The sequence below is a fragment of the Ambystoma mexicanum genome, chromosome 3p (genome assembly GCF_040938575.1).
Source record: "Ambystoma mexicanum isolate Mex_15411 chromosome 3p, UKY_AmexF1_1, whole genome shotgun sequence".
NCBI classification, from domain to species: domain Eukaryota; kingdom Metazoa; phylum Chordata; class Amphibia; order Caudata; family Ambystomatidae; genus Ambystoma; species Ambystoma mexicanum.
The window spans coordinates 1,239,996,487-1,240,140,665 of NC_090925.1; positions in this window are offsets into that span (position 1 = coordinate 1,239,996,487).

The following is a 144,179-nucleotide window of genomic DNA, read 5'->3' on the forward strand; positions in this document are numbered from 1 at the left end:
ATATTATTCTCTATACGTATGCTATACTAACCCTACCACTCGAGCAACCAAATAAGAGTGGCGATAGGTTTTTTGTTAACTTTCTAAAGTGACGCAAGTAGCGCGTCATACTACAGTAAAAAGGGCCTGCGAGCCCCACGATTGTGTGTGTGTCAGGTCAGACGCGTATGATCCTTGACCCATCCCTGCCGTTTGTGTTTAATAAACAGCAGAGTCACCTTGCTTCTTGTGTGTGTCTCATACTCTATCTCTTTTGGGATATACGGGAGGAGTTGGGGCCTCCCTGCCCGGAGGTCTGCGGACGGCCCGGCCGACCCCGGCAGAATTTCCCCCCGACAACGGAGGTGGCGCAGTCAAAGTGTGTATCAACCTTGTTTACCTTGCAACCAAAGGAAGAAGGGGATTGGTCCTTCCCTAAAACAACACACTAGCGTGACACCAGAGCAACAGGAGTGGTATTTAGGTCGCTCGGTTAAAAATCTACTACCAAAACAAAACCCAAAGTATAAATAAAAATGTCATCCTCAGTGACTTCAACAGTCCTGGCAACCCAGCAAACAAGTCAATCAAGGAAGATCTTGATGGCCTACTCAGAACTTCTAACTTCAAACAGAACACAAAAAATCCAACTCACAGGAAAGGTAATGTGCTTGACCTCATCATTACTGTCCTGCACACCCTTCATCGCAGCTTTCCAATCCCGCTTCACCATTTCACTGGTGAACTGCAAGCAATGTTTTACAGGTACTAAGGTGAATCAAGGGAGTTTTCCCCTTCTCCCCAAGAGGGGACCCCTTCCTGTGAGTCTAGGTGAGCATGCTCTGCAATACCCTCCATATGGGTGGATGCAAGTGGGACCTCACCGGGAGAGACTCCCCCTTAGTGGACAAGGACTCATGTTCCCATGAGGAACTCCCTCAGGCTGGTTGTACCATGGTTTACATGGGATGTGTTAAAACACAAGAAAATATGTATTGTGAAAACTGGGACGCAGAAACTCCTGAGGGATATCTTTATCTTGGGAGAAAAGGTTGTATCCCTTTAAATCAGACGTCCACTTTACTGTGACAAGTATCTTAAGGACATGATTCCAAAGAGGCAGGTGAGAGAAGCCTGAGATGAGACAAAGGATCGTAGTTGCAGGTTGTGAGAGGCCCCGAGCTGCACTACACCTGATGAGAGAAAAGAACAAGAAGCCTGCAAGTTTCAAACTCACTTGCTGCTGCTTTCCGGGATGTGCAGCAGTCCTGGGACACGACAACCAGACAGGGCAGAAGCCCAAGCCCCAGTAGAGGTGGGGGCGTGACCACAAACCAAAATCTGCTGTGGACCGTCGGTCTGAAGGACATCACGAGACCGCCAACAACCCAGAAGAACCATATTTCAGTGAGTGCAGTCTAGCCTGGTGGTGCCATGAGAAGGCGAGAGAGAGCAACGACGTGAACACCAGAGAGGAGATGGCACCCATGATACAAAGCAAGAAAGAGAGAGCCCACGATGAAACCCTCCAACAATGTTCCCTGAGAAAAAAGAAGATAACTGGGAAAACAGGAGGTGCGAGGAGACTCCAGAGAGTCAATATATCTCATAGTAGATGACATGAAATAGAGTTAGCGTTGAAACTAAATGGGTACAAAGATTGTGCATCAAGAGAAATCATTATAATACACTAACAACTTGTTGTAGTAGAAGATATTAAATAGATTAACCTTTAAATGCAAATGGAGACAAAGATTGTATACCAAGAGAAAATCATTATGAAAACACAGTTAACTCGTCACAGTCGAAGATAGGAAATGGAGTTAATTTTGAAAACAAATTGATACAAATATTGTAAACCAAGATGATAAGAGAGAGACCAGTGGCACAAAATACCTCTGGAAGGGGGGAAAACAAAGCACTATCCTGCGTAAGAAAGTAGTATTAAATAGAGAGAAAGGCAGGACTCTGAGCTTGCAAACATATGTACAGCAGGTTGCCTCAGAACTCACCAGTAAAAATTACAAAAGTAATCCAAAAAAGGAGTGTACATCAAGCAAGAAGTAACAATATTTATTATGGGCCCAGGCGCAGCTCGGAAAGCAAAATAAACACAGAATGCAGAACAGAACTGCATGAAATGTACTGTGAAAGATACGCCCTTAAAAAAAGAGCTTTTATAATAATGCAAACTAATTAGCATCAAACCACATTGCAACATTAGGTTAGTCCTTGATGTAGGCTAATTGGTAGAGCTTTGTCATTCCCCTATAGTGGGACATACACTATCCTGAAATGATTGTGTCCTGCAAACCTTGCCACACCACCCTTCACTACTGCTGTGATGTTGCAGTCCAACCCACAATTCCCACATCATAGTGCCAAAACATTGAGGCATTTCAGATGATCAGCGGATCTCTATTCACCTGCCGCCGGTCATCTGCATACGCTTCTCATGGAATGCAACCGATCATGACACTGGAGGAGCCTTGAACCATTGACAAGTTACTGTTTTAATGTTGCATCTTAGGAACTCTTCAAACCACTTCCCAGACTCACATGTGCAAGGGGGCCATTTGAAACCACCATGGGACATCTTGAAACCATCAGTAGACCAGTTTCATAAACTACATGGTGAATTATAAAATGATTGTGCATGCACTGCCTTTCTCCGACACGCACTGCCTTTCTCCGACACGCATGAGTTTCGCTTCCTGACCTTGAAAGTATTGAAGGCTGTTAATTTCTTACCGTATGACCCTACAACATGTAGTTTGCAATGTTCTACCAGCCTCAGTGGCTACTAAACAAATGAGTAAAATGTGGATTTGTTTCTAGTGAAAAGCCAGCTCTGAGGCCTATTTACAATGCCTTGGTCTAATGTTAAGCCCCATATACGTACCTGTAACTCAAACTTTATTGCCTATAAATTATTGCTTGAAACACAACTAGTTAGGGCATTCTTTAGCCTAGTGAATGGGAATGTGTGGCCATCAACAAAGCTTCCTCCCCTTTTCAGTGGGCTAATCCCGCAGCTGATAAGTTCATGCCTTTATAGCGCTGAACTTGCATTTTTACCATATTATTTTCCCCTTTTATTGATCCATCAATAACTAACTTATTTCCTTACCGCAATCCCCACTCTGCTGCTCTCTTCTTAGGTATCCATACTCTTTTTAGTCTACTCATGTCACCTCCATCTTCTTCCCAGACTTCCAATGATCCATCTATCAAGACACAGCCCTGCCCATGCTTATCGCATGAAATCCAATAGGCATCATAGTCCTCTATATCTCCTGGTGGTTTTGTAATCCAGTCAACTTCATCAACTTTTTCGCCATTGGTTAGTTTGTTAATGGGCTTATTTTTATCATTTACCCCATCAACATTCAGGGGCAACATACATTTCGGTCTCCTTTTGCTACTATAGAGTCTCAAAATAGTTTTGCCAATGCAGAAGGTGACAAGAATGAGGACCAGTGCGGGGACAGTCACTTTAAATACTCCTGAGAGCCAAGCGGGCATGCAGGCTAAAAGAGCGTCCAATTGTTCGATTTCACTCCATTAGCTTCATTTGTCATTTTCTCATAGAGTGTCTGTATTTCATTTATAAATGCACTCAGTGATCCATTTGATGCTTCTCCATCGGGCTCTATGGTGCAACAGCTGCTCCCTATCTTTGTGCAAACTCCTCCCTCTATGGCAGACAGAAGATCCAACACGTTCCTCTTATGATGTGCCAACAAATGTAGTGCCCTCAAAATCTTCCTTTACAGCGTATAGACCCTTTGCTGTTGAATTGGCCAGTCACAGTAACTCGTATGTGGTGAGTTGCAGCCAATTGGCATTAGATGCAATTTGAACACCTGGAAGCAGTAAAGACCGGAAAAGGTGGTTGCCTTGGAGAACAGTTTTTTCTCAGACCAATAGTTATTTCCTCTCCTTTTTCTGTTTAGCACACCTCACATTGTTTGTTCCTTGTCTTACTGCACCACGTTTTCCTTCAGCCTGATTGACTGCTCCTTTAGCGAAAGCCCCATGTTGTTTTGGCTTCGGGGCACCAACATGGCAGGGCTGTGCAGTGTAACGATTGCATTGGCATTGTTAAACATGGCTGCCACCTTTCTACTATTCCTGAGGGCTCACTCTTCCCTCTAGCATCTACCTCTTTGCTACTGATTGGCTATCTGCAAATACTTACTGGCCTATGGTGGACCGGCAGGCTTTAGCCACCCCACTCCTTCCAAAGGCCCACTTTCAGCCTACACGTCACTGCCTTGCATTTCCTTCTTCTGCAAGCCTGTGTTGGGGGTCCTTGCCTGTGACCAGAGAAGACTACTGATGGTGCACCTACCAGCCGTGCATCCTCTGCACACATGAGGTAGAAGAAATGCAGGCAACAATATTTAAAAACAAAGCTGTTTTGTAAAAAAAAGTTGCATTTTTAAAAATGCGAGAAAAAAAGGCACAACCTGAAACACTTCATTTTTCTTCCTGCACGACTTCATTTGTACCCTCATTGGGCTGCTGGCCACCATGCTCATTTCCGAGGTGAGAGGAACATCGGGAGACTTTTCCTGGGCATTGTTAAACATGGCTGCCACCTGTTTACTGTTACTGAGGTCTCACGCTTGCATCTAGCCTCTGCATCTTTGCCGCTGATTGGCTATCTGCAAATACTTACTGGCCTACGGTGGACCGGCAGGCTTCAGCCGGCCCACCCCTTCCAAAGGCCCACTTTCTAGGGCCCTATGTGCTCCCTGTCTGCTACCAGGCTGGGTCTCTGGGGGTCCACTCCTGCACTACCTCCCCACTTTCACACATACACATAGAGGCCGAGGAAACTACCATGTTCCCTGGACACACAGTGAAAAATTTACCTCTGAACTCTCTTCTGAAGGTCAGCTCCTTTTATTAGCTTCTCAAATCCTTCCCTCTGCACCGGGTCTGTCCACCTTTCACTTCACCTGATCTGGTCTTCATCTTATCTAGCCCTGCCAGTAACTGAATATGTCACCTGCCCTGTTAAAGTTGATTTTGGCCTGTCTAGTGTGCTGCATTTCACCTGCCCTGTTAAAGTTGAATTTGGCCTGTCTAGTGTGCTGCATTTCACCTGCCCTGTTAAAGTTGAATTTGGCCTGCCTAGTGTGCTGCATTTCAACTGCCCTGTCAAAGTTGATTTTGGCCTGTCTAGTGTGCTGCATTTCACTTGCCTGTTAAAGTTGAATTTGGCCTATCTAGTGTGCTGTATTTCACTTGCGCTGTTAAAGTTGAATTTGGCCTTTCTAGTGTGCTGCATTTCACCTGCCCTGTTAAAATTGAATTTGGCCTTTCTAGTGTGCTGCATTCAGCTGCTCACAAGGCGCACCTCCCTCTGTCTCCCCCCAACCGCCAAGTGCATCAGTGCTCAGCCTGGCAAGTGACTCTGCCCCCTACACTTCTGCCTACCATGTCGCTATCTATCTCTCCTATCCTCTCCAACTGCTTCACTATCACCTATCCGTTTCCTATCACTAAATCTGACCGGAAGAAACTTAAGAAGGATAAACTGGGCTCAAATCCAGGCCTTCCTATTGCAGACATCTATGTCACGAGTTCCACCAGAGAGACTGTCACTGACATCCTCTTCTTTGTTAACTCACCTGATCTATGGACTCTCCACATGGTCAGCTTTCTCTCTCCTATCGCCTCTTCTCCCATTAATGGTGGCACTCGCTAGGAGGTCCTCCTTGATCTCTTCGCCATTTCCAGAGTCATCATTAGTGCCTATTTTAACGGGACCATCATGGTTCAGGGTTCTGAACCCAACCTTCTTCTCTTCAACAGGTTCCTCCCTCGCCTTGCTAATCTTATCTCCTCCTCTGGCCAGGCTCACTTGCCCACTCTGCCTTCCTCCTCCACACAGGCCCATTTTCCCACTACGCCTTTCTCAGTATAGGCGCCTGGGCCCTGCCCTACCCTCCTGGCTCCCTTTGTAGACCATGATTCCACCTTCATCCACTACTACCCCTCTGGACCTCTTGCCACCCTCAGGGGGGACCACTGTCCCATGTCCCCACCCCCGCAGAAGACCTTTAAGGATGGCAAGCTGCTCCACATTGCCACCCTTAACACTTGCTAAGCTGTAAAACACTCAACAGATATCTGCACCTCCTCGAACTCATGGATCTGGATGTTCTCTCCATCACTGAGACATGGTTCAAGGACTGCTCTGTCACTAGCTTTGACCCTCTTCTCCCTGAAGGCTACAAAATCCTCTCTGCGCTCAGGCTAAAGAAAGCAGGTGGTGGAGTAGCACTTATCTTCCCTGAATGGATACCAGTGTCTATTATCCCTACTGAGGCATACTCCTCCTTTACCTTGGGAGGATAGCTCAGGGGCAACATGCTCACCTTGCAAGCAAGACGACACTGAGCTACACAGGTTCGATCCCCGGGCCCCCGCTTAGAAATCTCTGGATATTAAGTGCGTTATGAATAACCAATCATATCAGATCATGTCGTCCTCCAGGACAGCTCCCTTTTTTCCTTTCTGAATGGGCCGACCCACCCTCCTGTCGACTCTCCTCCTCCTCTCAACTCCTCCTGCTGGGTAACCTTAACATCCATCTGTGCTCCCCTGACTCATCAGGACCTTTCTGCAACCTATGTGTCTCTTTCTCCCACTCTTTTATACCATCTGGCTCCACTCACATCGTGGGCCACACATTGGATGCCCTCATCTCCACTGACCTCCCACTCTCTATCCCTCTCACTACCTCTCTCTCATGGACCAACCACTCTCTTCTTTCAACGATGCTGAAGCTCCCCTCTACTCTGGCAGCAACTCACCCGGCACAGCCACTTGGCTTCAAGCTCACCAGACCCATGAAAAAAGTGAGAGTGGCTGCCTTTGCCTCCACCTACTCTCCTCCTCCCACTCCTGCGGCTGACTCCCACCCTGACACAGCCCTCACTATCCTCAATCTCTCTATCTCTAACACTCTCAATACCCTTGCCCCTGTCATGAGGGTGCGACTGAAGCCTTCCAAAAAGTGCAATTCTTGGTACGACTCCAACCTGACTGCCCTTAAACGCAAGTGTAGGGCAGCTGAGCAGAAACAGAATTCATCGGATGGACAAACTGGTCTGCAGACTCCTTCAAAGGCAATATCGACTCTGCATCCGTACAAAGAAAAGAATCTTTATTCAAGCCCACAACTCTGCGGCATCAAACACTTTTCATAGTCTGCAAGGAACTGGCCAATCCTGCAGCAGCCTCCTCCTCTGTCACTCCCACCCAGGACCTCTGCTTGGCCCTTGCAGCACACTTTACCTAAGACATACTCTCCACCCTTCCCCACCACACCACTGCACACACTGCATCTGTGCCTCCCCTGGCCTCACCTCCACTTCCACTCTCCTCCCTCTCTCCCATCACACCTGATGAGGTCACCAGACAAGTCCGATCCATGAAGACCTCATCCAAGCAAGTGAACCTTTGCCCTTACAAAACCATCAAGGACAACATTGACTCCCGCGCACCAGCCCTGGCTGACTTCTGCAACCTCTTCTTTTCCACTGGAGTTTATCCAACTGCTCTCAACCGCTCCCTTCTGCACCCTCTTCTCAAAAAGCCCTTTGCTGACCCCTCCAGTCGGTCAAACTACTGCCCGATCTCTATCACTCCTTTCCTGGGCAAACTGCTGGAGAAGCTGGCTATCTCACAGCTAAACCTCCACACAGAATCTAGCTGTTGTATCACAACCATAAGTCTGGCTTTACAGCATTCAGAGGCACAGAAACTGCTCTTCTGAACACCTGTGAAGATGCACGCTACCTTTTCTCACTTTCCCCAGCAGCTAACTGTATCCAGAGATCTGGTTCTCTCTAGCCTGGACTACTGCACCAGCCTCTTCCTCAACCTCCCTTCTTCTTTCCTGTGCCCTATGCAACTCATCCAGAACAGAACCGCAAGACTTATCCTTGGCCTCAAGCCCAGGGACCGCATCTTTCTGGTGCTGAAATCCCACCACTGGCTCCCCGTGGCTGAAAGGATCAATTTCAAGACCCTCTGCATTGTCCATAAGGCTTTCTGGGGCCTGGGACCTACTTACCTCCAACATTGCCTTCCTAAATACTGTCCCTCCCAAGCCCTATGCTCATCTATCTCCAACCTTCTGCGAGCAAGCAGGTTCTCCAAGCAGAGATTTGGGGGGAGATCCCTTTCCTCTGCAGGCACCTCCCTCTGGTACAGCCTCCCTGCCTTCCTCCATCTTGAGCCTAATATTCTTAAGTTCAGGAAACTACTCAAGACCTTCCTCTTCTCCTCTTCCTTCTCTTTCACCCTACCATGCTAACCTAGCGCTATGCTCTTCCTTCTCTTTCCTCCCTTCCACACAGCTTAGGGACTGGCTGCCTGGTGTACCTCAGAGTCTCACAGGTTCCAGGCAGCCTGCCAGTCCTTTTTGCACTTGCCTTAGGGCCCTGCACCCTGCCCACTCACTGCACTTGCAATAAATCCCTGAGAGCTTCTCTCTCTGCTCAGGGGCAGCATGCTTGCCTTGTAAGAAAAACGACACAGAAGAAAACATTCTTGATCCCTGTGTCCACGCTTAGAAACCTCTGGATATTAAGCGCGTTATATATAACCAATGATATCATATCATATCTACTGACTGGGTGCACTTGGTCCCCCTACCCCTCCCTGTCCTGTCTGCACTTGCACAATCTGCAGACCGCTCTGCCTGACAATCGTTCTGTTTATTCTTCTTTGTATCTCCCCTTAATGTGCACTTGAAATAAACTGCAAAATCGCTGTCAGGCCAATTTGCTGTATCTAAACTTTTAAATGTACCTTATTCACTTAACCTGCCTGCGCAGACTGTTATCGCTTCAGAAATTCAAGGGCTCTGAGCGGCTGGTGTTTTTTCCCTGTGTTCCCACCGCCCTTGAGCTCTTTGAAACACTGGCCTGTGTATAGGCGCTTTATAAATAAACATTACTATACCATACCAACCCTACTCCAATCAGGAGGAAGCTGGGCGTGGATCCCCATGCCCAGCACAGGTCCATTATGACAGTTGTCCCCAGCATCAGTGGCACTCTCCTCATCACCTTGCCACAGCTAGTGTAAAGCTCTTTATGTAAACTGGTTGATGAGTTTCACATATCCAAGTCAATGCATGTACATTTTCCCCCCAAACTGCCTTGCAGATATTGTTTACTTTGGACACCACATTTTGTTTCAATCCTACCAAAACCTTCAGCACGACATTGCATTATTCCCCCCTCCCCGTGGTGACCATACCATGCTGCCCCTTTTATTCTCATTAATGGACATGTCCCTCTTTATCTACGCACTGCAGTCGTTTCTGTTCACTAATCATTTGCTCCCTCCTTTTAGTGCCTTCTGATATATATTCTACTTTCATCTTTTTGATTTCTCTGTTTTTGGCCATCCTGTCAAGTTGCACGTAATTATCTGTGTAAACCTCTTCCCCTTCATCCACCCACTGGACAGAAACACTTGTTCCTTGAAAGAGACCCCTAGTTTTCCAGAGGCATAGGTGCATTAGGAATCATGCTTCCTCATATAATACAGCCTGAGGCAGGAAAAGCTTGGGTGCCCCAATTACTTGTGGGATGAGTGAGCAGACGTAACATGCGCCGTTCTCTCTTTCTCTTCCCACATGCAATATTTCATTGTACCAAATATTTCCTGATGTTATCTCCTGTCCCATTAAGTGTCCTGATGGAACTCCTCTTGGTTTAACACATTTCTTTTGGCTCTCTTCACACTAATGTTTGAACGAATACCACTTCATTCTTTAAGGAAAAAACATAATAATTATATTAATCCTATACTAATGCATGTTAATATTATTAGACTCCATAGAACAGAATTTGTAAAACACGCACTCTTCCTTCACTTGGTGGTCTTCTACAAAACCTTGTTGCAGAGAAAAAAAGTTACTGAAAGCTAATGTATACTCCCAATCATGTTGTGCTCTGCCCCTCTTCTCAGGGGGAGCTGGTGCTCTTGCCCCTGCGCACGTCGGTACGATGAACCCATCCTCTGCAACCTTCAACCTTGACTACTGTTGGTGCTGAGTACATCATTCTATGTAGACCAATAAAATCTTTTTCTTTCCACTCCCTGACGTGATTCTTTATAAAAATCTTGTCTCCAGGGTAAAGAAGTGCTTCTCGAGGAAATTCCATTCCCTGCTCGTCACTGTTTATTTCACTTGCTTGCTCTGTCTGTATTCTTGGATTTGTCTGTTGGGATATATGGTAAATTTTGTGAGGTACAAATGAAAATCCTCCCCCAAGATGTTAGAAGAAGAGTTAGCATCAGAAATTGTAGGTGCCAGCGAGATAGGCGCATGCATTCTCCGACCAGTAACAATTTGATGAGCAGTGAGATTGTGGTCTTCTCCAGGTAAATTTTACAAAGCAAAGAGAGCAAGAGGTAAGCAGTACAACCACATCTTACCAAGTATCAGTGTTAGCTTAGCCGAGCGCTCTTTTAGTAAGTCATTCTTTCTCTCATCCAGACCATTGGCTTTTGGGTAGTACATTGTACCTAGCTTGTGCCATATTTCCAGAAGGGCAATAACTTCCCCAATTAAATCATTTGCAAAATGCTGACCCTTGTCGGACCGAATTTCATCTGGGATTCCCCACCTCGGAAATACCTCCCTCTCAAAAAATGTTGCAGCTGAGCGGGCATCTTTATGGTCTTAGGGGCCAGCCTCAAGCCAATGTGAGAATGGAAATACCACAGTAAAAATGTATCTATAAGAGGTAAATGTGCAAGTGCCGGAAGGGTCCTTCTGGCCACGGTAATGTTCCTTGCACCACTCTCAAAGTGTGACCAGATACAAACTTTTGACAAATTACACAATTGCTCACAAATTCACACACACATTCAGGTAAATTTGGTATGTACCAATCCTCACTTATCCTGCAGCCACATGCTCTTTCAATACATGGGCAGGGTAGTGAAGAATCCTTGCCGGTGTTGTCTTGCTGCCAAAAATAATCTGTTGGAGACAGAGAGCACCCTCTTTTCTTCCAAAGCTCTTGTTCATCATTTGGTGCTTCTCCCTGTAATTCTATTATTTGCACTATTGGTGTTGCATTGAAGCCTTCTGGCAGTACATTTCGTTCTTTAGTTGTTTGCACCACTACTATAAGTAGTTTCTCTCTTCCTCAGCAGGGAATTGCACATGTGTCAGTTCTGGCAAATATGCTTCTTCTTTTGCGGCTCTGTCTGCTCTTTGGTTACCAAATCAAATAATATCCTGCACCCCTGTATGGGCTTTGCACTTTGTTATTGCCAATTCTACTGGAGTGGTATAATTTCCAATAATTTACTCAAAATTGCTTCATGTTGTACCTGTGTGCCATAACTTCTCTTGGACCCTCTCCTTTCCCATCTCACTAGTCCTGAATGTACTGTAGATGTTATGTGTGCAGAATCCCAAAATATGTTCACTACATGTCCTTTTGACATGTTTAGTGTTTCAATTAATGTCACCAATTCTGCTGCTTGTGCAGAATAGGGTGCTGGCAGTCGTGTTTGGGAGAACACTGTGAATTCCCCCTCCCTATGTATTCCATATTTGTGTCCTACTACTGCTGAACCAGAATGCCTCTGCCCTGAATATGGGTCGATCCTTGAGGACCCTCAATAAAGATCATGCCCCCCCACTCAATTACTTCTGTATTTACTAGAGTTACCCTTTGTTTGTGTCCATGCACATCACACAATCGTGTGTATAGTCTCCCTCCTCCATTGGTTCTGCAATTAATTCTTCTAGGTTCACCGTCCTACATTTTACAACTTTTATTGCAGGGTTTGTTAGTATAATTTCATAACCTATTGCTCTTGAGTTGTCAACATTGATTTGGACCTTTCTAGTACTGCACACCATGCATTTTCCACGTACAAAATTACTGGGCATCCCATTATTATTGTTGAGACCTTTTGAATTGTGAATTTAGCTGCAGCAAGTGCCAGCTCACAAGGAAAGTGTCCCTGCATCACTGGGTCTAGTGATCCACTGTAATATGCCAGTGGCTTATGTCCCTGTCCCTTTTTTTTGTGTCGGTATGGCTGTCCCTAATTTACTGTTTGAATGAGAAAACAAATGAAACTTCTCTTTATAATTGGGTGTGGCCAATACTGGTGCCTGTGCCAGCTCATTTTTGAGCTTGTCATCATGTTCAAACATCCCAGCTGTCCATTTAATGTTGCATTTATTTTTATGAGCCTCCTTAAGTGCCTGGAGGAGTGGCCCGGTGTATGTGGAGTAATCAAAGACCCGTGCTCTGCAGTAATTGCATAGACCCAGGAACTGTTGCATTTCTTTCATTGTCTTAGGTTGGGGTGTTTTATATAATGCTTCAACGTTTTCTGGTGTTATTCTTTTCACATCTGCTGATACAATCTGCCCCAAGTAAACCACTTCTGTTTGACAATACTGCAATTTGTCTTTGTCCACTTTGTACCCCTTGTCAGTCAATAACATTAATAGTGTCACTGAATCCTCTCTGCACCCATCTTCTGTTTTTGCTACACACTAAATGATCATCCACGTATTGTATCACTGTACTTGCTACTCGCATATTGCTCACATCCATTTTTATTACCCTGTTAAATATGCTGGGTCTTTCACATACTTGGGTGCTCAAATCTGGTCCCACGATACGTAAATGCGGTGAGGTACCTGAAGTCCAGATGCAGGGCAATGGAGAAGAAAGCATTCTTCAAATCCACTACTGTGAAGTAGCGTGCCTCTACTGGGATGCTGCAGAAAATTGTCACAGGGTTTGGAACTAATGGAAATTCTGCTTCAATGACGTTGTTAAGAGGGCAGAGATCTTGTATTTATTTATTTGGATTTGTAGAGCGCGTACAGCCCGCAGGCATTGAGGCGCTGTATCAGGGCTTAAGGAGGATTACTTGAGGGCTACAATGAAGCTGCCCAAAGAAAATAACTTGTTCAAATTAAAGAGTTACATGTTACAGCACAATATGGGTTACAGCAGATCAAACAAAGAGGTTCGTTTTGATGGCTTTACGGAATGCTGAGTGGGAGTCAATAACCCTGAGGTGTGGTGGGAGGGCATTCCAGAGAGTGGGGGCGACTGTGGGGAAGCTAGAGCCGCCCGCACAGGCTTTGCGAGTTCTGGGAATAGACAGCAGGTTCAAGTACGGGGATCTGGAAGATTTGTAGGTGGTGGGTTTGGTGATCCTTAGTGCTAGGTAGGGAGGAGCGAGGTCATGGAGACACTTGTGTGTCAGGGCCAGGGCTTTAAAGATGATCCTTTGCTTAACTGGAAGCCAATGGACTTCAGAGATGTGTTCTTTGCGAGAGAGACCAGTGGCAGCTCTGAGTGCGTTATTTTGAACAATTTGGAGTTTGGCCACATTCTTGGCAGAGGTGCCTATGAATAGGGCATTGCAGTAGTCAAGCCTGGAGCCAATAATGGCCCTGGCGATGGTGAGGCAGTTTTGTTGGGACAGGAAGGGTCGGACTGCGTTGATAAGTTTGGAATGGTAGGCTGACGTGGAGGCTATGGCCTTAACCTGCCTATTCATGGTCACGTCAGGTTCTAGGAAGACACCTAGGGTTTTGATGGATGGTTACACAGTGATGGGAATATTGTCAATGATGAAAGAGGAGTATTAGTTGCCCAGTTTACTCAAAGTGGCAGGTGAACCAACCAGCAGAAGCTCAGTTTTCTCACTGTTGAGGCAGAGCTAGTTTTCTGCCATCCAGGATTGAATTGTTCAGTAAATGGACTTCACAGTATTCTGGTCAGACAGGTAGTCTCCCGAGAGTGGAATCAGTACCTGAGTGTCATCTGCATAGTTCATGTATGAGATGCCCAGGGAGTCCAGCATTTTAAACAGGTGCCTTGTGAAGAGGTTGTAAAGGGTAGGGGCTGTGCATGAGCCTTGTGGAACCCCATACTTAATGGTACTAGGGTCAGCGCAAGAAGAGTCAGAGAAGACTTTCATGGCTTTGTCTTTCAGAAATGACTCTATCCATTTGCAGGCATTATCTGAGAAATTGGCCACTGAGGATAAATGCTGGCAAAGAGTTTTGTGGTCGACCAAGTCAAAGGCCGCCGACAGATCCAAGAGCAAGAGGAGCGCGGGTTTGCCGGCGTCTCTGAGGTCATCAATTTGGTTTTTAAGGTCAAGGAGAGCCGTTTCAGTTCCATGACGTGGCCTGAACCCTGATTGTCTAAGTCCAAGGAGGTGGTTGTCCTCTAGCAAGAAGTGAAATGACCTCTGATTCATTCATGTCTTTGAAGTCAAACAAAGCGAAGGAGTTGGAGTGGGTAGTAGAGGTGTGGGTGCTTTGACTACTGGTGACCAGTGTTACGCTCACCTTACCTCTGCAGGAGCAACCAGAACCTCGTGCTATGGTGAATCCCTGTGTCGTGCTGTGGTGAACTTCTGCTAGCTCCTCTAGGACTGTAGTGTTATCTAGCTCCCCAGAGATAATGATCTAAGGATAGAATCCAAAGAAGTGACAAGCATTAGAGTCGTATGTGAGGGATTAGTGTCTGACCACACTTTCTACCTGACCACCCCCTCCCACTTCCGTGATTCAACCCCTAAACGTGAGCTCACCTTATGTTTTGGGGTGGGGGGCTCTCCATCCTGTTTGCTCAGCAGGGGTACAATGTCCAGCTGCCTCCAGTTGCTTCACTGGTGCGGCGTTTGCAGAGGCTCTTCCGTGCAGATGCCCCTTAATGCGTTGAGCACTGCTCTGTGTGCCAATCCACCTTCTGAGTTACTTCACTCAATGGATCATGGATTATTCAGAGTTCCAGATTCAGTTCACATGCCACCAGATTACGGCTGCGCTACAGCTGAGTTTGTGTGGTTCAAGTTTATGGTAAGCTGCTCTTACGTATGATTAAAGCTCAGGTGACTCTTCTCTTCTCTTTTCTTGCAGGGCCGCCGGGTGGCCGAGCGCAATGCCTTGTTGCGGGTGCTACGGAACTGGAGATTGGGAGCGGAGGAGCCTGCGGATGCAAGAGGAGGACCCAGGAGCCTAGCGGAATGAAACAGGACCGCCGCGGAAAGACGACCAGGAGCAGAGTTCCACTGAGTTCCTTTCCGACGCCAGAGGCAACTTCGTTTCCCAGAGAGGATTGCGGAGCAACGGTAAGCGTTTAGCTGCCTAGGGCAGAGTAACGCGAAGCGGTGGGGCATGCCTGGGTGTGGCTTAAATAGTCAGCCACACCCAGAGACTAGACCGTTGCTCCAGTAGAGATAGAATGGGGCCCTCCATGTTGTAGTGTGTTCAGTTGTTCAATGAAACTGCCGAGTACATTGGCTGATGTAAGAGTGTCATACCTGAGCCCAGCTAAGTCCCTTCCTACTCCTAGACCCCAAGTGATGTAACAAGGGTTTATGGCCTGACTGTGAAGCCCCTGAGGTGGGCATATGTGCGTGCGTATGAACTACAGGGGTAGTGGTCATGACAGTATTCCCCCTCAAGGCCCCTCCTAAAGTGACCATCCCGGGGCCCGGTTTGGTTGGGTCTGCGGAATGGAATTTTTTTACCAATCGAGGAGCATGAATATGTTCACTGGGTTCTCAGGATGCGTCTTGTGGCCCATATCCTTTCCATTCGACTAGATAATACAACTTGGACCTAGCGATCTTGGAGTCTAGTATGCTTCTAACCTCGTATTCCAGTTTCCCATCTACAATTATTGGGGCTGGGGGTTCTTGTATTCGAGTACCAGGTTGAACAGGCTTCAGCAGGGAGACATGAAATACTGGGTGGATGCGCATTTTGATTGGAAGGTCTATTTTTACGGCTACTGGATTGATGATTGATTTGATGGTATATGGGCCTAGGTACCTTGGCCGGAGTGTCTGAGGTCCTTTTGTTGTGATGTGTTTTGAGGCTAACCATACAGTATCTCTGACTTGATAAACTGGTGCTGCTTTCCGATGCCGATCTGCAAATGTTTTATGTCTTTCCTTGGCTTGATTTAAATGTTCTATTGCCTTCTTGAATGCTTGCTTAATGGTAGCATGCAGAGTCCTCACTGCCGGCATTTCGAGTGTCTCCGGTGGATCAAGCATGGAGGTTTGCGTATGCCGTCCACACAAGACATAGAACGGACTTTGCCCGGTAGTGGAATGTTGCGAGTTGTTATAGGCATATTCTGCAACCCATAATACGTCCTTCCAGGAGTTTTCAGATTGATGGAGTAAGCATCGTAAATACTGCTCGAGCATCTGGTTTGTCCGCTCTGATTGGCCGTCAGTTTGGGGGTGGTGACTAGTAGATAGGCGAACGTCCACTTGTGCTAATCTGCAACTCTTTTGCCAAAACTTTGAAATGAATTTTGCTGCCTCGGTCTGATACTAGGATTGATGGAAAACTGTGTAATCGCACTATCTGTTCCAGAAATACCTTTGCTAAGGTAGCTGCGGTAGGTAATCCTTTCAGAGGGCTAAAATAGGCCATTTTTGCGAAAAGATCTACAACAACCAGTATCGTATTTTAGCCATTGCAGCGAGGTAAATCCATGATAAAATCAAGGGACAATGTATGCCAAGGCATAGGTGGAACTTCAAGGGGGCGTAGGAGACCCGCTGGTTTTTGTTTTTGTGATTTGTTTTGTGCACAAATGCTGCATGAAAGAACGAATTGAGTCACATCTTTCCACCACGTGGGCCACCAGTAAGCTCTTTGTATTTTGGCCATAGTTTTAGCTATACCAGGATGTGCTTCCAATAGGGAGTTGTGATATGTAGCCATTACTTTTTCTTGTTGTGCTGCAGTGGGGATATATATCCGACCCTTGAAACAAGGTAGACCGTCGATGATCGTGTGTTGATTGCTCTTGGGAGTCCATGATTGGAGTGCTTCTTCGCTTATGTGTTTGAGCACATTCATCTTTAAATCGTCAAAGGAAGCAATCGTTAGGGCCCCTAGAATTCTATCTTCTGGTATAATTGCCACTGTGTCTGTTTCTTCATTCGCTTGATCCCCACTGTCCAGACGCGACAAAGCATCAGCCTTACCATTTCGCACCCCCAGGCGATATATAACGACATAATTGTACTCAGCGAGGACTAAGGCCCATCAGAGTTGACGTGATGACTGTGCCTTTGCTGACTTTGGGTACTGCAAATTACGATGGTCTGTGACGACAGTAACTGTGTGCCGAGCTCCCAAGAGATAGTGTCTCCACTCCTTGAAGGCTGTCTTGATTGCAAGAAGCTCTTTGTCGGTAATGGCATAATTCCTTTCGGCCGGGGAAAACTTCTTGGACCAGAATGCGACTGGATGTAGTTGGCCGGTTTCTGGGTATCTCTGTAGAGGACAGCTCCCATGGAGGTGCTAGAGGCATCAGTTTCCACAATGAAGGGAAGATCGGGTTTTGGGTGTCACAGAATTGGAGCTGACGTAAACTTTAATTTGAGGGCTTGAAAAGCTTCTTCAGCTTCAAAGGGCCAGTTAAACTTTTTGTTTTTACGTAATAGAGATGTGATCGGATGGACCACTTGGGAGAAGCCTGATATGAAGCGGCGATAGAAGTTCGCAAAGCCAAGAAAATTCTGGATTCCTTTAATGGAAGTTGGTGAAGGCCAGTTCTGAATTGCATCGACGTTTTTGTTGTCCATCCGGATACCTTGGGGCGTTAGTACAAACCCCAAAAACTCCACCTCGGATATGTGAAAGGAACACTTTTCCAATTTAGCGTAGAGTTGGTGTTGTCGAAGTCGGTCCAGGACATCTCGCACATGTTTGATGTGTTCTTGTTCTGTGGATGAGTATACCAGGATGTCATCAATATAGACCATGGCGGAGACGTCTAGTAGATCCCTTAGTACGTCATTCATAAAGTTTTGAAAGGCGGCTGGGGCATTGCACAGGCCAAAGGGCATTACTTGGTATTCATATAAGCCGTACTTTGTCCGAAAGGCCGTCTTCCATTCATCTCCCTTTTTGATCCGTACCAAATGATATGCCCCTCCCAGGTCTAATTTCGTGAAGATCTCCGCATCCTTCACCTTGTCTAGAAGTTCCGGAATAAGGGGTAAAGGATAATGATTTATTACCATGATCTGGTTTAGGGATCGATAATCGATGCAGGCACTCAAATCACCTTCTTTCTTTGGGACAAAGGAGAGGGGAGAGGCTGTCGGAGATTTAGAGGGACGAATAAAATCGTTTGCCAGGTATTGTTCTAGATACTTTTTCAGGTGGGTGTTTTCTTGCTCGGTTAACGCATAAATGGGACTACATCGCATCTGGGCATCCGGGATGAGGTCTATTGGGCAATCGTATACACGATGTGGAGGTAACGTGTTAGCCTGCTCCTTCTGGAAGACATCCTGATAATCTGCATATATCGGAGGTAACACCCTTAGGAGACCGATCATAACTTCCTCCTTCATGGCGGATGTTTGCTTTTCTTGGAATTTTGAGGAAGAGTAACAAGAACGGGTACAATCCTCAGAGAAGGTTATTGATCTTGTGCGTCAGTTAATAAGCGGGTTATGGGCCTCTAACCACGGTACTCCCAATATCAACCGAAACTGGGGGGCACTAATTAGGTCAAAGGCAATGTCTTCTCTGTGTCCATCTTGGCAGAGGAGAATTACGTTCTCAGTGCAGTGGGTGACTGGTCCAGAGGACAACTGAGTGCTGTCTACAACCGTACTGTTTTCAGAGATTGCCTTTGGATAAGTGAAACGACCGATGCGTCCCGCCAGATCCTGGTCCATATAGTTGCCTACTGCGCCGCTGTCTATGTATGTCTCGAGAGCGTGCATTCGAGATGGCTGCTGTTGGCAGATCAGGATCACTGGAACAACAACATGAGAGGCCTGTAAATCCTTCTCCTTGCTCAACAAACGGGCCTGTACGCATGCCGGGCGTTGGAGTTTTCCGGGTCAGGTCTAGTTTCTTCTCAGTCAACTGCTCCTACGGATTTTCTGGGGGGTTTCACTGGACAATCGCGTAGGAAGTGCCCTGGCTTTCCGCAGTACAAACACAGCTGCTGCTGGCGTATCTTTTCCCTTTCAGCCTTGGACAATGGACCTCGTACCCCATCAATTTGCATTGGTTCTGGTTGGTTCTCTGGCTGACGAGATTGGTGCTCTTTAGGGCGTACATACATGGTTCTACCTTCTGACCATGCTCAGTCGTTTTCCGGTCTTGTAGCCTATGGTCCAGTTGTACTACGAGATCAATGAATTCCGCACAGTCATATGGCGGATTAACGACTTGGGCAAGAATGTCCTTTAATTCACCTCGTAGCCCTCTATGAAAAAGGGTGGTTCTTTTCTCTTCTGGCCAGTTGGTTTCAGCCACCAATCTACTGAACGTGGCTACGTAAGTTAACAGGTCTTGGCTTCCATGCCGTAATGACAGGAGCTCGTTGTCTAAGGCCTGACCTCTGGTATGCCGTGCAAACAGTTTTTCTAGCTCTCACTGAAAGCCAGCGAAATTCCGTAATAATGGGTCATCCCGATTTACAAGGGGAATGGACCAGTCTGCTGCACTTCCCCCCAGATATGATCATACAAAGGCTACCCTGGATTGCTCATTAGGGAATGCCCCAGGTCTGCAGAGGAAATTTAGCCGGCACTGATTCATAAACACGGCAAACTTATTTGGATCCCAAGAAAAGCGCATGGGGGGAGTTAGTGGTACTGTTCCGGGAAGAGCTACTTGCGCTGGTGTTGCTGCGGGTGTACAGGACAGTTGACTTCGGGGTATGGGGGCCTGCCCGGCCTGGTTTGTAACATCTGCCGAGCCAACTCCTCTGTTCTGTCCCTGTTAACAATCAATTCCCTGCGCAAAGTGTTTGTTTCCTGTCGGGAGGCATGTACTTCTGCCCGCAGTTCCCCTAATAACTGGGCCAATTGATCTGTATCTGAGGTCTCCATGGTGCTCGGGCAGAGATTTCAAAGTTGGCTTTGCGTTCTGTTATGCTCACCTTACCTCTGCAGGAGCACCCGGAACCTCTGTGTCGTGCTGTGGTGAATCCCCGTGTTGTGCTGTGGTGAACTTCTGCTAGCTCCTCTAGGCCTGTAGTGTTATCTAGCTCCCCAGAGACAATGATATAAGAATAGAATCAGAAAAAGTGACAAGCATTAGAGTCGTATGTGAGCGATTAGTGTCTGACCACACTTTCTACCTGATCACCCCCTCCCACTTCTGTGATTCCATCCCTAAACGTGAGCTCACCTTATGTTTTGGGGCGGGGGGCTCTCCGTCCTGCTTGCTCATCAGGGGCGCAATGTCCAGCTGCCTCCAGTGGCTTCACTGGTGCGGCGTTTGCAGAGGCTCTTCCGTGCAGATGCACCTTAATGCGTAGTGCACTGCTCTGTGTGCCAATCCACATTCTGAGTTACTTCACTCAATGGATCATGGACTATTCAGAGTTCTAGATTCAGTTCACATGCCGCCAGGTTACGGCCATTCTACCGGTGAGTTTGTGTGGTTCAAGATTACGGTAAGCTGCTCTTACGTATGAATAGAGCTCAGCTAACTCTTCTCTTCTCTTTTCTTGCAGGGCCGCCGGGTGGCTGAGCGCGATGCCTCGTCGCGGGTGCTACAAGACTGGAGATCGGGAGCGGTGGAGTCAGCGGACGCAAGAGGAGGACCCAGGAGCCTAGCAGAATGAAACAGGACCGCCGCGGAAAGACGACCAGGAGCGGAGTATCTGACTACGCTGAGTTCCCTTCCGACGCCAGAGGCAACTTCGGTTCCCAGAGAGGATTGCGGAGCAATGGTGAGCGTTTAGCTGCCTAGGGCAGAGTAACGTGAAGCTGTGGGGCACGTCTGGGTGTAGCTTAAATAGTCAGCCACACCCAGAGACTAGACCGTTGCTCCAGTAGAGATAGAAAGGGGCCCTCCATGTTGTAGTATGTTCAGTTGTTCAATGAAACTGCCGAGTACATTGGCTGATGTAAGAGTGCCATGTCGGAGCCCAGCTAAGTCCCTTCCTACTCACAGGCCCCAAGTGATGTGACAAGGGTTTATGGCCTGACTGTGAAGCCCCTGAGGTGGGCATATGTGCGTGCGTATGAACTACAGGAGTGGTGGTCATGACAACCGGTTTGGAGATATCCCTTTGGTTGGCGAGGATTTTGGCCTGTAAGGTTTCCAGTTTGTTAAGCGTGGCAGACTGGCACCAAGATTTGTGCTTCACAATTGGGGAGGGTGGGCAGGAGGGGGTCTCGAGTTCTCTGAATATGGCAAAGATTTCTCGGATCCCAGATTTAGCATTGGAAATTCTAGTATTGAATGTTGTGGCTTTGGCTTTGGTGATGGCGGTGTTGTTTAGCTTAGAAATGGTTTTGAAGGCGATTCTGTTGGCCTCAGTTGGGTTTTTGATCCAGGTGGTGAAAGCTGCTCTTTTTTCCCCACACATCTGCCGGAGCTGCTGGGTGAACCATGTATTACAGTGCTTGATTTCTTTCTCTTTTTTGAGGGTAAGAGGTGCTACAAGGTCAACGGCCTGGGAGATGAACCTTTTGAAGTCAATGGCAAGGAGTTTTGGGTCATTGGAAAAGGGAGGAAGCAGAGCGGGTACCTTAAGGTGCTTGGAAAGGTTGTTGTGGGTGAGGAGTTTGGAGCGGCGTGAGAGTGCCGCTGGAAGGGGGATGGTGGGTTGTTGAGGGTCCTTGGAAGTGATGATGTTGAAGGTAATACAGTGGTGATCAGTCCAAGGTAGTGGCGTGATTAAAGGGTGGCTGTGCGAGCAGTTGTGGTGTGCGACCCAGTACAGGGTGCGGCCTTTCGTATGGCTGGGACTAGAGATAGTCTGCAAGAACCCTAGGTGGATAAGGCTTTATTGAGGGCTTTGGCGTGAGTGTCTTTGGGGTCATTGAGACCTAGATTAAAGTCCCCTAGGAGCAGGATTTTAGAGGATTTCTTAAAGTTATTCGAGAGGGAGTGGGTGAGGGCATCTTGGAAGTCACAGGATGGGCCTGGAGGTTGATAGATGAGGTGAAGGGCGATGGTGCAATTATGGGAAAGCTTGAGCTTAAGTAGAAGGTAGTCTGAGCTTTGATCGAGGTCCTTCTGGATTTTCCCGATTGACAGGGAGTCTTTGGCGATGACGGCTACCCCACCTCCTCTGTGGGAGGAGCAGTCATGTCTGTATATAATGTACCCAGGGGGGATGGCTAGGGCAAGGACTGGTACTGATGCATCAGTCAACCAAGTTTCGCTAAGGAATAACAGGTCGAGGTTGTTGTTGTTGATCAGGTCATGCACATCTAGGGCATGTGCTGATAGAGATCTGGAATTGACAAGGGCACATTTTAGGTGGGCTTCAGATTAGGGAGAGGGACCAAGGGAGGAGTCTGTGCAGGGCAGGGCTGGGGGCTGTACATTAGTAGGACTGCCAGTAGAAGGACATGGGGGGGACGACTCTGGTAGAGGCATAGTAACAGTGGTAGCTAGTATACTGGTCCCGGGTAGCAATACAGTATGGATAGAGATGGGCGTGATGTTACGAGCTCCTTGTTGAAATACAGAGGGCCATAGTACTTGCTTCTGCACTGTGGGTGCGGGGTCATCATTGTTCATTGGTAGTTTTTTTGCAGGTTGGTGAGGCTGCTCGATTGCATGTAGGAGGTTGTCGGGCGGTAGATCGGATGCACGTGGGGGTGATCTGGAGATGGCTCTGCTCAGGTGAGTGCAAGCTGGCAGAATTGGATGTCGGGGGAGTGTGGGGAGAAGAGGGGATGTGCTTGAGAGCAGTGGGCCATGCGTGTGAGGGTGGATCGGTCACGGCTATAGTTCTGTACTGGATGTGGGCGGGAGATGGTGGGGGGAGCCTCATCCTCAGGAGTAGTAGCCGCGAGTTATGGCTCGGGCAGTAGGAGTGAACTGCTTCCCTTAACGTGCGCGTGTACAAGTGCTGATTTCTGAAGGTAACGTGTGGCAAGGTGATTGAATCGGGACAGCAACTAAGGGCAAAGGTCTTACCACCCTTCCGCACCTTCGGCAGCGAAGAGCTGCAAAGAATAGAGCTGGCCTTTCCTCATGGCCTTCGCTCTATGGCTTCGCCTCGCGGCACGCCTCCTCTCCATTTAAAGCAGGTGGGGAGGCCCTGCTGAGGTGTGGAAGACAATGGGGCATGTTGTGCTTCCTCGTTGCCTTGGTTACACAGGCAACAGCCATTTTCTTACGGCTCACAGCCTCGTGGACAGGCAGGCATCTTCGGCAATTGTATGAATCTCCACGCCCCACCCTTTGATGTAGATTCCTGTATGATACCTTGCTGCTATAGGGCATGTTGTGTTTTATATATGCCCTCATCTGCCTCTCGTGAGAGGTGGTATTGCTTCACTTGCGGCAGCAGTGCTCCTTCCTTTATCTTAATGCACACTGCTCCTGTTCCTTTCAGTATTCCCACGTCATGGGGTCCTCTGGTCCATACATTTTTGGGAACTTTTTCCAAATCCTCCTGCATGTATTTTGTCTCTTCTTTCACCAATTGTGTCTTCTGAGGAACTCCTCTTTTCTTTATCTGTATTGGATAGGGTACGCTCAACTGGAACACTATCTCCCCATCATCACCATCTTTTGTAGTAACAACTCTGTGTCTATTACTCCTGTCAGTGTTAGTGTAGGATCGATACACAGTATTTATCACCACTCCATGTTATCGTCATCGGTAGCAGCCAGTATAACCATGTCTTTTCTCACTACTTCTTCCGCTAGGTATAGTAGTGTGTGTGTGAGCCTGATGTAATGGTTGAGGGCACCGTGGTCTGAATACAAATTCATTTGACAGTCAAAAGACCTTTCCTTGTATCCCTGGGACCCATCCTAGCAAAACCTGCACTCCATACAAGAACATCTGTGTGTGTGGGTATCCCTCTTAATGTGCTGTGTGCATAGTACGCTTGTATCAACATGGCCATTTTGGCGGGGAACATCCCAGGTATGGTGCACACCCCCCCTTTCTCCAAAAATAAAATTGCGCTGTTCAATTTGCTTAATAAATTCCCAATATGTTAATAGCTCTGGCTTTTGAATACAATAATGGTGCTACAATATGCTGCGTTCCTATTGCCAGTGGTAAATATTTTGTTAGGGGAATAGATTGAATGGTCCCCGAAAAGCCTTGCATGTCCAATTTTATGTTGGATAATTGGAACCCCCTTCTTTTATACCTGATCTAGTAGCTCCAGTATCTATTAGAAAGGAAAAGTCCCTCTGTCCTATTTGAACTGCTACCTCATGCTCCTCTTTGGGGTCCTCAGTTATTGCTAGAACAGGATACACTCGTACTTTCCGTGGGCATCCCTCATGGGAAAATGTATTGATCGAAGATGTCAATGGATTTCCACCCACCCACCACTGCAACCCCTGTGTATTGGGGCACCTCCTTTTGTCCCTTTATTGTCACCTTCTCTTGTGCGTGTGTCTGTGCTGGTACCTGCAGTATGCTTACGGTACCCTGTGATCCAGCTTTCATTCCCCCTTGGGCTGATTCTTGGCAATGTGTTGGTATGACCTGTGTCTGTGTAGGTTGCATTTGTTGCTGTGCATCATTTGCGTCTGTTGAGGTTGTGTGTATGTTGGCATATGCTGCTGCTGTGGCTGCACTCCTCCTTGCTGTCCTGTCAGTTGAATGAGTGGGCATGTTCGGGCATAGTGACCAAAATGTCCACAGACAAAACACTGTTGTCCAAACCGGGGCCCTATACCCCTATATCCAAATCCCCTTCCCTTGGATAATATCCCCTTCCTGTCTGATGTTGTCCCAGGTACTTGTTTACTCCCCATGCATGTGCAAACCAAGGCTGCTGTGCATTTATAAATCTGGGCTACTTTGCATCTGTTGTATTCCCCATTGCGGGTTATATGGTGCTTGTGTATATCTCTCTTGCTGCACGACCATTGTTACTGCAATCCCCCCTATTGGGTGGGTGAAACGCTAACTGGTTCCATGAGCACTGCCCCTTCCATGCTTATTTTGGCAAATTATTTCTGCACATGTTTATTTTCGGATTTTACTGCGTTATCTACTGCCTCCTTGTCTTTTTCCTGTTTTCCTTTACAACAATGTACAAAAATGGGCTATATCTCGGGCCATCCTTTGGCTTCTATCCCTACTACTTTTTCAAGGGAAGCCTGCACATCTTTGGGGAGCCCTCTCACTAGAATGTGACAGAATAAAGGAATGTTATTGTCCCATGATGTTTATTCTCTTGCGTCAACATTTCTTGTATTGATCATAAGTATTTTGCAGGATCCTCACCTGGCTTCATTTTGTATGCTAATATTAATCACATATCTGACGTATTGGGATACAGCTCTCCCAGAGCTTTCCACACGTGTTCTTGGTAATTGTTAAAAGGTGCTCCGTCATATATGTTATTGCTTAATTTTATCCCTTCCTATACTGCTTGCTGCCAAATCTTGTCACTTCGCTCCCCTACCAAAACTGACAATAGACTCTTGATGTCCCCTATGGCCAATGGGATCCCTGCTGTCTCCTTCTCGTATATCCACTTGCCGGCTCCTGTTATTGGCTAAGGTAAACTGTAGACCAAATTATCCCTGTCCATCATCTGTCAAGGTATGTAATTTACTTCCCCTTTTGCCTTCTGTAGAAGGGGCAACTGGGTTCGTGCTCTGTGCTTAAACTCCCATTGTGGTCTTTTGCTACTGCCATTCTGTTTCAAAGCCTATTTGCCCAGTTCCCTGTTTGCGCCTCTCTTTCTTCTTATTCCCCTTCTTTCCTCCTCCTTCCTCTATTCACACTTGTTAAATCACAAGGGTTGAATTTGCCATCCCTACTGTCATTGTCACTGTTGTCCTCCCAGTTTGATGCAGTGTTATCACCTTCTGTCATTTCTGGCTCATCATCTTCCATGTCCTGTCCCTAGTTATCAATTTTACATTTCATACATCCTGCTGTCCATCCTTGCTGGTCTGCTCCCTTCCCCTGTTCCTTCCCTTTTTTCTCTATCTCCCTCTTCATTACCTTTTCTGCTTCTCTAAACATTGAGTTCAGTTGCTGTCATGTGCTTTTCTTAATGTCTGCCAAATATTTCTTATTGCCCTTCTCTTTCTTATCCTCAGAATTAGGTTCTGGCTCTGCCTTATTTATCTTTGTTTTCTCCCTGTCTGGAGATACCCTTTTAGGATTTGTATATCCTGCAGTGGCTTTAACAATGGAAACAATCCATAGGGAAGGGGTGGAGCACTAGCCTTTTCCTCACCCCCGTCTCCCTTCTTTTGCTCTACTTTAGTTTCTTTGTAAAGTTTCCAGAGACCTAAAATGTCCTTTCTCTTTTTAAGCTTTGCACCTTTATATGTTGCTAACAAATATGAATACAGACTGTCTATTATATACTTTTGAAATGTTCCTTCCCTGAGCCATTCCTGATAACGCTTTCCCACTGTGCCATTCATCCACTGAAATATTTTAATATTTTATCGTGACATTGGGGCCAATTTTTGCACTTATTATCAGGAAGTGAGTCCATATAATAGGATGACATTGTTGCACCATTGTCCCAATACTTTCCCCCTTCTGTTCTTGACCCCACTTACTTATATCCCAAAAACTTTTACCCCTTCCTTACTCTCACTCACTCACTTACCGTCTTACTCGTTCACCCTATTTTGTTCACACTTGGCTTTTCCTCAGGCCCCGCCCTTTCACACCACTAACACACAACGGCCCTCTCCACTGGCCCGTCCTGCTCATTTTGGTTAATACACAATGGCCCTCTCCACAGGCCTGCCACCTTAACAATGATGCCCTATGGTGTCTAGAGTTTGGTTGCTCCTCCCTCCATTCAACCATACCCCCCGCACATGCTACACAGCTCCTCCAATATTTACATATTAGTTCAGCTCTGGCCCTTCCGCGATTTCCAGAGCCCCAATAAACAGAAAACACAATGGCCCTCATTACGACCCTGGCGGAAATCGAAAAACGATGGCGGAAATGCAATACCGCCATCGAATACCGCCCGTTGCGATTATGACCCGTCACCGTAAAGTACGATGCCATTAGCGACACCGTAGTGAACGCCAACGCTAACTGCACCAAGTACGCGCACGCGCGCACTGCGAAACCGTAATTACCACCATGGCGCAACGGTATGGGAATTCTGACCCTAGCGGACATGTACCTAACGCCATCAAGCATGGCGGAAAGTACCATTCCGCCATGGTGAGAAGTACGGCATCGCAAACCAACCGTAAAAGGCCTTACTGAGTGCCTGTACACCACTCCCTGGCCACATTGCACAACTCCTCGTAGGTGCAATGAAGTCAAACAATGCAACCAGTGAAATGTACAAGTCACCCATGCATGCCAACGAACAAATGAATGTAGGGGCTCCAAGTGCCTTGTGAGTGGCCATCCATATTAGCCATGGCACCATTGCCGTACTGATGCAGCACAGGCATGTGAAGCTCCAAGTACAGCAACATGAACTGAAAACTGAGACAAACAAAAACAGCCCCCCCATCGCTTGACACCAGTGCAAGGCAACATACAAAGCAGTATCCTGAGTGAGACTGCACCAGCCCTGTACTCCTGCCAGTAAACAAACCAACCAGCAGCATAAGCATGTACCACACAAGTTGGCAGAGTGACTGAGCAGCCAGGCACATCTCAAGAGGGGCCAATGGGAGCAGCAGGGCACAGATGGCACGAATACAGAAGCCATTCCAATGGACATGACCTCAGTCTCCCTCAAAGAAACGCACGCAAACACAGGCACCTGTGACCAGCCATATTCTGAAAATCACATCATTCCACCAATCCACCTGGCTGACCGGCATCTGTTACACAAAAGCCAATCCCCCTCCCATGAGCATGACATCATTAAAACAGTCATAATGGCAGCCCCTATCCCTGACCTTACTGGCCTTCGTAGGCAAACGCGCCCAGTACAGTACCACGCAACTATGCTCAGAAGGCCGAACCCAAAGCAGATCTCCTCACAATACATCGCTCCACAAATAGGAATATGCTACATAACTTGCAAAGAATAACGCTACAAGGTCAATATCACAATCAAATTTTAATGCACAACAAAATCACCCGGGCCATACAGCTATTAGGTCATGAACTCCAAATCATATCTCATAATTGTGGGCTGCATCCGCAATAATTGACCAGCTTCTTCTTGTGTGACGCCCTGTTCCTCCATGGTACACAGGGGCTACATCCACGTTCAAAAAGGCAACATGGAAGCGCCTAGAACCGCAGGGCCGTCCCATTAGGTAGGCACTAGTCCAGCTGAAAGCTCGAAATGTTGCTCCTAGCCACTAGTACTGCGTAAGGGCATGTGGGCCATTGGCGATCGTCCCATAAGATCGTAATGGTGCTCCACTGATTAACACGAAGCAGCAGGTGTCGGGAGTAAAAGCCATCTGCAGGAGTGGCATACAGATGGCAGCGGCAAAAGGGGAGGAGATACCTGTCACCCAAATGAAACGAAAAAGAATAGTATGGGCATCTGAACTCCATTTGAATTACTCACTTCAAAGATCACACTAAATCCACAGCCATATGCATGCTAGCCCACTCAAAAGGATTATTCGCACCCAATAATCACTTGCGAATCATAACCATATAAATCGAGGTGAAAACACTATTACAAACGAGTGTTTGTGTGCATGCGTCTGTTAAAACAGAATCCATTAGATGGGATTAGTAACGTGCATAGACACAAGTGTTTGAAGGCGCGTCGAGACAGGGAGGGTTCAACAAGGGCAGATAGACGATGGTCCCACTATGGCATCCCTGCATCACATAGCGCAGAGGAAGTTGATAGATTCCAAAAAGCCATGTACATGGCAGACTCTCTATTAAATCATCTGTCTATGCATCCATACATCATTCCCTCATCCTGGTATAAAAACGCCTGATTATTTACTCACATAACATTAGAAATTTCCATTGAATCTGTGCTAAATGCAGTCTGCAAAATCCACTGTGCTCCAGGCCGGAATTCTAGTGTTGTGAAGTAACATGTATTTGGGAACGTCCTGCCTTATCCTCCACTACGCTATTGCGCATCCCATACTATTCATATCAATCATTGCATTCTCGGCATGGCCCCTGTCCCAAGGACATCAAACAATAGAACTTTCTATCTGCAGTCAGACCTGTGGGCGTCTCCTCGCCGCTAGCTGGAAACCGAAAGCGCTGTCCTTCAAATTCCTCATTTGCAACATCACGTCGAAAAGGCATCTGTGACCGCTTGAAATCACAAATCCATCCATTTAGTGCGGCAGTGTGTGAAAATGGCAACTGGCTACACTCACAAATGGGACGCCCCGCCCGTCGGTGAACCGCGGTACAGCGCTGCATGAGGGTCCACCGTTAATCGAGTACTACATTCCACGGACCCTTCACAAGTATGTTCCCGACTGCAAAGATAGTATGTGAAACAATGGGAGCATAGCAGATTTAACATATGAAGCAAGATCTCACTGCCTTCGGGATGAAATACATGATTGTAATAGCAAGATGCCATGCGTCGATTTGCAGCGTTGTGTGCGGGACGTGCTCGCCCAAAGGGGATTGCAGCTTGCACAGGTGGAATGAATCACCACAGGTGGAGGCTATACAGCTTGGAAACACATAAATTGCACACCCAACCCCCTCCCACAACCACACCCACTCCAAAATGCTACCGGCAGGACTTGCGATGTTGGCCCTGGGGGACCTGATAGCACTGCAAGTACTCCAACTTCAAGAAGAAGACGAACACCAACTACTACAACAACCGGCCGCACAGAGGAGACGCAGGAGGAGGAGGAGGGCAAGGCAGGGCCAGCAAGGCCCACCAGCACAGCCACTACCACCACGCAGGCAGCCCGCAATCCCACGCCTCCGAGCACATCCGTTCAACCTCACTGATGAGCAGATCCACACCCTCTACCGTTTGGACCGGGACACCATAACCGCCATTGTGGACATGACACACGCTGACCTTGTCAGCATGATAGATAGCCCAACCACCATCCCACCCCTACTGAAGGTGGTGTCTGTACTCCACTTCCTGGCCACAGGCACCTACCAGCACACAGTCGGACAGTTGCATGGCATTTCACAGCCACTGTTGTCACGGACACTATTGCAAGTGCTCGATGCCCTCCTGAAGCACGCAGACGACTACATCTCTCTACCACGCTCGGACCAGGAAATTACGAACACAAAAGTGGGATTCCATGCACTTGCCGGCATACCGGGTTGCATTGGTGCCATCGACTGCACCCATGTGGAATTGGTTGTCCCACATGCCATGGAGGCCCAGTACCGCAACCGAAAACAATATCATTCTCTTAATGTACAAATGGTGTGTGACTCAAACAGGATCATTACACATTGTTGTGCCCGATTTCCTGGATCAACCCATGATTCCATGGTCTTACGGAACTCTACAATACCACGCTACATGGAGCGACATGCAGGGAACAGATCCTGGCTACTCGGTGAGTCTCATTTCATGCATGATAATGTGGGGTATGTGATGCGGCAATGACCTGCCAGGAAGGGGGGGGTGCTTACGTAGCAATGTCATTCCTCAAACATCCTTTATTGTCCACATACAGGTGATGCCGGGTATCCACTGAAGAGATGGCTCCTTACACCACTCCGGGACCCACAGGACCAGCATGAGGAGGACTACAACCATGCCCACTCACGTACCCGTGTAGTCATAGAACAGGCATTCGGCCTACTGAAGGGTCGTTTCCGCTGCCTCAGCAGGTCTGGCGGGGCACTCCTGTACCGCCATGAGAAGGTTGCTAAGATGGTCATGGCATGTGTCATGCTACACAACATGTGCATACGTAGAAATGTGCCCATGCCCCCTGACGCAGAACTGCAAGCACCAGATTATGGTCATGATGTGGGTGGGGATGTGGCAGAACCTGAAGGAGTCCACGAGGCACAGGAGGGCCGTGAAATTCGTCAGATTATCATAGATTCATGCTTCTAGCACTCACGCCTGGTGGTTGATACATGGACACGGGAGTTGTGGCACTGTGTGTGTCTGGAACATGCACAATATGAACAGTACGCCTGTGATGGCCTCGTACACAAAGATCAATGTCCACACATCTCATTGGATGATTGTGAAATGTTTATAGCAAATGTGAAATTGTGTTACACACCCCATCGACCCGCCACCCAAGTAAGCCCAACACACCCCCTCCACCCTCCTACCTCCCCCCCGAACACCAGTGTCCAAGGATGCTCATTGTCAGTGGGCAGACGCTATTGCAAGCCCCCTCTCCGGGTATCAGGGGCACCCCTGCCTGTGGAGCGCAGGTTCCTCCCAGATCTACGTTGGGGGCTGCCCTGGACGGAACTTGCAACGGATGATGTCTCTGCCTGCTCACGTCCATGCATGTCCCTAAGGGTTTGTGAGAGCTCAGTGAGTACACGGCGCACAGCGGCAAGTTCAGCACATACGTCTTTGGACGTCGCATGCAGTTCCCCCCTCAGGCTCTCGGTGCTTCTCTCCATTTGTTCTCTCAGGCTCTCGGTGCTTCTCTCCATTTCTGCCCTTAGTGTCTCTGTACATGTTTCTATGGCTGCCTTGGTACCCCCACATTCATCAGCATGGTCCTTGAGGAGCGTGGCCAGTTGCTGCTGTTGCACGATCACCTGGTCGAGGGACTGTTGCCTCTGCTGGGCCATGGCCATTTGCGGTGGTGTCACAGAGGGGCTGATCACCTCATGTTGCCTTGACACAGGGCTTGTGGGGGATGGCCAGTCGTCGTCTTGTGAGTGCCCCTGCGTGGTATCCTCATGTTGTACGGGATGAAACAAACAGGGGGATTGAGACAGGTCATGGATGGATCGTACATCGACATCACCGTTTTCTGTGTCGGAGCATGCTGCCATTAATGCAGTGTCACCTATGGTGCTGCTGCCACCAGAAGCAGTGCCTTCTGTGGCATCCATTGGGGGGGCCTGTGGTGGTGGTGGTGTTGTGGCCATGCTGGCTGCTGGGGTGCCTGTTGAAGTCCCCTCCTGTGTGCTGCCACTTGATTTGTGCTGCTGCCGTGTCTTGATGCGTGCAGCTGAGGTGGAGGGTCTTTGGCCGTTGGTCTTGGCCCTCTTTGCAGGTGTGCTGGTAGGGGTGTCCTGGAGCTCGTCGTTTGAATCGGACCCTGTGGTGGAGTAAAGGAGGGCGAGCGTTATTAATGGGTCTGTGGAAATTGGAATGGCAATGTATCACATGCATTGGGGTGGTACCTGAGGGTGATTTGGGTCAGGGCCTTGGAGGTGGTTTCATTTTTGTGTGGAATGAGGGTGCAGTTGTATTGCAGCCTGCAGTTAGGGGGTGCCTGCTGCACGTGTAGAGGGTGTTTTTAGGAATTTTAATTATTTATTTATTTAATTTGACTTTTAATGTCCGCTATCAGGCCAATGTGAGTGGACGTTCTCCTGGACATGTGTTTCTGTTGCACTATGTGGACACATGGTACTTCACATGATTGAACAATGTGGTTTTAGCATAGTTTTATTTGGGCCACCTACCTGATTCTTTGGATGTCTGCACTCCTTTCTCCATCCCTCCGACTCCCTCTATGGTCTCCATTCCAATGGTGGAGGCACAGATTTCTTCCCAGGGGGTCAGCTTGATGGGTGATTCCGATCCTCCCCCGGTAGCTGTGGCAATGTTACGATTGGCGGATAGTATGCTCCGTACGCGTATCCGCAAGTCGTCCCATCGCTTTCTGCATTGCTGTGGGTTGCGGGGTGCGGTCCCCACCGCACTTACCCACTGTGCCACCAGGGCCCATATGGCCTTCTTGTTCGCAAGTGCCGTCCTGGTCATTTGCGTCGAGAAGACGACGGCAGCATTCTCCTGGAGGGTCTCTGTGAGCACCGTGAGTTCCTCACGTGAGAAGTGGACCTGCCGCTTGCGGTCGCACGCTTTTTTCGCTACTTTTCCCATTGTTTTGGTTTCACTAGGGTGGATGACGGGTTGGGATGTCTCTCAGGGTAGTGTTTTTAATGGTTGTGTGAATGTTCTGATTTTATAGGTGTACGGCGTGCTGTTTCCCGTTCCGGGACCATGTTTTTGCTTCCGTTTCCGTATATTTACGGTCACCGTATTTTCCGATTGCCGCTCTCTACGGTGACCGCTATGTCCGGTGGCGGAATTGCACCTAGGTCGCCGTACGACGGCGGTGAGGGGCGTTTTGGGGACATTTCCGCCATTGCGGACTTTGCACTTCCGCCAAGGCGTAGTGCTCGTGCCCGATGGGTCAAAATTAGCCGCACTTTACTCTGTCGTGCCATGGCGGAAACGCTATTTACGCTATGGCGGTCAGGTCAGTTGCTTTCCGCCAGGGTCGTAATGAGGGCCAATAACTTCACTTTATCACAACAAACTACTATTGTTTCAACAAAACAACAATGCATATGCCTTTTCTCCTTTTCTTCAAAACACCAATACTCCTTAACCCATAAATAAAAAATGACGCAACTTTACCAACTGCCTGCACTACGTGCAACTAACGAGGCCCGCCACTTACTACGCAACCCTCTGCTCTAAAGCAGTTGTGCCACTGCCCACTCACACCCTATCGGATATGTGGACCTACTACGGGCAATCGCCCTTTACCTCTTGAGTGTGCGTCCTATACACCATAAAAATAATCCCTCCCGCCTGTGCATTCATCCACGGTTGCACACATGTATCCTTCTTCAGAGATTCTCGAGTCTTCTCGACGCCAGTCTCGACCAACCAAACGTCCCTTACCTTATATATTTACAATCACAATCCACATTCAGGTTATTTCGTGTTGTATTCCTGCATGCTGTATTACCTCATATCAGACTGGTAACCAGAGAGCATCACAAACAGATTATATACTGTATATACCAAAGTGATGACAATGAAGATTCCCCCTGCTAATAGCGCAGGGAGCTCTTGATTCTATTAAAGACAAGGAGGCGAGCATTATGCTTCATCTTCTTATTTATTTGCTCTCCAGCAGTTTCAACACAACAAATAAAATGTCCATCCTTCCGATGGCACCAACACATTTTTTTTTTCTTTTTTAAAACTTCATTTCCCATCAGCCTAGGCCCTGAACCCAGTGTCCTGGTCATGTGACCTAGTCCTTCCTCTTCCTGTAAACCTCCTCTTCTTTGACTGCATTCCAATTAACCTCGTAAACATCTCCTGAACTGACAACTTGATCCGGGAGGTCCCTGAACTGTAGAACTGTGAAAACGAACTCTTGCATCCAAACTTGCGATCACAATCGATGCTTTCCGATCAGCTCTCGTGCTTACTCAGCCGTTCTTCTGATCCTCTCCTAAGACGGAAAGACAACAGTACAAATTAGGGCGGCGGATACACACCCTATTCCTGAGGAAAAATGCACTTGTTATTCACTCCGTACATATCTTAATATTACCACGTCATCTCTTATCCTTCTCTCGTGTATCTCGGGTGGGAGATTAATGCTCGCCTCCTTGTCTTTAATAGAATCAAGAGCTCCCTGCGCTATTAGCAGGGGGAATCTTCATTCTATGTCAAGACGGAGGCGAGCATTATGCTTGTTCAAAGCTTCTTACCATAGCTTCTGCCAGTGCATTAATTGGCTTAAAGTAAAACATTCTGAACGTGCTATCACTCGCCCAATCGGCTGCTTTCAGAATATCCTGCAATGTCGCTCCTTGACGGAGTGCTTTGGATGCCCCCGCTCCTCTTACAGAGTGAGCTCCAAACGTCGTCATGTCTATCCCTCTAGACTCATGACTTCTCTAACCCACCTTGCTATAGAGGCTGTCGCTACGCCTTTATGCGGTTTCCTGCGCGCTATCAGCAATTGCGTCGTCCCCGACGGTCTCAGCTCAGCTGTTCTATTTATATATTCTCTTATGCATGCGGCTACGCACCATTTAGGATGGTCTTGCATATATGGATACGTTATTGACGAGGAGTCTGTCTTTGTCCTCCTGGCCAGATGGAAAGTCACTCCGTCTGGCCCGTATATCATTCTGTCTACCTCCAATGCTCTGACGTCTGCTACTCTCCTGCAAGAGATCATGCATAGAAGCATCGCTAATTTCTCCGACAGTCTTCCCAGTGTTAGGTACCTATTACTGGGCCAGTCGGCTAATAGTCGAAGCACGACTGTAACGTCCCATAGAGATTTATACCTCGGTTGCGGAGGCTTTCTGCATCTTATCCCTTTCAGGAGTCTAATTACTGCTAAGTTCTCACCTACTGGTACTCCATCAATAGGCATATGGCCTGTCGATATTGCGGATCGATATACCCCTATCGCGCGGTAGGCTTTACCGTCCTGCAGAAGTTCCGCCAGGAAGTTCACAATCTCTACTAGAGGGGCAGAAACGGGATGAAAGCCTCTCGCCTTGCACCATCTTGACCATTTGTTCCAAGCTGCATCGTAGCTCCTTCTAGTCGATGGAGCCCATGATTCTGCGATGAGGCTCGCAGCTTGAGGCGAAATACCCGGGAGATTCCAACGTCTCCTGCTATCTTGCACACCATTAGCGGCATCGTCCCCTTCACTCTCAGAGGGTGATACGACCCAGCTGGGTCCGTGAGGAGATCTTCCTCTTGCGGAAACACTCGAGGATAGTCCGCCATCAGTTCCATTAACGCTGGAAACCAGACTTGGGACTTCCATATCGGCACTACTATGATCAGATTGGCTTCCTCCTTGCGGACTTTTGTTAGAACTCTGCTTATCATTATAAATGGAGGGAAAGCATATAGCGTTTGACCTCTCCAATCTTGCAGAAAAGCATCTGTCCCTGCTGCTGCCGGGTCCAGCCTCCAGCTGAAAAACCTGCTCATTTGAGCGTTCAGTCTGGACGCAAATAGATCTGCGTGAAACGGTCCCCAGAGCTTCTCTATCCGCTGGAATGTCGCTCTGTGCAGCATCCAGTCGCTGGTGTCTGTGAGATGTCTGGAGTTCCAGTCTGCCACCACGTTCTGGGCTCCTGGTAGATATTCTGCGGTCACTGCCGTTCCCGACTCCAGACAAGAGTGCCAGAAGTCCTTGGCTATCTCTGCTAACAATCTGGACTTCGTCCCACCTAAGTGATTTATGTATTTGACTGCTGAGATGTTGTCCATCTTCAGAAGTATACATGAGTTCACTCTGTCCTTGGTGAAGGCTCTGATAGCAAAAGAGCCGGCTAGAAGCTCCAGGCAGTTTATGTGAAGCTTGAGCTCCTCCGAGCTCCATCTGCCTCCCGTTTGGAGTTCTCCGCATCGGGCACCCCAGCCTGCCCTGCTGGCGTCCGATTCTATTACCATGTCCGGGCGGTCGCCAAAAATGGCTCTGCCGTTCCATGCCTCCATGTTCTGGAGCCACCACTCTAGCTCCGTTCGGGCTTCTTGGTCTAGCTGGACTAGCTGGTGATAGCCGAGCCCTTGCTGTAGGTGTCTTATTTTCAACCTCTGGAGCGCTCGGTAATGAAGGGGCCCTGGGAATATCGCTTGAATTGACGCCGCCAGCAGACCCACAATTCTTGCGATTGTTCGCAGCGATGTGGTCGGTCTGTCGAGGCAGGTCCTTATCTCCCTTCGAATATCCCTGATCTTCCTGTTCGGCAGCTCCAGGGTCGCAGACCTGGTATCTATAATGAAACCTAGGAATTCTATCCTCCTGACTGGTACAGTTTCCGATTTCTCTTGGTTCACTAGGAATCCCAAAGAGGTCAGTAGGTTCGCTACCCATCTGGTCTGATATCGCAGCGCCTCTTCGCTGCTTGCCATTAGTAGGATATCGTCTAGGTAGATGATGATCCGAATGCCCTTCTCTCTGATTGCTGCTGCTACTGGTCTCATCATTTTCGTAAATGCCCAGGGAGCGGACGCTAGTCCGAAAGGCATTGTGGCGAACTGCCCTAATCGCCCGTCCCAGTTGAAAGCCAGGAAGGGTCGGTAATCCTGATCTACTGGGATCGTGAGATACGCGTCTTTCAGGTCTATTCTTGTGAGCCAGTCACCCTGTCTGAGCGTGTCTCTCAGCTGGTGAGTCCCTTCCATCTTGAAATGGTTGTAAACTACCCACTCGTTCAAGTCCTTCAGATTTATTACTGGTCTCACTTTCTCTTTCCTGTGAACCAGGAACATATTGCTTATAAATTTCAGAGCTACGCATGGCTCGATGGCCCGTTTCTCCGCTAAACTCTGAAGTTCTGTTCGCAACAGGGCTGCTTCTGTTCGCGCTGTCACTATCAACCTGGGGGTTCTGTATTGGATCGGGGTCTGTGTAAATTGTATGTGTAGGCCCCTGACTGACTGAAGCACCCAAGCGTCGCAGGAAAGCGCGCGCCAGTTCTCCCAGTACATCGCTGTCCTCCCCCCTACTGCCGGGTAAGCGGATACTCTCACCTGTGGGAACGTATTGTCCTCTTCCCTGTCCTCTGCCTCGCTTTCCTCTGGGGAAACGGCCTCTGGGTTGGAAGAAGGTGTCTGGCTTCTTATCTTCTCAATATTGCGCTCTGTTCGATTGAGGCCTTCTGGCTGACTGATAACGACCGGACGCTCGGCCTCTGTAGCGACCGGTCCCTCCAAAAACCCTTCCGGGGAAGATTTTTCTACTGGAGGCTTGCGCTTTCTCCAATGAGGTGTAGGTCCCTACGAACCTCCCCATCTCCTTTCCGAAGGTCTCGCCGAACAGCAGTCCTTGCGCGGCCTCTCCTGCTTCGTAGGAGGACAGGTCTCCTAGCTTTTGATCTATCTTCAAAAGCAGTCCTCTTCTGCGCTCTGAGGATATGGCGCAGTTCGCGTTACCTAACAGGCATACGGCTCTTTGGGCCCAGTTCGCTAATACATCCGGGTCAATTTCTTCACCTGTGTCTTTTGCTCTTTCTGCCAGGTCCATGATCTTGGCTAGTGGGCCTGCTAGATCCAGGACCTTCTCCTGACAACTCCTCCAGGAGCGGTCGATCCCTTTCCTAGGGTCTCTATTCGATTTCGCCACAAACGCTAACATTTTAGGGTCCAATTCTGGCACTTCTGCTACCTTCCCTGGGAGTTCCGGCCTGGGGCATTCCGCCCTCATTCTTTGCCTCACTTCCTTCTCTAAGGCCTTGCGTAGCCTCTGCGTCATGTATCGTGCCACTCTCGGGGAGGGCACCCATTCCGAAGATCTCGGGTTCCTAATCTCCTCGGGTTGGAACATGTCTGAGGTTTCCTCCTCTAGATGATTCAGTTTTCTCAGTCTCTTTTTCGGAGGCGGTAAGCTCCCTTCGTCTCCGTCCTTATCTTCCTCCTCCTGCGAGGATGTTGGAGATTCTACGGATTCCTCTTCTCGAGGAGGTTCCTCTCCTGCGTCTCCCATATTCTCTTCCCCTGGGTAGGGGGTCATGAGGCTCGGCACCTCCGACTTGGCCATAAAGGCTTCTCTGAGCCTATTGAAAGCGTCGGATGCCTCCGGGGCCTTTGGATTCGCCCCTTCAGGTTGGCCCGGGGGGTCAGAAGAGTTTGCGCTCTTCCGGGCCTTCGTACACCCCTGAGGGCTCTCTGGCGTGGCCCTGGTGGACGTGCTTGTTGATGGTACGGTGCTTCTGTCCTTTTGGCTTAGGAAAGTCTCGATTGTTAGCAGGCGGTCCTGCAGGGGTCTGACTCCTAGAGCCACTGCCTCTATGAGTGAATTACCCAGCACGTCCTTGAAGCTCTGAGCCAGATCTTCCGAGTACGTGGCTTCTTGCTCCTCCTCACTCCACTCAAAATCGGCCATGATATGTGCTGGTAGGTGCCTGATAGTACCTGAACAGGTGTAAGGGCACGTCCACTTTTCACTCCTTTATCTAGAGGCTGCACCTGACTGCAAAGCAGCTTCTTTACTTTTTTCAGTGTAGGCACTGAGTTCACCAATTCGCTCGTATGAGCGCTCTCCGGTAAAGATTATCGATCTAGCTCTGCCGGGGAATCGGGTCACACTGCCCGCGCAGCGGTTAGCCCCTCCTTCCCAAGGGAGGGGGGGCTCGCTCCTCGCTCTATACGCTGAGTTCCTCGGCGAAGCCCCGCCCCCGCGAGGGTGGAGGACTGGGGAAAGACGTATCCCCTCCGGCGTCATCCGCGTTGGGCGTTAACTCTGTCTCTCGCGCCTCCCTCACGAAGGTGGGGGCCTCACTGTCGACGCGGGTGCGGTGTCTCAGGCCGGCCCCTGAGGTGCTGATACTGCAGCACGGGGCACAGGCTAAAAACAAATTAAAGTAAAGGATTGTCGAAACCTCCCTACGCTGCGCGATCCCTGCGCGCTGTCCTAATGATTGGTCATGAGAAAAACGCTATCTATCATCGCTACAACTGATAACCCAAGACAAAAAGCTGACAGAAATGCGCAGCTAAGTGAAAGGGTACTTATCTCTTGGAGAGCAGGAAAAGAAGAGGAGATTTACAGGAAGAGGAAGGACTAGGTCACATGACCAGGACACTGGGTTCAGGGCCTAGGCTGATGGGAAATGAAGTTTTGAAAAAGAAAAAAAAAAAAATGTGTTGGTGCCATCGGAAGGATGGACATTTTATTTGTTGTGTTGAAACTGCTGGAGAGCAAATAAATAAGAAGATGAAGCATAATGCTCGCCTCCGTCTTGACATAGAATCAGATCTATAACTGCCGAATGGTGATCTCTAACTTGTCTTGAAAGGATCACAGCACTACTTTATATGGTATTAAGCTAATGCATTGGCCAATTTTAGTTGTCACCTGTGCCGGACCGCAGTGCCATTTTTTTCTCTATTGGAACCGACCCAATGGCCCTCATGTTTTTCTCCTAATTGAAGCTCAATCAACATGCAGTATGTTAAACAATATTGTATTCATTCCTCCTGTGTTACTGCATAATAGAAGGGTAACGTGAAATCAGCTCACACCCATTGTGTATTGTCTATAGAGTGGTTCCAGAGGGCATCCTTATCCTATTTTTGAAACAATCTTCAGCAATCTACACCTCACCGTTCACTGAATTTTCCTCACTTATCCTATACCAAGGAAATAGGTTCTGATGGTGGTCACCACCCATAACTACTGGCACTCAAGATACTTTACAATCATATTTAACCCACAGGGGGGCATTGATATAATTGACTCGAGCAATCACAGCCTGATTATTTTTTCTCATTGTGAAGCTCCAATGGTGGACACACGAGCCCGACAGACAAGCATGACACTCCTCTGTTTCTTCTACATTAATTTTCCATTATTATGTTACAATTCATTAATTGCAGATTATTGTTCATGATCCTCTAGTGCGATTAGTTTCCTCACCTTCACGCCTATACTTAATCTATATTCATCCTTCGATATCACAACTAGTCTCCACTTCAGAAAAGGCAAAATAGCCCACTCCCAAAATATCATTCATCACTTGCACCCAGTATCCACATTCAGAGAAAGGCACTCATTTCTGTATTCAGAAAGCAAAGCAAAGCGAGAGAAAGTATGCTGGTGGCGCGGAAACCAAAAAGACAGAAAGGGCAAGGGAGAGTGAGCTAGCGGCACGGAAATCAAAGCGATAGAAAGAAAGTCAACCGAAAGCAAAGAGCGGGTTTGAATTAACTGAAAGTGGGAAAAGGGTGCAAGTGACCAGAACAGAACATACAGGAAGAAACAGAAGAAAGAAAACAGAAAGCAAAGAGAGGGTGCGAGCGACCCGAAAATGGGAAAAAGGGTGCCAGCCACCGGAAACTAAAACAGAGGGTGCAAGAAGCATGGAATGGGAAATGAAGATCCAAGAGTGCATGAAAAAAGTAAAGAGAAGTGTGCAAGAGCAACAGCAAGGTGAAAAGACGGGCAAGGTTGCACGACAGAAGCAATGGTGTGCAAGAAGCACAGTTAAGTGGAAAAGAACAAAGTGAAAGAGGCACAGAAGGAAAAAGGTGCCAGAAGAAAGGTGCAGAGAATAAGGAGTGGGGCTAGAATTCAGAGTGGCCATGTGTGCAAGGTGCAAAGAGCCCCGCGTTTTCAAAAGTCTCAGATACTACGCCCATGAAATAAATATACATTGAAAGGTACATCCTGACCAGGAGAACCTTTGGTTTAAAGACCAAAAGGGGCCTAAGCCTGGGGAAGGGAACCCTGAGAGGTCCAAAGAGAATTCTAAGGAACACTCTCGTCAATATCAGAGAGGCCTACACCTTGGGAAGGGAACCCTAAGAGTCCTCAAAGAGACTATCTTTTCATTTTGAATCAAAGAGGCCTAAGCTTGGGGAAGGGAACCCAGAGAGGCCCACAGAGACATTGTGATATTTACAGGAAAGGACTAGGCTTGGGGAAGGGAACCCTGAGAAGCCGGACAGGAACTGTGTCTTTTTGTTTGAAACTGGAATAATCAAAGCTTGGGAAACGGAACCCCAAGAGAACCATAGTCATTTTCAACTTTATTGACTTGCCGCCAGAGCCCTACGTGGAAGCTTCTGAAGGCAACCATTTTGAGTTTAACTTTTTTTTAAACTGGCAGAACTAGACCTTTTGGTAGGAATTCTTGAAAACAGCAGTGGTTTATATTTCCTTTTGAGACACCATTTATGTAGTTTAATAAACACCCTGGAACTGTGATCACTTGTGTCTGCCTTTACTGTTGCCACCATGAGTTCCTTACACTTCCTTCTCGGGGAGACTACCATCTCTGACCTGAACTTTATTTAAACATTGCTAGTGCGACTTTAGGAAAATATCAATGCAACTTGTAAAGGTCAAGCTCACCTCCTGACTCAGGTGCGGAAAACATACCCTTTGAACATGGACAGTGTATTAAGTCCCCCTCGAGCCACTCGACTGGAGTCTCCAATTTACCACGAGTCATCTTCGATAATGTCATGGTTGCCGAAACCTCTTCTCTCATTTCTCGCGAGCAGGATCTCTTAGACGTAAGTTATCAAATTGTGACACATGAAGGTCCTGCTTGTAATGTTTTAGATGACCAGGTAATGATCTCCCAAATACAGGGTGGTGTGGTGTCACGTCAGTGGAGAGGCGCAGGTTAAACAATGCCTGGAAAAAAGGCCTAAATAAACCTATGAAAAGTAACAAAGTCAGAGCTTCTAATGTGCCTAGGCCTTGCGGCTCTAGACAATTTTTGCATTTCCTCATTATGTCGAAAAGGGGAGCAGCTGCGTCTCAAGAGAAGGTGGATTTTGACACTTGTCACAGCGTGTCAGAAAAAAAAAAAGAAATTGGGCTTGGGGGTTCTATCTCCTATTTCCAAACCTTGTCAGGAGCGAGTTGAGAAGTGGCTGTGTGTATAAGCTCCAGCTGCAAAAGATTTGGTGGATTTGCTGGGAAAATCTACCTACACACCCAATGAAAGTGCTGTCTGTGAGCAGATAGAAAGTGCCGCTCTTGTGCCCCAGAATCCTGGGTCTGCATAATTGTCTAACTTGCAAAGGCCATTTGTGCCTCAGCTGCTTCTCCAACTCTCAGCCCCAGTTCTGCCTGCTGGAGTTAGGGGTGGTCCTCCGCAAACTCCCTTCCGTGCCTTAGAGCAAAAAAGGAAAGCGTTGGAAAATAAGCCAGCATCTGGACTTTCTTCCTGTGTGGATCCTTTCAAGTCCTTGGCGGAATCCTGTAATTGCTTGTTATTGGAACACATTTTATTGTCAGCTGAAGAAATGATAATCGATCCAATGTTTTAGCTTTGTTCGATATCATCCCCTGCCTGTGTGCAATTGAATCTAGAGATGAGATATTGCACAGGTAGAATGTTTTAATGACTTAAAGCATGATGTTGTCTTGTTAAATAGTGATTTGAGGATCATATAGAAAATGTTACTTGATGCTGTACCCCTTCGTTTACTTTGGGATACGATCTAACAGAAGTAAACAGAGGGAATATGTTAAGCTGCAGTAAAACAAAGGAAGATGTTAACGAAGGTCCGTGCAAGAGGCTTAGCTCCCTGCCCTCCCTCCAGGTCACTTGATCTAGATCAGTGGGAGGTGGTAGAATGGTTCTCACAAATGACTAGCCAAACGGGGACTAGGATGGGGTAGATAACTGGTCTTTGTTAGCTGGTGCCCTGAATTCTAACAGATGTTAGCTAATGTCTGGTTTAAGTTCGGAGCTTGTTATTGTAGGATCATGGAACACCTGTGGGTTTGCCCATCTTTTTACATCAGGGAACACAATTTGGGGACAATCTTACATCTTTGTTTTTCAGTACACATGGCTGCAGCCAGGGCTCAAGTCGCGGGTACACGCGGGGGGACGGAGTCCACCCACTTTATTCAGAGGGTGGACTCAGTCCCTCCTAGTTAAACGAGAAAAATTGATGTCCTCTTTGAATTTATGAATTAAAGTCGACCTCAGGGATCGCAGGGATCAAAACGCAGTCGTCAGGTTTGCAGGCCTGACACTTCACCACTGCACTATATAACCTGATGAAAAATGATAAACAACTAAAGGTGAAATGTCCCATTTCGGTACAGCAAGTCCCAGGGAAAACATTTGTATTGGTTCTTGGAGTTTAAAACATGCACACCTTTTCACGTTTTCAAAAACACTGTTAGAAGAAAATATCCTATCTTGGTTGTGTGTGTGTGTTGATTTTATGAAAGGCAAATGCCATTCGTCCTGTTCAATTTGGGTGGTTGAGGCAAAGCCAATTAAATGAAATGTGCATATTTCTCATTGATACGCTAATTTCTGGCGATGTCATATCCCATTGCGTTTGTTGATGAGTCGCCCCACTTACATTTTTAGGACTTGACACCTGGCTGCAGCAGGTACTGTGACTTGACAGATTTGATATCTTTCTAAATCCTGTTGTTAAAGGCCAAAAAGAGAGACCAGTAGCGGGTTTTCTAGTTGGAGTTCGTAACGATTGGAGGACAACAGCTATAATGTGGAAATGTCCTAAGATTTGTATTCAAGAGGTGGAATTGCGCTTCCATGGAATGGGTTCATGTTTATAACTACATTTATATTGGAACCCCGCTATTATATCAAAACAGGCTCTTTTGGATGATGTGGAAGATCTGCTTGAGGAGTATTATCAAAGGTCGGACCCAAATGCCATAATATTCTGTGGGGTCCTAAATCCTACCTGTCTGAACGGGCTTGTAAAATCAGTTGCGCCTAGTGTTGTTTGCTCAGCTGCAATAAAGCAGGATTAGCCTAGTTAGCCCTTAAGAACACCTGGGAGCTGCTCATGGCGAATGGGAGTGTTTGAGGGGACATTCTGGAAAATGTCACAGGGTGTAGTGGTTAACAATGTGCTTTATTAGACTACGTGTTCGTGTCCACCAACATTTTACCAAAATGTACTAATTTTAAAGTCCATCCTACGACTGAAAGCTACCACTCGTTACTGCAGATGACTTGGTCCGTTGATAAACTGGATGTTTTTACTGACAAGTGTGTGCCTCATTTGTGGGTAAACTCTGGGAGAATCTGAATTTTATGGCCTCCTGAAAAGGTGGAAAATTTCAGCTCTGCTTTAAATATTGTTCTTTGTACTAGTGGCACAAGCAAACCAAGCTCACTATTAGATTTTATAAAAGTGTTGTCTAGTTTTCTAATAGAATTTTGAAAATGTCTCCTGATCTATGGGCAGAGATTTTGTATATAATTTTTAAGCAAGTACTGGGGTAAGACGGGTCCCTCTTAGTTGGAAAACTGCAATAGTTGTGACAATAGAAATGTCTTGGCTAAGTAAGGACTGGGTTAAGAAGAGCAATTAGCTTGATATTTTCCAGTCTGGCTTTGTGAAATGTTCCTGAACAGTGTTGAATAGATTTTTGCTAAAGCTCTTGAAAGAAAGAGCTCTCTCTGAAGGAACCATAATGTATGCAGCATTCATAGATTCGTTCTTGCTTTCGATAGCATTGTTAGAACATTCTTGTGGCGAAAGTTGTTGATCTAGGGTTGCCCGTCTTACTTGGTGGAGATATTGCAGGATCTGAATTCTGATACTTCTCTGCTTGTCAGCGTAAATCTTGAAGGCACCCTATCCACTCCAACTGCCCCATCAAAGGGCCTAAAGCAAGGCTGTATTATAGCACCCGCATTATTCAATGTATTAATATAGGATATTGGAGTGACCTTACAGCATGTTAGATCCTTCCCTCTGCTGATTAATGGGGCTGCCTTAAACTGGCTTCTATATACGGATGATCTGGTGCTTCTTGATTTGACCCTAATAGGCCTACAGCACCAGTTTGATCAGTTACCTTGGTACACACAATCGAATGACCTCACAGTACATGTAGCAGAATCATAGATCTAGGTAATGAAGTCGTCAAGGAAAACAGGAGAAGCCTGTGGGCAGATGGTATTTGAACAATAAGCTGCTAGAAAGGGTTAATTCCTTCACTTACCTGGGGCTCTACATTATGGGAGGCCGGCAAGACCAGACAAAAATGTTGATGTTAAAACATAAAATTACCCTATTGGCTTCCCAAGCATCCGCTATACATTATAAGTTTGGACGATTTTCGCTAGTTCCTTTAATTAGATTTTAAAAGGCAAAAGTCATGCCCCCTTTAACGAATGGTGCATAAACTTCTTTCGACTTCACACAACTTTTGTGGAAAAAACTTGAGGGATTGTTTTGGAGGTGAACTCTGTGCTTATGCCAATGCAGTACCTGCTCAAGTCTTCCGATATGAGCTGGGCTTACCATCGCTGTCAGTAACAGTACAGTAGAAAATAGTCACACCTTTCAGGACATGTTTAGTTGCGGATTGTTCCACTCTGCTTTATGTGGTGATAGATGCCTTGACAAGTAAGAAAGATATGATCTTACCTCTTTGGGAGGTGAGTTGTGTAGGTCTCTCTAAAGCAGTGGATGTCCTCTGTTGACTTGCTGATTGATTATCCATTAGCAGTGAAACGCAAAATGTGGCAGAAAGATTGGATCGACACTGGCACATAATGTAAAAGGTTTAAGATGTTCTCTTACTCGGCCCAGGAGATTAAATCTGTTAATGTATTACCAAATACATGAAAAAATGTCCTCACATGTGGTGGAGAGGGCAGTTTCTAAGATTTGTAATGAATTTACATCCGACGAGGGAAGTCCTTGTGGTGCGTACTAAAAATGCTTTATTCCCTGTTTATTGCAGGTTATGTAAGGACCACAGGGTGGCATAGTCTTTAAATCATTTAGTGCTCTTCTGTCACGCTCTAAAAGATTTGCGGCAACTGCACCATGGGCGGTTTCTTATTCATTATAAGGTTATTACTCCAGTGGAGTGGTGGGTAATGGTGCTTAGTGGGACTAACATGGGTCTAGTGTTGGACACAGTTAAGTTTCTAAAGGAGGTCTTTTATAAGGATGATTGTGTGAGATATTAATTGACCACATGAAATGTATAAGTGTTTCCTCTTCAAATTCATTTTAATAATAATTACATATTTGCACATAGTATCTGCCTTGTATATGAATTGAAAGTTTGAACCATTATATACTCTTTAAGAGCTGTTTTGTACGTAAGTATTTTATACACAAACATTTTAGAATATATTATGATGAAATATGTTACATTTTGTTTATTATTTTTGTTGTCTTCATGAAAGGTTTAAATGTAAACCAATCATGTTAATAAAAATAAAAAAAGATGCATTACCAACACAGTAAAATACAGTCATATTCCATGTTACAGCTTAAACCACTTCGATTGGTGGGGAAATGCTGATTAGCACTGACCTAATTTTTGTTCAGCTAATGCTTGTCTGACTCACACAGTACAGCATTGCATTGATAAGCAGTTTCCTTTTTAAAATGAATCTGGTGAACCTTTCTCTTTCATATTCCCGTACCCCCTAATCTATCATGGATTACTTCTCTTCTAAAAAAAAAAAATCTTTGCACCCAGATCTACCAAATAATTATTGGCCCATTTCTAGCTGTCATATTTTGTCTTACTTTTTTTTAGAAAGGTTTTAGTTATGCAAATACAAGAATTTGTAGAAAGACAGAAATTGCTTGGAGGCATCAATTCTGTTTTCGACCCCAACAAGGCATAGAGACTGCCTTACTTGGCGTTAGAGAAGGCCTGCTCTGGAATCCTGATAAACGTAACGCTTCACTCTTAATAATGCTCGTTACTGTCAGTGGCATTCAACACCTTGGACCATTATGTCCTTCTTTCTAGATTGAATTCAATGCTAGGGTTGTAAGGTTGACTTCATTTCTTTCCAATCACTGTTACTGTCTCAGCTTGGATGGTCTCTCAACAGATTTCCCTGATATAAAGTATGGTGTTCCACAAGACTCAGGCCTGTTTCTGTTACTGTTAATATTTACATTAAACCTGTTGATGATCTACGTGCCAGTGTAAATGTTGGGTTATGTTTATAATTGTTATCTTTCTAGAGCAGTGGTTGCACTAACTCCCTTCTCATTTTATATCCGAGAGATCTTGTGTTAGTCACATTACAGACAGTGCATATATCCTTAAGATAAATCCATATTTTATTCCTGTATATCAACCACAATAGCCTGGTGTGAGCCAACACATGCTTTGACCTACTCAGTCTTTATCAAGGCTCTGGCAATAATATTAAACATCAAGATTTGCTTTCTTATGACATAGACAAACCAAATGTTTACAGTTGAACAATTCATAGAGCCATTGACAACAATTAGTTGAAAATATGTTCAAAAACCATTTGATCAATAGTAAACCCAATGTAGATACAATTCACAAACAAAAACATGTGTTGGCATTCCATCCAAAAGAGAACCTTGAAGTTTCAAATAGAGGGAGGAGTAAAGAATAAAAGATATTTATTATTATATTGTTACCTGAAAAAATATTGTTTTTATCTGTGCTGTGAAAGCAGTTCCATTTTATATCTTACCTAAACTTGGTTTGGTGGTCATGTGTGCTTAATCATTCTTCTTCTTTAAAAATGTGCTATGCTTTTTAGTCAGTTCATATTTCTAAATATAAAGCCACATAAGAGCTATGGTCACAACAGTTGTTGAGACTAATTGATGTTGAATAGTTGACTATCAAATAACTAATATTTATGTATGAAATGATGGCTTTAAAGGTTCTGTTTCAGTAGAATTCTACCAAAAGGAGAATCCCAAAAAGTGAAAAGAGCTACTTTAAGGCCTTAACATATTTATGATGGCCCATGTTCTGCTATTGCATCCTGCGTTACTGGTTCCCCGGACACCATTTTTTCTTATGTTTATATATCATGAGATGATGTCACATGCCGGGCATGTGACGTCACAGTGTATGACGTCTGCCATTGCATGCTGAGAGGCCATCTTTTAACAACATGTACGGTGCTGCTCCCATTGCGTGCCACTATCTGGATATATAAACTCAGATTCAAGTCAATGCTGCTTAGTGATGATAACTCACATGGTCCTTTGTATATTTTAGTATATTTGATTTGCTATGTTTTGATTTATCATCCTGTATTATATATTGTGTGATGACGTTCAACACCGTGCATGTGATGTCACCTCAAGTGATGTAAGTATCGATGTACTTAAAGTTTATCGTATCATAACAAGATAACGTATATTATTCTTATTGAGTTCAATTATCTAGATAAATAGACTTGAAATTATGTAGTATACATATTTATGTGACATCATAGAAATCGTGCTTGTGTGATTCAACCTATCAAATGGGATTCTTAAAATAGCAAGTGTGCCCTTGGGGCGATTCATTGTGAAGGATAATGTACATTAGTTGGGCATTCCTAATAGCCAGGATATAACGAAATGAAATTGAGAGGTAAGCACTGTATGAGTTCAGTTTTATTCATAAAGTGCATACTGGTCAAAATACCAGTTATTTAAACATTATACCACCTAATGAATACTAGAGTATATGTATCACATCATAGCTGTATACTGTTGGGCATTCTTAATTGAGACTTACTTTAGGTGACAAAGCATGGATTAAACACTCACGTTCATTACTACATTAGCAGTGGCATGTCCCCTTGCACAGGATATGACATTTAAGTCAAAATTACAGTTAGTACCCAGTATTTACCTCAATATGAACCTATTTGACAACTTATGTCTAAGGGTCATGTGGTCATCATTACTGACACAGTGTACATTGTACCCAATGTTACTCAAAAAATGTATCTCATACTCAGTGTTCAAACCAGTTGTTACAGTTCCTAATTTGCAAATCAATCTGGCTTCCATTTGCCACAGTTTGAGCTCCCTGTCGCTGCCTCTCTTTTTGCCAAACATACGTTGCACTCCTACAAAACATTCTAGATTTGTGTGCTGCAAGAGGTAACTTTCGGTCCTGACTCCCCAACATGCTGATGTGTTCTCAGATTCTAATCCGTAGTTCCATTACAGTACTGCACGCAATATAAATTGCCTGACAAACACATATTATCACATAAACAACACATTTGATGAATTCATTAATTCGTCATTTTCTTTTTGTCGTTTATCAAAAGTTCACAGGATCTGTCTTTGGCATATTGGCACATAGAACATGTTCCACATTGATAAAATCCATTCTTGTCCCTCTTTTTCCATCATTCTGTTACATCTGTGTTGGGTCCTTTGTTGATCATATATGAGGGACAGAGTTTAGCTCTTGGTGTATGTGATGTTGGGTTTATTATTTAAGGATTGGCTGGATGGTCTCTCAACTGAATTCCCTGAAATGAAGTATGGAGCTCCACAAGACTCAGCCCTATCTCCATTACTGTTCATATTAATATAATGTTCTATGTAAAGTGCTTTTGATAAAAGCGCTATATAAATATTAAGTTGTTATTAATATATTTTCCTACTGCTCTCACAAGAACGCTAAGTGCACCCGCAGGTTTTCTTATCTTTCTTGGTTTCTATGGCAGATTTTGCCTATGTGGGAATCGTGTAGCTTCTCTTGGGGAGAAGCATGGCTCATGGATCCTTTGTGGTAATACTATGGCATTCCCAGTCAGGCACAATGTTTCTCCCTGACACTGCACTAACAGCAAGGTTCAACGGAAATACATGGCCTCCTGCTTCTGCATGACCTTCCCTGCTTACCGTCTGTGCCCCAACTCATCCTAGATAGCTCACGGCGTGGGCTAGTGGCACACCGGCAAATGATCCTGGCTCAGTGCAGCCTACACCGGGTGTGAGGAAAGTACAGGTGATTAATCGATGAAGAAAGTGGACTAAAATACATATGTGTTTTTTCCCATACTACTGTGTTGGCATTTTTCCCTTTCACTACGAGGTCATTTGCGTTGCTGTTTAGTTTTTTCCTGTTGTGAAGCTGGTGAACATGGTCACAAGAAGGAAGCAAAGTCTTCACTTCAACAGATCCAGTAGGGCCTGTGGAATGGTAAGATAAGCTATCTTCCTTTATTACTGATTCTTTGGCACAGACCTCCGAACACAACATTGGCAGTCAGGCTGGGGCAACCCTCAGTAGAACCATGGCATCCTTAGCTGTTTTTTTTGAGAAGTCAGTGGTCCCTGCAGTTCAACAAGGTTTAGCAGGGCACCCACAGGAGGATGTTGACACTGTACATGACAACATGGGGAGTAAATCAATGCCTCCTAAAACATCTTGCAATGTAAGCTTGCGCTGGTAAACAGTGATGGCAGTGTTGCCATAACAATTCAGTCCAGGCTCCCCAGGACTGGGGCACTGTCAGATACTCAGTTGATGGGTGACTGGTGAACACCACTTGGCCCCCCGTGCAGGGAGGGGGGGGTGACCAGCATCTACCAAAGAGGGGCAGATTGGCAGCACTGGACATGCTGTCTAGTCGGAATGCCTGGGCCCCGATTTGGGATGATCCTAATGCCCCACCTACGTTTGATTGTCCAGATTCCCCCCCGGAAGGGAGGGGGGTTGGATTTGAAAAGTGAGGGCCCATCTACTTCGGATGTTGTGGGCCCCAGGGGGGAGCCTATGTTTAATCTGTTTGGGGTGTACTCACACCAGTTCCTCCAAATGGTATCTGCTTCTGCATGTGAAGAGGTTTACCCAATATTTTCTGCAGAAAAATTTGGATAGCAATTTCAGAAAGAAATATGCGGGTGGAATGCTCTAAATTGTCCATGGCAGGGATACAGACCTTGGTACCCATGGTAGACACAACATTGACTTTGTTTTTTTCCTGTACGAGAGGGATATTACTAAAGGTGTCGATAAAGCTTGGGGCATGTGCCATGAGCCTCTCTTCAACACAATGTGTCCAATTTTGAAAATCCTGGACCTCGCAGAGAGAACATGTGCCACAGAGCCATCCTTGAAACAAGGGGTTATATCTGGATGGGCCCAGTGGGTGCTGTGTTTCCTGGGCAGTTGTGAAGGCATCATGAAGCAAGACACAGACAACAGACTTAAAGTTCAAAATAAGGTAATGTATTAAATCAAATGTCAGGATGGTTGAAGCCTGAACTTGCCCTATGCTGAGGTGGGATTTCCCTACCTGAACATAACTAAGAAAAGTCTGAGTCAGAAAGTTCAACTTAAAAGTATGTCTGTGATCCTTGCCCAATGTGTAGGGATGTCAATAATAATAAAAGCAATACAGTTGTGAGCTTCTTCCAGCTCCTAGCTTCCTCTTCAGCTCCCCTTCCCCAAGTTCAAGAAAGTTATACACACTTAAGGCAACACAGCTCAAAGGAAAAGGGTCTTGATGCTTCGTCCTCAAGACAGCATTCCAGTTCAACAAGTACCCAAAACTTTAACGTAGCAACTTGTACTTGTCTCAGTCTTTCAACACAACTCCAGGACAACTTGACACTCCTTCTGGATCGCATTAACAGTTCATTCACAGTGCTGCTTCTTGGTTTGTTTCACAATGTCTTTGGCTTTTACAATGGAAGGTTCTCTGGTCTAGGTGTAGTTGTCAGACCACACAGTCCCCATATCACAAGTCATGCAACTAGGAACCTTAGGATCTTCAGGCCACACAGGTTCTTCTGTATCTGGCCCTGTGAACTGATTTACATTCACTTAGAATGTCCTTATCAGCCTCTTCGCTTTAAGTGTAGTTTCACACTTTCATGGAGTATCCTGATTAGCCTTGTGGCTTTGCCACAATTTGTCACAGATCAAATACCAGTCTTGGGCCTTTCTGCACTGTATTCATTCACAAAGTTCACTTTGCAGTGATCTTATTTATTTCCCACCTTTCTGTCATGCTCTTTCACACTTGCGCTCGTATTTCATATGTTGCTTTCAAATGATCGCTTTCCCATTTAACTTTCATTTGCTCTGACCATTGCTCTCTAAGTTTTTATTCAGTTCAGTGTGCAATATCGGTTTAAGTTTTCGTTCAGTTCGGTATTCAATATTTATGCTTTTTCCATCATGATTTAATTTCCATGCCACCCATAACTTTGTGTTCCTTTCCACTCTGTGCATGCTTTTCAGGTAATTCGGCATTCATTCTGCTTACATCCAGCCCCCTCGGAGTGCCACGGTCTCGAGTGATGCTTCCTTTTTACTCACCAATCTCCGGCGGTCCTGTTGGATAGCTGCGCTGTACTCCGCCTGCTCCACCTTCTGGCTCACCTTTTATTTGGTGCCCTGCTCGCATCTTTGATGCTTCTCTGGGATCACCGGCAAATCTGCTCTGCTTCCTCGGACGCTTTCACCGGTTTCCCTTCTTTTTGCTTATTCGAAGCCCCAGCTGAGTTTCCCAGGACATTGAGGCTCCCACTCCTGCAGAATTCCACCACCCCAGCTTCTCTTGGGCTCCGTGGGTCTCTGGGATCATCTTCCGGCATCCTTGCATTTCTGCAGGACCCACCATGGGTGCCTCCTCACGAGTAGGGTCCTCTACTGGTCTCTCCCACACAGGCCTCCTTGTTGCTGGCCTCCTCTTATATACCTGCAACCACCTGACAGGTTGCAGGTGTGAGCCCTTAATTGGACTTGCCTGACACTAATCAGACGGAAATGCCTGACCTTCACAGTACTCTGCCGGAATCTTACTTGTCTCAGTACCAGAGTGGTGAAAGGAGTTACTGGTGTTCACTACTCCTAGTCGCTACTTCCCCGTCCCAGTACTGTCATTGGTAATAGGTGGGAAAATGAGGGGAGATGTTTGTCAATAGCCCATAAAGTCCAGGGCAGGGTTAGGTTGGTTTTCAATAGGGAAAGGGAGATGCCATGTCTCGCCTGCAGGTACCCCACTCCAAATCCCCCAGGTGATCCTCCCTCACTTCTCCACCCCCAGGCTCAGGATCCAAAAGTGATGGTCTTTCCCTGGCCACCTGAGAAGAGGATCCAGGGGGAGTAGGAGTGAGGATACCCTCAGGTTTCTCACACAATGCAAATGCATCTATGATCCAGGAATGCTGCAGAGGCATCCTTAAGAAAATGAACCCTAAGTTGATATTAACTCGCTGGCTGTGCCACAGGGGATTCATAGGATGTACTCTTTGGGAATGGCTCCATGAAGGAGGTTGACAAGGGCTGCTCTTTACAGGAGTTGGGCTACCAGTCGGATAAGGGCTGCAGGTCATAGTAATGTCGACCCTTTTAATGAGGAGTCCATAAGTAACAATGGGGGTCAGACCCAGGGCCTCCTTTTTTCCACAAAGAGGCCAGTGCGGCAGAGGTATGCAGCGCAACACTTCACTTCAGTCATATGAAGGTAAGTCTTGGTTCCCCTCATCCGGATGTCCCAGTAGGGGGCTGACAGTGCTATTTCATGACTGCCCGGGCAGAACTTTCCTCTGATCCCTGGGTTTTGGACAAAGTCTGGGGTATCATGCAGATTATCTAGAACTCCCCCATCAGGGTTTTCTTCCGAGATCACTTTGGTTAAAGCAGGTCCAGGCAAGGGCAGTGAATCAGGAATTGCTCCTCTTGTTACAAAAAAGAGCCACAGAACCACGCCATGCTCATCTGGGCAGTTTATTTTAAAAATATATTTTTGGTCCACAAATAGGGCCACTGTGCCCGGTTTTCAACATGCGTGCGCAAAAAATGTTTGTCTGATATTTTCACTTCAAGATGGAGACGATTGTGCAACATATTGAGACCAGGTGATTAGGAGGCCTATTTGAAAGTTCCTTCGCGTCCGCACACAGGCATTATCTTTGTTTCCAAAAGCATGTCAAGGTGTTTCGTTTTTTCTTCCCTGCCCTTTCCTTTACTATCCTCTCCTTGGTGTTTCTCAAAGCTGCTTCTGCCGGTCGTCGGCTACAGGGTGTCTGGTTGCTGATTTATCTCAACAACATCCTGGTTATGGCCAAAACATTGGAGGTTTTATTGAGCATCTCCACTCAGCTATCAGGTTGTTGCAACACATTGATTTTTTGAGCAACTGGAACAAGTCAGAATGCGTGTCTTCCCAACGGTTTCAGATTTGGGTTTCATCATAGATTGCGTTTCCTCAACACTCCGGCTCCCGAGGGACATGGTCTGCCATATCAAGAAGGAGATATCTGGTGCTTTGCATGCTCGGTTTTGCTAATACTTTAGGTGGCAAGGATAGTGGGTCTCTTATCAGCTTCCATTCAGGCGATCTTTCCTGCATCCCTGCATTGCAGGGCCTTGTAGCGGTTGAAAATACACAAGCTCTGCAATGGCATGCAATATTCGGATTCGGAGCAACTTTCTTTCGAAGTGCAAGAAGAATTAGAATGCTGATTCTAGCATATGAATGAATGGAACAGGCACACTATTTTCAGTACCAGTCCTGGCGTTGTGTTAGAATCTGATGCCAGCCTCTGAGGCGGGGGTGCACGTTGCGGCAACAGTTCCACTAGAGGTTGGTGGTCAGATCTGCAATATCAACACACTGGGAGGTACGTCTCTTGGTTCTAGCAAAGCGGTTTTGGGATTCTTTTGTATTCTGCGTCAGCTATTCTGTGTCAGCTAAAGGTTCAGGCAGTCTTCATCCATGGGGTTACCAGAGGGAAAGAAAGGAAGGTGAGAGAAATAAAAGGGAAAAAGAACAAATGACACTGGTGACTGCTAGATACATATATATACTCTGCATTTAAACAGCATTGAAGAGGGCTGTCATATGATCTTTCTAGCCCACGCTGTTCTTTATTACTCAGATCAGCTCATTATTTCTGCCTACTACAAAATTACTGGACTATGGCATTTGACTTTATTAAACAATTGGTTATTCCTATGTGATTGGAGCTACCTTCTCCCTCCTGGTGCATCTACAATATTTCTTTCTGCCTCATCTAACTCCACCTCATTGTCATATTTTATCTCACATGGTTGAGTGGTTCAGTGGTCTCTGCCTTGGACTATACGCTTCTTGCTCATTGCGGGGACTCTGCTCATCTTTCATAATAAGGAATGTTGTGCTTCTGGTCACTAAACATTCACCGTCGTCATAATAAAGAACGTTACACTTCATTGACTGTTACATACTGGCGGTGGCTTTCACTCTAAATATTCCTGATTCTGCCATCTTTAACAGGACTTCTAGGGTCTTCAATGTTCACTATCTCTGCCCTGGTGTAACCCCTATTGTCTTAAACATGAACTTGATTCTTTCGACCTCAAGTGGTGCAAGGACTCCATCAAATACTTGGGCATACATTTTGCACCCACGATACCTGACATCATCAAACTTAATTTGCGAATACTGCTTGACAAACTTAAGGACCTTCTGTCAAAATGGTCCCCTCTCTATCTATCTTGGTGGGGTCGACTTGACGCTATAAAAATTATGCTTTCTCCTACTATTCTATATTTTCTGCAACTTCTTCCTGTTTCTCTCCCACTATCTTTTTTTAAACCCATTGATTCCGTTTTATTAGACTTTCTCTGGGGTCCTGGTAAATGTAAAAGGATTGTGATAGCCAAATTAAAAGCCTCCTATGACGAAGGGTGGGGTTAAGTTAATTGAATGGGAAACCGGTCGGCTTCCCATGTGATCTCAGTAGACCAACATGGATCAGGAAGATCCCTACATCAGATCCTTTTTCGATTTGACCCCGACATCAAAAGGGATCTTTTTCTTTCACTTGTACTGAGAGAGGAATGGAGCTCACAGATACAAAAAAAGCAGACCTCTAAAGATCTCTCCCCCCCAGAAACAAATAGGAGTTACCTTTGACTACTAGCCATCTTTTGACTAGCCGAAGCCAAGGTTCAACACTCCACAATTTTAACCAGTTGTAAAGTCCAGAAAACGCAAATAAAAAAGTTATTGTTTATTTGGAAAACAACGTCGAAAATAGATCTCAAATGGTGTGAAACCCTGAAGGCAAAACTCAGGAAACTGTAATAACGGAATTAATCCAAAAAGAGAAGCAATAACAGAATACATAGAACTCATAATAATACATGACAGCCTGTATAAAATCCTGGAAATAATGTTCTTATTGCAGGCTAGTTGTGACATCATTACTGACCTGTAATAGGAACATGACATCACAACTGCTCTGTAATCAGTTATTATGCTTCAGTTGTGACATCACAAGGCCTCCTGCTTGAGCCAGCAGAGAGAATGTCAGCTGTCACTGCAACACATAATTAAAGCAGTGAAAAGCTTTTCCAATTCCTTGCTTGCAGATTAATTCTCTGTGTCACTTTGCAGCCATTAAATGACAAGAAACTGTATAACAATATAACTTTTTTGACATACATTTTATTAAACTGCTTCAACTATTTTTCTGCAACAAATTAGGAGATTAATTTTTACTTTTTAAGATCCAAACAGATTCTATCTTTGTTATATGGATCAGCAAATGGAATATCTCTATATATATATTTGTGAAAGTGTGTTTGTATGTTCGGGGTTGGCTCCAGCCCCATAACAGTTGGTGGGTTGAAATGTTGTCGCAATATCGGCATACCAGTCTGGGGTGTACTGGCGTTAGTGAAATCTGACCAACTCCACCCATTCGCCATGCACAGGGCGGCCTTGTGCTATCAGTATAGGCGATTACAGGGGATTGACGATGTTGGGACTTTTCCATTTACAGGAAGTTAGGATACAAGGTCGGCATACCAGTCTGGGGTGTACTAGCAATAGTGAAATTTTACCAACCCCACCCATTCACCCTGCACAGGAGTGGAGTGGGGTCCAGCCCTGTGTTATCAGTATCAGCCCTGTGCTATCAGTATAGGCGATTTTGAGATATTGCCGATTTTGCGATTTTTCAAAAATAGGATGTTCTTTTTTATTTTATTTTACTGTGCAAGACAATCGGGAGAGGACATGGGAATGAAAGGCAAATATAATAACAATGAAGAGAAGGAAGAGGTGGTCGTACTAGTCCTTGTCAGTATTCAGAACATGCTGACGCAATAAAACATACACAAGGCTATGCATGTGCATGTCAGCTACAGACCCATGCAACTCTGAGTGGTAGCGCTAGTTTCAACATACGGATGAAATTTATCAGTGTTAGGTTGTCCTCTGCTGTCCAAATGGCAAAGTGCACCCACTTCAACAACAGCCTGGTTCTATGCGGTCACCTTCACCTTCCACTATCGCAAACATTCGGAAGTCACTTCTTTCAACCACCACTATTCTTCACATAGGGCACAGCAGTTCCAGTCTCAATGAACCGTTAATTACCAGCTCAACATTTCAGTCTCTAAAGAGAAAAAACACTGTAGGACGCATGCCTCCTCATGAGCTAAAAATGAAAGTAAGTGCTGTAATTATGCTACTACAATCTTCACGGGAACTCTGCAATGCAACAAGGTTGACAATTAAGCATCTTCAAAGACACATCATGGGAGCATGTGTGATCGATGGGATACTGTTCGCATAACTCTCATTCCATCTGATACGTTTAGCTTTTTCAATTACCATTAATTAGTCACCGGGGGCGCTGTTGCGCTCGTTAAGATGGCCGCCTGAATTGGAGCTCCGTGCTACGAGGCACCTTAAGTTTGCAATATCTGCATTATAGTGCCTTCTAATCCTGCATTAATCATGTGAGCAGACCTCTGCTAGACCCGGGCGGACACTGCCTCGATCCTGTGCCCCGGGTCGGTCCCCGGAGATCTGCCGTGTTGGGGGTGTACCGGGTGCTGAGGCTGCGTCGCCCCATCTCCCTGCTCTTGCGTGGCTCGTCCTCTGGTGCTGCGGATTTGGGGCCTGCGGCGGGGGAGGGGTGCTGAGGCTATGCCACACTCCTCTCTATCCCCCGCCCATCTGTGGCTCGCGGCGGCCTGGGCTGAGGAGCCTGTCGCTTCCCGGACCTCGTGATCCTTCACAGCTGTGCGCGCCGCTCTGCGGCTCCTTCTGGGCAGATCTCTGTTGTCCGATCCCCGCTGGATCCGTAAGCCTGCTGAGACCCGGAGGCCCATTGCGGCGCAGACCACCCACTCCGCTGCCTCTCCTGAGCGGCCCTCTGCTGCCCCAGCGCCTAGTGAGCCGGACACTTGCCTGGACCAGGAGGTCCCTTGGACTACAGAGAGCCCCGCTCTGCTGCACCTCCTGGGCGTCATACCAGCGCCCTGCGCCCGAGGAGCATAGATGCCTGCCTGGACCTGGGGTCCCCTGCCACAGAGAGCGCTCCACTCCGCTGCACACCCTGGGCGGCGTGCTGACACCATTGGGCCCGCGGCCCTGCTGCATGACTCTCTGACCCTGGAGCCTCCCTGGGGGTGTTCCCATCTCCGGACATCTCAGTGAGTTTGGGACCCCTCTGCCTGTGCAGTCGGCCCGGCTCTGACGCTGCCTGTTCCTCCCTGAACGGCCTCCGCCCTGTGACCCCTGCCGGGCCTGTACCCCCTTCATTAACAATTAAAGCGGCTGGCGCTGGGACTCTGCCTACTTTTCACGCTCCCGGAGGTTGGGGTCCTCCCCCCCAACACAGCCTAGTGCTCGTGGCTGCGGTGGCGCGGTCCCCTCTGGCGGTTGTCTGCATGCTCCACGCGCCTTGGGACTTTGACACACCAGGCCTACCACTGGTTCACCAGGCTGGAGCTTCCCCCAGGCAGCTCCTTAATAGCCTCCTTGGGGCATTCGGGTGGAGGCCCCTCTACAGACTCACGCTGGCCGTACCCTCAGCACATGCATACCTACGGGAGATCCTGATCCCCCACGGTCCTCGGTTGGATAGCTGCGGAGCCGGACCCTTCTGCCGGGCTGCGTGGCAATTAAACCCTCTTCTGCAGCTAAGACCCTTGTGACCCAAGGGCCCCTGCCCGGTCTACATCACTGCTGTCTCTTGTTACCCTCAATCCCTTCACTGCGGTACTCCACCATCCCATTTTTTGGCGAACGAGGTGAACCTCTCAACCCTCCACACTACACCGGAGCACACAGATACTGTTCTTCTCAATACTGATGCAGCACTTGACTTGCCGGCTCCCGGTCTCTTCTGGGTCGCACTAAGATAATCTCATTCTAGTGGTTTCCCCTAGGCCTACTCAGAGTGCGCACATCGCTGCTGGCCCGTGTGGTCCTCCCCGGTTCCATTAGCAGGTAGTCTACCACAACTCTACAAACTCACATTTAACTACCGAAACTCTCTACGTTTCAACTCTGTGAGCCCCTGGACCTCCTGAACACCCCAAACAGCTCACCCGACCCCCTCCGGCGACCCCCCCTTCTTTCTCGACTTGGCTCGGCTCATCTGCACCCCTCCTGGGCCTCTAGGCCTGCTGTCCGCCCGGCGCCATGACTAAAGGAATGGGAAAGAAACAGAGCTCGATTAATATGTTCACGAAGGCCCCGTCCAGGGTGGTATCAGAGCCTCCTGAACAGGAATCATCCAGCCCATTGACCTCAGACCCCCCTGAATCTCAAAAAATGATGGAATTCATTTGGGAGGGGTTCACTATGCTTCACAGTAAACTTGACGACATGAACGGCACCATATCCTCCATCAAGGCACACATGGAGAGGACGGACGGCCGGGTGGCCGAGATCGAGACGCGGGTGAGTACCTCCGAGGATCACTTGGGCTCCCTCAGGGCTGAGGTCTCTGCACTCTCTACCCGTGTCACTGAGGTTGAGAAAAAGAATGAGGACCTCGAGTCGCGCTCGAGGCGCAATAACCTTTGCATTATCGGAATACCTGAAGAGGGCATATGGGAGCCTATGGAGGACTACGTTGAGCGCACCTTAACACTTCTTGATTCCCCAAAACTCTTTCCACAGTTCGCGATCGAGAGAGCCCACCGAGCCCTTACTGCGAAACCCAGGCCTGGCGCACCCCCCGACCCATCATAGCCAGAGTACTTAATTTCCGTGATTGAGATGCCCTCCTTAGGGCAGCAAGAGCAAAGGGTGAACTCCTGTTGGGGGCCGCCAGGATCCACTTATATCCGGACTTCTCAGTGGCAGTTCAACGGGAGCGTAAAACATTCCTAGTGGTGAAGAGGAGACTACGGGACCTAGAGGTCAAATACTCTATGTTATACCCCGCCAAGCAGAGAATTGAACACTCCAACCAAGTGTACTTTTTCACAATTCCGGAGGAGGCTCCTAGGTTTATTGATGAACACTTTCGCGGTGATCCCCAGTTCTTTTCTTCGATTCACCCATTCGTCACTACTATACACCTCGGCTGATCACATACAGCCGGGGGCACCCCTTGGGCCTCGAAATGCGCAAGTAACAATTTAATATGTGGCCTAACTTTCCTCTACGGCGCCCATCCACTACTATAGAGTTCCTTTACCATATGTTGTTGAATCCAGTTACATGCGTTATGTGATTACTTGGGTGGCTCTACCTCCCGACCTCGACAATATTGCCTTCCCTCTGTTCGACCGTGCCTTCCCCACCCTCGCAGGGTCCTGCCCGGGTTGTGCATGAGGTCACTACTAGGCACCATGTTTATCCTTCATGTGCCTCACGGTTCGGAGCATTTCTGCCAGGCCAGTTCACAGGCCCCCCCCCGGCGTTGATGCCATTGGTTTGGATTTGGTTGTTTGGGATTGGGGTCACCATTCCTCTGTTTGGGGGAGGGATGTGGGAGGGGGTGGGTAATGTTGAGTTGTACGTTAAAAAAAGGCTTGGTATCCACGAGGAAGGTGGGGCAACATCATCCTGTTGTTGTTATAAGACTGAACAAACAGTGCACAGACCTTGGGGATCACTGCGTTGTTATCCTGTAATTACTGACAAATATCTATGATCTGTTGATTGAGGACAACTTAACACTCATGAGTTGGAATGTGCAAAGCCCGGGGAACTGCAATAAAATGAGACAATTACAGCTTCAGGCCGAACAACATGGGGCCAAAATCCTGTTTCTGCAAGAAACGCACGCCTGCACTGAGCACTGCGAAAAGTTCGCCAAAACATGGGGCCCTCAAAGGTACTTTACTAACTACTCCACCCAGAGCTGTGGGGTCATGATCCTGATTCACAGGAGCCTTAAGTTCAATCCCATATCCACACAGATTGACCCCCAGGGTAGATACATGCTACTCTATGGGATCCTGCAGAATAAGGAGGTAATACTGTTAAATATTTATCGTCCCAACATCGACGACCCGGAGTTTTACTTGCATCTCACGTCCCTCCTTGACAGTTTTCCGCTAATACCAATCCTCTGGGGAGGTGATTTTAACACAATATTCAATGTAGACCTAGACAGATCCGGCTCCAGACCCCGCCAACTTTCCACAGCAGCCTACACTACATTGTCATCTCTTCCCCGTCTTTCTTTGGTGGATGCATGGTGACTCCTCTACCCCGACTCCCGTTCCTTCTCCTTCTATTCCTCGGTACACAACTCGTACTCTCGAATCGATAGATGGCTGGTGTCTGATATACTTATAAGGAATGTGTCCGGCCTCACGATCCTTCCCAGAACCCTCGCTGACCATTCACCAGTGACCATTACCCTCAGTTGGGACCCAGATCGCGACCAGGTCAGAACCTGGAGAATGAAACCCCACTCTCTCCTCGACCCTGTCTTTAGCTCCGAGCTTGAGACCGCCATCGAGGAGTTTTTCGAAATTAACAAAGATACAGTATCCTCGCAGGCCACCCTCTGGGAGTCTTTTAAGGCATACATTAGAGGTATTGCTCTGTCCAAGGAAAACGGCATCCTTAAAACGATCCGCAGAGGAATCGCTGAAAGTGAAGCCGCGCTGTCCACACTGGAGGCCCAATGCTCGCTTCAGCAAACTCCGGAACTCCTAGCATCAATCGGTGCGGAGCTCGACACATTCCGCTCTTTAGCGGACCGTGAACTGAGGTTTCTGGACAGCCCAGGCCTTGCGAGGAAGTATGGCGAGGGCGAGTGCCCGAGCCGCTTTCTGGCCAAGCTTCTCCACCGAGAGTTCGGTACCCCACCCATCCCCGGAGTGGAGAGACCCGACGGCTCCCTGGCCACGACACCACAAGAAATCAACTCCAAATTCCACTCCTTTTACAAATCCTTGTATGCCAACGCGGATAGTGTTTCGTTAGCGGAGATTGATTCCTACCTTGATAATCTCCCCCTCTCGAACCTCTCACCTGAGACCATCGTCTCCCTCGAGAACCCATTCACCCCCGAGGAATTCTCAGACGCCATCGACTCACTCTCATCAGGCAAATCCCCAGGCTCCGACGGCATCCCCGTTGAATTTTACAAACACTTTAAACCTCTCCTTCTTCCTCACTTGATGGCCCTTTGGGAGGAATCGGTAGGGGCGGGCCGGCTCCCCCCACTCGCTCCGTGAAGCCACGATAACCGTCTTGCTGAAACCCGATAAACCCCCCACACAATGCGGCTCCTCCCGCCCACTCTCGCTTATTAATAGCGATGTAAAAATGTATGCCAAACTTTTAGCCCTCCGCCTTGTCCCCTACCTGCCATATATTATCCATCCAGATCAAGTGGGATTTATCCCGGGACGCTCCACCTCCCTGAACTTGAGACGCCTCTTTAACATTATAAGCAGAATTAACCCAAGCATCCATGCAGTAGCCGCGACACTTGATATGCAAAAAGCTTTTGACTCTGTCTCATGGACATATATCTGGTGGGTACTTGAAAAATGCAAATTCGGCCCCTGCTTCCTCTCCTGGGTCAAACTGCTATACTCCAGTCCAGTAGCTAGGGTCCGCACCGAAGATAGGTGTTCTCCCCTTTTTCCAATTGCTAGGGGAACAAGACAGGGCTGTCCTTTCTCCCCCCTGGTCTTTGCCATTGCGATGGAGCCATTCGCAGATATGCTTCGTCAATCCCATGCGCACAGGGGCCTATGTAATGCTGGTCAATCGGACATAGTGTCCCTATATGCGGATGATGCCCTTCTTTTCATTCGCTCTCCCGATACCAACTTGGCACCGATATTGGAAGACACCATCCTTTTTGGGCGCATCTCTGGCCTCAAAGTGAATTGCTCTAAATCCACCCTGTTCCCGCTCACTGCCTGCACACGCCCCCCTCCCGACTCCCTAGGGTTCGCTTGGGCCCAATCAAACTTCACCTACCTAGGTATAGTGGTGTCTCGTCACTTTGCACGTGTTTTCGAGGAGAACTATCAAAAATACCTTACAAGCCTCACAACAAAGTCACTGGGTTGCGGCAAATTCCCGATCTCTCTTGCGGGCAGGATAGGAATGCTGAAGATGGTGGTACTACCCCAGCTTCTGTACAGATTCACCAACATCCCTCTGTGGCCGGGCAGCGGGTTCTTCCAGGCGTTGACTCGTATACTCAACACTTTCCTTTGGCACTCAGGTACAGTCCGGCTCAAACTCAAAACCTTGGCCACCCGAATGGAGGTTGGCAGCTTCGGCGCACCCGATTTCCTTAAGTACTGGCTAGTAGCACAGCTCCAATACACATCATACTGGTTTAACGCATTGGATCCCCCATCCCATGTCAGACTTGAGAGGCTATCGGTCAGTGATCGTGATATCCGTTCCCTGATTGTCACACCCACACAGATGGTATCGGAGTCACTCGACGCGGTGACCTGCACGTCTTTGGCCATATCAAAAACTTGGAAGCTACTAGGAATTACCCACCTGTTCCATGGCAACCTACCACTTTGGAACTTCCTCCCGGGGGTCCCACACGTACCTCTCCTTATTGTTTGCTGATGGGCAGAGGCTGGCTTCGAGCTGCTCCGCGATGTCTTTGAACAGGGCAATTTCATAAAGTGGACTGACCTCCCACTGTCCCTTAGGCGGAGACCATCTGTCTGGCTCCAGTACTCATCCCTCCAGAGAACCCTTAAACACAAATACCTCAGCTTCCCAGCAATACCACCAGACAAGCTCATAGTCACGGAGTTAATGTCCCCCACTCCCATGAGGGGCAACGTTTCCAGACTCTATACTCTATTGCAGTCCAGAGCTGCCCTGCCACTCACTAAACTGAGACAAGCTTGGGAGGATGACCTTGGGCTGGAGATGACGGACGAGCAATGGGCCCATATGTGTGCTCGCATTCATGGGGTATCCTACAATTCCCGATTCAAGTTGATCCAAGTCAAGGTACTTCATAGATACCACTACACCCCAAACAGGCTGCACCATATCTCGAATGACCTGTTCCCTGGCTGCCCTAGCTGAGGCTCCGACAACGCTGGCTATATCCACATGATCTGGTTCTGCCCGGGCCTCGTCCAATTCTGGAGCGTAGTATGCTCAACTATGTCAGACATGCTCGAAGTCCCTATCGCTCCATCCCCAATGAGTTGTCTCTTCCATGAACTCCCTGAACTCCACCGAGACTCCAAAAAACTAGCTGGTCTTTGCATGCAACTCGCAGTACGCTCAATATTACTCTGCTGGCTTCGGCCTACCACACCTACCCACGCTCAATGGCTCAGGGCGGTTACATGGGCCTCAGATACTGAAGAATCCTGGGCTGTACAACAGCCAACCTACTTAAGGCCCAGAGACGTTTGCTTAAAGTTTCGGTCATATATGTCTCCCATCGACATTTTTTCAGACACTTCATCTCCAGCCCTCTCCCCCTCCCATTCCCCCTCTGCCTCCTGGACAGATCCCCCTCTGTCCCATACCCACCCTTGTACATCTCTGATGTGTTCATTCTGGTTTTGATTCTGCATTATATGTCTGTATTATTTGCACTGCTCTAATTGTATTTGCCTGTATGCTACTCGCCTGTTCTTGTGTTGCCAAGCCAAATAAATAAAAGTTTTTTTTAAAAAAATAAGTCACAGGGACCTACACCCCCTTCCTGGAAGCGATCAGTGGTAATTCTGATATTTAATAAGGGGGAAAGCAGAAACCCTATAATTTACTGACCGATAATGTCTGTTAAGATATGCTAAAATGGCGTATAGTATAACTGGAACAGCTAGTTTTATTATGTAAGAGACAAGCTTGGGCCTTATTACGAAGTTGGCAATAACCCCTCGGTGCTACCGGTGGTTTGTTGCCAACCCCATAACACCCTTACTGATGCCTGATAGATATCGCAAGCGGCAGCCGTAAGGGTTAATCCCCATTCCCATGGAGGCTAATAGGACTCCATGGACATGGGAACATGGAACCACTGGCACTGTTACTAACAGTGCCGGTGCTTCCATGACAACCATGCTGGAAGGGGCCTGAAAACTCGGCAGGTCAGGCCCGCCAGGGGATCAGTGGCCCCTACCAGCAACTTTGTAGTTTGGCAGTCAAGAAAGGGTGCCAGTACATTGCTACCGGCTTCCTTATTTCCGGACTTCCATACTTGGAATGAGGCCCACAGTATTAAAGGGAATAACGGTTGTGGCCATGTATTATAAGGAATAAAATACCCCCAACCATACCTAAAAAAGACATTGCAAGTCACCTTGGTGTTCTGTGACGTATAAAGAAACTTGGCCTTTGGCCTCATTCCTCTATTTGGTCACAAAACTCCTCAATGACTTGCAATGTCCTTATAACGTACAGTATGGGGTACTTTATCCCATACATAAACATAGGAAGCCATATGAACTGTTCAATAGAAAATCCATAAACGGGTTCGAATGGCTTGAAAATAAGAAGGGGATTTTAGACAATACTCCTTCATGTTCTTTTCAAGTACTGTCTTTTGCGATCACTGGGTGTATTTGCCTTGGAGACAGAGCTGCACTCAATGCCTCTCTGCCTGTTGTGTTTCTTTGTTGTTAGTAAAAAAAAAAGCGTGTGCTAAAAATAAAAATGCTCTGATAGTTCACAAGAGAAAATACTGGCATTCATGGGATATTTCAGTAACAGGCAGGGAGCACATTTTACAATCCCTTTTATCAACTGCCTGCGGAGCTAACACATTTGATATTCGCAAGAATGTGGTTGCCTTGGAAACATATTGATCGTTGCCCGCATTCCTGTTCTAGCCACGGAGACTAAGGGCTTATTTTATTCCCATTCCCATAGCAACTGGAGAGTGCATGAAGAGTGGCTAGTGGAGCAAAGCCCTAGAAACCCTAGGCATTGTCTCGTCTGCAGGTATCTGATCCAATAAGATCACCCAATCCTACGTAACACATTGAAAAACATCTGTTTCCATACAGAGCAAAAAACTGCCCCAGGGATATTTCCTGTTCAGATTACCATACTCTTTTTTCAATGCGTTCACAAGGGTTTGAAGCAAAACACCATTAAATGAGATGAAAATCTGCATTGAATTGGGCTTAACATGTTACAGATGAGCCCTCCTCTCCTCTCCACTCCTCTCCTCTCCCCTCTCCTCTTCTTTCTTTTCCTATTTTCTTCTCTTCTTTGCTCATGGTTTCCCAGCATCCTCAGGGTCGAATAAACATTAAACAAGCAGTAACATACATAGCATAGCATAGCATAACATATCCCAACACTAAATCACATCGCCTGAACTATTCTCCTGTGGTTCCCTTAGAATCTAAAATACAAAGAGGAAATACATCAGTTTGAACTCTGTTTTGTGTGTGTTTTTATAAAAACGGAACATTTAAGATTTTCATCATCTTGGTGTGAAGAAAGGATGTTTTCGGTTTCATTCACAGATTCTGACATTACACATTACGTCTTTCATTAGTCATCAAAGGAGCAAAACGCCATGCAAATAACAGAACCTTGAATCTTCATGCAACTACAGACACCCAACACTCTCACTATGCGAACAACTGAACTTTGAAATCTTCACTGCCACAAAAAAACCTTAAATCCCTCTGTGAATAATGAAACTTTGAATCTTTATGCTCTGAAAACCCCATCAGTATCTTTGAGCTTCACACCTTCAAAACCTCCCAACTGTCTGACTCCTTTTATCTGCAAACAAAACAAATATTTTCCATCCATGATGACTTCTTTCATTATTTGTTTTACTTCTGTTTATCCTTGCAATGCAAACCCCTGATTTTCCACCTGGAAAGCAGAATGACTTTGAACCCCCCCCAATCATCATTCAGAAAAAAATCAAATCTAAAAAGATCTTTGTGATAGAGGGGGTAGCGCTACTAACATCTATGTCTTTGAAAGAGTAATTACTTTTTTCCCAGAAGTTGTGCAGAATCTGTATACTATGACATGTCATAAAGGGCAACATTAAATGCAAGTAAAAGGTTTACAGCCACTCATGGCGCTGAATATTCTATTGGCTTAGAACAAAAACATCTTAAAAATCATGTGACTGAACAAGTCTGCAGAATTCAAGATGTCTTGTACATTTTTCTTCACAGCAAAATGCTTGTAAACCAATGCACTGCACACAGGATGGATCCCTAAATGTAAATGTGAGCTCCCGCAACCTTTATAACCTCTCACATCAACAAGCAATTATAGGATAAAAGCGTCCTTAAAATACACCTTGAAAGAAATGAATAACTGTGACCTTTCTGAGATATGCAATACTGCTCTTATACGACATCTGTGAGCACTCCTTCTCGTTCCCTTGACAATATGGATTAAAAACAGACAAAGTGGCCAAAAAGAAACACAAACCTTCTTGCTGAAAAGCCTTATTAGCACTCGGGGCAGACTCCCATATTCCAAGCAAGCTGGAATAGGTGACAGCCATCCCCACTACCCCGTCCCCCACAACCCCCTGCCTCCCCTTCAGCCTGGTACCCGCTTCTTCCCTCTCTGGACACCATGGAAATGGAAGAAGGGCTCTGCATGGCGCATACCATACCATAATATACCTATATGACACTTTGAATTGAACTTAGTGCGTGGATTTATCAACAAGCGTTGCATCCAGTGCGGTCACCTCACACCGGGAGGGACACTCAATAGAGCGGCATCACAGTGGGATGTGTCCACCGTGTAGTGAAAGCACACTGGGTGCTGTCTACCCTAAAACGCCTTCTCCCACTCCAGTGACATCACACTCGACATGGGAAACATGAGGAGCCAAATATAGAAAAAGCTTAGGATTACAGGCTGCAGTCTTTTCTTAGCAGGCACTGCCTGTTCTAAACATTAGGTTCATGCCCTTGGGCAGCTATGGGCAGCTATGCATGCCCCATTTATTTATTAGTGAGTAAAAAACATTTCTATTAAAAACACTATTCCAAGTGCTCCCAAAAGAAAAGTCCTTTATTAATCGGATACTTCACCAACGGTGACAGGTCCCCGTTTTGGTGTCACTTGTATCCACTGCAGAACAATCACTTTAGCTATGTTCAAGCCTGGGGTTGCCTTGGAAACAACTGATCGTTGCCTGCATCCTTGCATTAGATATGGAGATTGAGGGCTTAAATCATCCCTGTTTCCATAGCAACTGAAGAGTGTGTGAAGTGAGCAAAATGTGCTAGGGCACACTGCCTCAGGGACAAACTCCTATGCACCTATCTGAGCCAATGGGCTCACACCCCACGTTCTACATTGCAAACAAATATCTTCCTAATACCCAATGGAAAACTGCTGCAGAATTTTTCTGGTGCATGTTTGTATAATCTTTTTTTTAATTTTTAAAGAGGGTTTCAAATTTACAATTTATACTTCCTTCCTTCCTCTTGCCCCCTCGGGGTGCATACATGTTACACACCAGCATTCAGCGTAACATAAACATAAAACAGATCACAAGAAATATTCTTTTTTTACAATCGACAATTTAAGGGGAAAAATCAACAATTAACGCCATCTTTAAGTGGTTGTATTTCTTTAAAAAAAATCATACATCGAAATTTCTGATTGCTTACAAGTTGATATGAAAATAATCATAATTTTACTAAAGCTGCACCACCTACCATTATCCATAACTCCTTTTATTTGCCACTCCTAGCAGCAGAACGATGCAAATATCACAACTTTAAATCTGCATGCCTTGACAATCTCTCAACTGTCTCTTCTCTGTCATCTTCTATCCACGAGCCCAACCAATACCTTTTCCCAACCACAATAACAACACTTTGTCAACCATCAACGTATTGTTTAAATTCTCTACACCTTGCATTGCACATTCCCAATGTTCTACCTCCTCTTCAAAACAACTTTGCACAACTGCCTTGCAATGCTGCATCGGTACCCGACAAATAAAAAGGTTGTTGCGGGGTGGGATTATGTTAGTCACTGTTTGTATAATAAAATTACTATTTTCTTCCTACAAGTTGTGGAGAATTAGCATTTTGTAGGACACCTTGGAGGATAGCATCATGGAAGCTGCATTTTCAGTTGGCTTAACACAAAATTCTCTTAAGAACCAAGTCACTGGACCAGTCTGCAGGTCTTAAGATATCATGTAAACCTGCATTCACAGAGAAATCTTTGGAAACCATTGCACAATTCACAGAATGCATCCAACAATTGCAAATGTCCGTACTAATTGCCCTACCACTGAGTAATTTTAGGAGAAAAACAGACTTTACAGACACCTTGAAAATATAAACAACTATGACTTTGTGTTCCCTCTGACACATACAGTGCTGCTCCCACACTCCTTGAGACACCTGACAATACACAATATACATATTTTTCAGAATTCTATTGACAGATAGAGATGTTTAGTTAAATAAAAGCAGAGACAAGTTAAAATCCCTCTTAGATACCTCTATGATCATCACATCTTAAGCCCATATGTACAAAGCAAATATAAAATCAGTGTAAACTCAAATGACAATTTCTTTAAATTCACAATACCCTTCAATTCCATCAACGTCTTAATTACTTTATTTTACATTTCAAAGTGAAGAGTACAGTACTTCACTTCATTAATCTGGGTAGTCTAAAAAAACAGACCAGATACTATTTTCATCTGGAGGTAATATTCACAAAACCACTGTCCAAAGAAATCTAGAGATGATTTGTGGACATTGTGCTCTGTAAGACAAAGTTTTTAGAAAAACACCCCAAAAAGTCAGAAAATGTACATTACCGACTGACACAGAAGCAAAGCAGTAAGTACTTAACCTCCCTTGATAGTTCAGTTATCATCCAGGCTTCCTGAAACAGTCAAAATACCACATTTAGAAGACCTTGGGATTCTGGCTTGTGATATCTCCCATCCAGATGCGTCTACATATCGAGAAAGTACAATAAGGTCCAGGAATGAGAAAATCCATCAACACCTACAAATCTGAAAACCACAACTGACCTCTACAATGAACTCACAATCCATAAAACTTCAAATGACAGGAAGATATTAGGGGTCAGTTGTTGGGAATACAGTCATGTTGGAGAATACATCTAACACCCCAAACGTGCATGAAAATACAAGCTTCAAAATCATTTTCAGAAGGTACACAGAACAAAGAGAGCAGCCCGAAATGTAGAAACTTCCCTATGTAGGCCTAAAAGGATGCCAGTAACCATGCTTCAAGTAAGCCATAATGCACACACCTAACATTTGTACATGACCATATGTCCCTAATGGATACAGCAGGATTTAACATTAGTCAGGGAAACATTGAGGGGCTCTCATGATGATAGTAGGTGACAGTGACCCTTTACCCTAACCAAATACATAACAAATGTAGGCCTCAAGACCTTACTAGCCATTTTCAAAGCATGAAACCCCTCACTCCCTCAGCAGAAAATATCAGCCAGGTCCTTGCAGAAAGGCACACATGTACCAAGTTGCAACTACCCACATCATGTGCATGGCAGCCCAGACCTGCTTTGGCTGAACCACTCCAAAGGTAAGTAGCCTTTTAATAATGTCTTTCCTTGATTATTGTCTGCATCCTTTTATGACGTCTTTCCTTGATTATTGTCCGTATCCTTTTATAATGTCTTCCCTTTGCTTTCTCCCAATAGGTGATATGCGGCCCAGTGGTAGTTGCGGTTCAAGAAGCAAGCCCCAATGGAAGAGGAGGGAGTTCACGATGTCCCAATAGATGGTAAGTTTTGGCTTTAAGGTCAAGAGTGAGGATTTGTCTAAGCGCATCCTTAGCGTAATGTCTTTAGCGATTTTCTAACCTTCTTTTGTCATTTTTAGCTATCTGGAGATCTGCTGGTGAATGAAAGATGCCTGGATCTGCAATGATGCTAGCTGTAAGCGGACTCGCAGGTAAGTGCTGTGGCTGGCAGCTGGAATCAGGGAAGGATGCGCTCCGACTGCGGTTGCTGTTGGAATCAGGTAAGGATGTGCTCCGACTGCGGTTGCTGTTGGAATCAGGTGAGGATGTGCTCCGACTGCGGTTGCTGCTGGAATCAGGTAAGGATGCGCTTCAGGCAGCAGTGAGCGTTACGCTGCCATAAGCAGATTAACGCGAAGTGAATGCACGCGGGTGGGGCAGGCTTAAATAGCCTGACACCAGCCACGCCCATTAGTTCTGACTCATGGCCCCACCCTGCCACTCTTAGAGGATGCTGCACGTGCAGCCCAACTCTCTCCTAAGGCCACGCCTGACCTGGATGCACATGGAGGCCCTGCAGGGGGAAACCAGCACTTGCACCAAAATAAAAGTGTGCAGGGCACACTTACTCATGAGCCTGGCACCAAAGGCGCCAGGACTGGGTCCAAACGGACCCTTTATGTTGTGGAGTCTGTGGTTCTTGCCCAGTGGCCATGACACTTAGCTGAGTTCCCAAGCCTGTGTTCAAAAGACATATAACAATTTATGTTCCTAGGCAGTGCATGCAAACGTATCATAACGAAGGTCACAAGCTTGTAAGAACCAAACAATCAGCAGTGAAGACTACGCCTGTCCAAACAGAATGATTAAGGAGCAACACTGTCCTCTGCTTAAAATGTTCCACTGAAAGAGATCCAATTCCTAAGGAAGGAGCCATCAAAAACACCCTTACACATAGAGTAGAATTAATTAGGAATCAGTGTTTTTATGGAAACTCGTGAACAACCCTTGCAGCACATACATAATATTTGCAAAGAGTGCATCAATAGTATTACTAGCTACATAAACATATATTCATGCTGTAAGAGAATTAAGTTTGCAAAGAAGTAAACCCCCAGCTCATAGGGTCAGAGGCAGGGCAAATGGAATCACGAGAAAGGAAGGAGAAGCAAGTAATGTTACCAGCAACGAGTTGCAAAGTTGAACTGGCGATGAACAGTTTACAATGTTTGGAATGGTAAGGCGCTGCTAACCGATTAGGTCAATGGGAAGGGGATGTCAAAGTTATAATTTCATTGTCACACTGTCACATCTCACACAGGGATTGGTCGAAACGTACTCAGTCACTCACGCTGCGCTTACTCCTCTTGAAGCAGCCAATTAAATATCACGTTCAGCTGAAAGAAACTTAAAAGAGTATTATCCAATCAGCACCATGGGAAAGGAGATGATCTCAATGTTAATTAAATAACGATCTGACATCTCCATCTGTTCACGAGGATAGAATAGTCCAATAGAGTTAGGTAGTGTATGGATTCAGCAATAGTGCACATGACGATGTTCAATCAGAAGTGGAGAAAATGTGAATAACCTGGAACATTTGCTGTCATTTCACTTCTGTAGTTTGCTATAAAACCAGTCATCTTTTGTAACACGGTTGAATGTCTTTTCTGTCTGAATTCCTGGCCTAGGCTGTATTATAATACATTTTTGCTTTTCTAGACTTTTTGCATTCTTTTTTGGCTTGTGCATTCTTTTTGGCTCTTTGAAGTTATTTTTATTGTGGGACTTGCGTTACCCAGAACTGCCCAATCCTGCAAAATGCATTAACATTCAGTGCCACGAGATTTGGTTATTTATTTATTTATTGTTGCCTGTACACTTAACACGTTTTCAAAGCGCTCCAACACAGGGAGGGTTTAAAGGATTTACATTCTTAATAGTCATTGGTACATTCATAATGTGCAAGCGCAATGCGTTCAGTGGGACAACATCGGACAGGAGGAATACAAACTGTTACAACATGAGATCAAAATTAATGCATGTGCCTGACGGTTGTTACAATAATGCACAAGCTATACATGAAAGAGGGAGAGAGGGGAGGAGGTGTTGTAGGGTAAAATGTACGGAGAAAGTACGTTCAAAAGAAACATAGTAGATTAGGAGGGGGTGGGAGTGCTGGAGGGGGAGTTAAAAAGACACTTCCAAAAAAGCACCTAGGGTCGATTTTATACACAGGCACAGTAACACATGAAAACAATAAGTGGCTGAGTTGTAAAACACACCTAGAATCGAATTTATGCACAGGCACACTAACACATGAAAACAAAGAGCGGCTCACATGTAATGTCAATGTTAATCAAAGTAGGTGAGCTTCCAACTCACAAGTGAATCTGTCGAATGCCATGTGTTCTGGTGTGTCATGCAGGGAGGTCACAGACAGCCCCCAAGACCAAGTGAAAACAAGATGTGCCGCGGTGAAGGGAGAAGAAAGGGGAACCAACAGACCAGCCAGGCCCGGACAGGGCCAGACAGGGGCCGTTGAAGAGGGCCTCTGAGGGTGGGGCAGCTCTCCCATTGGCTCTTAGAACAAAGAGGGAGCCAATCATATTTGTCGAAGCGAGGTATGTAAAATAGGCACTCCAGTACATTGTGTACTTCAATGCCGTCAGCCACGATGGAAAAGAACAAAGGCCACATCGGATGGAGGCCCAAGGGGACTGGTTGTTGCTGGCTGGTCGATTCTGTGCAGTTATTCCCGCACAACACACAATACACACAATCTGGGAAGCACATGGTTGCTTCCAGATCGAAAACAGAAATGCACACGGTGTCGGAGCACTGAGGGGGAAAATTTAATATAAGAGAAGACCACTGCTGGGCTTACCAGGTGCAGTGGCAGGATGATCCAGCCCATGCCAGGAGGCAGAGAGGACAGAGGAGGTGAGGGCATGCAGCAGCGTCGTGGAAAGGGAAAGAAAGGATGATCCAGGCCAGACAGGGGCCTTTGAAGAGGGCCTTCGAGGGAGGGTCAGCTCCATGCCTGTTGGCTCTCCTATTGGCATTAAAAATAAAGAGGGAGCCAATCATGGCGGCCAAAGTGAGGGATGTAAAACAGGCACTCCAGTACCTGGTGGACCGCAATGCCGTCTGCCATGATGGAAAAGAACAAAAGCCACGGTGGTTAGAGGCCCCGAGGGGCCTGGATGGTGCTGGCCGGTTGATTTTGTGCAGTTACTGCTGCACAACACAAAATGCACACAATCTGGGAAGCACGTGATTGCTTCCATATCGAAAACGGAAATCCACACAGTGTTGGAGCACTCAGGGGAAAAAATGTAATATAAGAGAAGAGCCCTGCTGGGCTTACCAGGTGCAGTGGCAGGGTGATCAGCCCATGCTGGGATACAGATAGGTCGGAGGGGGTGAGGGCAGGCAGTAGCATCAAGGAAAGGAGAAGGAAGGATGATTCAGGCCATACAGGGGCCTTTGAAGAGGGCCTTTCGAGGAGGGAGGGTCAGCTCCACGCCTGTCATCTCTCCCATTGCCTCTAAGAATAAAGAGGGAGTCAATCATGGCGGCCGAAGTGAGGGATGTAAAACAGGCACTCCAGTACCTGGTGGACCATGATGCCGCCTGCCATGATGGAAAAGAACAAAGGCCACGGTGGATAGAGGCCCAAGAGGCCTGGATGGCGCTGGCCAGTCGAGTGTGTGCAGTTATTGCTGCACAACACAAAATGCACACAATCTGGGAAGCATATGATTGCTTCCAGATCAAAAACGGAAATGCCCACAGTGTCGGATCACTCTGGGGGGAAAACATTTAATATAAGAGAAGAGCCCTACTGGGCTTACCAGGTGCAGTGGCAGGGTGATCCAGGCATGCCGGGATGCAGAGAGGTTGGAGGAGGTGAGGGCAGGCATCAGCATTATGGAAAGAAATCTAATGCAAATAGACCCCTTCCATTGGAGCGTCGTGAGCAAACTCCAGTTAATTTCCAACCCATCACATCCCTCAAGTAACTCATATTCCATTTTTTTGTCCTGGTAAAATATTTCATCTTCAACACTAAGTAGTTGTCCAAAGAATAACGTGAACATGTGCAATTTTATATACCTTGCAAAATCTCAAACCTAATTCGTTCAGCGGATATAGTGTGCATCGAGTAAAACTCAACACTTTAGCTAGTTCTTTGCAAAACTCTGCAAATCAAAATGACCTGTTTTCATCTCTAAACAATGTATCTGCAAAACACTCTACAAGTCTGTGCATTTGCACACAGTGATCAACTTTCTTTCATCACACCCCCCCCCCCCTCTTAACAGACTGTCGCAATATCTGGGCACTTCCAAAATGACCATCTTGTGAATTTCCTGCACTCCAGTGACATTGCAATGGGAACTCATCTGACTAAATGCAATACAAGTGGGTTTTGTGTCTAGTGCAGTGACATCACACGTGGAGCGAAAGACACCACAGCAACATCTCTCTGTTGCCTACCCACCCTGTAGTGGCATCACATGACCATTTTATCACTGTAAAAATAAACAATGATAGTTTACACACATGAAAACCCACATACAGAAATGTTTAAGTGAAAATTCTAAACAGATTAGAATAGCTGTAAAGATATGTGGTGGAGTATGATCCCACTATGTTCTTATGAAACTAATCACCGGGTGTGTAACCCTAAACAGATTTCCTGTCCTTGAAGTCACTCTGTGTGTTCCAATTCTACATATGAAAGCAAAAAACATTTGCTCTAGAAATAACTGTTCCGATTAACTTATAGGAGAAAATATCTTCATTCATGGGATATTTCCCTAACAGGCAGGTGTCCCTTTTCGAAAGGAAATACTGAGGGTTCGGCCATAATGCCCATGGGAACAGAAGATATAGATTGATTCACTGGATAAGTCTGCAGACAACAAGATCTAATTTAAACTTTCTTCCACAGGAACATTCTTGGAAGCCGTAGCACCTCACACAGAATGTATCTAAAAAATGGAAATGCCATTCCAGCCTAACTAATAAACTTTAGCAACCACTAGCCATCATATCAGAAAAGCAGCCTTAAAAACGCAGGCACATTAAAAAACAAATGTAGTTCAATGTGTTTTACGGCCCTAAAATACTGTTCCAATAAACAATTAAAACATATACTCTTCAATTGAATATTGCAAGATAGCCACATAGGAAAATAAAAAAAGACCACCCAAATAATAATGCACAACCGCTGCGGACACATGGACATCCGAAAGTCATTTTGAAGGAAGGACAGAACCGTTCCCCATTCTACGATGAAGCAAGCTTTTTCTCCCTGAAGGGAGTATGTGATCCATTCCAGAGCTAGAAATTGCCATACTTCCGAGATCCACTCCTGCTCTCCTGGAGGGTCTGACTGGTTCCGCCGCTGTTCAATCACAAGAAGTGCTGCGAGTGCCAGGATCGAGTATGCCTTCCTCTGGCTTTGGGACATACTTTCCTGTTCCCGGCCTTTAATGGCCAGGACGCCATGTTCCATGTCCCTGTCCCTCGGAATTCCAAAGATCTCCCCCAGTCTATCGTTCACCACCGTCCAGAATGGCTTGATTTTGGCACATGCCCAACATATGATATGTGTGCCCATCCTCTGTCCCCCCAACAACCCTGCCAGTTTATGGAGGGCGAGTTTGGTAGATTTTATGGAGTTTGACTGGCGTATAGTTCCACTGTACCATCACTTTTACCCAAATGTTCCTAACCTGGCCTGTATCGCTCTGGTTAATTTCTGAATGTCCACCCACAACCTTTCCCATTTTCCGACCAGGATTGTTTCCCGTTGGGTCATGTATGGCCAATGTGCCCTACTTTGGTCCTCGAACAATAGTTTACATAGTGCAGAAATCATTTTTTTGTCTCCTGGACTGGTAGTGATAAACTGTTCAAGCGGCGTGAGGGGTCTAGTAGCTTCTCACTTCAGCACTGTGTTAACCAGTCAGTGACCCATTTGCTGTTACCGGTATCTCTCTATTTCAGGCAGCCCAAAGTCTACCCTGCATTGCTCAAAAGATTCAATATCCTGTCCTATGGTCATATCCCGAAGTTTCCTGCAACCCCCCGCTGTCCACGGTTTGTGTGCTCCCCACTCCATGCCTGGTGGGAATTGGGGTTATGAAAGAGCAGCATTAGTGGGGAGAGGAACAAAGTTATCCCTTTCTTTTTAATCTGCTCCACCAGCGCTGCGGGAGGCAGCCATAAGACTGTCTCTAGCTGCAACCCTATCACCGCGCTATCCATTCTGCTCCATTTCTTATCTGGGCAGCCCATAAACCATGCCCTTATAACCCGGAGTTGGGTCGCTGCATAGAACGCGCAGATGTTTGGGAGGGCCATTCCCACACCTTCCCGGGAGGCCAGCAGCAGATTACGGCAAATCCTAGGTTTACGCCCCTTCCATATGAATGCTGATATTAGTTTATCTAGTGACTGGAAAAGGGAATTTGGGACCTTGACCGGTAGGGCCTGAAAAAGCTATAGCACTTTTGGGAGTACCACCATTTTCTATTGTGACCATCCCACCCAACCGCGAGAATATCAATGAGCCCCATTTTTTCAGCAATTGGTTCACTTTGTTCAAGAGGTGAATACAGTTTGCTATGTATAATAATGTTAAGGAGTTGGTGATCAGTGTGCCTAAGTATTCACAATCCCAAATAGGACCATTTGTTGTAGCGAGGCTACCTGCACCACGTCCAGGAACAGGTTGACCAAGTCCATTTTTAATCCTGCCACTGCCCCAACGAGATCTAACTCCCTGATGATACCTGGAACTGATATTTTGGGGTCGGCAATGTTAAGAATTAAATCGTCATGAAATGCCATGATCTATGTTCCTCCCCCCCGAACGGGATTCCCTTAATCTTGTCTGACATCCTGACCTTTTGTGTGAGGGGTTCCAGGCATATCGCATATAGTAGGGGGAATAAGGGGTACCCCTGCCTTGTACCTCTCCATATCTGTATGGGCTGCGGAAGGGTTCCATTTATTGCTAGTCGTATCATTGAGTTCACATAATTTGCCAGAATATTTCTTATAAACCCGGGCCCGAACCCCATATGTTACATGGTGTTAAACAGTGCTATCAGCGAGTGCCCGGGAGGTTTTTCTTAGAGCCCTTTTCCACCAGATGACACACATGCCTGATATTGTCAGGCGTCTCTCTGTATTTTATAAATCCGGATTGGTCCAGATCAATCATGCCTGGCCTATGGAGTCGAATCTGTTGGCCAATGTTTTAGTGTACATCTTGGCATTCAGGTTGATCAATGCTATCGGATGATATGCCCTGGAATTTGTAGGATCCTTTTTGGGTTTAGGGAAGAGCATCATTTTGGCTTCCTCCATTTTGTGTGGGCTATTACCCTGCAAGCCTATTTGGTTAGACAATGAGGTCAACTGTGGTACTAAGCTTGCCCTAAACGTTTTATAGAAGATTGCAGAGTACCCATCCGGGCCTGGTACTTTGTTTAGGAGTAGGGTCTTGATGGCTTGGGAGATCTCCTCTTCTGTGACATCTGCCTCTAAGTGTTCTCTGGTGTCTGAGGATATTTTGGCAAGTGAGACTGCCTGTAGGTAATCTTTATGTTTCTCCTGGCTTGGAGAATGGGAAGAATAAAGGTCCAAGTAAAACCCTACAAACTGCCTTAATATGTCTGTTGTAGACGTAAGTAGGCTATCCTATCTGTTTTTTATCTGTGTTATCATTCGATTGGCCCTTTTCCCTCTGTCGTACCAACAGGCTATCTGTGTTTTACATAATATTTTGGCATAGAGGAGTGGTTTTTCCACTCACCTTGTGTATAAGATGTCTAATTAGTTTCTCACTGCTATGTATTCCCTTTTAGTTGCCCTGCTATGGTCCTTTACCATTTGTGCCATGATGTTTTTTCATTTGGTTTCCAGTTCCTCCTGCACCTGCCGGTTTGGCCCTCATGACCAGCGCAGCAATTAGATGTCCCATTGTTACTGCCTTGAAGGCGTCCCACGCCACCCCCATCACTTCTGGAGTGTCATTAAGGGCAAAGTACTCTTTCATTTTGTCCAGTAGGTCCCCCACTAACATCTGGTCTTTTAGTATCTCCTCCGGAAAGGTCCAGTGCCACAGGTTGGTAGGCTTTGCTGGGTGTAGCACGGTTGTTACTAGTGGGGCATGATCTGACAGTAGAATAGCCCCCACCTCTACCTGACTAATCTCCCCCAATATCATGGTTGATGCCCATATAAGGTGCAGTGCAAGAGGGAGTAGTATGTATAGCCCTCTGAGTCACCCTGTACTATCCTCCAGACGTCTTTTAATGCCAGTTGAGCTATCCCACATTGTAGTGCACGGGACAGTGCGACCTGATCATGATATGTTAGTGCGCTACAGTCCTGATGGGGGTCCCATTCCATGTTCAGCTCTCCCATAAGTATAATTTCTTCTGAGGTGAATGCCTCTCTAGTGGCCAGTGTAGCCCTGAGCAAGACATCTTGTGCCGTATTTGGGGCATACATTGAAGGAATTGTCATGACTTGCTGACCCAGTTTACACTTGATGAACACGTATCTACCTTTGTTGTCTCCATTACTGTCTAGTATAGTCAGATCCTGTACATGCCTAAATGCTACCAGGGTACCACATGTTTTACTGTCCGCGTTGGACTGATAAATCATCGGGTACCCCGGCAATCGTAACCATAACCGGTCTTTCCTACAGATGTGGGTTTCCTGGAGTGCTATAACCTCTGGAAGGTCTTTGGCTAGATACTTCCTTTTGACATGGGAGTTCAACCCTCATACATTGAATGACACGAGTTTAAGATGTGGTCCAGTTCTGTGTTCCTACTATATGTGTCCGGATGTTTACACTCCTGATAGTAGCCACGCTTCTGCTTAGGGTGCAAAGTGTAATGCGTCTTTATCCCCTTCTGTCTGCCATGCTTGTTTTCCCGAGATTGGATACGGCCCCTTCCTCCTGACCCCACAAACCCCCTCCCCTTCTCCTCCACCTTTGGTGCGAGCCAAAGTTCCTAGTTAGCCCAACCGGATCCGACCCCCCCGAAATTGACTCGCCTAACACACCCCGAGCTGATGTGTAGGCTAAACCCTATCTCCTACTGGAATCCAACTGATCCCCCGTACAACCCTCCCCAGGACCGGCTTTTATCATTTTCTGATCTGAGACTCAAGCTAGTCTTGCTAATTATGTTCCTTGGTGCAATCCTGTATACCATGGCCATGCCTACTGAAAGCACTGGTTCATGTTGCTGTACCCTTCTGTGCCCTGTAGTTGGTCTCTTAGCACCATAGCCCATTCCCACGGCTTTCTCCTTGTCTGGGCTTGAGCCTCCTCCGGGGCCGAGCTCTGGTGGGGCTCCTTGTGCATTCGAAGAATGGCCCACCCCTCTTCGCAGGTCATGGCGTAGTGCTGCTTTCCTTCCCATGTAAATAGCAGACCAAATGGGAATGTACATTTATATTTGATCTTTGTTGGTATAAGCTCCCTAGTCACTGGGTCCATCACCTGATGTTTGTTTAAAGCTGATTGCGCAATGTCCTGAAATTGGAGAATTTCTGCCCTGCTCACCCTCGTCTCTCCAACTGACCTGATGGCAAATTGGATCTTTTCTTTCTGAGAGTAGTTTGTCAGTGCCGCCAGCACATTTCTCCCTCTGGCCCCAGGTTCTCACCTCTTTGGGCCCACACGTTGGATGCTGTCTATCGGGATAACCTCTTCCATCTCCAATTTCAGGATCCCTCGGAAGGCATCTTGCACCGTTCCTTTCAGGCCTTTATAATTGTAATTGTTCTTCACAGCACGCTTAATAACGGATACCAGTTTCTAAGCATGAGACCTGGATTCGAACCTCTGTTATTATGCCTTGTCTTGCTTCCAAGACAAATGCGTCGCCCCTGACCAATACTCCCGCCTTATCATCTAAATCCTCTGGCAGATTCTTAATTCAAATGTTCGACCTGTGGGAGCAGTTCTCCAGGTCCTCTCATTGTATTTCTAGGTTCTGGGCTATCCGGAAGAGATTTTCCACTAGCTCGTCATTTCTCGTGGCATCATCAGCCAGCTACAGTATGGCTGTTTTGTTAGCATCTTTGCGTGCCCCCAGATTGTATATCTCTCCCTTCATCTCCGGAAAGGTTTGCTTCATGTCCGACTTCATGTCAGCAAATTGCTCTTTCAGGGATGCTGTCAATTTAGTCTGGAAGTCTTGAAAGAATTTTAACAGCTCTTCCCTGTTCATTGCCATGTCTGGATGACCCACCAATTCCACTTGTGTTGTCCTAGTCTCTATGGGGGTATCACAGATGTTGCTTCTTCCTTCTTGTCACCAGCACCTCCGTAGGGTACCTTCATGCTGCTTGTTTGAGGTTTATCATTTGGGTTCCCCTAATTGGCTTTGTTACTGGCATTGGGAGGAAGTCTGGTGGTTGTCTAGCTTGCACTCTTTGAGTTCGCCTCTGGTGTCTGGTGCTGCTCCGTTAAGCCTTTAGGGGCACTTCATTTGTTGTATCTGCGGCCGCCCATGTCTGCAAGTCCTGTGTGTTGTTGCGTGTTATGGGCGATGTGGACAACTGGTCCTGGAGATATCACCCTGGTGGCCCAGTCCTTCATCCCAAGTGTTTGCTTCTGTCTCAGTGAATTGTTGTCCTGGATCAGCCAAATCACCCCTTATTCAGTGGTCTCCGATCTCTCCCCACACTCATATGCCTGGTGGGGTACCTGACCCCTACTACTCACACTTGTCTGGTCTGGGGAGGGCCCTCACCTTCTCGTGCACTGGTCTGATGGGTGGGCTTTCAAACGTGCCCCCACAGCACTTCCTCTGTGGGACTTGCTGCGAGGTGGGATGCCCCGGGGACATGGGCTTGCACTCCCATCTCCTGTGCACAGTTCACCGCCGCCGCACCCGTTTCTTCTGATCCCCTGTTGAGGATCTGCGTTACCCTTGCCTGCACTGCAAGGTTTATTATGCCGGCTATCCCGGTCCCCTACATGGAGTCTGTGTGCCTTCACTACTGGGTTGATTATGGTTCTGCTGCTCTGCTGGGCTATTCACGCAGGGTGTGTGCCTCCTTCTTTCTGCTCCACAGACCACCTTTGAACCCTGCGCGGGACAGCGCTGTCCGAGTGGGGACCTTGGGCTGCAATTACCACTTTGACAGAGGACCGGGTGAGTCTGACGAAGCCCCGCTGTGTGCTGCTTGCAATCCTGCACCTTTTTGTTATATCAAATCGGCATTTAAGTTGAAAGTTACATTGTTTTGACCTTGGTGGCGCAGAGCCCGTGCACTGACAGTGTCTCCACTTCAGCTGCCATCTTTGATTCCTCATCTCCATAACATTTCAAATAAAATGAATGGCCACTCCCTCTGCACACGGCAATGAACTGCACAACAATCTTATTACTGTGATTTGAATTCATGTATTTGTTCTAAAATTCTTATCCTTAGATACATTCTTGAACAGTATTATTTGCAAACTTCACTGGGTACAGAATTGAATTTATTATTTCTCTGAGATATGCAGCAATGCACCCAAAATCAATGAGAGAAATGGTAGCAATCAGCTTCTGACTCTCTTGAAAATATCAATGAAATGTAAACATAGACAAAAAAACAGCTAGACGAGAAACATACCAGGTACCTTTAAGGAAGTCACAGCAAAAAATTGTTGGCAAAAAAACAAACACAAATTAATAGTAAACTAATGCAACATTGTCCTCACATTTCATTTACATTTTAAATATAGAGGAAAAGTTAACTTTTCTGCAAGATCACTCTTAGACCTCTGTGACTCAAATGATAGTCTACATTTTAAATATGTTAGGCACTGTAAAGAGGAAGGCAACCCAAAACTCAAACAGTAAAATTAATCCAAAAGGCCAAATAATGACTGCACCTGTTTGAAAGGGAAAACAAGGTTTATTACATGTAAAAAGTTCTCAGACGGTCCTGTAGAACCGAACGGACATGGAACTCACCACGCCCCAAGAAGTTACTGGTTTTATAGACGAAATCCACAGATTAACAATACTATGCAGAATAATGAGTACAACATAATCCCACCACCCTCATTTGCTCCCACCTATGTAACATGCTAAAAAGAAATCTATACTCCCTGGACTGATTGGCCACACCTTATCTAAACCCATTCCCCTTAACATGTGGACTTCTACATCGTCACTATTGAATCCAGGTGCCGGATTGGTTGTTAGAACTTATTGATACATTAATAAATCGAGACTGCCACATGATATGCACCCATCGGATCCAAACACAATCAAAGTAAACTGTAGAGACCAACTCCACTTTGATAAGACAATAGGCCTTCTCATTATACCAGATGTTGTGGCACACACAAGCTGCCTCCCTGACCTTGTACTAAATATATTGCCATCACCTCTGCTCCTCCTATCCCAACCCACGGAACATTCCATACACGTTTTCCTTTCCACTTAACTCCTTTAAAACCCAAGTGCCCAGTAATGACGTGACTGGGGCACCGCTCTTGAGTCTGAATATCAGGGATTTATTTGCTTTTGTTCTGTGTCTACTTGTAATTCATATGGGATGAGCACTCTTGGGTGAAGGCAGTAGTGCTCTAAATCTTCTCCACGCCCATTGGCATTGCCCTATTCTCATGAATTTGTCCTTCAAAGGGTGCATCCCTTCCTGCTTCTCCCTATCCTCACATTCTTTTCCCACCACACGTAGGCCTTGCAGCTGGATACAATTTGTGTTTATCTGTGCACCGTGGGTGCCTCTGACCTTCGCTGCTCCTGGGTAACAAAAAGGGGGATTTCTTTTTGGAGCTGAGCTAAACAGAGCTGCAGCTCAACATCAGGGCATGTGTTCTATTCTGTTCCTCATATACTAGACCTTAACATCCAATATGGCGACGCTTCTACCATGTTAACACACTGACTTCGCTTCTACCCCAGTACCTGTCTGATGCCATCTTCTGCCTGTTTCAGCTCGTCCTGCACACCTCACTATAGACCATAAGTAGGAATATGACAACTAGACACAGGGCCCATAATACTGCCCTATCTATAACTTCTGCAACTGCAGCATTAATACAGCTGTTGCTTTTTCTATGTTGCTCTATGTGAATATGTAATATGTGTCAAACCTAACTAAAACAAAACATGCACTTTCTGCTGCGCAAAACCTCAGTCTGTTCCCACAATGGTACGTGCTAATAGGTGATCATCAACCAGAAAATGTTTGCCGGGCTGGGATGGTGTACATGCATCCCAACAGCACATCTTAATGTACCTCATGAAAGGTCTTCCACTAACCTGGATGCTCTTCCCTCAGTAATCAACCAAGAGTGAACGGTGTACTATTAAGAAAATCCTGGGCCCAGAAAATTACTGAGGAGCTGTAGTAATTACTTGTTCTATCAAATATGTTTTCTTTAATCTAAACACCCAAAAGCTCTGTAGTAAGGACTCAAACACAACAGAACCCTCTTTCCACAAACTAGCAAACTCAAGCGTTCCAATCCAACGTGTATGCTTAACCTGCACGTGCTGACACTCAGCTATCAAGGCACTTAATGTCCCCATTAGCCAGGATTCTGGAAACTGTGCTACACTACCTACTCGAGATGACTTTGTAGCACCAGATTGTCACAACTCCCCTCTGGATGCTTACATTTTTCGAGATCTCAAGAGGTTGTAATACAATAAGGGAATCCTTTGACAAAACTGGAAAGCACACGTGACCTTTTCAAAGTTATTGATAACACAAACACGTTCAAAATATTCCAGAATCTTGTCAAATTTCAGAAGGTACAAATTCTGCATTAAAGTGTCGAATCCTGGTGCGTCTAGGTCTGCCTTCCAAATTTAAAACCTCTCCAACTGATAATCCAGCAGCCGGCTTGCAAACGCATCCTCTCCACTGCACGTCACTTCTACTGGGTCTCCACAAACAGAATCCTGTGAATTTCCAATCTCTCAAAACCTGAAAATGCCCCATGGACATCATCATTGATATCACATGCGTTGTCCTGGGAAATAATCCATCTGCAACATCAGGTGCTCATTAAAAGAATAATGGCAAAACGTATTTGAAATGTATGCTATATTGAGAATCTCAGACCTCCCCTACTTGTTCCATGTACCGCACAGCAGATACATTGTCTGTCTCTAGGACAACATAACTCTCAAAGAACCGGCTCACATCTCTAAACAGGATATGTGCAAACCACTCAACACATCTGACTATTTGCATCCACAACACACCAACCCAAGCCCACCCCTTAAGACACTGCTATCCGACACTATCGCATGATTTACTGTTTCTATTTATTTTCTGAATTGCAGAGTATCACCTAAAGGGTACCTTGGTGGTGTAGGGCACAGAGTTGAAACCCAGAAAAGAAGAAAACATACCTAATTGCAAAAATAAGGAACTGTTCCTCAGCAAACTATCATGTCGTTTTTTTTAACAGGTATGTTTTTATTTTCGTCCCAAAATGAATGAATCAGATTAGTGTCAGATCACAGCTGCAAAGATAGTGTATGCCATTATTTTGCTAGAAGAAGGAACGGTCACAAAAATTCTCCTTATTTAGTTTAGGTGCTACAAGTAGATCGCCCAGGAGATTATCTCTAAACACAATTAGAAAACATGTTTGATTTAGCAGAGTCTTATAGTCAGTTCATATGGGCTTGAACACCATTCTCTTTTTTATTGCTAGCAAATGTAGCAAGGTTGAACTGGCCTAGAGTGAGACCAACCTACTTAGTTTAAGAAGCATTCTTGCTGCTGCACCAGGGGTCAAGTCCTAAAAATTAAAGTGGGGGAACTCATCAACAAACGCAATGGGATGTGATGTCACTGGAAACTGGGATATGACGGTGAAATATGCACATTTCATTAAATTAGCTTTGCATAACCACCCAAATTACACAGGACGAATGACATTTGCCTTTCCTAAAATCAACACACACAAAACCAAAACAGGATATTTTCTTCTGATAATATTTTTAAAAATGCTAAAAGGTGTGCATGTTTTAAAGTCCAAGAAACAATACAAATGTTTTCCCTGGAGCTTGCAGTACCGAAGTGGGACATTTCACTTTTAGTTTGATATTTTCATCAGGTTATATAGTCTAGTGGTGAAGTGTTCGGCCTACAAACCTGACGACTGCGGTTCGTCGGCTTTTATTCATAAATTCAAAGAAGACATTCAATGCCTCTCATTTTAGCTCGGGGGACTGAGTCCACCCTCTGAAAAAAGTGGGCGGACTCAGTCCACCCGCGTGTACTCTGGACTTGAGCCCAGCTGCACTCTTCACTTTCTGCAGCATTGACAGATGTTTTTTTCGTAATACCCAAATAGATACTCTTACCAAAGTCCAGACGTGGTGTGACGAAGACATTAGCAGACGTAACTTTGTGAGAGGACAGGAAAGTTAATAGGTGGTTCAATTTGTGCTCTTAGTTGAAAAAAACAACTCACTTCAGAAACTTGGCAATCAAGAGATAAGTGAAAGTTCACCAATATCCCCAAGTTTCTTGCCACAGGACCAAGTATAGGACAGCTTCTGATGGGCAGCCAGAACAGAGAGCATGAAGGGTCCAGAACAGCAATCTCATTTAAATACATAGAACAATAGTTATTCATATAACGGCAACAAGATAGGAGCTAATTTGAACTATCGTAACGCATTTACTGGACTTTTCACTTTCTCTTTTTTATTTGTTCTGTAGGGTAATAGAAAAGGGAAGGCTCACAACACCAGACCAAGGATCTGTAAGAGATGCAGGTGTTTTGAGAAATAGAAAAGAAGAAAATATGAGATCTGACCAGCCATGTGAATTGCACAATATCTGGAACATCTAGATCAGGACGCACCTAACTGCATTACCGCCCTGGCTCCATACTGGCTCAACATGATCAACTCCTGCATCTCCCATGGTTGATCCCCTCTGCACTCAAAACAGGACAAAGCTCCCCCTCCTCAAGAATCCATCCCTCGACTCCACGCTCTCGGAAAACTACCCTTTCATCACAATCCTGCCATACATGGCCAGAATCATGGAACGCTTTGTAACACGCCAACTCTGACAGCACATCACCACAAGCCACCTCTACAACCCCTTCCAATCAGACGTACCAACTGACCACAGTACAGAGACTGCAACAAGTGGCGCCCACAACTTCATTAAAAAGGACAGACAGCCCTTTCAGCCCTCTTTAACATTTCAGCAGCTTTGGACACCAAAGACCACACTGTCCTCCTAAACATTCTGGCCACAAGATCAAACTCACAGGCACTGTACTCAACTTGTTTGCCTCCCTCCTCACTGACAGGATACCATTTGTTTCAATGCCTCATATCAATCAAATCCTACCCCAATCAAAAAAGGAGTACCGCAAGGATCTACTCTATCTCCTCTACTGCTCTCTATTTGCTTAATCCCTCTCACAGACTCATAGCACCCACAAAGTCCTGCCTGAGGCAGGATCCAAGACTGAGGAGAAGAGAGGCCTTGATGGACCTTTGTCAACTGGGCAGGGAGGCCAAACTGCTGAAGCTTAAACGGGTAAAAGGTTTCTGGGAGCTGGACCCCTTGAGATGCTTGGAAGGAACTTAGACTGCTTACCAGTGGGAAGAGCATGATATCCCTTTTGAGGGTGGGTAGGGCACCATATCTCTGAAGAGTGAAAAGGGCAGGATATATTTTATTTATGTTTATTTTGCCTCAATACAAGTATAACTATGAAAACTATCACACAAGGAAGCAACCAGTATAGAATAAACTATCATATCATAAAAAAGAAAGAGGAAAAAAAGTTAAGAGAAAAAAAAAACAACTTAGAGAGCATGAAACATCATCATGCTACAGAAGATATTCAGATATGGCATTATTGGCTCAATGCAATATGTAACTCACATGACTAATCTTAAAAGTACAAGGTAGAACAATAAGCGGGTATATTTCAGAACATGCTCAAAAACATACATATCAAAATCTCATGAAGCTTATCTCATGCAAATGAGGCACATACTTTCCACCCCTATTCATAATGGATCTAGAGTAGTGGTAGTAATAGAATCATAATTCAGATATCTATAGGATGTTATGTTATAATATAGACATTCCTCCTGAGATCACAACACAAAGACTTTGAAGACCCGATTTAACAAACATGATGAATAAGGGTATAATAAGTATTTGGTTCTAAGAAGGAGGCGAGTGGAACAATTTCATAAAATACAGCTATACATTATAGGAGCATAATAAGATTCAAGTGTGATTGCATTCTGAGCCCTCAAATCTCAAGTGTCTTTCAAGCAGCAGATCACATAAAATTATTACATAGATCCCAAAGCATATCAGCATATAGACCAGTATGTATCAATTTTTTCTCCATCCCCCCAGTATCTGATTGTGAAATCCCATGCATAAAAAGTATTAATGTAGGACAATGTGTTAACCAAAAGGTCAAGTCCAGAACATGCAACCCATTGTACCCTATTGGCCATAACCTCTCCAACATTAAGGAGACACTGCTTCTCTCACAGTGAGAAACCAGGGGGGGTGTTATAGAGTCTTTGAAGTATCTTATATTGCAATTCTCTACGTTTAAGGTTGAAGAAAACATCATGTATAAGATTCCATTATGATACCACCTCATTCAAATCAATACAGATTCAAAATGTATTTGCCTATATATCATCCAGAATTGTATTACAATGTATGTTTTGGGGGATCAAAAGTTAATAAAATAATTGAATTCTGGGATAAACATCATCATCTTAGTACATGGTCATTTCATGGGGGGTGAACTTGCTCATGTGTCCTTTCATGAATTATACATGCAACTAGCCATTCCTGGCCTAACACACGCTGTTCTAGCATATCTTAAAGGTCAAAATCGGTCGATAATTCAAAGGGTCACTTCTGTCCCCCTTAAATGTCTGGATTACCACTGAGCGCTTCCAGGAAGGGGGCGCAGGTCCCTGTACTTATTAATGGTCATTGAAAAGGCTAAACGTATAGGTAACTGTCTTCTTTTGAATTTGAAAGGCATATTTGTATGAGACGGAATGAGAGATATGCTCGGTATAAGAACATAATCTAAGTTCCATTCGATTACACAGGCCTCTATGATGTGTCTTTGTAGATGTGTAATTGTCAACCCTGTTTCATTGATGGCATAAGATTGTGTAGTAGCATAATTGCAGCACCTACTTTCAGTTTTAGCTCGTGAGGAGGCATTCATCCTACAGCTTTTTGCTCTTTAGAGACTGAAACTTTGAGCCGGTAATTAACTGTTCATTGACACTGGAACCGCTGTGCCATGTATGAAGAGAAGTGGGGTGGAAGACAGTAACTTGATATGATTCCGAATGTTTACGATAGTGAAAAGTGAAGGTGACCACGTAGAATCGTGCTGATTTGGTTTGTTAAAATGATAGCTGTTGTTGAATTGGAAGGACACACAGAGGTGCACTTTGTCATTTGGACAGCAGAGGGAAACCTAACACTGATAAATCGAATCACCTGAGTACGGAAACATACCTATGTGTTTTATATACTTTTAGGTGTCTTTAAGCCAGAGGTGTAAGGCATCCACCAGTGAAAAGGTTCAAAATGTTAGCAACCTTGTGAAATGTCTTTGGACAATAAATTAAGATCTCCCAATGGAACATTTATTTACTTATTTTTTACATCTGTAAAGCGCTCTAAACCCCTGGGCATGAAGGTACTGGTTGCAAGGTAGTTGGTGAGAAGCAGTGTATTGAGATGTATATGAAAGGCCCAGTATGATTGCTCATATCTCAGTGTCAGTGGTAGGGAGTTCCAGTGCTTTGCAGTGATGACCGGGAAACTCCTGCCACCTGCTGTTGTTAGTCTAAATCTTGCTGTGAAAGGACAGCGAGCACTATTAGGCTTTATATAATTTTTGTGAGAGATATAGGGGGCAGAGTTATATAGGAATTTGTGGATGATAGACAATGGGCCTCATTACGAGAATGGAGGTAATTAAAAAAGGAAGGCGGAATGGTAATAGCGGCATCTGGAGGATAGCTCAGTGTCAACGTGATCGCCTTGGAAGCAAGGCGTCACGGAGTAACACAAGTTCGATCCCCGGGTCCACGCTTAGAAACCTATGGGTATTAAGCGCGTTATAAATAACCTATCATATCATCTCATATCGTTAACGGGTCCGGGGCATTCCGACCCGACAACCCGACAATACCGGCACCGCCCGTACCGTGCCCCCTCATACCGGCATGGGCGTGTACATGCGCCCCTTCGGGGATTAAATACCGGCATGCCAGTAATAGGAGGACATCACACCCACGCGGGCATGCAAATACCGGCATCCCGAAGCCAGTAATCAGGGCCTGCACGATGGCAGCCACATAGGCATCGCGGACCACCCATAAACAGCAATCAGCAATCAAGCCAACTGCCACAGGTGCACCCAATCACCACAGGTGCACTCAATGGAGTCTGGCCCAGTATAAAAGGAGTACACCCACACACCACACCCCTTCCTACACCAAAATGCTACCACTAGCTGTTGCAATCATGGCGCTGGAGGACATGCCTATACTGCTACAACTACAGCAACAACAGCAACTACAACAACTACAGCAGCAACAACAGGCAGCGCAGAGGAGACGCAGGAGGAGAAGTAGGGTGAGACAGGCCCAGCAATTACCACCAGTGCAGCCAGTAGTACCTCATAGGCAGCCACCAATCCCTCGCATCAGACCCAGCCCATTCAATCTAACCCCTGACCAGATCCACACCCTGTACCGGTTGGACCGGGACACCATCACCACCATAGTGGACATGATAGGCAACGACATTGCCAGCCTCATAGAAACACGCACTGCCATCCCCCTGCTACTAAAGGTGGTGTCTGTGCTCCACTTCCTGGCCACAGGCACCTACCAGCACACAGTGGGCCAGCTGAATGGCATTTCACAACCACTATTTTCACGCAAGCTGACCCAAGTGCTGGATGCCCTCCTGAAGCACGCTAGCACCCACATATCCCTACCACAGACTGCCCAGGAGATAGCCAACACCAAAGTAAGCTTCCATGCACTGGCAGGCATGCCCAATTGTGTTGGTGCTCTGGACTGCACCCATGTTGAATTGGTAGTCCCCCATACCATAGAGGCGGTGTACCGCAATCGCAAGCAATACCACTCCATCAATGTGCAGATGGTATGTGACTCCAGCAAGATCATCACACATTGCTGCGCCCGATTTCCCGGATCAACACATGATGCCATGGTGCTGTGTAACTCCATGCTACCCCGTCACATGGAGCGACATGCTGGATCACGTGCCTGGCTGCTTGGTGAGTTGCCTGACTGCCCCTGGCAGTGCATCGGGGTAGTGATGTGTTGGGATGCATACTCCACCTGGGTGAGAATGGGGGGGCGGGATGCATATTCCACCTGGGTGGGAATGGGGGGGTGCATACTCCACCTGGGTGGGAATGAACGGTGAGTGGAGAATGCACGCAGAGCTAATGACTCCTGAACTGAACCCCCCAACCCCAACATGACACATCATTGGCACACATCTGACCATTAACGTATATAAATGACCACATGTAATACGCACAACCTGGCCACCATGTGTATGTCAAGCAATGCATGACTAAACAGGATCGCAACTGTGCCAATGTGGCTAGTGTGACCATGCACAGTGTAGCATACACAGCAAAAATGGGAGGTGAAACATTGCCGTACAACCACAGTACATCCGCCTCAGCATGCATTAGTTCGCCCTGCATCATCTATTCAACGCCATTCCGACTACCACACCTCATAGCAGTGTAGAATGCATCTAGATAACATTTGTGCATACGTACAGGGACATGTGCATGTCCTTACCAAATAGCTGCGGGCATGACTGTGAAACCTGAAGGTGGCAGCTCAGAGTGATACACACCTATTTGTATTTGCCTGCAGGTGATGGAGGATATCCTTTGAAGCCGTGGCTACTTACCCCTGTGCGGAACCCACGGAACAGCCATGAAGAGGAGTACAATCGGGTTCACACCCGTACCCGTATTGTGATTGAGCAGACCTTTGGCCTGTTGAAGGCACGGTTCAGCTGCCTAAGCAGGTCTGGTGGAGCACTCCTTTATAGGCCTGAGAAGGTGGCAAATATCACCATGGCCTGGTCATGCTGCACAACATGTGCGTCCGGAGAAATGTACCACTGCCACCTGACATTGACATGCATGCACTGGGTGAGGATGATGAGGATGGAGACAGAGGTGAAGCAGCCCCCCTGCCAGTACGTGATGCACAGGATGGCCATGCAGTACGCCAATCACTGATTCACGAATACTTCTGAACCACAGGGACGTTGATAGATATGTGTCAGTGACACACTGGGTCCATGTGGACATGCACACAGGGAATGTTGGGAGTTGGGCACTGAACACCGTCATACATTAAATGGATACACACAAAATGAACAATGTCCTGGCATTGAATGTTTTTTCACACAACGGGTGTATTGATTCAAACTGCAAAAAGTGACAACCCCCCCAACCCCCCATTGAACTCCCAAACACCTCCCGTGAAATCACAAACCCCCCAGTGAACTCCCCCTAATGCTCCCATTCACCCCCAACACCATTTAGCCAGTCCCATAGTTCTCCCACACTATTTGCGGGGCTATTTGCGGCATTTCAGTGTGTCTCGCACTCCTTCTCGTAGGACGCACAGGGCTGGGGGGTCCAGAGGAAGTGGGGCCAAAGAAAGCAGGTGTGGTGGCTGGTGAGGAGTCAGTGGGGATTTCCACGCCTGCTGCAAGTCATGGCCGCTGCATGTGCAGCAGGATGGATGTCAGGACCTGTGTGTTGGCCCCCAGACAGTCTCTCATCAGCACTGCAGAGGCATTGACTGCGGCTATGTTGGCTGTTATGGCGGCTGTGGTCCCCGCTATGGCTGCGGCTATCTCCCGCCTGATGTCCTCGCCATCCGCAATGTATTGGCGCAGCAGGTCCAACATCAACTCCTGTCTGGCATCCACCCTTGCCAGCCGTACCTCTAGACTGTTGGTGGGTGCAGCAGTGGTTGAGGGTGCTGTCATGGGGCCTGCATTATCAGTGCTGTCCTCATGGATGGGGCTTAGGTCATAATCGTGCAGGCAGGGATCGGCACTGCTGTAGGTGGGTGAGGGCTGAGTTTGGGGCGGGGGGTGGAAAGGGGGTTTGGGGAGTGTGGACATCCCACATGCGTGACTCCTTCTTGGTCCACATACTCCTCCACGTCATCTTCGGTGGTGGCCAGTGGTTGTAGGGTCTCGCCTTCCACTGGTGTAGGTGTGGGCAGCTGGGTGTCCACAGTGTCAGGCGCACTGGGTGTGGCTGTGGGCTGCGAGGCTACCCCAGAGGTGGTGGTGTCGGTTGCCGTTTTCTGTTGTCGGGACGTGGATGCCCTTATGGTGGTATCCTGGCTGGCATCCTCTCCATCAGTGCCTGGGGGGGTAGAAAAGATGCGGGGCATCAGTGATGGTGTTACATGCAAGATACATTCTATGGTGCTGTGGAGTATTTCATTAATCATGCATTCATGTCTTACAGGTGTGTCACACAGGGTATTATGAGGGGCCATTTTGGCATTTGTTGCATGGCAGGTGCCATGCCGTTGTATTGGGGTTTGTGTGATGTATTACATGGGCACGGTCCATGTGTGTTGGCTGTGTGTTGGTAATGAGATTGGCACTCAGCATGCATTTCTGTGTGGCAGGGTTTAGCCCTCCATCTGGTCTAGAATATGTTGATGTATGTGTTGGGACATTCATTGCCTTGCCTATACTCTCTTCCACATCACTTGTGCTACGTCATGGTTTCCCCTACAGGGATCTGCAGGGTCACTCACCTGCTTCTGCTGATGTTGCCGCACCCGTCTCCATCTCCCCAAATCCCTCGATGGACTCCAATTTAATGAAGGTGCTTGCCGTCTCCTACCAGGTGGTCAGTTTGGCAGGAGAGTGGGGACCCCCGCCTGTGGCCATGGCCTCCCTCCGGTTGCTTGCAATTATATTGCGGACCATGAGGTGGAGGTCATCCTACCTCTTCTTGCAATCCCTCACTGTCACCGGGGTGGTTCCAACAGCGGAGACCTTGCCGGCGACCTCCTGCCAGATCTCCTTCTTGCGCTGCTGCAACTCACGCTTCAGGTTTTGATCTTTAATGACATCAGCATGTGCTGCAAGGGTGTCCACAAGCATGTTCAGTTCTGCATCTGAAAAGCGCTTTTTCCGCCGGCGAGGGTTAGTCTTCTGAGTTGCCTTGGACATGGTGTACGTGTTGCCACTGGTCTCTCCTGTAAACAACTGTTGCTTTGGGAGGATTGCAATGGATTGTGTTTTTAAAGATGGCCGCCGGCGAATTTCCCGTTCCGACGTGATGACGTTACTTCCGGATCCGGTATTACAAGCCCGGTATTAGCATGTTGTTATTACCGGGTCGGTATTAAGGGGTTCCTCCTAGGCGGAGGCGGTATCGGCAGGTCCCGTGATGGTGCCATCGGGGGGTTGGAGGGCCTTTAGCAGCATGCCGGTATGGCCATTACCGGCATGGGGGTTCATGCGTGCTCGCGCACTCATAATCACCCACTATTAGCGGAGTCATACGAGCACGGACCCGCTCTTACCTCTATGCCGGTAATGAGCCCGTTTTTACTGCGCTACTCGTAATGAGGCCCTATGTTTTGAAGGTGATGCGCTCGTGTATTGTGAGCCAGTGGACATTTCTTTTGGCAGCTGTTATGTGCTCTCATCTGGGAATGTTTTGGGGCAGCTCGAAGTGCGTTGTGTCGGAATTTCTTGAAGTTTGTTGATGTTATGCATAGAGGTGTCTGCAAATAAGACATGGCAGTAGTCGAGTCTGGAGCCAATAAGCACATAGGCAATGGTGAGGCAACGGTTGATAGATAGGAAAGGTCTGCTGGCATTGATTAGTTTTGTGGTGTGGACAGCTGAGGATATAATAGCATTGACCTGCTGTGTTAACACAAGAGTGGCATCTAGGTGTACGCTCATGGTCTTCACTGCAGTGGAGACGGGTATTGTGATTCCATCAATGGTAAAGGCACAGTAAGCATGGTTTAGATTTATGAGCAAGGTTTGAGATCTAACGAGAAGAATTTCGGTTTCGGTTTTTTCATTGTTGAAGCAGAATAGGTGAGAGGCCATCCAGGACTAGACAGACTGGTACACAGTGTGCAGAGTGGCAGGGTCGGTGGTGTAGTGTCTCCAGTGAGTGGGAGGAGGATCTGTGTATCATCTGCATAGTTGGTGTAAGAGATACTCAAGTCATCCAGGAGGTCAAATAAAGGTTTCGTTAAAATGTTGTAGAGGGTTGGGGATATGCAGGAGTCTTGGGATACGCCACAAGTGACGGGGGGCAGAAGTGTTTGCGAAGACTCTCATGGTTCTGTCGGCCAGGAAGGATGTGATTCAGCTAGTTGCATTGGATGAGAAATTGGCCACTGAGGAGAAATACTGGCAAAGGATTCTATGATCTACTATGCTGAATGCTGCAGAGAGGTCTAGCAGTAGTAATAGTGCTAACTTGCTTGCATCTTTGAACTCATCGAGCTGTTTTTTTAGATCCAGAAGAGCTGATTCTGTACCATCGCCAGGGCGGAAGCTCGATTGAGAAATTCCAAGGATACTGTTGGCCTCAAGGTATTGCTGGATTTGGAGATATGCTGCATGATCCATGATCTTTAGAAGGAAAGGGATTGTGGTGATTTGGTGGTGGTTGGTAGGAATGGAAGTATCTAGGGTGGATTTTTTGAGAAGAGGGAGGATCTAGGCCTCCTTGAAGCTGGTGGGAACCGAGCAGATGATAAAGGAGGCGTTAATGAGAGTAGTGATGAATGGTGTAAGAGCACTGGTGCAGTCCTTGATGGCAGATGCAGGGCACACATCCCCTTTGCAGCGAGAAGGTTTGCAGCCTTTCAAGGTGTGGGTGACATCAGCTTCTGAAACCAGGTTAAAGTGATATGGTGGCTGGTCTCGAGGACTGACTAAGTGAACGATGTTGAGGGAGCCTTGTGCATTAACGCTGAGAGTTTTTTTTTTAAGTTGGTTTATTTTTCTGGAGAGTGACGATTTTGTTCAGGAGAGCATTTGGATGTTTATGCACCAGGTAGCATCTTTGGTGTTGTTGGTGAGGGGAGGGCAGGGGTATTCCAGCTCTCTCAGGATCAAGAAGAGTTTCTGAGTGTTGGAATTTGCATTGATTATACTTGTGTTGGTTGTAGATAGTGCATTTTGCTTGCAATATAGCTTGTTTGTATTCCTTTGCTTTGCTGGAGAAGATGGATTTGTTGGAGTCAGACAGAGTTTTCCTTCATTTAATTTCAGTCTTGCATTTATTGGAGCAGTAGGAGCAGATGTATGGGGTGTACCACGAGTTTAGGTGCGTGGTATGTTTTGACTTGCGTTGGACAAGGGGAGCAATAGTGTCGAGTGCATGAGTGATGATTTTATTGTATATGTCAACTAGGATAGTTGGATTGGACAGCAGTGTTAATTGAATCTTACCCAGCAGTGGCAGGATGCCGTCTTTGGTAAAGTAGCAAGAAAAGCAGGCTAGCATAGGGGTCAGTGGTAAGCCGGTGGGTGAGGTGGGGATGATAATAGGAGTGACGAAATAGATGACATTGTAGTCGGTCCAGGGGTAGGGCAGGTTGGAGATAATAGAGACAGGGCCTTAAAAGAGCTAGTTAAGGACGAAGCGTTAGTGTCTTTGTCATCGTTGAAACCTAGATTGATGTCACCAAGGAGTATAGTCTTGGATCTAGGCTTCAAGTTGGTTGAGATAACATGCAAGATGTCCTCGTCAAAAGATAGAAGTGGGCCTGATGTGCGAAGAGATAATGTGCAAGGTGATGGTGGAGGTATGGGAGAGGGATAGTTTGGTAGAGAGTAGTTCACCATTAGGTAAGGTGGAAGTGCAGATTTCTCTAATGGGGAGGGACTCCCTTTCGATCAGAGCTACCCATGCCACTGAAATCTTGTTTATCTTTGCGGAAGATGGCATATCCTGGTGGGATGCAATGGACAGAGCTGGAACAGAGGCAGTGTGAGGCCAGGTTTCTGAGATGGCTAGGAGGTCTAGATTGATGGCCGTGATAAGGTCTACAATGTCTAGGGTGTGTGCTGGGATAGACCTAGCCTCCACCAAGGCAAAGTTCAGGTGAGTGGTTGTTGGATTAGTTGGTTTGTTGTTGACGGTGGTCAGCGTGTGGCTAGTGGTGCAGCCCTGGATGCTGTTAAGTAGTGAAGACGTGCTGGCTAGCATGTGGCTAAGGGTGCAGATCGATGAGTTGGCTTGGGAGGCATTGATAAAGGAGTTGAGCTAGAGGCATAATTCTGTTGTGGGCCAGGTAGGTTAAGCTGACTGGCATTGGAAGAGATGGCCAGTGTTTGGCTAGTAACGCAGTCCTGGGCACTCTTCCGTAGTGAGCAGAATGGTTGTGTTGGCAGATGTAGGTCATGCTGGATGGTGAGTAGCTTGAAGCCGGGATCAGAGAATGGACTGGCGAAGCAGTGATATCAGGAATTAGGATGGAGGCGCAATTCCGTTGTGGGCCCGGTAATTTAAGCTGGCTGCTATTGGCAGAGGCGGTCGGGGTGGCTGGATGGCGTGTTGCTGGGGGCATGGAGTGGCGGATGGGCTGCTAAAGCAGAGATGGATACAGGCTGGATGACAACCATGCTCAGTAGAGAGGCACTGATACTGGGTGGTTACTGATGTGGATGCTTTTCAGAATGGTGCTAGACCGTAAGTGATAATTTCTGAGCAGCAGTGTAGAGGGTCTGAAGTTGGGAGTATACAGTGCAGTGGTGTGTGCCGCCAACCGAGCCAGCCTTGTGGGGCCTAGGCAGGCTGAAAGGCTGATCATCACTACCAGTGGGACGAGGGTTAGGTAGGAGGGGCCGGGGGCTGACGAGATGGGAGCTAGCGTGAGGTTAGTAGTGTGTGGAGGAGAGCAGTGAGGGACAAACGGAGTGGGTAGGACCAAGGATTAGTGTAGAAGAAGGTTAGAGAGAAAGCAGGTTGCCATATAATCAGAGGCATATTTTAGCATATATCTTTTATGTTTCTCTTACGGGCGGTGCAGCGGCCTTATTGGCCAAGACAGGCCCAGAAAGGCATCTGCGGCCTTATAAGCAGGCCTTGTAATGAGGCAGCTCTGCCAGCCAGCAGATGGATGCAGAATCTTTCCTGGAATCGCAGGCCAATCAGGATGCTTGGTGGAGGAGGCCTGGCGCGCAGCTGCACCGCAGCTTGGCGAAGACAATGTGGCTTTGTTAGCAGAATCAGGGACCATGTCAGTCTGATGCCAAGGCACTCTGATGGAAAACTCCGCCCCCGTACCATGACTTGGCCAACAACAAGCTTGGGGGCATCCGATGGACAACAGGGTAAAACATCTCGCCAATCCTCCAGGGGTCAAAAGTTCTTTCACTTCCACACATTTATAATAAGTATATGCCAATTAAAAGCCATTGAGGTCTGGCTGTAAGGTTCATTGCAACGTTCCTTAACATTTAATGCCAGCACCCAAAGAGATGAGGTATAATTTAAATCAGTACCTTAGTAGGATTAATCTCTACTGCTTCACATGATGAGAAAGGTCTTATAGTGAGAAGTTCATTTTCCTTCAAGCTCGTTGTATCCTTCATCATTAGCCGACGGTGGATGTAAATAAGTTAGGCAGCTAAATTATATGATTTCCAGTCCAGAAAGGCCAGGATTCCATTAGTCTTTGCTGCCTGGAGCATAGACAACTTCATTCTAGCTTTCTTATGGTGCCATTTGGATCATGTGATCTGTACCTGCAGCTCAGGAAATGCCTTCACTGGGGGCTGAACCAGAAGAATTTGTGCCAGACAGAGAAATGTAGGCCTAGAATTCATATGAATTGCATTGATTCACCTTAAAAGAGATAGAGGATGTATCTTCCACCTAGACAAGCCATTTATTATTTCAGAGAGTAATGGTGGTAGTTGAGAGCATGCAGTTTTTTAAGTGTTTTCAGGATGTATATATCTAAAAATGTGAAACAGTGCAGTTGTAGTTTAAAGGCACTATATCCACCGGGGTGTCATGGTTGATCAGCTCTGAATGACATTAACTCTGATTTGTCAAAATTCACTTTATAACCTCTCTGTGATTGGACCAAAGTCTCTAGGAAAGGTGGAAATGGCTAGATGAGATATACTGGTGTTACTAGATATCTCTTCGGAGTGAATCGGGACACTAAAACCCTGGAAGTGAAGGTGCTGGATTAGTATAATCCTTCTGGCTGGATTACAAATTGTGAGCTAGGGATTATTTCTTGTGAATGTGAATTGTCGAAAAAAAAGTAGCTGGTCAGTATAACCCTGTGACTGGATGTTGAGCCATGGAATTACTCTGTGTTATATCCCTGAGACTTCGTTGGGATTAAATAACCTTAAAGAGAGTAGGATCCCCACGAGAGAAAAAACTTGTTTTACTTTGACCCAGCCTGCACTATTTCATTTAGATTGCTCTTGGAGAGAAACTCACAGGCATTTATTCTAAGCACCTCTTACTTGCAAATACATTTGAGGTTCAATCCTTTCTTCTTGTGTCACATGTTGTGTTATTTCACCACATTATTGTGTTAGAGTGGGATCGACATTCAAGACCACAGATTCCTTTCACTTTTCCCTTTTTTTTGGTTGCTTTTTTTCTTGGACTTCCCTTTCTTATGAGCTACTCGAAATATCTTCCCAACATAATTTCATGTAGTGCAGGTTAATTTACCAACAGTCAGCTTAAAATTAAAAAGACCATTACAGCTGCAGGTCTCAAAGTAAAAGATAGGGTATGGGATCAGGGTGATGTTTTTGCGCAAGATCTTTCTACAGAACATGAGCTTGTGCACCCGGTTTCTGCTCCTGGCCGTTCCCCTACCTGCCTCCTGCTGTCCTGCTCCTGTCACCTGGGCCTTCACTGCCACTGACTTGACCTATCCTCGGGCGTTCTTCTTTTTCATTATTATTTCTATTTTCCCGGCACTCCTCTTCCTGTATACACCGGTCAAGTCCATTTTGCTCTGGCAGAGGTGTGTCTTTTCACTGCGGACACCCTGTGACCGTCAACATTTTCTTATTGTTTCCTTACTGGGAAAATCCCTGTGATCATAATGTCTTTCTTTTGCTTTTGGTGCGGTAATACAGTTTGCAAAATTGCACTCATGAAAAAAAAGAATAAGCTCTGCCAGGGGTACTGTTCTGTGAACCAGAACCTAGAAAAACAATTCTCCTTGTCCACCACTTCACTCTTTCCTTGTGCTCCGTCTATCTTCCTCAATGAGAAAAGAGGAAGTTGATCTTTCCCCATCCACGCCTCCTGTCATTATCCAGAGAGAGTTTCTTATGGCAGACCCTGACACAGAAGTTCTCTATCCCATAGAGCACTTTGGCGAAGATTGCAAGCCCACCTTAACCCGCAAGGTCCCGAAGAGATATCATTACAAAGTTTGCTTAAGTCTTTGTTGGAGTGGCAAATAAAACAGAGGAAAGACCTCAGAAGGTATTAGGCACATTACAAGTGGCGCTAGTGCAAGTGGCAGGTCCTCCTAAGGGTGGGTAGACCTGAAGTTGCTCAAAAGTGGATACAACTGGCAATTCCAGACATATTGGACTGGAAACAAAAAATATGGGAGGTCATTACGACCCAGGCGGTAACCATGGCGCTAGTAGCGCCATGGTTGCCGCCGGTATTTTACAATTTGCACCATGGTGAATGGCGGAATTACCACCCCATTCCAAGGTTGGCGGGGCGGTAATTCCCCATTCACCATTGGCCCTTCCCCATTCCCATTTTTGCCCCCATAGGGCTCAATGGAAATGGGGAAGGAGGTAGTTACGGTACCACAAATTGCGGTACCGTAAATACCTCCAAGGTCCCTTTGCGGGTCCAGTCGGGACCTGGGAAAGGGACCTCGTAATTAGGCGGTAAGGGGTTAACGGCGCCGCCACCTTTTACGGCGCCGTTAACCCCTTACCGCCTGGGTTGTAATGAGGCCCATGCTCTCTGGAAAAATGAACATATATGGTCCATGGTGATTTAACCACAGTAGATGAATAATGGGAGGTACTTGCAGATAAATTAGGTAATTCTCAGGATTTCTGTACAAACCCAGACAGTTTAAGTCCTGGGACTCCAATTTTTGATGGGTATGGAAGTTAGAGTATTTTAGATACATTTGATGATGCTTTGCCTAGTAAACTGGGTAGATGAGTAATTAGTTTACATTTTTATAGGCATTCCTTAAGGTCACTGTTGGAGCAAAGAACAGGTTTACTTGCCCCTGAGGACCTGACCGTTCATTTTCGGTGTAGTCCTGGGACTGAGAGAATCTGTGTATTAATTGAGCCTTATCATATTTCAATCTAATACATTGATACTGTCATTATTCCCTATTTTTTTATTTGATTTCACATCTACACAGGAGTGTAGTCTGGTATAGGTGGCAATATGTTGTGATATTGTTATGGTTTTATTATTATTCATTTTTATGAATTTTACTTGTTTTCAAAAACTCAATAAATATATATTGACAAAAGTGGTGCTACCAGTCTAGGGCCAGATTATCAAAACCTTGCACTTTTGTAAACAAATGGAGCAAATGAAGTTAGTGCAATTGTTGCTGCTAACATAGTTACCAAACAGCACAGACATGTTTAGGCCCAATCCTTATTATCTAAAAAAAAAAATCCCCAGGGAAAAAATGAAGCAGATTATTTCATGTGCTGTTTTTGCTGAGTAACATGAAAATACATTTAGCAAACATATTCCTTTTCTTTTTATGCAGCAAACATAGGACAAAACAGTCTACATATTTTATTTACCCTAGTGCAAATCATTTGGATTCTCACAAAATGTGTTGACTTCTTTCCAATACCCCAAGCATGTGTTACACTTTTATCAGTGGTGGTGCCAAAGTTAGATAATCCGGGCCCAGATGGGTACTTCTCATATCCCTACTTCTATTTTGCAGAAATATTTCAGTGGCAGGGGATTTCTTTGGCATCTTTGAGGGGATGTTCCATGGCCCCTTTTTGACCCAAGAGCTTCAACAAGTTCCCAATGGCACTATTCCCTGTTGAGACATCAGAAGAGCGGATGATATATGATGTCGAGTATCATTGACACAAAACTGAGAAATAACAAGTTGAGGCTCTCACAAACATCCTGGCAGTCAAGGTCCTCTTACAGAAGGGTTTTGGGATTTGCCTCTTGTGGCAGCCAAAGAAGCCCTTGTATTAGAGAAGTTCACTGAGTCCTTGCCCTCAACCCTCCAGTAAGGGCTGAGACAGCTATATCGACTGTCTCTGGACGAGTCAAAGGCACTGCCAGCAGTTATCATTGAAACGTCTGGGTGAGGTTTGGATTCCCCATCACAGAGCCAGTAGAAGACCCATATGGAACAAGCCCCCTTTTCCTTTTGCGAAAAAAGAATTGCTGCAATGACCTGTCCATGAAAACCTGAAATGCCTTCCACTTCCTGAGAAACCACCCGCGTGGAAAACGTCGACACATCTCCCATCAGTGCACTGAAAGCCAGCAGATGGACCCTGTGGAACATGCGGTTGTGTAACCCCTTGAAGAAGACAAACATCAGGAGGAGGAGGAGTACTGGCTGGCTGAGGAAGAGGTTCCCTGTACAGAATTAGAAATATATGCCTGGGGGTTAAAAATGACTATATGTTTCCTGTGTGTCAAGCAAATCATGACACAGACGCCCTGTTATACACCAGGAGAAGGCAGATAGCCTTTCTGGCTGACTTAGTCTTTCTTGATATTGTATTTCCGGACATTGTATGTGTGAGTGGGATTCAAAAGACATACTATAGACACAGCTAGAGTTCCGGCTGATAACACTTTATCTATCTATAAATATAAAAGTCCAAATTTGTTTGTGGAGGGTGTGTGGCGAAGCATTGTTCCTTATACAATTCCCTCATGTTTCACCAATCTACAGTTACCTGCTAGGACCCTCTGGACAATACCGGCTACATGACATTTGGACACCCCAGCCAATTCAGCGGATTTCATCAGAAGTCAAAATGTGTTTGTGGGTTTGGACTTGCCGAACTCTTGCTCCTTATACAATTCCACACAGTTTCACCAACCTGCACCACATTTTGCATAGTTACCTGTTAGGACCCTCCGGACATTACTAGCTACATGACATTTGTACACCCCACCCCTTTCCCTATATTTTGCACCTTTCACACATGAGACAGTTGCCTGAAATCGTGAAACATCAATGTGGACATAAAAGGACCGGACCCAACATGGGGAACAAAACTCGAGGTCCAGGCCCTAGGATGCACGGTTTCCAAGACATTTGCACCGCAACGCATTGCAACAAACTTCACCACGCCAGCGTGAGGTGACAGGTGGGGAGAGAGCACAGAAGGTCCCAGTGTGCAGCAACACACCAACTCTCGCCTCCCCCAATGTCTGCTCCAGGGTATGTCAGCCAGCCACACACACCCATACTCAGTGCAGTTTACTTCAGGGTGCAAAGCACATCCAGCGATAAGCGAATCAGACCAGAGAGCTACAGGATCAGTGTTATCATGTCTGTCTACAGAACCCGTTCACAGTACGGGTACTTTTTCTGGTCTCAGTTATAAGTAGCGGACAAGACTAGATTACCAGAAAAAATATTCTTGTGGACTGACAGTGGTAAAAATGTGGGACTGACTTCCCATGATTTGAGCACTGGTTGGCTCAAGTTGAAGTGAGAATTCAGTGAGTAAAGCTAAGCTTTGCAACTGTACAGTGTCCCTACCTACTGAAGGCTATTGAAGACAGTACCTGATTTAGAGGGGCAGATTCGAAGCCAGAGATGACTTAAGATGGACTGAAGACTTTGGCCTCTTTGATTAGCAAACCCTCACTAATCCCTTTCGGCCTCATAGAGGAAATAATTTCTGGTAACATGGCTGAGTGCATTCCACTCAAACTATTAACTCTAATCCAGAGGAAACAAATTAATGAAGTGAAGGTCATAAGATGTATGACCCAATTGTGTCTCGGAAACCATGTTTTTCCAGAAAGGGGAGGCTATCTGGCAACGTTTTCCCAGGAAGGGCAGGCTGCGTGACCTTGTGCCACAAGGTCTAGAGGGTATTATGCAGTCTGGGTAAGACGCCCCACCAGGGTAAAGCTATGAGCTACTGGGAGGAAATACAGGGTAAGAGCTGGGGAACGCCCTGGCCTTTATCTGACTCGGATAGTCTCAGAGCTAGAAGACTCCAAATGCAGAGTTAAACTTTCGTCCTTGTGTCAGTACCCCATCCCAAGTTCTCACAAGTGTGTTTGAAAACGAAATTCTAAATATAGTCAAAGTATAATCTTAGGCAATGCTTGCGTCTCCTGAGCTCTATGGGTGACCCCCAGACCCGGGGTTGCATTTTGCACAGAGTCTATGAATTCCAAAATACTAATATCAAGAATGGGAAGAATCAGACCATGTTAGAAGATTCTATGTCCCGGGGACAAACACAGCAGGGACCCGTATGTCAGTATGGTGCCCGGCAAGGATATATGGGACTGTTTCCCAGTGCCACAATCAGTACAAAGTGAAGCTTCGCTATCCTTAATGTCCAGCGAGCAGAGCAACTGAGACGGCAGAGACCCTGCAGATGTGAGCATGTCATCGGGAGCCGAGGCAGAGAGCTGGAGCAGAACGGCATAAGGCTGGAATGGAGGTAGGTCTTTCACCTGGCACTAAGACAGCCACCGGGCTTTACGCTTGCAAAGCGTGGCCTCATTTTTCTGAGGATGGAAGTGTTTCAACCAGACACACATCCAAAAGCAATAAAGAGTCAGTCTAAGGGCTAGCCTTGATTCACAATGTAGGGAGCGAGAGATCGCTGCTTCCTGGTGGATGATGGATGGATGGATGATGATACCGAGATGGGTGACACCATGCACACCTTATACAGAACCGGTTGTGGACAGGTTCATGTGTATGGCTAGGAGCAGGATGGTCAGGGAGGAGGCGTAATGTGGGATTTGGTGGGCAGGGCTTCTTTTATTTTCATGAGGTGGAGCCCAGGTCAGGTCTGGAATGAGTGGCGGCTAGTAGAGTTTTTAACATGAGTAAGAGCGTTCCAGTGAAGAGGGAAAGGTAGGGAGAAGGAGCAGAAGGGCGGGCAGGATGGAGGGCAGAGAGATTAGGGAGTGAAGAAGAGTGGGGTGTGTGCGCAGGGGGGCTATATTTAGATATATAACATTATTATGAGTTTGGCAGTGTGGTAAAAAAAAGTGGCAGCAATTACATTAGCACGGTTTTGTTGGTGGTAATGGAATTACAGTCACATTTCTCACACCACCGAATTATGAGTTTGGTGGCGAATTGGAGGATTCACCACCAGAAAGAAAATGGAGGTAAATCTGCCATCTTACCTCCACTGTTCATCAGAATTACTGCAGCGGACCGACTGCTCAAAGCAGATCCATGCATCCCACTGCCAACCCATCACTTGTAATTTTGTGGTAAATCCACAGGACCAAGTGGCGGAAATGGTGATGATGTTTTGTTGTAAATCGTCAAACTTACTGCTGATTTTCTGGCAAACATGTAATGAGGCCCTAATAGCATTTGCTAAATGAGGGGGAGCAAGTCTGTGCAGGGATTTAAAGACAAGCACAAGAAAGGTAAAGAGAGATCGAATTGTCTTTGAGAGTGAAACAGCGTGAAGGCAGTGTTTGAAAGTAGGATAAAAGCAGGGACGTTTGTAGAGGGCCAGGATGGCAATGTTGAGAACCTTGCGGGGTGGAGAGGAACTCCAAGAATGAGGATGGCACAGTTGTCCCGGTGACTAAATACCGAGGTTAGAATGGCAGTTCTAATGGATATGTTAGTAAGGAAGTTCAGCATAAGGTTCATCATGCAATGGCAAAGAGCACTGAAGAAATCAGAAAGGAGAACACGATGGGAAGGCCTGTAACTGTCAGAAAAGGGACTGAGGGAGTCTTACAGGAGTCAGCAGCACAGAGAAGGAGAGAGAGCCAGATCACAGGGAGTACCTTGGTAAAGCATGATGTGGGAACCAGGACTCGGAAGAAGAGTTCTTGATGCAGAGACGGGTGAAAAGGTCCTGGGAGCTGGATCCCCATAGAGGCCTGGAAGGAAAAGAAATGGCTTTCTACTTAGAAGGACAGCACATCTTTTATTTGTGTGAAGGGCACCCTATCGCCTAAGAGTGGCAAGGATACAATGTGCCTCATTCTGAATCGGACAGTCCGGTAAAAAAGTGTCAGTATTCGTGGATACCGGCACTTTACCGGACTGCCCGACTACGGGGTTTTCCGGAGGGGCACTTGGGTTATCTCCAGCTAAAAGCTGGAGGTTAGCTAGGTGCCTTACCAGCAATAAAAGCAGTCATTGCCACCACTGGCAATGCCGGTAATGATGGCAAATCCCCTCATGGGGCCCTATGGGACTCCATGTATGGGGATGAACACCGTGCCGCCAGCACTCATAATACGCCGCCAATGCCGCTGGACCGAGTGCCGGTAAATGTAAGTACCAAATGCCAGTATCCTGGCGGCTCTACCGCCAGGATACCAGCAGGATCAGAATGAAGCCCAATTGTTTCATGGTAATTTGTCAGTAAATCTGCCGAAATACCACCAAACGTATTTACACTTACCACCACTTGGTCCAGTGCAATTATTACCAGACTACAAGTGGCGGTAGGTGGTGTTAGTCCCCATTTATTAGAGTCCATAGGACTCCATATGGATTTCGGCATTGGCAATTCTGCTGAATTTGCTGATTTTCGGCAGTAAAGTGGCAGATTTACCTCAAGCTTTTTGCCGGAGTTAAATCCTTCACTTCACTGCTGACATGGCGGTGTGGTAATCTGGCAGTAACGGCATTACCACTTCGTTACTGCCCTTTTTTACTGCACCACCATATCCCTTAAGAGGAAACGTTGGCTCTGGAATTCAGGATTAAAGAGAAGTGGGTCAGGCACTGTCCTTCAGGGTGGGTTAAAAATAGTGAGCTTTATCCCTTTAAAGGGGAATTGTATCAAAGAAGCGACTGGGTGATGGAGAGTTGAGAAAAGATGCGGCATCTCTGAAATTGTGTTGAGAGTGGAGAATCTAGGGGAGACCAGTATCCCCACTACAGAAAGAACCCAGGCACTTTATAGTTTTCCCATCTTGGCACTGTTTAGTTTAGAGCTGATATCCTCATTATACAGACCGTGGGCCACTTGCGAGCCTTTCAGACCATTTAACTCCCTTAAGTGCCTAGAGACTGCCTCTGGGTGGTAGCGGTAACCCCGCCATCCTCGCCTTTGTTCTGCATCTGCTCAAAAGGCAGACATGACAGTGATGAAGACAATAAGATTCCTCCTTTATGATATGATAGGTTATTTATAACGCATACCCGAGTTTTCTGAGCGCAGACCTGGGAATCGAACCGGTGTTGCTCTGTGTCGTTTTGCTTCCAAGGCGAGAACGTTGCCCCTGAGCTATCCTCCCGAGACTATGATTTTTGAGTCCAGAGCGTTCCTGCTGAACCTTCCAAGCATTATTTATTTGGTCATCAACTTTGACTGCAGAGCCAAAGCAGAAGGTCAGTCCGCCACAGTCACAGGGGGTAAGTGGAAGCAGCTAACAAGAATGACAAACATCAAGCTGCCTGTAGCCCATTAGCCAAGAAGATAAGGAGAACATAAGAATTGAACATCCATTTCTTTTTTTTAACGCAATAGTTTTGTGTGTTGGCACACAGGTAGCACTTTTCTATTTTGCAGGCACAGCCTTGCATGTGCAGTTGCTGCCATCCAAATACAGGTACAGCCTCAAATTACAGTAATGCAGTCCAATGCGTGTTACTGTTTCACATGAAAAACATTTAATTTGCAGCCTCACATGTCTGATTTCTGCTAAACTATGTCATGTGTAGCTTAAATGCCACAGTAATACCAGTTAATGTCTTAAGCTTGGTGTATACACAAATGTAAAGTGCTGCCCTCACAAGTTTCATTTATGCTATCATATGCCAAGTGAAGCTTCAAATGCCTCAGTAATACCGTCCCATTCCAGCTAATGCCTCATATCCATTGTACAATCACGCGCTGCAAAAAAGGTGTTGTTGTTACTACCCAATTTTACACCATTTTATGGTATTGTTTTTATTTTTTAATTTTTTTAATTTTTTATTAGCATTTGGTTTAAATAAAGCAAACCTTTTAGCTTAAAGAAGCGTTAATTTAAAGAATACGACAGTGCAGAATCATCAAAAAGAAGCGCAAAAGAAACGAGAAAGTGTACATTATCATCAACATTACACATGTGACAAAATGTAAGGGGCTTGGCCCATGTTTTTCAATACCAAGGCTTCCCAAGACCTTGAAGTTCAATCTCCATATCAGGGCGCCTTAAACGCTTTTAGGGCCAGCTTTCCTTTAGTTGCGCGCCACAATAACCACAAAAACTTCTTTCAGGAAATCCAGTAAAGCCAAAGTTACAGACACCTGTTCACCCAGCATTAGCCTTGACCACCAGCCTTCGGCCGCTAAAGTTTGGAATTGGATAATGAAGGTAACCAACCATTTTGATCTTAGATCTCTCAACCCAGGACAAAATAAAGTCAGATGGTACAGGGACTCTGTTTTATACCCGCACAGTCTACATTGAAGGTTCCGCTGTACTTTCACCTTTCTGACTTCAGTAAGTTAGCCGCCAGGAACAGATTTAACCAGAAGCGCATGAATTGAGCGGGCCACTGTCTACAAGGAAATCTAGTCAGGTAAGTGGGCACCAAGCACCTTGCCCTTACATCTGGAAAATTATTTCCGTAGACTTTGGCATTTCTCCTGTATTCTAAGGACTTGATCCAGTCTAAGCCATAGAGTTTTCTCTTTTTATTTTTTTATTTTTTTTTATTTAATTTTATTGGTTTAAAACAAACCTTTAAAATATTACACAAACATCTACACAAAACAAGAGTTTTACCGACACCGTCATCTTTTATCAATGCCCCCGACTGGATCAATTTCATTCTCCCCATAGTTCTCCCCATAGTTCATTCTCCCCATAGTTTTCTCTTTACATGTACCGGTTTGCTCAGAAGAGTCAATTCAGTCTCATTCAACTCCTTCATGATGGCGATGCACGCCACCCTCCAAGCTTTCAGAAGTGGATCGGTGTTGCAGAGGATGGCTTTTCCTATAGCTGCCAGGCCTCCCTCAGTATTTTCTCTGCAACATTTCCTGAAGAATGACAATGTTTTCCATACTGTGGAAGTGTACAGTGAAGTCAGGCCCAGCTCGACCCTTATAACTTGAATAGATACACAATTGGGTAGAGACAATATCGCCACACCAGCTTGGCGAGGAGGAAAGCTTTTGGCTGACTCAAGAGCTGTTAACTTCAGAAATGAATAGGTTGAATATGGTGGGTGCCAATGGGCAGCCTTTTTTAAAAACCATTAAATGTTTGAATTGGATCAGTCAGATTACCCTTACAGTCCAGCTGTATTCGCAAAGAGGTATCTTCATGGAGCAGCCTCTGCGCCTCTCTTATGTCATCAAGACATCCGCAAGATTTTAACTTTGCCCAGAGCAGTTGTCTGTCTATAGCGTCAAATGCCTGAGCTAAGTCAATGTAAGCAAGATATAATTCAGACCCATTTTTCCTTTTCGCTCTAGACTTTAAGAAGTTGATCACGAAGAGATCCAAGGTAGTCCCTATGCCTTTCACAAAACCCGCTTGCCACTGTTCATAATGCAATGTCGCTTTGCTTCAGGTCGTGAGGCCGTTTAAAATGTGAGCACCAAAGATCTTGCTTGTCACGTCTAATAAGGCGATTGGCCTATAATTGCTTGGAATAGACCTATCGCCTTTTTAAAAATTGTCACAATGTTGTAGCTCGTTCATGATTCCGGAATTGTTTTTGCCCTCTTGATTTGAGCAAACCATTCCAGCATCCTGCCGGCCCATTTCTCTGGATCTTTTTTCAGCATTAGGTTAGTCATGCCATAGGGGCCTGAGGCCCTAGATGTGCTTGCATTCTGAATCAGATCTAAACTCTTACTCTTTTCTGTTGAGAAGGTCCATTGACCTTCCCTCATCTCCTCCTTATAGATTTGACAGTTCTTTTAAGAAAAATAATTTTATTAGTTTTTCGCAAAGAAAAAACCTTTAAAATAACAATACACAATACAACACAACACAACACACATCTCCATACCACACAGATCCTCAAGACTATACGTATTCTGGCTTGAAGTTCATGACCTCCCACCTCTTGCATTGACAATTAACTTAGACTGGTTCCAACTTAAGCCGATTTTCTATTTCAGATAGCAGACAAGTTAATGGAATTACCAATTTCATGTCCATTCCACTGTACATTCTCTGCCACCAATCGTCTGCACACAGAGAGGGATGATTTATCGACCAAGGTCCTAAATGTATTGTCCTCACCTCTCTCAATACACTACAAAACAGCACCAAGTGTTTAAGTGTCTCCTTTTTCTTTTTACACAGTCTACACAAGCTGGCTTTGTGTACATTCTCTGCCCAGGTGCAGAGACGTTCTTTAGTCTTGAATGCGTTCAACCGAAAAACAAAATAAAAATCCTCCTTGCGTTTCGAGTCGGGTAAACAGACAATGTATCGTTGGATGTTATTAAAGCCCCTTGCTTCAGCAGGTACGTCTACCATCGCCTTTGAGGCAGCTCTCTGTGTTGACGTCAAGTCCCAAACTGCTCGCCAGATCTTAAGCTTTGCCAACTTTGGAATTTCGTGTAATTGATCTGGAGTGATTTCGTACTCTGTCAACAGGTTTTCACAGCGTTCTACCCACAAAGCAATGATGTCATTTCCATTTGATGTTACACTATAAAAGAGTTCAAATTGAGGAATTTGTTCTCTCACTCAAGTTTTACGGAATAAGGACAGTACCTTTCTTGCATGCACTGATATCAAAGATAGTTCATATCTCATACATGCAGTCGAGATCCCTCTTGGCAGACCCAAGATTTTAGACCAACAGATGTTTTCGAGGATAGGCCACAAATCATGGGAACATCCAAGTGTGTTTTCTGCGCTGTATGTTAACACCAATAATACCTTCTGTTGATAGAAAGTCAGTGCTGGTTTTAAAGAGAATTTGCCAACCTTTCTATTTAGCACACGTGCCTGGCATGCACGTTGTTTGCATTTCCTTTTGATTTCTAGGATCCAGGGACCATCATATGTACTTGCACTTATTACCATTCCCAAGTATTTTGCACAACTCAAAATGTTCAAGGGTTCGTGTGCCAAATGCCAAGTGAATTTCTTTTTACAAGTCGCTGTTTTTATGGATTTCAAGTTTTAAAATCGAGAATCTCACATTTCTTTGTGATGATCTTCAGATGGTTAGAATTCACATATTCCTGTACGGCATCAGGTTTTCGTTGTAATCCAATTGGTGTTATGTCCATCAAGATCAAATCATCTGCATATAACAACCGAGATGTGATTTATGTAATTTTGGTGGAAATGATTTCACTGCATCTATACTGGCTTCAATATCTGATACAAAAAGGCTAAAAATTGCCACAGCTGAAGGGCAGCCCTGTTTCACACCTTTGAATGTTTTAATCTCTGCAGACAATGACCCAGACTGATCTAGCCGAATCCGAATTGAAGTTCCAGTATGCACCATCAAATCTTCTGGACAGCCCCACAGCCAGAGCTTTCTCCATAACATCTCGCGATCAATGGTGTCAAATGCATAAGACAAATCAATAAATGCCGAGTAAACTTGTGTATGCATTCCTAGGGCTTCCATTTTGATTACATTAAGGATCATCAGATTCATCAGATTCAGTGAGCATCCTACATTTTTAACAAAACCTGATTGCCTCTTGTCCACTCGATGTAATTTTGAAGCCCAATCGACTAATTTTTGTTGTAATAGAGCAGTGTAGATTTTTCCCATTACATCTAATAACACTACTGGTCGATAGTTTTTTGGACACCTGCGATCGCCTTTCTTAAAAATAGGCACTATCACCGCAGTTTACCAGGACTTCAGAATTTGGCGTTGTAATTTTATTCTTTCGAATAATGCCAAATAAACCTCGGCCCCTATTTCCGGATGCTGTTTGTTGGTAAAGTTGGTTAAACCATCAGGGCTTTTCAAATGATCGGCTCGATATCTTCTTTTACAAAAGAAAAAGCCCAGACATTATTATTTTTCTCCAGGGGTACAGATGGTTCACTATCGGGATTATATAATTCTGCAAAATGTGAGATCCACTCCGCCTCAGACACCAGGCATGTTTGTAAGGCTCGTTGTGGTGCTTGGGTGTTATTAATGAGGCTCCAAAAATCTCTTGTATTTTTGTTACTAAGGCTCTCCATCATTCTCTCCACATCGTTTTGCAGAATTTGATGTTTGTGAGTTCTTATACTTTTGCTTGGCTACACGATTTCTCAGCTTACTTGTTTGCTGCTCGAGATTTAGATTTTGACGGAGCTCTGCTCTCATCGTTCATTTCCGTTTCAATATTTCCATGCTGAAACAATGTATATGATTAAAGTTCAGGTGTCTTAAGCCTATGTCTTTCATCTTAAATTGAAATAGCAGATCTTCATATTCTACAGACTTTGATCTCAAACCGAACTGTGAAGAATTCTGTGAAACTTCTGCTGAGTCAAGCCTAAGGCGGACTCTATTGGCTTGCACCAACACCTTGTGGGGCCAGAGTTCTTTTGACTGGGACTTTGCTACTAATAGCTCTAATCATAACATGTCATGGTCGCTGTGCTTTGTTTGTAGTATTTTCATGGATTTCACGTTCGAGTGAAGCATATCAGAGATGAACATGTAATCAATAGTTGAGGTTTGGTTCGCACAACGCCATGTTGGTGCCGGTGGTATATCTCCATGAGTACAGCCATTCAACATATAGATCTTTCTAGCGTCCATTTCCTCCAACCATTCGTGAGCTACTGTCACACTCACCTGTGTCTCTGCAGGAGCGATGGATGAGCCTCCCTTGACCCCGAGTCTCCACTTCCCCTGTTTCACCCGGAGGAATACCTGTCAAATACAAGGTGTACACTCAGACCTGAATTCACCTGATTCCCCTGGGCCCTTCCCTTCTCTTTACTGTGTGCTGTGATGTCCCCCTATGGGCTTACCTTGATCTTTAGTAGGGTGTGCACTCCATCCTGCATTTGCAGGGGCGCGATTCACTCATGCGATTGGTGCCAATATCTGTAGGCTGAGTTCAGATGCCAAACGCTGTGTTATGCCTTCACAGCGAGGCCGAGAGTTCAAGGCGCCAGTTTCTTCACTGGCTAGAAAGTCCTTCCCACAAGTGAACGGTGTGCGGAGAATGTTGAGTGTGCAAAATTGTCTGTATTGTCTTTGTTTGCTGGTATTTTTGTGGGTGAGTAGCGCTGTGTGTAGAAGCTAGCTGCTGGTAGGTTTGTGCAGTGTCTTCAATTCGAGCGCGCCTGGTAATGTCTCTCCCTTTGCCTTGCAGGAGAAATGATGTGGTATTAGCGCCTCCAGTCCGGGTTCAGCGCTACTGGAGACTTGGTGGTTAGGTAAGTTTGCACGGAGGCTTTTGGTAAGTATGCACCGCGTAGAGAGAGAGAGCGCATTGAAATAAGTGTCCGCGTTATTGGAGCGAGTGCAATAAATAATGTCTCTTCTTTCTTACAGGGGTTTGTGCGCTCGTGCAACTAACCTGGATTCCAGCGTCGCAAGAAGATTCAGTGAGTATGCGCAGCGTTACTGATGTGCACGTGTTAAGGCTGTTCTTCTTTGTTCTTACAGGTGCCGGTGTAGAAGTTCCCTCTTGACTGCAGATAGCTGTGACGTGGAGTAAGAACCAGGCAAGCTAAAGCTGAATGATCCAGAGCGGGTAAGCAGAAGCAGGATGATCCGGAGCAGGTAAGCAGAAACAGGATGATCCAGAGCAGGTAAGCAGATGCTGGCTGATCCAGAGCACGGCAAGTGTGCTGCTGATACAGCTCACAGTAAGCAACACGAAGCACTGGAAGAATCTTGGGTGTGGCTTATATAGCCAGCCACACCCAAACACTAGAGAGCTCATCAGTTATCATGCACTTCCTGTTTGGCAATAGGAAGTGGTAACCAGGAAGTTACTACAAACACTAGGAAGGAATGAAGGGAGGGATTTGTTATGGGTTCTTTGTGTGTCTATGCCAGGCCTGCCAAGTCCCCACCCAGCTTGCCCCAATTACCTGCCTGATACCCATGACAGTCTTCCCCCTCAAAACCCCTCCCAATGGTGTGTATGAGGGCTTTGGTTTCTCAGGATGGTCCCGATGGAATTTCCGCACCAATCGGGGGGGCTTGCACATGCATGCTGGGTTCCCATGATCCTTCCTGGGGTCCGTACCCCTTCCAGTCAATCAAATAATACAGGGTCTTTCTTTCTTGTTTGGAATCTAATATGTTCTTTACTTCATATTCTGGTGCTTCTTCACCCACTTGTATGGGTGCGGGAGGTGTGGAAGTTAGGGTTCCTGGGTGTGCTGGTTTTAATAGTGACACGTGAAATACGGGATGTATACACATATGTTGAGGTAACACCAGTCTCATGGCTGCTGTATTAATGACTTTTTCTATTGTATACAGGCCAATGTATCTAGGCTGAACTTTCTTGGGACCCTTTAAAGCAATGTGTTTAGTTGCCAGCCAGACCGAGTCTCCCACTTGATAATCTGGGGCTTTTCGTCAATGGCGATCAGCGTTTCTTTTCTGTGTTTCTTTGGCTTGATGTAGGTTCCTGCTGGCTTCTCTGGCTGCTTTCATGATGCTGGCATGTAGATTCTTTACTGCGGGGATTTCAATGTTTTCTGGCGGATCGTAGACCGACGTTCTGGGGTTTCGACCATATATAGTATACCATCATGCTTGGGTTGATGAATGTGTTGAGTTGTTGTAGGCATACTCTGCCATCCATATAATTTCTGTCCAGCTTTGGCTTGTTTTGTGTAATAGACAGCGCACATACGGTTCCATGGTCTGGTTTGTGCACTCGGTTTGGCTGTCCGTTTGAGGGTGGTGACTAGAAGACAGACAGACTTCTACTCTTGCCAGGGCACAACATTTTTTCCAAAAACGAGATTCAAATTGGCTGCCTTTGTCAGAAACGATTATGGTAGGGAATCCATTTAACTTGACGATTCAATCTAGAAAAACCTGCGCCAGGGTCTGAGCTGAGGAAATACTCTTTAGAGCTATGAAATGGGCCATTTTTGGAGAAGAGGTCCACTACTACAAGGATGGTATTATAACCTGAGTTAGGGGGTACATCAGTGATGAAGTCCATTGATACTGTGTGCTAGGGCACTGGCGGAATGGTGATTGGCTGAAGGAGGCCGGCTGGTTTTTGCCTGGATGTTTTGTATTGTGCACACACCTCACAGGTGCCTATGCAGGTGGCAATATCTTCTCACCAAGTTGGCCACCAATAAGATGTGCTTACTTTCTTCATGGTTTTGGCTATACCGGGATGGGCTTCTAACAACGAGTCGTGGTAGTCTGATATGATTGCTTGTTGCAGATCCTTAGTTGGAACGTAGAGGCATTTTTGGTAGTATGGTAGTTTGTCTTGAATGGTGAACTGATCTCCCTTCGTCTCACAAGCCAGTAGGTCTTCTTCAGACATATTTTCTTTTATTGTTTCCTGCAGAGTATTTAACGGAGATGGGCCGATGAATTTTATACCTGGGTATGATCTCCACCGGGTTAGGGGCATTTTAGACTTCCTCTCCTGTACCAATGCGGGATAACACATCCTCTTTCCCGTTCTTAACTCAGGGGCGGTAGGTGATTACAAAGTCGTATTCCATTAAGGATAGGGCCCAACGGAGCTGCCTAGAAGACTGAGCTTTTGCTGAGCGTAAGTGTTACAAGTTCTGATGATCTTTTATTATTGTGATGGTGTGTTTTGCTCCTAGTAAGTAATGTCGCCATTCACACAGTGCGCTTTTGATTGCTAGGAGTTCTTTCTCAGAAATTGCATAGTTTAATTCTGCTGGGGAAAATTTCCTTCACCAAAAGGCAATGGGGTGAAGGCATCCGGTTTCAGGATTTTGTTGAGACAATGCGGCCCCCATGGCAATGCTTGCAGCGTCCATTTCCACGATGTACGGTAAATCGGACTGTGGGTGTTGCGGAATTGGGGCTGAGGTGAATTTTTCCTTGAGAGCTCGGAAAGCTTCTTCCGCCACTGGTGTCCATTCGAACTTTCGGTGTTTGTGCAACAAGGACGTTATTGGATGTACAAGATGTGCGAATCCTGGTATGAAGCATCGATAAAAGTTTGCAAACCCTAGGAAACTCTGTACTCCCTTTACAGACGTGGGTGAGGACCAAGTGAGGATTGCCTCCACTTTTCTATTGTCCATCTTGATCCTCTGCGGTGTCAGTACATATCCCAGAAACTCCACCTCGGTGATGTGGAATGAGCATTTTTCTAGCTTTGCGTACAGTTGGTTTTCACGCAGTTTGCGGAGTACAGCTCAAATGTGGGTTACGTGCTCTTGGGGAGTGGTGGAGTAGATCAGAATGCATCGATGTAAATGACTGTGCAGACATTGAGGAGTTCCCGTAACACATCATTCATAAAATGCTGGAATGCAGCCGGGGCATTGCAAAGCCCAAAGGGCATGACCTGGTATTCGTACAAGCCATAGCGGGTACGGAACGCAGTCTTCCACTATCCCCCTTTCTTCATGCGTACCAGGTGATATGTGCTGCGTAAGTCTAGCTTGGTGAAAATCTTTGTTTGTCTCACCTGGTCTATGAGTACTGGTATCAGAGGTAAAGGGTACTCATTTTTTAAGGTGACTTGATTTAGGGCCCGATAATCAATACACATTCTTAAGTCCCCCTCTTTCTTCGGTACGAAGAATAGTGGGGAGGCGGCTGGTGATTTAGATGGTCTAATGAAGCCATTGGCCAGGTATTGATCCAAGTAGGTCCGTAGATGAGTGTTTTCTTCCTCGGTTAATGCATAAATGCGGCTGCACTGTACTTGTGCCCCTGGTTGCAGGTCAATCTGGCAGTCATAAACTCGATGTGGGTGTAGAGTATTAGCTTGCTCCTTCGCGAACACATCCTGGAACTCCTGGTATTCCTCTGGTAAAGTGCCACCAAGCCTAAACCTGCTATGTTTTCCTGTGAAGCGAACAATGGGCTTCCTTTTATCCCTTTGATGTCAGCGATAAGGTCGAATCTAATACTTTCTCTGTGGCCATCTTGGCAGATTAAGGTGATGGTGGAAGTACACTGGGTTACTGGTCCCGAAAGGAATTGTGTGCCATCCACAGCTGTCACGCTTTCTGTGGTGTCCTTACGGTGGAATGCTAATCCCAAGGTCTTTGCAGTGTTTATGTCCAGGTAGTTCCCAATAGGCCCACTGTCAATGAAAGCCTTAAGGGCATGCATTCGGGTGGGCTGTGAAGGGTCTACCAAAACCACAGGAATACTGAAATGTGAGATCTGAGTGCTCCGTTCCTGGCTCGACATACCGAATTCTACATAAGTCGGGCGTTGGAGTTTTCCGCTACAGCATCTGTGTCTTCACCTATGTTATCTAGTACCCCCATTTTCTTCCATTGGGGTTTAATCGTGCAGTTCCGGAGGAAGTGACCAGATTGGTCACAATGTAAGCAAAGTTTTTCCTGATGCCTCCGTTCTCTCTCCGCCTTGGTGAGTGGTCCCCTAAGAACACCCAATTGCATGGGCTCTGAGTGTATTTCTGAGGCCTGTCGATGGGATGCTTCCTTTGGTCGGACATACACTGGTCTATGCTCTTATCTGGTTCGGTCGGTCTTCCGATCCTTTAACCAGTGGTCTAGTTGCATAGTTAGGTCAATGTATTCAATGCAATCTTTGGGAGGATTAACTACTTGCGCCAAGACATCTTTTAATTCTCCTCTCAGTCCTCGATAAAATAACATTCGTTTCTCCTCTGGCCAACCTGATTCGGCTATTAAGCGATTGAATGTGGCGACATATGAGATTAGATCCTGACCACCCTGTCGCATAGAGAGTAGCTTATCATCCAGGGCCTGACCTCGAGTCCAATGGGCAAATATTTTTTCCACTTCATGCTGAAAACCTGGGTAATTTCTAAGTAAAGGGTCGTCCCTAAGCACTAATGGGACAGACCAGTCTGCCGCGTGCCCTCCTAAATAGGAGAGGGCAAAAGCTACTTTAGCTTGGTCGTTCAGAAAGGTGTCTGGTTTGCATATGAAATGTAGCTGGCATTGATTCATGAACGCCCCAAATTTCTTGGGATCCCCAGAGAAGCGTTCCGGGGGTGCTAAAGGGATGTTGCCTGGAAGCAATACCTGAACGGGTGTGGCTAAAGGTGCCACGGTAGGCTGCCCTTGTGGAACTCCACCTGATAGGGGTGCTAGACCAGCTTGGATCTGTAGGCGCTGTCTTGCCAAATCGTCTATTTTGTCCCTGTTGACTACCAGTTCGCGCCTTAAGCCATTTGTCTCTGAGTGGACTGCATGCACCTCGGCCCGTAGTTCACCTAACAATAGGGAAAGCTGGTCTACCTCAGAGGTTTCCATCGCTCGGGAAGAGGTATTGAGGATGGCTTTGTGTTCTGTCACACTCACCTGTGTCTCTGCAGGAGTGATGGACGAGCCTCCCTTGACCCTGAGTCTTCACTTCCCCTGTTTCACCCGGTGGAATACCTGTCAAATACAAGGTGTACACTCAGACCTGAATTCACCTGATTCCCCTGGGCCCTTCCCTTCTCTTTACTGTGTGCTGTAATGTCCCCCTATGGGCTTACCTTGACCTTTAGTAGGGTGTGCACTCCATCCTGCATTTGCAGGGGCACGATTCACTCATGTGATTGGTGCCAATGTCTGTAGGCTGAATTCAGATGCCAAACGCTGTTTTATGCCTTCACAGCGCGGCAGAGAGTTCAAGGCGCCAGTTTCTTCACTGGCTAGAAAGTCCTTCCCACAAGTGAACCTTGCGCGGAGAATGTTGAGTGTCCAAAATTGTCCGTATTGTCTTTGATTGCCGGTATTTTTTTGGGTGAGTAGCGCTGCGTGTAGAAGCTAGCTGCTGGTAGGTTTGCACAGCGCCTTCAATTCGAGCGCGCTTGGTAATGTCTCTCCCTTTCCCTTGCAGGAGAAATTATGTGGTATTAGTGCCTCGAGTTCGGGTTCAGCGCTACTGGAGACTTGGTGGTTAGGTAAGTTTGCACAGAGGCTTTTGGTAAGTATGCACCGCGTAGAAAGAGAGAGCGCAGTGAAATAAGTGTCTGCGTTATTGGAGCGAGCACAATGAATAATGTCTCTTCTTTCTTACAGGGGTTTGTGCGCTCGTGCATTCAGACAGTCTTGCACCTCATCCTGCCTCTGGGTATCTTCTTTCTCCATCACATCATTACAAATCCCATCATGCTGGGCTTCTGAAGACAATTTGGGACACGTTGCTGCCTCTGGTCCCGGGAGTGTAATACTCACACTTACATTTTCATCTTCAATGTCAGTATAGGTTGACATATTCATAATTCCTTCTGAAATCTCGTTAGAAGAGTCAATAATCTGTGCCAGATCAGTAGCTGCAGGCAACACAGCGACCTTCCCTTTAGTCGTCGAGCTAAATTGGATCCATTTCCATTTGCCATTATATGTACGACTTTATTAAGCCAGTCAGTTTAGAATTTTTGCGTCCAGGCATATTTTTCGGTTTCTTTAAAGGCGCACCTCTCTTGAAAATTGGGAACACTCCAACTGCATTATTTGAAGGGACTATGGGCAGCTGCTCCTCATCTCTCTTGTCCACTTCCTGATCATGATTACTTGAAGACGTAGCAGTCTGAACATCTAGAAGGGCCAGGTTTTCCTGGCTACGAGCCTGTTCAAACGCTGTGTTAAAATATACCTCAGCCACGTTAAGCTCTAGAGAGACCTCGGAGGCTGGTCCGACATTCTTAGGGAGTAATAAAGGATCTCCATGAGGGGCTGCCAACACAATAGACTGGCCAGTTTTTGGATCGGTTGACAGCGGACCTTCAATCTGTCTTCCATTACTTGATTGACTGATTGATACCACACCTGTTGAGGCCAAATTAATTTGCTCATCTATTGCCTCAGAGCGTATGTTTTCCACAGTGGTGATATTTCTCTCACAATGATGTAACATCGAGTTGTTTACTGGTATAAAGTTGGCCGAAGCATGGCACTGTTGTAAACCGTTTCCTGTGTCCGGCTTTACGTTTTTAAATGGCGATAAAGCCTCTTCTGGCAGTAATTTTTTGTCCATGTTATCATTACCCCTTTGTTCCATCAACATATACAGGGTTGTCTCAATCCTTTTGATTGATTCTTCATATTTGTTGTTGTACCGACCAAATCGATCCTCTAAATACACTAATTTTGAGTTCATTAAGGCCATTAGTGTAGACTGGTCTTTTATGTTATCGTTGATCTGTTCATATAATTCAGTGAAAGGGGTTAACGATATTGCCATGGAAGAAATTAAAACCGATTGCAAGTCACTTATTCAAACATGGTCAGTGGCCACGGAACGGGCATCCATATTACACGGTTGCTCCCTTGACACCTGATTGATTTTTGCCTTAACGGCTTTATCTCTCCTAATTTTAGTAAAGGGTCTCTCCATCAGAGAGGAATCTGATGTTGAGGAGTCTTCAGAATTACAGGTTTCATTCTCTTGAGACGGCAACCTATCTTGGGCTCCATGGCGCTCCTCACTCACACCTCTTAAGTTGTCAGGCATTCTTTTTTGTGACGTGGGTAATAGGCAGGGACGATCCTGTACAGACTTACTTTTGCGCTTGTCTTCCTCCAGCCTTCGTCGTTTATATCCCATGCTCTACCAAATGTCTTCACTTGTATCCAACAAATGATAATCATTCCTCTTTAAATTTGCTTTCTGCTGAACATCCTCCTCCACCTTCCGCAGTTGCTGATGTTTTAACGTGCGTTCCTTGTTGCTGTATACCAAATGTTGCAGCACTTTATTTACAACATCAAGTGAATTACGCCTGTCGATGTCAGCTTTACCAACAGGTCATCAGCCTCCCTCATTGAAACCAGCCGGTTCTAATATTGACAGTGCACATGACCGTGGCTTAGTTGATGAAACTTCAGCAGTTACTACATGAAAAACATCATAATTTCCTGTGTCAATGGTAAGTGGGCAGAAGGTAGAATCCAAGTTAAAATGATGTTCGTCAATATTAATTCCATTTTTATCAATGCACACCTTGGAGTTCAATGGCAATACTGTATTTAACTGAGGGTGCAGGAGGGGGTGATGTGGGGCTGAGGGGGGCGTAGAATTAATTTCAAGTACAGAGCCGACCCTCCCATATTTAGTTCAAAGATTAACTGAGATTCAGCGTCCCCCTCCGCCGGGGTGTGCTCTCGCAGGTCCGTTACAGCACTCCCATCAACGACACTCTCATTAATATTCGCATATCTCAGTTGATTTGTATGCAATGCCAGCGTTTTCAGAGGCGGCGGTTGCCATAGTCTAACTTCAACTGTGGTACCGCTCGCCTCCCCAACACAAATCAACAAGCCTGTCATATGTCCATGCCCCGCCCCTTGAACCTTTTGTAAATGTGGCATACATGTCACTGGGCTTTGGGCTTGACTTGGCAGGCAGACGGCCGTCGGGTTTGTTGGATCTTTGTTGATACTGACTCTGATTCCCATTGCTGCCTCCGACATAGACGTAGACTCTATGGGAAGGGGTGGCGCCTAGTAAGAGGCTACAGGCACCTGTGTAAGTGTTAGCGATAAAGACTCAGCCATCTCCGGATCTTCCGATTTGGATGTGCATGAATAGTAGCAAGTGTAGTGTTTTCCTGAGGCGATCCCCCACTTCAGCAACTTCCGTCAAGGCTTCGCGTTTACGCTGGGCACGAGTACTTAACGGAGTGTTTGCCATTTTGACTTGTTCGTGCTCTCAGGGTGCGCACAGCAGATCCGTGAGGAGGGCTTTTGAGAGGGCAGAGCGCCAACTCGCCGAACAGCACAACAGCAGCCCCAAGCCCTTTTTCTACAGGGCTTACGCCACACGAGTGAATGAGGCGGCCTTTTATGGTCAGCTAATCAGTCCACCAGCAGTCTTAAAGGCACACGCACCTCGCTTTCCATCAGTATATGTCTCTCAACTCGCCACAGCACAACAGCAGCTCCAAGCCCTTTCTCCACAGGGTTTACGCCACACGGGTGAATGAGGCGGCCTTTTATGGTCAGCTAATCAGTCCACCAGCAGTCTTAAAGGCACACGCACCTCGCTTTCCTTCAGTGTTTGTCTCTCAACTCGCCACAGTACAACAGCAGCTCCAAGCCCTTTCTCCACAGGGCTGACAGTTCTCAGGCAGCGAATACAAAGATCTGAAGTGCTTTTCCCAAGAGTCAGATGGTACAGGATTTAAGGTCAATGACACCTGGGGTGCGTGAAGTGAGTTCCTCACTCTCCACATCTCAGCAGTGTTCTTGGAGGAGAGATCGAGTTCAGCATTTTTCCAGCGTCCTGTTGTAACATCCAAAATGTATGAGCCTTTTGCCAATTTTGACTCTGTTTCAGTCTCTTATATCTTTCCATGGACTGTTCTGTATTTCTTAGTCAACGGGCTGTAATCATTTTGTTAAGGACCTTTTTCCTCCTCGCCAGCTCCACGTCATAATTATGATGTGAGGAGATGCCCGGTTTGTTGCTGGATATTTGAGCTGTGTCAAAGGTTTTAAAATAAGGGCTCACCTGACCTGGTCCTTTTTCTTTGGGGACTGCAGCTGCAACATGGGTAGGGATCCACTGTATCCTCATCCTATTTTTTCCCGGTGCTACTTCCAAACTTAGTGTTGATGAGGGGACTCGGCCCGTGGTCCACTCGGTGATGGTTACATTCACAATATTATGATCGCTCAGGTTTGTATCCTGGACAATATGACTTGATAGATGCTCAAATATGTTATCAGAAACAAAAATGTAGTCCAAGACCTTTTTTTGCCTATCCCTTTTCCACGTTGGGTTTTCAGGGGAATCCCCGGTGATGTGGCCATTTGCCATGTAGATATTTCTCATGGCTATCTCTTCTCTCCATTTAAGACCTCTCTGCACTTGAGGGCTCGCTGATGGCATGTGGTCTTCAATCAATGATGAGTTGTCATCAAAACAATGGGTATTGAGGTTGCTGCATAAAAGGATTTCCAGGTTGGGCCAGATGCCCTTAGCCTCAACAATAAGAGCTAGAACAGAACTTATGAAACCCTTTCCCGTTGGAGAAGCCTCATTCCAGTACAGATTTATTGGTTGGTAGTTAGTAGGGCAGGAGGAGGCACCTGAGGGTTTCTTAAGAAGAGGGTGCAGAAGGGAGTGCTTCAGTGGGGAAGGGAAGACTCCAGAGGCAAAGGAGTGGTTGCAGAAGTCAGCTGAAGCCAGAGCAACGGTGTCAATGAGGTCCTTGATGGTTTTAGAGGAACAGAGGAGAACCTGTTTTGACAAGACTTTCATAGATTGGACTTGTCTAGAAACCTTGCCAGGGGAGAACAGGGGAAAGGCAGAGAAGGAGGGAGGAGAGGTGGCCACAGAAGGGTCAGACGAAGAGTGGGGAGTAGAGGAGAAGTAGATGAAGAGAGAGAGGATAGGATGTCCTGAGTTTGAGAGAGGAAATGAGAAGCCAGGGCCGTGTAGATGGCCTGGGAGGGGATAGGAGAGGTAGAGACTGCAGCAGGATTATCCAGCTCCTTGCAGATTTTAAAGAGTTCAGCCAAGTTGTTGGATGCCGCAACAACGCTGCCTTGGATGAGATCTCTCTTATTGGTGCGGAAAGAGAGTCGGTATTGCCTTTGGAGCAGGCGGTAGGCCAGTTTGTCAGAAGATGTACATGAAGCATGCCATTTTCTCTCAGCCACCCTGCACTTGTGTTTAAGGGTGACGAGGTCTGAGTCATACCAGTAGTTGTGCTTAGCTTTGTGCTTCAAGCAGATCCTCATGACAGGGGCAAGGACATCAAGAGTATCAGATATAACAGAATGGAGCATAGAAAGGGCTGCGTAAGGGTGTGAGTCCGCCGAAGGGGGAGGAGGGGTCAGAAAGTGGTGGCAAAAGCCTCAACTGACACACACTTCCTGGGTCAGATAACCAAGAAGGTAGGTGGCAGTGCTGGAGTTGGCTTGGCCTGAGGTGTGGAGAGAGTGAGCTGGGAGCAAAGGAGAAAGTTGTCACTCCAGGAGAGAGGAGTGGTGAGAGGGACAGAAAGGGCAAGGTCTGTAGAGATCAGAACATCCAGAGTGTGCCCTGAAGAGTGAGTTGGGCCAGAGGGGAGTATAGAGAGTGGGAGAAAGTCGCAGAGGTCGCAAAAGAGTCCAGAGGAAGATCAGGAAGCATCCAGGTGGATGTTACAGTTGCCAAGAACGAGGAGTTGAGTGGTCGAGACCAGGAGGGAAGAGGAGAGATCCGCCTACGCAGAGTGAAAGGAGGAGATCTGATCAGGTGGCTGATAGATGGTAGCCGAAGTAAGGGAATGGCTAGAAGAGAGAGAGAGCCTGCAGACGAGGCATTTGAAAGAGGAGTAGGCCTGCGTAGGAATGATAGAGGCAGGAATCCACTCAGGGAAGATTAGGGCTACTCCCCCTCCGGAACGATTGGACCTGGGCACAGAGAGGATCTTATAGCCATCAGGGAGGAGAGTGTCAAAGCTTGTGACAGAGACGGCAGTGAACCATGTCTCAGTGAGACCGAGGACATCGAGGTTGAGTTCTTCCAGGAGACGGCAGATGTCAGAGGAGTGTTTAACAACTGGTTGGAAGATGGTCTTTATTTTCTTTGCACATTTGGTTATTTTCCACTACAATATGCTGAACTTCGGATTATTTAAAGGGGAGACATCCATCGTGGAGGGAGACCTTTCATTCGGCATTGGTCCCTATTAATGTGGCTTTGACACCATCCAGCTCTTCGCCAGTCGAGATCTTACCGACCCAGCCCTTGCATCATCCTTAACACCCCTAAACAGGGATTGCAATTTTGTATCATAGTTGGATATAGCAAAACCCATAGATAGCAATTTCCCCCTCTCCCTTAAGAGAGAATCTTTCTTCTTCAAAGAGGACAGGTACATTACTGCTGGGCCTTCCAACGATCATCAGCTCACTTTTTGAGCTTCTTTAGGGCTTCTGGGCTACAGCTCCTCTTGTCAATCAAATTTCTCTGACAGTCCAGTCTTCTGTGCTCCAGAGTTTTAAAGAGAAAATATTTCTCTTTCTGATCCTGACCCTTGGACAAATCTTCAGGGTTTGCTTCGTAAAGCTCCTCAATATCCATCCCTTCTGTGGTACTTCAGTCTCTTCGCCACACTGGGCTTCTTGAATCCCTTCTCCTGCCATCCCTCCATAGCAATGTCGGTCTTATACTGGATGGACTGTACCTGTACCCATACAGCCCCCCACCCCATTTTCTTCTTCTCTGCACTTCTCAGACTTACCCAGTCTGTCGCCATAAACACAGCACTTGCCACATGCTGGCTGCACTATCACTGTTTATTGCCTCCTTTCTATTTTTTTTATTATTTATTTATCTACTCTCCTCTGCTCTGCACTTTCCACTCTCCCCCTTCCATGCACTTTTTCCCTTTTCCCCGTCCCATGCATTTGCACGTTCTCATTGTCACTGGGACTAGTAAGATCATTGCTGTTTTTGTGTTCTCCCTTGTTTCTCCTCCCTTGCCTAGTCGCGCTCTGAAACACCTGTGTACGAGCGCAATACAAATAAAATATCATATCATATCATATCATTATGTCTTCTCGGCAGAGAGTTATGACATCCTCCTCTTCATCCTCGCTTGTACTCGTATGATCAATTAATTTGGCTTGTGAGGTTGGTCTACGCAGAACAGAAGGCTCCTCCTTGTAGACATTGATCATAGTTTCATCTTCATCCTGGGAGGTATGAGTAGAAAGGTTGATTAGGTCGATCTGCTCTTCCTCCTCTACAGCAACCTCTATCTGACTAGTTGGTTTGTCTGAACTCTCGCCCTGTCGTGAGGTGACCTGACGATTTATGTCCACCTTCGAGGGTAAATCCCTTGTACCATTCAATTCTTCTGTAAGTATTGGTGGAATCAAGTTTCTTAAGTACTGTTTCTCTCTGCATGAGGTTCTTGGCTGATTTTGTTTGCAATTTCGTCAGATAGGTTGCATTGTAATCTTTTTTCCCTTTTCATTTGCCAATTTCCGTTTTAAGGCAACCCTCTTGCTTTGGGGCGACTTGTTGACACTTACCACCTTTTTCCCCTCTGACAGTTAAGCAAAAATCTAATATTTCTTCTTTGGGGGCCCAATTTGCATGGGCGCCAAACCCAAAGACTAAGACTCATCTTTGTGGCCTGAGATAAGGGAGTGTATTGCCCAAGTTAAAGAATGCCCTTCCATTGGAGGGCTCTCCAAGGCACCCTGCTGGATGCCTAAGATTGTTTCCAAGGCCATTACACCATTCGGTAGGGATTCAAATTCACGCCCATGTGATGGGGTCTGCCTCCCAGTATGCTCTAAGTTCGCTGGGGCGGCCTCCCCTCCTCTTCCACCAAAGTGGTGACGGATTGAACTGTAACGTCTTCATTGGTTTTGGGCCAATGGTTCATTTGCTCCACATCAGAGCGCCTCTTGTTGTTTTCTCTCATAACCGAATCAATGATACTATGGAGGATGTTGGTGATTTTCTCCTTATTTTTCTCCAGATTACCTTAGATACCCGTTGCAAAGGCTTCCACAAATAGGAGCTTTGACTGGAGCATGGCCATCACTGTGGTCTGGTCTCTAATTTGGTCGCTCAGGGTTTCGTGCAACTTCATGAATGGCGCCAGAGTTAGTGTGAGGGTCACTATTAAACCAGTATCAATCGATGGATTGACTGTTGGCTGGTCCGCAACTTGCGCCGTGGCCAAATACAACAAGAGGTCTGCATCGGAGAGAGGTCACTCTATATTCTTTGGTTTTAGCTCTCTATCTTTTGGTTTTTCTACTAGTGTCAGGACTGACGGGCTTAAAGAGGAGCTCAAGGGCCCCAGTAGAGGACTGCACTGTTGCGCCCTGTCCATAGTCGTTTTAGCCTTTTTGCTCTGTATGGTTGAAGGTTCCCGTAGGGTTAAGTCCTTCACCGACCTTCTTTTTTTGGGCAGGCACAATGTGGAAGCCCAGGTTCCCTCAGTATCTTCAGAAACAGATTTGCCGGGTGGTTCTTGATGTTTGAGTCCTTTTGAGATTTGAGCAAGCCTCGGCCAACGGCCAAGTCAAACTCCCTTTGCTGGCAATCTGTGCTTACGTCTTTTTGGTTTGTTTCTCCCTGCCCCAGAGTCTCCATTACCCTACTGATGGCTGGCTCCTCAGCCTTCCGTTAGAAGAACCGCTGCTTGGATAGTGGGTTTTCGGGAGCTAATCCTCTAGGTTTCCAAAATCTCTTCAGAGACTGCTGATCTTGTTTTTTTTGGTGGCCGTTCAAATCGGTTTTCCCAAATTTGTAGACTACTGTAGATGATGGTTCTACAGGCCTCAGGTCCAAAACTGTTGAAGCCAATAGGTTCACCTTCTGAGTCCCAGGCTCCAGGGTGAGCTGGTTGACACTTTTGCCCTAACCCTCAAAGCGGGCTGACAGAAAGTCCAATACCACTTCCAATTGCAAGCAGAGCAGACAGTGCAGGCCCAGTGTTATCTCCCACCGCCTCTTTCTCCAAGGGATTGGAGGAGATATCATTGGGGGGCGTTGGTGACAGTGATTTGTTTCCCCGCCCCTCTGTATCCAGGATATAAAGTCAGGAGGCCGTTGTCGCTCCGAGTTCAACCCTGATATCTATCGGACACATCCATGACCTGTGCTCAACCTTGTCCGTGAGCCCCAATACTATGGGGGGCCACTCTTCGCTTCCAATTGCCTCTGGACCCCCCCCCTTCGGATCTGGGTAGGATCTTTGACCATGGGCCAAGGCCCACGACGTCTGGCACAAGCTCCTTATGTTGCTCCTGATATTACTGTTTGTCGGTGTGCCCGACATCCTCCTTCCTCTCCCAAAAAGTTAATTTGGGTGCTATTAAAGTAGGCCTGCCCAACAGCACAAGCCAATGGGGGGTTTAGTTGCAAGTGCGTTATAATCACGGCTATGGCGCCGCCTATGATACCAGAACGGGCCGGGCAGTCAAGCTGAAAGACCGCTGTGCGTGTTACCGGTGCAGCAGCCTAGCCGACTCCGAGCGATCTCAAGACAAGGTCCCGGTTAGTTTTTGGAGAGCCAGCTGTGGCCGTCAACAAGACATCCACCAGGTTTGGAACGCGTCCAACTTGTTGGATGGTGTCTACCAAACAAGTCAAATCATGCACCTGTAGTTCGTAACACAATGTTTTCAAGTGTACTCACAGGCTTGATTTTCTGATCCTTTTTCGTGTTTGTATTAGCGGTGAGACTGCCACTTTACCCCCCCTTCGCGGCCGCTCCGGCGTTCACGCGATGTTATAAGCTCTTTAAGGGGGGGTGGAGCTAATCCGCTCAACATAGCGTCCCCGGCCCAGGCCTTAAAGTTTCAGGACCTTAATTCACAGCACTGCCAAATGGGAAGGAGCAGCAGATTCAAAGCAGTAAAAGTAAAAGTTCAAAGTAAAGCAGAAATAAAAAATAAACGTTTCAGGAGCGAACAGTCTAGCGCACCACTCCCCTGCATACTGCCATTTTATCCCCACTCTGCCATGGTATTCACTTCATCGACCTTCAAAGGATGAAGGGCTAAATCGGCCCTGCTGTGGTATTTGAACTTGCAAAGGTCGTGCTGTCCCCATGTGAGACGAGCACTGTACTTCTGAACTAGCCGCCCACACAGCTCAGATGGTTATTAAGCCTGAGGTACCATGCTCCCTGAAACGAGCATGTGTTACCCTCATATGCCTAGTGGGGCCTCAAATGACACAGCAATGCCACCCAATGGTAGTTAATTGCTCGTATGCATGGTACTGGGAAAATGTGCTTAAAAATGCACAACATTACCATCATTTTCTAAAAAAATCCTTGTGAGGTTGTCGAACCTCTCTGAAAACTCTTTCTTTTATAGCATCATGTGTCTGGTCAGTGCTACTGGACCAAAGTGCTTTATACTTAGACAATTTCGTTTTTGCCTATATTCCTTGTGCGAGAACTCCCAACCCGCACTATAAATTGAAATTGGCATTGTTTCATTTATTATTCATGTTTTTTTGCCAGTGTACTTTAAAATGTACCATTTGGCATCCATTGAAATCGAAATTCCATTGCTTGAACCACCAAACTCCTTGCGATTTGGTGTTCAAATCATTTAATGCTTTGTCAATATTACGCCCCTTGCTCCCTTGCATCTCTGCTCTCCACAATGTGCACTTCCCTCTGCGATTGCAAGGGGCTCCATTACTTCACAAAGCAGGTAGCACTCAAGAAATAACCTAATAATAATACAAGAAGGGCTCATTATTTTTCGAGACTTTTAACACGACTGGGGTGGACGGGGGGGGGGGTTCGTGGTTTTGGCAGTGGCCACACAGACCAACCACGAAGTTTGGGCTCTAGGAAAATGTTTGTGGGTGCTCCTGGTTTAGATTGCTCTCAGACAGGAACTTATTATTTTGCTGCAGCTAACTCTTTTGTCATGTTTTTTGTCAGTACAACACACCGGACAGAAAGTGCACCCGATTGTGTCCCTCTGTCCCTGTTCTAGTATCATCTCACCCATTGCATGTTGTGTGGGGCGATCATGTGGTCTGATCAAGCTGCAATATTCCTGATTATTGATGTACGGGTCATAGGCCTGGAAGGTGGGCACTGGATCATACATTGTTAAATGACAGCAACTTTTGTTAGGAAATAGAGCCTCACTTTGAGTTCCATGGGACATTCGTTTAACCGTTGTCTCGGGAGGATAGCTGAGGGGCAACGTGCTCGCCTTGGAAACAAAACAACACGGAGCACCAGGTTCGATCACTGGGTCTGCACTTAGAAACCTATGGGTATTAAGCATGTTATAAATAACCCATCATATCATATCGTAACCTACCCAGTGTATTCTTTGTTCTACCAACGAGTTTCAACAGGATGCTGGTTGCAGGGTTAAAATCCCCCCTGCGTTTCTTTGCACGCCCACTCTGCCCATGGCCCCTTCCCAGTGTGTACATCTTCAAGTGCCTAGCATGATGTTTTCTAAATGCCACAGGGTCACCACCTGTTCCATGAAGGTGGACACAAATCCATTAAAGTAGATGAATAGAGCATTAAATACACCAATAATTATGAATACAAAGACGGGACAAGGAAAACTCTCACTTGGGAATGATATTGCACATCTGCTTTACTGAGCTTACCTTCTATTTAGGCAGACATTCATTCACATTCCATAGACTTTATAGCATGGTCCATTACTTGGATAACAACAGGAATTGTATGATGTGTCCTTTCTCTTGCCCGCATCAACAGCTGTCCTCTCCTCTCTTAAATCTCTCTTATGCAATTCCCCTGATTACCGTAGGCCTCCTCGGGATTAGCAGCAGGTGCCACCTTTCTTTCTAAAGTGGACACTTGACTCTCTAGGCTATTACCAGGGAAATAATAGCATTGTTCCTAATCATGGATGAAAGCACATGTTATCACCGTTTGCTATGGCCAGCATGGAGACTTCCCCCTTCGTTTCTCCCTTCATAGACTCCCACAGCAGATTACATGTACTCTCAACATCAAACAATTCAAGCAGAAATCGAACCACTGCCTATGGAACCAGGCCTTCCGCTATCTATCCTAACGCATTTATTAGCTAATGACTTAACTAGCATATCCCAACGCTGTTTTATAATCGCAATTTGCTGTCGAAGGATTGACTGCTCTCTGAACCTACCCCTCCCTTTGCTCTCACCTCATTTGCAATGGTGTTAGAAATCTGTACCTGGCCCAGCCCAGCACACCATGGGCCTCATTACGAGTTGTGCGGAATGCGTATAATGGTGCCGGTGCAGTTAAATGCATTCCGCACTATAACGAGGTTCCCTCGCGGGACCCGATGTGGACGTCTGGTTTATCCAGACGTCAATGGCGGGTCCCGCGAGGTAACCAGGGAGCTAACAACGGGCCCTCTTGTAATGTGCCCATTGTTAGCTCCCTCCCCATTCCCATTGAGCTCTTTGGGGGCTCGAATGGGAATGGGGAAGCTTGGGTCCCCTGAATGGGGAAATACCGGGCCCCCCATACTCGAATGGCCCGGTATTTCCCCATTCAGGGAACCCGGACCTGGACACGGTTTTGGAGGCAGCCATGGCGCCAATAGTGCCATGGCTACCTCCAAAGTCGTAACGAGGCCCCATGATTTAGAATTTATAATGCATATTAAGAATGTGCATATATTAGAACTAATGCATTTTGGTTAGTATCCTTGCACTTCTTGGTTTCCTTCCCTCTGCTATGAAACCGCCTTGCATGATGTCACATTACAAAACTACAACAAATGGAAATCTGTTAAACATATACAGATGATACGTAACCGATTTTGCGATATCCCAAAGGGTGACTAGACCCATGTGTGCAGCGTGATTACCTCCTATACTACAAAGGCTAGGAACAATCAAGCTGAAGACCAAAAGGACCGGTTCCAGTCTCTACATCTACTTAAAGGACTTACCCACAGTTTATTTGGGATGATATGATGCAACAATGATCCAAAATCATTTGGGTTATAATTCCTAATGATTTGGGTGGAGCTTCAAGTTCATGGAGGGTATGGGATAATACATGTCTTGAAAGCCAACACTATGAATGTAATGAAATATTAGGGCAGCTACTCACAGTTTATTCGAACAAAGAAAAGGCTAAATATGTGTGAGATAGATCGTTTTGGAGGAAGGAGATCATGCTCTAGCAGTTTATTGCTGTCAGGACGTACTGGCCAAAGTAGCTTTACAGGAAAAGCGGCATACATGGGGTCCATAGCCCTCCAGTGGGCCTCATTTATATCAGCAGACTTCAGGGACAAAGTAGTCGGTAAGTTGAGGAAAAACCACCAACCAGATTAAAAGACTCTAATTCCCATAAATCCCTGTACTCCACCAAAGTCTCACGAGAGTTCGAACTCCTGGTGTACATTCTAGGACCAAAGACACAGTCAGGGACTATAGTAATTTTAAAAAACCTCTCTGGGTATTAGCTCCACCCATTTATAACAAAATAGCTTTTAACACACAGGAATGGGTATGGGGCACTGAGGTAAGGGGAAGGGAGTCGCAAGAACACTAGTACACAATACATTGAGCAATGGTATATGGCATACTAAGTAACCTCTTTGTTCCCCGTTTTGTGTAGGAAGAAGTGGGAAGTTAACCGGAGTCGCAGTACGGGGAATGGTCCAAGTCTTTCTTCATTCTTTTGCTGGTCTGATTAGTTTTCCCACTACCAATGAGGAGACAGTCAGACAGACTCACCCTAAAGTTGAGAGCTATCATTACTAGGGATGTTAGAAGCTTATAGGAATGGTGGACCACTACGCTGATCTGTTCTTTCTGAGTTGACATGTATTCTTCCTGCAGCCCGATGTTGAGGTTCCTGTGGGACAGAGCTCCTGAAGTCCCAGTGGTTTTGGAAAGTAGAATTGGGTTAGGAACCTCGGTTACAATGGCGCTGGTATGGCGGTTGCCAAGAGGTATGGTAATACCTTAGTATGATTTTCCAATAACTGCTAGGCACAGTTGGATGCTAAGGTTGGTCAAATTTAATGTTGCATTGGTCAGCTCACAGAGAATGCCCAGGTTGGGCAGACATATTTGTGTACATTTGGTTTGGTGGGTCCTGGTGTGAATAGCTTCTGTGTACTAGTGTTCTTGCGGAGCCTGGGCCCCAGAAGCTATTCAGCCACCCACACCAGGACCACCACACCTGCCCACTAACGCCTTGAGAAAGACCCTAGCTCGAAACACGTGTTGGCAATTCTTGACATGCAAATGGCATATACTTAACATGCAACTGTACACAAATATGTCTGCCCAACCTGGACAGTCTCTGTGATCTGACCAACGCAACATTAAATTCGACCAACCTTATCATCATTCCGAGAAAGAAGGCACAGCTTTTTGGAATTGAAGATTTTGTATCATTGCTTAGTGGATATCCCTCACAAGCTTTCAAGTGCTGGGGACTCATCAAAGATGATTATCTCATTTGGTTGTAACAGTTGCACTGCAATATCAATGAAAAAAGTTACGAATGACTTAAAGAGTGAGTAGAAAAGGAATCTGGCAGCAGTGCTGAATGATGTCGAAAAGTTAGGCAACCATGTGGATACGGTAGTATCTGCCAGGTGAACCCCCAAGATAAAAGCACAGGTTGCTGAAGCCCTTATACAGCAGAGGCTAGCCAGGATTGTCTAACAAGTGGGGCCTGAAGCTAATGTAGTTGGACCCACCGCAGTGACATTAGCATCTGTAAATGCCCACACAGCGCTGCTCAGGCTCTACACTGTCTATGCCGCTGTCTATTAGCTGTTATCATACATAAAAGACACATAGGGGATGATGGTACAATTAAGGGTCTTACTTTTGATCCATAGCAGCAACTGTTGTGTTGTTGACTGCTTATATTTAAATGAACTTCAGGATGAAGCGAAAAGAGGTATTGCAGATATTTCTTAATACACAGACCCTCCCAAACAGTTCCGACTGGATTCTTGGTTGGGCTAGCACAATTGGCTCTTGCCAGAAAATGTGTTTGATTCCGACAAACCTATTTTTCACAGATTAAGGATACGAGTATGGAAGAAACTTTTACTCCAAGTGTGTTTAACATGTATGCAGCACGCTTTGAGGAACAGACCAAACATGCAGAAACTAACCTCTATGGAAGGCAGAGAAGGTTATGGAGGTGCTACATGGGTGATCGATTCTATCTATGGCACTGACCCGAATTGGAGGATTTTCACTACTAGTTGACTCAACAAACCACACACCTTAAATGTGTAATTAACTCTGCTCGAAAACACATTTTTCTTTTAGATATCATAATTTTCTGTCAGTGAGGTAAACTAAACCTATAGGTAGCGATCCATTTATTCAGATATGACGGTTATTCTTTTTTTACAGGGACCTTGAGACAAAATCGTCCATAAGGTCAGATCCCCAGTTTGAAGGTGCTGTTACAGCAAAAAAGTATTATGCGTTTTATGCTAAAATGTTCACAAAAAGATTACAGTCGAGATAATATACACAGAGACGTTTTTATGGGAGGGCAAAAGGGACACTTGCCCAGGGGCCCCACCTTGGAGGGGGCCCCACAAAGCTTCCTGATCTAAAGTAAGATTCATTTGTTCACCAGACTTAAATAGCAAACATAAGAATATTGTATTGCATGGTGCTGAGACTCTAAACCTATTGTCTGTCTGCTCTGGCAAGTACATTCTGCCTCGATCAATATCATGTAATGCTATCTGTGTTCACCGTGGTGTATATAGTTTGTGTGTTCCTTGCAGCACAACTCCTGTAGCATTCTTTTTCTTTCCTTCCTGTGGGAATTATGTTGATCATGTGCAATAGCCATATTTGAAATGCATACTGGTAAATTGAGTTCCACAGTGGTTCAGAAGTTAGCTCAGTGTGTTAAGCACTCATTGCAGTGATGTGTTCCTATGCAAGATTAGAATAGCACATTCCTGTAAGGCTTGCTGAGCCTTTCCTATGTCTGAAGTGTATATACCTGCCTGCATATGTACTTCGTCTTGCAGCACAACAGGTGCGAATATCAGCAATATACCAGTACCAGATAGGGGTTGCTATAAAAACGAACATGTCATCCTTATGGTGAAGTTCTAGAAATTGGTTTGTTCAGATGGGGTGTTGTAAAACCTAGGCAATCACCTCCAACAATGAGCATAAACTGTTAGTCCAAGAGATGAATAAGTATCAGAATTTGGAACTGAAACATTCATGCTTGTATTCTGGCTTTGCCAGCAGACAATACAGTGAGCCTGATCAATCATCTTATATCTCGTACATTATTGTACTGTCTTCTGTGAAGTTTGCCTCCTTGCATGCTGGTGGCGTCGTTTAGCCCATTACTTGATCTTTCTTCTTATGTAGGCCATTTGAGTGGAAGGGGTGGTAGACAGAAGGGAGTGGACCAGATGGTGAAGGACGCTGGCAAGCATATTTTAAAGTCTGCTCGTTTGAACAAAAAAAACGCCTTGCATTTTTGTAAAAGTCAAAGGTTTTTATGCACGTTTATAAATGATAATTTCACAAGCCAGTGTTTTGGAAGTATGTAAAGCTTTAAAATACAAAAGACCAACCCAGATTAAATCTGTTAAATCAAACTGATTGGTATGCTTGTACTTATATAAGTCTCTTGATGGAGAGAATGAAGCTAAAATCATTCTGTGTTACACCCTTCTATAATATTTTGTTTTTAAAAATGGTCACGTTTGGTAAAGTGATTGGTGTACTTTCCAAGTCAGCTTTATAAAATGAGATTATTATAGTTCATGGTAAGAACCGTTCAAATGCAGAAATTGCAGAGTTGGCACAAATCCCAGATTCACCCCTTAACCAGTTTGTGTAATGCTGGGCATCTAATTTAAATGTGTATTGCCTAGCATCTCGAAATTGCCAATCCCTAAACCTTTCAAAATTGTCAGCTCTTCAGAGAGATTTCAATCTCAGGGTATGATCTTCAAAACAGCCTGACTCATGGTTTCACTGGCTATAGTGTTGCTTCCACTATAATAGTGAGCATTGATATATTGCACACCACAGACACTTTATTCTTTTGATCTCTAATGGCAACACTATTTGAAAACCATGTCCCATTTATAATCTCAATCTGTCTGTATACCGGCACCTTCCTGATAGCTTGTAATCTGCATACACTGTCCCTGCTATGGTATGTGTAGCTTTCTCCTTCCTACCAATTGGTCTGCTCTATCCATGCTTCAGCATGTTTGCATTCTGTGAGGCAGCACATGTGAGTTCTATGTCTATTCTGGGTTACATGTACCTTTTACATACAGTCCTGCATCAATACTACACGCTGCATACCTTTCTGGATTCTATTGATAAAAAGTCTCCTGTATCTATGCTAGAACAGAAGTAACCTCTTCGTAGACTGATAATGTTGGCTTTATAATGGTACTTGTTTATCATTCTGATTAGAGCAAGACTGAAGAGTGTACAGGGACATAAAGGGAGTAAACATCCTTATTTTTAATGCTGTGAGGCAGCATATCAACCTATGGGTTGTGATTGCGGCAGGGCGGTGCAGATCAGATATTCTTGATCACTTAATTTGGTTTGGTGGAGGGGGGGCCCTAAAGATGTCCGTGCCCAGGGCCCCAAAAATGCTTAAGATGGCCCTGAATATACAACTAGGATAGTGAGATAGTCAAAGAAAAGCCCTTGTTACACACCTCTGGATACACTTCTCACCACAAAAGAAAAGACTAAGCCATATAGATTGGTGTGTGTACTAACACGTAACCTCTCAGCAAACAAAATAAAAAATGCAATTGTGAAAAACTGGCAATTGATACAGGACATTTAGAATGTTCAAAACCAATACATTTTTGCATTCAGAAAAGAGAGGAATTTAAGGCAATGTTTTGCAAAGTTGTATAGAGATGTGGATTGTGCCTTTGGGCAGAGTACATTAGGCATGGTACCAGTTCAAGGCCATGTGTGGTGTTGGTCATGCGCCGTGTGTAGATATATGCCAGATGATAAGGTGTTCAAAGATGCAGACAACCACTGGAATATTAACTTTTTCACCAATTGTAAACCAATATACATGATCTATTATTTGAAATGTTGATCGATATAACGTGACATATGTGGTAAATACTACTATTAAGGTATGTACTAGGATTTGTGCACATAGGTCTATAATTCATATTGGTAATTCTCCAACGAAATTGATTATACGCTACTTTACATGTGTCCACTATGAGAATTACATTCAATGGGTTGTCCTTTCATAAGTAAAGCTGAATAGGAGAGGAGGAGATTTCATATAATGTTGTCCATTACGGAAAGAAATTGGATTACTATGTTGGACATAGTTTCATGGGGCCTTAATGATGACCATTAGATTATTCACTGTATTAGGCACTTGTACATAATAACAGAGACACAGTGCCATTTGGAAACACAAATCTGTTGCTTCAGTATTGTACAGGGACAAACATAGGTTGCGGTTTCTCCATTTTGATAAGAGAAATCGATGATAAGGTAACATGGTCTTGTGAGCCAAAGGGTATGACAAGGATTGGCCACATTAAGGTTATTAAGGATCAGAACAGCAGGGAAATAAAATGAGTTAATACTCGTTTTAGATTGGCTAGATAATAACCAGTAGTAAATGAATATCAGCTGACCAGAAAGGAAACCTGCCCATTGACCAACTAGATGCACATTTTTTGATTATGTCCCTAATAATTACAACATGCAAGGGGTATGCACCAGAAAAGATGCTGGCAGACAAAAAAGCCATATGTTTTGTAGGAAAAAATAGAAATGTAATTGCAAGGTTTGAAAACGCAAAATCAATACATCAGCACTTAATTTGGATTGGCAAAATAGTCCCTAATAGTAGGAGATGGTGGTGAGTAGACCAGCAAGTGGATTGGTCCATCAACTATGTACAAAGGCTTGGAACAGTGTGAAAACAACTAAGGTGTACTTGATTTGGATAGCCAATAGAAGAAGGTGCAAGTAGACCAAATAAATAAAGACCACAAATGAAACTGCATGGTTACTGTTAGGGAGAGTTCTCCAGAATGGCTAATTTCCCTTACCTACTGAGTCCATCAGCAGCTTTGCTGGATTTCTAAGATTAATTTTTTTCACCTGGTAAGAGTGTGAGCCTTTTTACCCACTCTAACATGTGTTTTGCTGTGTGTGTTTAACATTTGCTTGTGTTCATAGACTGTGGAGCCTCACCTATTCAATAGACATCATCTTTTTACTGTGTGTTACACAGCACCTTCAGTGCAGTGACACAGGGTTGTCTTTTTAGACTTCCCAAACTCAGACTCCATTTTCTGGGACTGACTACTGTCTCCCCGAGCATGTAAAGTTGCCATTGACTTTATTAGACTATTTTAAAACTCACAGACCCAGTACAAACTATCTTACATAGAGTTCTAGAAAGAGTTAATACTTACCCCTTTTTGTCTAATTCTCTTGGGACATTGTTTCGTTCCCTTTTCATTAAGACTTGGCTGGTGGCAGTGGTAACTACCCTATTTTTCCTACTGCAGTTATCTTAAATAGCCATGGTATTGTTTTAGGCTATCTTGGTAGCCTCAAACTTAAACCTGCTGGACCATATACGTTTTTATATGGTTCCGGCTGGGTTTATTCACCATTTCTTTTTTATAAAAGTCTATCTCGTGTTTTTCTCTGTGCGCCAACACAGGTTTGGTTCCTTTGTTCGCAGTCCTTTCGCGGGCTTCTGCACAGAAGCCCTCCTTAGGCGCCTGTATGTCTGAGGGGAACAGAATGTGAGGTAGGGGTTTAGGACTCCCTGCACAGAGTCTCCTTGGAGACCCATGTCGCACTCTGATATGATTGGCTGTGGTGACTGTCCCGGCGGGACAGTCACCCTGCTGTGTGATTGACAGCCAGGCTGTGAGAATGAGGGAAAACTGCATAAAAAGCAGGTCTCTGGGTCTGGAAAGGCAGCACTGGATCGAGAGAGCTGATGAGAAGCTGACAGAAGAGGACCTCTACCATAACTGAACCTCCCGGTGAAGCCCTGCTGCGGGTCCGAATCTTCAAACTTCGACGACAGAGAAGATCTGCAAGGAATCTTCTCCCCTTGAGCTGGTGGGAACAACCAGTTCACCAAACTGCTCGCAAGGCCTCCCTTCTCCGGTCGACTTTGCTGTACAGAGATACAGTGAACCGGATAGCTAGGAGGAACAGACCCTCCTTGCGTTTTAAGCAGCGCACCTTTTATTCATCGCTTTGCTCTGCTGCTGGTTTCTTCCCTGGGCAATGCAGGACCCTCCAGTCTTCCTCCTTCTTGTCAGTCCAACAGTCGCTTCAGGAACCGTGAGACTGCAGGACCTGCCAGGAACGTCTGCCTCAGCTACAGCATTCTTCTGCTTAAAGGTACTGTGCAACCCAGTTGTTCGTTTCGTCCAGCCGCGGTTGAAGTGTGTGAAATCTTTCGCCAATCCAAGGGCTTGTCCTTCACCTTTCTTTAAAGTAACTTTTTATCTGACCAACTTTGTTCTGAACTCTTGGCAAAGACTTAACCGCAAACTACTCTGAACTGTGTGATCCTCTGCAAAGACTTTGGTCCATTGACTTTGGGCCACGCCCCTTTAATTTGATTTCCTCACTGCAGTTCCTTTTTCTAGATTGCCCTGCTAATTTACTTGTTGGTGCTGCTCAATTTCTGTCTAACCTTGTCTTTCTCTCCCTCTTAAACCGCTGGAGTGCCATTTTGCTCACACTTCATTTTGAGCCTAACTTGTATAGAATCTATTGGGTGCAGTCTAGTGTATTGGTAACGTGATTTTTCTACTGCTTGATAATAGTGAAATGTTTGATAACTGATGTGTAAATAAATGTATATTCTTTTACTCAGAAACCTTGAGTCAGTGTTTGTTTGAATCATAGTAATTGCTGTCCTTTGTGTAACTATTGATACTGCTCACTTTACTCTTGAGATAAGTCTGGTTGCTCAGCCATCGCTACCACTTTACTGTGTAGTACAGGCTTGTACCAAAGGTGAATTTGTACTGTCACTTGTAGTCCTAATTGTGTGTGGTGCACCCAAAGGATACTGCATATAATTCTGCCTAACACTGGTGTACAGCGGTGAGGATCAAGTATAGTGATTACATTTAGAGTGCTGCTATTACCTTGGATCAACTAGCCACAAGGCTAAACATCACTGAAAAGCAATATTAATCATGTCTGATATGGAAAGCTACAGTCAGGAGACCCTCCTTAGTTACACTGTGGACTATCTGAAAAATCTATGTAGAGAAAGGAATCTTTCTGTTAAAGGCAAAAAGTCTGAATTGATTGAAAGGTTGTTAGAGAAACACAGTCTAGAGGGTGGGAATGAAATACCTGACCCCTAAGCAAATGTGGAAAATACTGAGGATGATAATGTGTCTATTATTGATGAGTTAGAAGAGGCAGAGGTGTCTCATAATGTAGGCCTCACTGCTCCCTCACCTGCTCAGCAACCTCAAACATTGTCCACTGGGACCCCTGATTAATTGCTCTAGAAAAGATGAGGCTTGAAATGGAATTTAAACATTTAAATGCTCAAACTGAACAAAAGCATCAAGAAATAAGGGGCCGATTCATGGAACAAAACGTGCACCGAAAATCCCAGCGCAAGCAGGCACAAGGTGGCGCAAGCGTGAGAAAGCAAGCGCACGCGCACGGGTGCGATTCAAGGAAGGCGCTGCGCGTGTATACCACTGGTTGTGCGCCAAATCTGTGCGTGGCGCACGCGGGCGCACACGTCATCAAACGGCGTGCGCTACGCGTACAGCGAAAGCGCACATAGCGCGGCGCACACAACAAAAGTGGGCGGAACAGTGGGTGTAACACACGGAATGGGGAATAACGCGTGAATAAGAAGGCGTAACTGAGGAAGTACTGCAGGGAACTACACGGAACGCCCACATGCATTCGAACATCCCGTATTCATGGATCCGAATACGGGAAACCAGTACACGGCAAAAGACGCGCATAGGCGGCAACGCGTCTACCACAGGAAGGCAGGCGGAAGCGTCCCCGCGCACAGTATAAAAGTGCACGCAAACAACAAACACGTATATACCGCTAAAATGAATGCCTCATTTGTCGCAGAACTGATCGTGGGACACCGCAGGAGGAGGAGAATAGCCAGGGCACGCATTTTTTCACCCCGGACAAGCCTTTTTGGGATGCCTGACGACCAGGTCTACGGCAGGTATAGGTTTCCACCTCGTATCATCCTAGACCTGGTCAGGGAGTGGGAAGATGACCTTACATCCCCACCCTCTGCTCCCAAGCATTGAGCCCCTTGGAGAAGGTGCTCAAAGTCCTGCATTTTTTGGCCACTGGGTCATTTCAGCAGACTACTGCCATAGTGGGGGGGTCTCACAGGCCACGCAGTCACGCTGCCTACACCAGGTCTTGGCAATCATGACAGCACGCCCCTCAGTCCGCAGGCACATATACATGCCCAGTACACCCGCAGAAAGGCAGCCCGTTGTCCAGGACTTTTACAGGGTGGCACACTTCCCCAAAGTGCTCGATCCCATAGATTTCACCCATGTGGCCCTACGTCCACCTAGGGCCACTGAGCACATCTACCGAAACCGCAAGCACTGGCATTCCATCAACGTGCAAGTGGTATGCGATGCAAAGGGAATCATCACCTCTGTCTATGCAAACTACCCTGGCTCCACCCATGACAGTTTCATATACAGAATGTCCGCCCTGAGCCGGGCCCTGGAAGCTGGGCAGCATGGCGACACATGGCTCCTAGGTGAGTACAAATGCCTGTGCACATGCATGCATGTCACACACACACACAAATACACAAACCCCAATAATCACAACCATCATCACCTCTCCAGGGGACAGTGCCTACCCTCTGAGCAACCACATGATGACGCCAATCCGGAACCCCACCACACCACCCCAGGTAAGATACAACGCTGCCCATATTGCAACCAGGGCCATAGTGGAGCGCACATTCGGAGTGCTCAAGTCTCGCTTCCGCTCCCTTGACCGCTCTGGTGGGCAGCTACTCTATGCACCCCCAGTAGTGTGCAGGATCATTGTGGCAGCATGTGTCCTGCACAATGTTGCAACACGGCAGGGCGTACTGGTGGACATTGTAGTGCCCCCACATCCCCAACCACAGGCACAGGCGCTGCCCATGGGAGGGGACAGGGCACGTGGCGAGGCAGCCCGGACCCAGCTTGTGGCCACATTTTTCACCTAAAATCCCACCCTTGCGGAGTGCACACAGGCCTGGCACATACCAGGTGACAATCGGTGGTGACAAAGAGACAGTCAACTGTCACAACCTTACCACCCTGATAATGTTGCCATGCAAGTGCCACATTGTGTGCCTCCCTAGCTACTTAAACATAAGCAATCCTGTGTGACCAAAAGGCACACATGCAAGGTGTGAATCACACAGACCTGCAAAACAGGCCATGACTATCACTGCTATGTCACCCAAACCCTCCCAAACCACAGCATGACCTGGCAAGCAATAGCCATACACCAACACAGTACCAATAAGGTACACATTGACATGTGAAAAATGTAAAGTGGCATAACACAATGATGCCTGACCAACAACCTCCCACCCAAAAGAAGTCATACCCAAATGCATTCCAACAGTTGTAGTTGTAACATAACAATGAATGCCTGTCTACATGCACATTGTGCATTGTAAAATCAACACTGCAGCTTCTGTGTGCCATGCCCACCTCATGCAACACACTTCTCACAGCATAGTGAACAGCCATTGTGTGTGACGCACACCCTGAGCATCACATCTAAGCGACAAAATACATCAAAAAGCAAATTACGCATGTACAGGATCCACAATTGGTCATAGATCATGTGCTGCAGGGACACAGTGGGCACCAGAAGGCAAACAGAGTGTACATGTGGACATGGAAGGGTGGTTGTACATGTAGTGGATCATAGAGCGAGCGTGTGGGTCAGTAGGGACATGCACTCAATATATGCATGTGCAATCAAGTGACCATCAGTTTCCTCTACACATCACATGTGAACATTCACCATGTGTATACCCCAGAATGTCAAACCACAACTATCCCCTCACACCTGAAAGGTAAACACAACACATGAACAGGCATTGATCAGCAGAATACATCATGTACATAGGATACTGCAATTACAATGTCAGGGTGTGCATCACACTGTAGGGCAAGGCAACTGTCAACAACAAAACACCCCCCCCCTCCCTCACAAATCACCATGACCCACTGAACAACTGCACCTGGGTTATCTAGCCTTCATGCTTGAAGTTCACCTGGCCACAGGATCACCCTTCCCCTTTGTCACCATCTCCCACCTTGTGTGCAAAAAGTGTTCAGCACCCTCAGAGGCCACCTTGACTTGCAAAAACACCACATCAAAGAGAACTCAAAGCAGGCCAACACAGAAGCCAAGCAAAAAGCCTGCATGCAGCAAACCAAACCAAAAGACCCTCCAGTAGATGACTTGAAGTAGCAGTACGTCACAAAGCCAAAGTACTACCACAATGACGTAACAACCAAGGTAGCACAATAAAACAATTTCACAACAGGATGTGTACCATGTGTGGTACATAACACAGAATAATGCACCACAAACTGATGTGTGTATGTACAGGTGCAGGAGTGGCACGAACCAACAACCCCCACTGTGGCTGGGTGCCTGCAAGGTCAAACTCACACAGGCCTCTGAGACACTGGTGGGGAAGGAGGGTCAGGGATATGCACTCGGGACAGGCATTGCTATACTGGATAACTGGAATGAGGGGCAGGAGAGGGGAGTAGGATTCACATGGGAAAGTAGGAAATGCACAAAACTGTACCACTCACATTAACACATACACAAGTACACCAAACCTGATCATCATGCACATAGTAACAAATTACTCAAATGGAAGACAAACAGAAACTTAGCTCTGGGGTGAGTGCTGGCCTCCCGCCTGCGCACTCTCAGGTCCGGTAACAGGAGCAGTTTAATGCTGCAAAGAGAGCCACAGTTACTAATCTGTGCATGCCTATAGCACACAAACACACCACCATATATGCCCCAAAGTAACAAAATACTCTATAAACAAACAACCTGGTGTGGATGCTTCGTACCCATATGTAACATTACCCCTGTGATGGTTCATACACAGTCAATGCAGTAAGTCATGCGCCGCTGGGTGCGTTGCAAATGGAAGACCAATGTGTCACGAACCACACACCATGTAATGTTCCCTGGGTAAGCAGCCAGACGCATATAGCAAGGAATGA